We start from the raw sequence: 144,179 nt of genomic DNA on the forward strand, positions 1-144,179 counted from the left end.
CAACAACCTTGCTGCATACTCATACACGTAAATGTATAGATACACACATAACATTCTCATTGTAGCGTCCTTAGTTCTCACTATTATTACTTTTCACTTAGATCCTTGCAATAGCCTACAAAAAAGTCTCCAGTTTCTTTCCCTAATCCATTCCAATCCTTCCTAGAAAGCCCAGCTTTAATTATGTTTCCTTCCTGCTCAAAAGCTTTCAGTGGTTACCTACAGAAAAAAAAATAACATCTAATCTTAGCCTCTTATGGCTGGTCTCCAGCTTCCCTTTCTAGCCTTTTTTTGTTCTACTCCCTTTCCTAGGCTTTGCCCAGCTAAATCACTAACTTGTTGATCACTCAACTCAGGGCTTTTATGTCATCCCTTGACCTGGAGAGCAGTCTCTTTCCTCACCTTCTACTCCCTCTTTTGGAATAATTCTCCTTCTTTAAGACCCAATTTGTGTCACCTCTTTTGAAATCATCCCCTTTTTTCCCCTTCCCAGGCAGTCCTGCCACTTAATTTCCTCTCCCACATCTTAGAAAGCACTTTGAGCCTCTCCTATACACTTACCTTTTTCTAATTTTTTTTCTAATGTACTATTTTTACCTCCTTCGAAAGCTCATGGAGGGCAGCAAAAGACAGATCCTGACTGGTTCCCTCCCCTGGGGTGAAGACAATGCCTGGTACAGTGGAAAAGGCACTGGCTTGGAAGATGAGAAGACTTGGATTCGAATCCCTCTTCTGAGACTAGCCTCTTCTACTTTTTCTTACTTCCCTGATTCTCATTTTCTTCCTCTGTAGAATGAAGGGGTAGAGCTAGCTGGCCTGGGAGGTCCCTTTAAGGTGTAGATCCATGCTCCTAAATGGTTTGTTGACAATTGTATACAAACCACACTCTTCCAAACTGTTTTTTAGGTAAACCAATCAATCAATAAACATTTATTAAGTGCTTACTATGTGCCAGGCACTGTTCTAAGCTCTGGGGATGCAAAAAACAGTCCTTGCCCTTAAGAGAAATGATTAATAACCAATGATTTGGGGAGGTCCAGAGTTTCCCCCCCTCCCTTTTTTCCCCTAAAGTCCTGATTTTAAAAGTTCAGGCTCCGATAATTAAATTAGATTCAGACTCTACTCAGGTAGGGAAGTCATTTTGTTCTACTCAGGTTTGGATGGGGATAAATTATTTGAATAGATTGTCCAAGGCTGGGAGTACCTTAGAAGTAAATGACATAATCAAAATTCATAGGTCAGCCCCTCATTGTAATATTCATTCTCTCATTAATTCATTTTCATTAATCAGAGTTGATTGCTACCCTCTAGAACACCCCTCTTCCAATGGGCATATAAGCTGTGAGTGCCACCCCGCCCCTTCCACCTCCCACCATGATGGTCTTTGGTCTAAGAGAAAGCTGGCCAAATGACCATCCTTTTATTAATAAACATGCTGGCATTATTAATAAAATAATTCTATTACCCATAAATTGTGTCTCTTGAACCTTTTTAAACATCACATGCTCAAGAAGCTTACAATGTAATGGGAGAGACAACATGCAAACAAATACATACAAAGTGAGCTACATACAGGACGAACAGGAAATAAAATTAAAAGAGGCAAGGCACCAGATTTAAGAGGGGTTGGAGAAGGCTTTCTATAGAAGGTGGGATTTTAGTTGGGACTTAAAGGAAGCCAGTGAGGTCAGTAGTTGGAGCTGAGGAGGGAGAGGATTTCAGACATGGGGACGGCCAGAAAAAATGCCTGAAGTCAAAAGATGGAGTGTCTAGTTCATGGAACAGCCAGAAGGCCGGTGTCAGTGGATTGAAAAATATGGTGGAAGGTGTAAAAAGACCAGCAAGGTAGGAAGGTGATGGGTTATGAAGGGCTTTGAATGCCAAACAGAGCATTTCATATTTGCTCCTGCTGCTGGAATTCATTAAGTATGAGGAGATGCCTTGACGGAAAAATCATGAAGAATTCCGTTATAAAGAAATATTTCATTAAGAACCACCCCAAATTTAGATAGTGAGAAATTACATCAACCTAAATCCCTTCAGGGTGACACTAGCCTTGTTTTCCGCAGGAGAAATGTCAGACTGCCAGCACCTTCAGAACCGGGGATTAGAAGTGTCATCTGGCTAACAGTAACTCACTTAATTGTGACTGATTCTTGCTTCCGCATCTTGGTACACACAAGGAGAAAGTGGGTAAAACTCAGACCTTTTAAAGGAAGGGGGAAAAAATGTCTGCATTCAACAAAAAGGTTGTGACTACTACATAGAACAGCTCCAATCAAAGAGAAACTGTACCGGCCGCGCCGACCTTATGCCGGCCGCACCGAACACTCCTCCTATAAGGAGCAGGCTGCCAGAGTCATACTCACTCATCAGTCTTCGGTCCTCAACCGGATAAACAAACAGAGATGAGCCATCGGGAGGCGCCAACACCAGAGCTTTATTCAGAGGCCATCACAGCAAGCCCAAGCAGGAAGGCCAGAGCAACAGAGCAGGAGCCAAGAGAGCGCGTGATCTGACTACGCTCGTTCCTTAGTACCTACTAGCCCCTCCTCCCCAGCCCGCTTACTAGCCAATGATTGTAGGGTCAGATACCGGAAGGGGCTGTCTGAGTTTAGCACACCAAGGGAGAGGGAGTGACGTAGGAGGCTAGGACCGGATACAGGAAGGAGGCATCTGGGATTGGTGCATAGACAGAGTACGTGACCTAGGAAGTCAGGAAGGACACAGGAAGGAGGCGTCTGGGGTCAGTGCTACCCAAAGGGACCCAGAAAGTCAGGAAGGTCACAGGAAGGAGGCGTCTGGGGTTGATGTTGCATATAGGGAGGGGACTAAGCAAAGGGAACTCAGTCCTCTGCTGTCCCACTCCCACGTGGCACCGCCCCTTGCCTCAGGAGCACAAGCTCTGGCTACTTCCTTGCACCCAGCTTACCTCACATAGCACTGCCCACTGCCTCAGGGCTTCTCCGTACCCAGCCCATCCCAGTTCACCACGACTCCACCTACCACAGCCCCTGCCTCGACTTCCAAATACCCAGATCTTACCCTAATCTTGCCACAGCGCCCACCTGGTAGTTGCCAACATAGACAGTCCCTCACAAGAAACCTTGCTCTCCCAGGAACCTGCAAGAAGCCCAGGGGCAAAGTGAAACTGAGAGTGGACAGAAGTGAGTCCTGAGCTGCAGAATCTTAGCCCACATCTTGACCTCTGCTACTCACTGTGTGACCTTGGGAAAGTCATCTCTCTCTGGCCTTCCATTCCTTCTGAAAATTGAGGCGACCAGAGTTAATCAGTCAATAAGCAGTTATTAAGTGCCTGCTATGTGCCAGGTGCTGTGTTAAGTGCTGGGAGTGGTTGATTGCTAACTCTAAATCTCTGAAAGGAGATATTTGAATGAAGAAGGTATATAAGTACACACTAAACCACACTTGAATTTTGTTCTAAGACAGGGCCTTATGCAGCCGATATTCAGAAGAATACAGTTGTTTTTTTTAAAGTGTTTTTTTTTGTTAAAAATAAAAACTAAAACATTCAGTTTATTCCTTTTGCCAATGTAAACTCAGTTATTATAGTCTTTTCCTTGATATATAAGCTCAGGTGTCATCCTAATGCTATCTCCCTTTTTAAAATACCTTATCCAGATTTTATTCTGTGGGTACTCGTTCCAGGGCAGCTAGGTGGCACAGTGCTAGGCATGGAGTTAGGAAGACTCCTCTTTCTGAGTTTAAAACTGGCCTCAGACACTTACTAGCTGTGTGACCCCTGGGCAAGTCACTTAACTCTGTGTGCCTCACTTTGCTCATCTGTAAAATGAGTTGAAGAAGGAAATGGCAAAACACTCCAGTATCTCTGCCAAGAAAACCCCAAAAAGGGTCATGAAGAGTTGGACACAGACTGAACAATGAAAACGTGTTCCAGTAGAATGTAAACTCAAGGACAATGTAAACTCTTTCCATTTATATCCCCTGCCTGTACAGTGCCCAGCCAGTAGTAGGTACTTAATGAATGGATAGAATGGATAGAATGTAAGCTCCTTGAAAGCAAGGCTTCTTTTTCCTCCTTTATATCCTTAAGCCAGTAGATACTTAATGCTTACTAACAGAAGGTAAGCTCCTCGAGAGAAAGACCTGTGTTAACTTGTGCCTTTTTAACTTCAGTGCTGGTACAATGCCCGGCACAAAGTCAGAACTTAATGAATTGATTGATAGAATGTATTGCTCTCATACTGATTGTTACAAAGTAGACAATGACTGCTCACAGATAAAATGTAAGCTCCTTGAGGGCAAAGTCTCCCTCCTCCCATTTTTTATATTCCTATCTTGTTCAGTGCCTGGCATAGTCAGTATTTAATGAACTGATAGAATGTAAGCTCCTTGAAGGCAGGCTCACTCTCTCTTTTATCCCCTGCTCGTATGGGGCCTGGCACACAGCTGGTACTTAATTACTGCTCACTGATTGATGGACCGTAAGCTCCTCGAGAGCAGTGTTCTTCCTTGCAAACCATAGGCGCCTAATAACAGTTAGATTATAAGTATCTTCTCACCAGCGGGCACGCAGAGCAGCCACCTGCCCGTAACCACCAGTCCACTCCTACTCTAGCTCGATCTAGCGCTCCTCCAGCTGCAGTTCCCCTCCGAGCCGAAAGAGGGCGGTGCGAGATTCGGAGCCGTACCCAGACTCCCCCGCCTTCTCTTCTCTCCCTCCCGCGAGAACGTTACTTCTCCCTCGCTTCGCCCGCTCTTCTCGCCCGCCAACGCGCAGGCGCAAGCGGGGACGCGCACCGCGGAGCGGAGGGAGGGGTCACGAACTCTGACCTCCACCCCCCCACACCCAGGCCCCTAGCATCCCCCCGCCCCCCGACCCGCCCTCCTCCTCCGGGAGCCGCCCCCCTCCCTCCCCGCCCCCAGCAGCCGCCTGAGGGAGAAGAGTCCGCGCTACTCAGGGAGACGGAGTGCGTCGGTGGAGCGAGCGCGGCGGGCGGGTAGGTGCCGCCGGGAGGGAGGGGGGGAGCGGCCGAGGGGAGGGGGAGGGGGAGGGGAAAGGGAGCGGCCGCGCGCGGGGAGCGGGCGGGGGCGCTGCCTCCCCTCCCCCCGCGGCCTCCCTACGGTCGCTCCCCGCGCGCCTCGCCGCGGCCCCGGGCTCGGGAACGGCGACGGGAGCCGGGAGGGTCCGCAGGGCCGGGCCGGTGCGGGGCGGCGGGAGGAGGCGGTGGCGGCTCCTGTGCGCGCGCGCGTGCGCCGAGATCTTCCAGACCGAGGCCCGGCCGAGCCGCCTTTAGGGAGCAGGCCGCGCCCCCGGGATTAGCGGGGCCGGCCCGGGGCAGGGCCCAGGGAGCGCGGCGTGCACCCCGAAACCTAAAGAGCCGCGGGGGGGGGGGCGGCAAAGGGCCTGTGGATCGACCGGCACCTGGGGTCTGTGGTTGAAAGCCTTGGTGGTAAATGGCAAAGCGTTTATTAATGCTCCCTACTGTGTGCCGGGCACTCGATGACAAGGAAGGAAACAGCATTTTATGGGGTCCTGCTACGTGCTGGGCTCTTATTCACGGGTATTACTAAGCCTTACTGTGAGCCAGGCACTTGATGACAATTAATGAAAAAGCATTTATTAAGTCTTACTATGCGTTGGGCTCTTATGATAATAAAGTATTTATTAATAGGCCTTACTGTGTGCCAGGCACTTGATGACAAGGAAGGCAAAAGCATTTTATGAGGTCTTACTATGTGTTGGGCTCTTATTAACGGTCAGTGATGAAGTACTTATTAGCAAGCCTTACTGTGGGCCAGGCCCTTGATGACAATTAATGAAAAAGTATCAATTAAGTACTTTATTAAGTCTTACTATGTGCTGGCCTCTTAGGATAAACAATAAAGTATTAATAAGCCTTACTGCATGCCAAGTACTTGATGACAATTAATGAAAAAGCATTAATTAAGTACTTTATTAAGTCTTACTAAGTGTTGGGCACTTATTAATGGTAAAGGGTAAAGTATTTATTAATAAGCTTTACTGTGAGGCACTTTATGACAGTTTATGACAATGAATGAAAAAGGACTTTTTATTAAGTCTTACTATGTGCTGTGCTCTTAGTAATGGTAAATGAAAAGCTTTATTAATAATAACCTTACTGAGGCACTTGATAATGAGTGGAAAAGCATTTTATTAACAAGCCTTACTGTGTACCAGGCATTTGATGATGATGAGTTTAAAAGCATTTATTAGGCCTTTACTATGTGCCAAACACAAAAAATTAGTGAAAAAAATTTATTAAGCCTTACTGTGTGCCAAGCACTTAATAACAAGGAATAGAAAAGTGTTTTTTAAACCCTACTGTGTGCCAAATACTTGGTAACAAGGAATGAAAAAGCATTTATTGAGTTTAATAGCAAGTGAAAAGATATTTATTAAGCCTTATCATGTGCCAGGCACTTGATAATAATAAGGAAGGAAAAAGCATTTCTTGATCTTACTATGTGCCAAGCACCTAATAATTGTAAATGAAAAACCATTAATTAAGGCTTGCTAGATCCAAGCACTTGACAGTAATGCTAACTAGTAAGTAGTCTTAAGAAAGAAAAGGAAGGAAGGAAGAAAAGGAAGGAAATGCTAGGAAGACCTGGATTCAAGTCCCACCTCTGACACACAGCTGACCGTGGGAGCCTGGGCAGGTCATTTAATGTCTCAGGGCTCTAGCACTGACTGAGACCCGAAGCTTCAGAAAAGGTCCTGTTTTTCCTGTGTTCATGGATCGTAGCTCCAGAGCCAGAAGGGAACTGGGAAACTTCCTGGTCCGTTTTTCAGAGAAGGAAACAGGCCCAGGGAGAAGTCTTAGTGATTATCCACAAAGTTTGATTTCCTTTCCTACAGCTAAAGGGAAGAGTCAGTTACTTGCTCTTCTCAGGGTCCAGTGAGGTGTAGTGTGAGCATGGCATGCCATAAGCTGGGGGGCCCAGCCCAGAGAATATTGGAACCAGTTGAGGTTTGAATTGGGAAGAAAGCAGCATCAGCTGCCTTGCCCCTTAATCTGACCAAGTCCTCTGACTTCTATCTAAGGTGACCTTGGAGAAAAGGGAGAAGGAAAGAATTTGGAGGAGGAGTGACCAGATGAAAAGGAGGACTACAAAGGACGAAAGAGAAAAGGCAGCTTCTGAGCTTTTGGTATCAGCACAGAAGTGGGAGAGAATTCCTCCTCCTCACTCCTCAGTCGTCTAAAAGGAGGGCTTCTCAAAAAAATAAAAAGAAAAGAAAAGAAAAGTCATCAGATCTGAAATCCTGGTCTAGTAGCTCTATGCTCAGAGGTCAGTTCTTCACCTGGATTTCCCTGTATTAATAAAATACAGATCTGATCCCCACCCTTCCTCCCAAAACAATTCTCAAATGCTTGACATAACATTTTTGCATTTGATCTTCACAACAGCCCTGTGTGGTAGGTTCCTTATGTGCTTGTTTCCCCCATTTTACAAATAAGAAGGCTAAGACTGAAAGGTGGTGCCTTGCTGATGGTCGTACAACTCTAAGTGTCAGAGGCAGATCTTCTGACTTGTAGGTCAAGTGGTGGAGAAGGATGGCTTTGAAACAGCATAAGTTGTTCTTTAGTCTGAGGCAAATAGGTCAGCAGTCAGGAAACCAACTGGAAATGCAGAACAAAAGCCTTAAAGGACATACTTGGCTCTTTTAGTTGTTTTTTAGAATCTTATTTTTATTATTGGCTTTTGTTATTATATTCTGTTCATTTCTTAATAGGTCTCTTCTTTTCTCCTACCCAGTCAGAGGTTCTTCCAGTTGTAAAGTTAAGGTCTTTAAGATTTTGTGTAATGCTAGGGTGTAGGTGGCACATAATTTGCTTCCTTGAGATAGAGCATTTGCAAAATGCATTAAAAACCTTCAAGTGTTATAGAAACATCTAGTTTTTGTTATTCTGTTATCTGTGTTTGTTAGATTGTAAGTACTGAGGGTAGATTTTTTTTTCTCTATTCACTGAATCACGTAGAATCTAAAGCTGGAAGGGACCTATGAGACCATTTAGTTCAGCCTCTTTATCTTACAGATGGGGACCTGGGACCTAAATGTTAAGTGACTTGGTAGTAAGTGGTAGAACTAGGGTTCAAACCCAGGTTCTTTGAATTCACATCCAGCAAGTGAAATGGTACAAATTATTTCATGCTGACTTCGGGCTTTTCCTTGAAAATGTTTCTTTTAAGGACACAGTTGATTATAGCACTTAAGTTATTATTAAATGCCTTCTATATGACAAACACTCCTACAAAGGGGTAGTAAACATGGCTATAGGAAAGATGCTGACAGAAGGATGGTGGTCGCTGGCATCATGGAGTTGCAGGACAGCTTGTACACTTAAAATTTTCCTAGTATATTAGACCTGGGAGGATCTCCAGAATTGGTCTGGGCCAGGGGTGGGAAACTTGCAGCCTTGAAGGCCACATGTGGCCCACTTAAGTCCTCAGGTGCAGCCTTTTGACCGCGTCCAAGTTTTACAGAACAATCTTTTTACTAAGGAGTTTCTGTGAAGTTTGGATTCAGTCAAAGAGCTACGTTTGAGGACCTAGAGGGCCACATGTGACCTCAAGGCTGTAGGTTCCCCATCCCTGGCCTAGGCCAAAAGTTGTGCTCCTCATTGCCTTAATTCTCCTATTTCCTCTGTTTAATCCCCCTTAATGAGACTTAGTTCTGGATGATTGGTATGAAGTTGGGTTGGAAGAAGTACATTTCATTTCATTTATTGATATCTTCTGAACAGATTTGATGGGCAAAGGGTGGAGGCCTTTCCTTCTGCAGCAACCCTGCCTGTGTGAACAAGTAGTGGATGTTGCCCTGGTGGGGCTCTGTTTCTGCTCTCAGCCTAGGTTCTATGGGGACTTCAGTCATTCTTCCTCAACCCTGCTTGGGGGTGGGGGAGGGCCAGGGAAGCGGGGGAGGGAAAGGGGTGTGTGTGTGGGGGTGTGTGTGTGTGTGTGTCAGTGTGTGTGTGTGTGTCTGTGTGTGTGTGTGTGTGATGGAAATTGCCTTTCCCCATCAGCTCCTGCTGTCCAGTGCTGCTACCACCGCCACCACTTCTTCTCCTCCTCCTCCTCCTCCTCTTCCTCTTCCTCCTCTTCCTCCTCCTAGCCATTTATTCTTTGCTTTAAAGTTTGCAAAGTGCTTTACATACATTATCTCATTTGAGATTTGGTTCTTACCATAGAGCTGTGTAGCATTTTGGTGTGTTTTTGGCCAGGATCTGTGATATTGACTGATTGGTATTAGTAACAAGGAACTCCCTCTGCCAGTGCAGATTGGTACCTGCTCTGCAACTGTTTGTCTTGGAGGGTTTCCTGGTGCCTCGAGAGGGCCAGTGATTTGTTCAGGGTCATGAAGTCAGTCTCTGTCATTGGTGGGACTAGATTCCTGATTCTAAAGCCAGCATTCTGTCCAGTATTCCACACTGCCTTTTGTGAAGCCTCTTGCTTTTACATATAGAGACCTCATTTTACAAATTAGGAACCGAAGCTTAGAGAGGGTACGTGATTTGTTGAGAACAAGTAGTTAGTAACTTGTAAGAGGCTTGTTTCTAACCGAGGTTTACTTCTATCTTCCATGCTTGGTGACTCATGGCCACTAGAATTCCTTTGAACAACTGTAACATGACTTTGACATTTTCCTGTCTCTCATTTCCTGGACAACCTGGCCTTAAAGTCCACATTAACTTTTATATTACTCCTTTAATCTCATTCTTTTGGGTTCATCTCACCCTCCTTGAGTGTCACTTTGTTGGCTGGGGGGAAAGTGACATTCCTATAGCACAGATCTGATCATATCATTCTCCTACTTAGTAAACTTCAATGGCTCTTTGTTATCTCTAGGGTCAAATATTTGTTTGACACGTAGCAACCTAGTTCCAACCTACCTATTTAGCCTTAATTATGTTTTGTTTCCTTTCACTCAGCTTGTGGTCCAGCCAAACTGACTTACCTGCTGTCCTCTCCCTACCCTGCCTCAAGTTGCTTGCAGATGCTGCCCCAGACTTTCCTACCTCTTTTCCTCTCCTTGCTGGACACTGGTTGACCCTTTCCTTTCCTCAAACCCTACCCCCTGTCAGAGGGAACCCAGAATCCCTGTTCTCTGACCTGTAAGGCCATTGCCCCCTGCCCAGTTGCAGTGGACTGGTTCCCTGTAGCTGAAGCACCTCAAACTGCTTGGCCTCTGTATCTGCCCTGCAGCTGAATTTTCCTGTAAGTGGTACTTCTCTCAGAGCTGAAGCTCTTTTAGAAGAGTTTTGTTTGTTTGCATCTTCAGCATTTAGCTTAGTGCTTTATAAGTTCTTTTTCAGTCATTCCTTCTCACTTCCAACCCCATCTTGTGTTTCTGTGCCTTTTCAGGAGCTGTCTGGAATGCATTTCTTCCTTACCTGCCTCTTAGAATACTTAGTTCCTTCAAGGTTCAGTTTCAGCACCTTCTTCTGTCTGAATAAGTCAATAACGATCCCCTTAGTTGCTAATCTCTCCCTTGCTCAAATTGTCTTGTATTTATTTTGTGTCCACTTGTATATACATATCTCCCCTGTAGAATGTAAATTCCTTGAGCGTAGGGATTATCTCACTTTTCTCTTTGTATGCCCAGTACCATGGACAGTGCCTGGCATACGTATGTACAGTGTATATACAGTATATGTAGGTGTAGGTATGTATGTGTGGGTATATATTTTTATTGCTTTAATAAATGCATATTATTATGTTGCTCTATTGGAAAATAAATGTTGGATCAGCTGCTTAAAAGATAGTGTGGTATAGTATAGGAGGTGAAACTGAGTCTGGAGCATATCTCATTGCCACCACACTATCTCTCTAGCAGATTTCACCAGAATTCTTTTTCTATACGTCCCTTCCCGCCCCTCTTACTACCCATATATCTAGAATGTTCTATACACAAACTCACCTCATCTCCCTGTTTCAGTTAGTGGTTATAATAGCAGCTTGTGAGTAGGACAGTGAGTACCAACACAGAGATGACACCTTTTAATTAGATTTCAAAACTCCCTCTCCTTCTTCAACCCTTCCCCTAATGTGGCATGTATTTCTACTAAACATTAAAGCGTTTTCAAATTACTTTTCTTTGGAAAATATTCTAGATGCTTTTGGGAAAAATTTTAGAAACTAATTGGAAAATTAGGTTTGGGAATTACTGAACTCTATGAGGAAAAATTCAGAAAGCCTTTGACCTAGCTTTTACGAGACTTATGCCTTGTGGTACAGAGATTCTTTTACAAGAATGACAGGAATTTTTGTACACTTTAATAGAGGATTTATGGTAAGCCTTGGAGTGAGAGAGAGGTCAGTTTTTAGGTCAGGCTGTATAAAGCACTTTGCTAATGGCTTTTATAGAAGAAATTTTCTGCCTATAGGCATCTGCTTACTTCTCTGTTGAGAAAGGGTTAACTGATGCTCTGGGTTAGTGGAACATAAGTGACAGGATAGATTTTCTTCAATAGATGAAATAGGAGCAAACTGCAAGTGCTAGTTTAGGCTGGAGGAAGCAGCCAGATAAGGTTGCCCATGTTCCCTGGTTCTATTGCCTCACCATGATTTCTTTTTTTTTTTTTTTGGTGAGGCGATTGGGATTAAGTGACTTGCCCAGAGTCACTGAGCTAGGAAATATTATGTGTCTGAGGCCAGATTTCAACTCAGGTCCCCCTGACTCCAGGGCCAACTCTATCCAGGCCACCTAGCTGCCCTCATGCATAATTTCTTTTAACTTCATTCTTTAACACTTACTTCATTACATGTTTTGGAGCAAACATTGAAGCACTAAAGTTTGATATAAGAATGATATAGAATAATGTTAACATCAGTCCAATTATGAGAGCAATTTTTCTACAAATCATAGAGTTGCATTGCAAAAATGTTTCAAGATGAATAGCTAGGGTTTTTTTTTTTTTCCTTAGAGTAGCCACTTTATTAAGTCAATAAGATGAGGTTTCTGCCCTCTTGAACTAGGAGGGGAAATAAGACTTGTCCACTTATACCATAATTAAAGTACAAGGCAGAAAATGAAAGTGCATTTTGTTTGGACCTTTCCTTTAGATTTATCATATTCTGCCTAGAGCTGGGGGGCCTGGGGGAGGTTAGGGAGTGATAAGCATTATTGGGAAAAGTGGCGTTCTAATCTTAAGAGATGAAAGAGACCTTAGGGGTCATTTCAATACAATGCTCATTTTACAGATGAGAAAAGATGGGCCTGGAAGGATGGATAGGAATCACGCAAGATGGAAGGGGCTAAGGGAGGATATAACTGGCAGAGGAAACAGGGTGAATCAATCACTGGGAAAGCACATAGTACATTTGAGGGAGGAAGAATGTAGCCTTTTAACTGCAGTATGTGGTATGTACTGGGTAATAGATTAAAGCTGGAAAGGTAGTCGAGAGCAGATTGCCTTGGGCTTTGAATTGCAGGCCAAGTGTTCTGAATTTTATTTGACATGTAATGAAAATGTGTGTATTTGGTTTGGGAGGAAAGAGGGGTAACTTAGTTACCTTGATTGGTTAACTTGATTAACTGTATCAAGAGCTGTATTCAAGAAAGATGAATTTGGCTGTAGTGGATAGATAATTAGACTATTAGAATAATAGAAAGGTGATGAGTGCCAGAACTCAGGTAGTCATTGTGGGAATAGTAAGGAGAGATATTTAGGAAATAAAAACAATATGATCCTGTGCAGATGTTCTCACTTGACAGACATAGAAACTTTTTTTTTTTTAAATCATTCTTCTGTGTGCTCCTAGTCTCCTGTGATAGAGAATTGCTACTAGGAAGGGATTAGTTCTTTTTCACCAGCATCTCTGCCAGAAGAAAAGCTCTGGGTCACTCAACCTTGAAAGCTTTCCACCAATTTAATGCAATTAGACACACTTGGAATGATGTGCTCAGGCAGTTTGCCCATAAAATCTTTTGACAGGACTTTAATGGTTTCCATTGAAAACTGGGCTTTTGTACCTTCTTTATTTACAAATATTTGGTGTTTTTATCGTCGTCTATCTTATTCTGTCCTCATCCATTTGGCCTTTTTGTTTCTTCATCATGTTCACATCCCCCTCCTCTCAACCTATTTAGTTGTCTTCACTATAATCAACATGATAATAGCATGATTTTTCAGCAAGCTTCAGTGGCCCCCTGTTTCCTCTAGGATAAAATTCAAACTCCTCTGAGCATTTATGGCTGTTTCCTAGTCAAACTGGCTTCTTGTACCTGGGCTGGGCCATTCCACTTCCTATTTCCCTATGGCTCAGTTCTTTCCAGGACCTGCTTTTGTTACTTCCTATAAAGGGCCTCTCTTGTTTCTTCTAGTTAGTGCCCCTCTACCTCCCTTGACACAAACATTACATGTAACGCAGAATAAACTGTTGATGGATACTAAGGTCGAACTTATAGTCTTCTATAGAAATTTCTTCTTTGATAAAAAGAATAATAAAAAAAATGAAAAAGAAAAGAAAAGATAAACCTTTATGGGAAGGAGAGAATGAAGAGGCAAGTTGCCTCGAAGATCATTCATGGGGACCTAATCTGAATAGGTAGATGGCCAGGACCTCACCGTTAAGATTGCCATTTTGTCCTCAAAGTGTTTGGTAGTATCCTAAAAGTAAACTGTGGTGATTGTGTAATCAAGTAAAGTACATTTCCTTAACGTAGTTCAGAAAGGGGCAGTGGGGAGGTTTGAGTTTTGGTGCTATAGGAAAAGTTAAATCTTTGAATTCTGTTTTTATCTTTACCCATTCCTTTCCTTCTACTGATCTGTAGAACTGGTGGAGTACCTAACAATTTTATGTTAATAAAACTTTTAAAACCTTTTTTAATTGGTGTATTTTAATCACCTTCATTTTTTATTGTATCTTTTGTCCTCCCTTCTCCATTTTATGAACCATCTCATGTCATAAAGAAAAAAAGAAGAGATGGGGTGGAAGGGGGGGAAGCAGTTCAACAAAACTAATTCGTGTTAACTGAATCTAACAATATTTTACAGGCATGGCCTCTGACCTTGACAAAGAAGGGAGGGAGGGGCGTTTTCTCAGCTTTTCTCCAATGCCAAGCTAGGTCATTATAAAAAATCAGAACATTTAGCTTAGTTATTTTCTTTCCATTTACCTTGTGTATTTTGCATTGTGTATATTGTTTTCTAGGTTTTTCTTCCTTCCCTTTGTATCAATTCTTATGTATTTCTGATTCTTAATATTTATTTCTTAGGGCTTATTACATACATGTGCCATGATTTGTTTCCATCTACTTAGTTTCCAATTCTGTGCTACTACAAAAAGGGCTGCTATAAATATTTTGAGGTATATGGGGCCTTTCTTAATTGTATTTGACCTCCTTGGGGTCTATGCCTAGCAGTGAGATCCCCTGGGTGAGTATGGACATTTTGGTCATTTTTTAATAAAATGTCAAAAACTGCAGACAGAGACAGGAGAATAAAGGAGTGAGAGCAGTAGTTTCAGCAGAGTAGTGGGGTTGGAAGCCAGATTGCAAGGATATTAGATTTAATTCACCAAATATTAGATATCCACTGTGTTTAAAGTACTATGCTGGGCTTTAGGAATATGAAGAAAAAAATGAAAGTCTGTCCCCTAAAGGAACTTAGATTTTATAGGGAGGTTACTACACAGGCAGAGAAAGTAATACAGGTTTATTTTGAGCATGTTGGGAATGGGGGAAGGGTTGATAGGAATTAGGAAAGGCTTTTGTGTAAGGGTTGATAAGAGCCATTAGAAGCAAGAATTCTACAAGGGAAAGAATCTAGGAATCACCTGGTAGAGGTAAGAAAGGAGTAGGCCCCAAGCATGGAGAAAGAGACGGGAGAGCTAGAATGTAGTGAATGGGGAACAGGCCATTTTGGTTAGAACAAAATGCTAGATTATGAAAGGGAGTAAAAGGTATGAGAATAGAAAGGCAGGTAGGAGCCATATTGTGCAGAGCCACAATAAAAAACCTGCCAAAATTTTGGGTTTTTTTAGCTTATTTAAAAAAAAAAATCCACATAGATAATTTCATCTCTTCAACTTACTTTGGATTTCAATTCCCTTTTAGCCATTTGTGTTGTTATCCCCAGTCTAAAGTTTGTTCTTTTTCTTTTCCCTGGGAAGACATATGAATTGATGCAAAGTGAAGTGAGCAGAACCTGACATTGTACACAGTAACAGCAATATTGTAACGATGATCAATTGTGAAAGACTTAGCAACTCTGATCAATACAATGATCCAAGATAGTTCCAAAGGACCCATGATGAAAAATGCTCTCTACCTCCAGAGAACAAGCTGATTTGAACTCTGAGTACAGATTGAAGCGTATGGTTTTTCACTTTGTTTTTATTGCCTTTTGTTTTATTTTTGGCAACATAACTAAAATAGAAATATGTTTTGCATGACTTCACATGTATAATGGGTATCATATTGTTGGCCTTCTCAATGGCTGGGGGAGGAGCTGGAGGGAGGGATAGAATTGAGAACTCAAAAAAATGAATGGTAAAAAATTAATAAAATAACATTTTTTAAAAGATTTCTTTTTTTTAGAGAACACAGGCAAAATGAGAGTCAAGTATCACTATGGGAGGCATTGGAGATGCTAGTGTAAAGAATAAAACAGTCAAGGAGCTTACATTGTTATGTTAGATAAGATGTGTGTACAGAATAAATACAAATATATGCCAGGTAGTTGCTAGGCAGGGCAGGGGTGGGGAGGATGAAGGGGGGCAGGAGGGAGGACTATGAGGAAAAGCTTCGTGCAGAAGACGGTTCTGTAGATGCATCTTAAAGGTGGAGGTGGAGGTGGAGATAAGAAGGGAGTGAATTCCAGGCTTGAGGGAAAGTCCAGGCAAAGGTATACAAATTGAGAAAGTCAGTCCAAAATGCAACTCATTATCTTTTGTCCTCAAACCTACCTCTTTTCTTCACTTCCTATTTCCTTTGAGTCCTTGCAATCACCGATGTTCTCCGTTTCAACTCCTTGCCCTCCCTGGACTAAGGTACCCAAGTTAACAAGTCTTGCCAGTTTCACCTCCACATTTTTTTTGTATGTGTTTTCCTACTCCACTCAGGGCCAACAGCCTAGTTCAGGCCCTCATCACCTCTTGCCTGGACTACCACCATAGCTTCTTATTTAGGCTTCCAGCCTCAACTTTCTCCTCCCTAATAAACATTCCACATAGCTGCCAAAGTGATTTTTCCAAAGCCCACGATGGTTTCCTGCCCAATAAACTTCTCAGTAGTTTGCTATTCTAGGATTATAGGCATATAGTTGGATAGGACCTAAGAGGCTATCTAGTCCAACTACCTTCTTTTACACAGGAGGAAACTGAGGTGATGTGCCCAAGGTTACACATCTAGTAAGTGGCAAAGTTCAGATTGGAACACAAAACTGTCTCCAAATCCATCACACTTTCCATGGTGCTCTGCTTTTCTTGCTATTCCTCATATGTGACATTCCGTCTTCCATCTCCTTGCATTTGTGCCTGCCAGTGTGGAATGAGCTTCCTCTTCACTTTGGCCTCTTCAGATCCCTAGTTTCCCTCCACACTTAGCTCAAACACAACCTCCTTTAAACAATTATTTTTCAAAATTATTTTTTCTTCCTCTGACCGGCATTTATTTTCTTTCCCTCTTCCAGGTGAATAATTTTTTTAAAAAAGAAAACTCATAACAAATATGCATAGCTAAGCAAAAAAAAAAATCCCACAGTGGTCATGTTCAAAAAAATTTTGTTTCATACTACATTTTAAGTCCATCTCCTTTCTGGCAGTATTGGGGTGGTGTGCCTCCTTTTCATCAGATCTTTGGAGTGGTGCTTTGTTTGCACTGATCAGTTGTAAAAGTTTTCAGAGTTGTTGGTCTTTATAATGTTGTCAAACATCTCCTCCAACATGAGGCCTTTCTTGATTCCCTCCTGTGTGCTACTGGCTGCTCCCTTGAGTATAATCTGTGTATTCTTATGTGTACATGTCTCCCCTGATGAAAGGTCAGTTCCTCCAGGAGAGATACTCTTTAACTTTGGTCTTTGTAACCTCAGTGCCTCACACAGGGAATCTATGCTAAGTACCTTTTGGTTAACTGATGTCAGATGCAGTAGGAATCCAGCAGAGATTTTTGAGCAGGAGAATGATATAGTCAGATAGGAACTTTAGGAAAAGTATATTTGACAGCTGGGTTGAGGATGAAATGGAAGAGATTTTGGGATCAAAAAGACTGGTTGATAGGCCAGAGTAAGAGTTGGAGTGCCTTGAACTTGAGTAGAGGTGTGTGATTGGAGAGAAGGGAGGGAATGAGCATTTATATAGTGCCTACTACGTGGTCAGTCCTCCCTCACTTAAATCCAAGTCACTTGCAGGTCATGGCATCACCTCCCGGGATGTTGTGGTCCTCTTCGAGAACGAAGGACGAACAGCAACAACTAAGTGTTTGGCCTCAGACACTTACTAGCTGTGTGACCCTGGGCAAGTCACTTAACCTCTCTTTGCCTTAATCCAGTGGAAAAGGAAATGGCAAATCAGTATCTTTGCCAAGAAAGCCCCATGGATGGTATGGTCCACAGGGTCACAAAGAGTAGGTCATGGTTGAGCAACTACAATGTGGTAGGCATTTACATGTATTATCTCATTTTACCCCCATGGTAACCTGTTATTTATTTATTTATTCATCCCCAGTTTATAGTTGAGGAAACTGAGACAGGCAGTGAGTCAGCGGCTTACCTAAGGTCACAGCCATATTTGAATATGGGTCTTCCCAGAGCCAGGGCCCTATCCACTGTACCTTGGTTCAGAGAGACTGATACAAAAGGTATAGTGGAATGTAGCAGCATAATGAATCAGGCTTTATTGAATTGACGACTTCAAAACTGATTACATCTCAATCAGTCAATCAGTAAACATTTATTAAGCACCTACTATGTGCCAGACACTGTAGGGATACAAAAAAAAGCAAAAGTCAGTATCAGCCTAAAGGAGATTACAATCTAAAGAGGGAGACAGCGTGCAAACATATATATACAAAGTGAGCTATATATAGGATAAATAGGAAATAAAGTTAAAAGAGGGAAAGCACTAGAATTAAGAGGAGGTGGGGAAGGCTTCCTGTAGAAGGTGGGATTTTATTTTGGACTTAAAGGAAGCCAGGGAGGTCAGTAGTTGGAGTGGAGGAAGGAGAGCATTCCAGCAAGGGGGACAGCCAGAGAACATGCCCAGAGCTGAGAGATGGAGTGTCTTGTTTATGGAATAGCCAGGGGGCAAATGTCGCTGGATCAAAGAGTACATGTTAGAGAGTAAGGTGAAAGAAGACTGGAAAAGTCAAAGGGGACTAGGTTATGAAGGGCTTTGAATGCCAAACAAAACATTTCATATTTGCTCCTGGAGGCAATGGGAGGCCACTGGAGTTTATGGAGGGGGAGCATGGGGGAGAAGGGAGGCGGCATGATCAGATCTGAGCTTTAGGAAAATTATTTCAGTGGCATATGGGAATGAAGGAGAGAGGAAGGAGACAAGGTTTTGTGACACTTGAATGTGCAAAAGCAGGTAACTAGAAAGATGGTGATGTTTTTAATAAAGCAGGGAGATGGGTTTGGACAGAAATATGATTTTGAAATGCCATTGGGGTATCAGAGTGATGATTTCAAGCAGATACTTGGTAACGTGGGACTGGAATTGAGTGGGAAATTATTTGGAAGTCATCTGTAAAAAAATGATAATTGAACCCATGGGAGCTTAGGAGATCACTGGAAGGGAAGGCAGCCCAGGATAGAGGTTGTAGGATGCCCACACTTAGTGAAGTTTGTGTACATGTGTAAGTGAGTGTTCCTGGTACTATGGTTTTAATTTTAATGGCTAGATCTTAGAATGTGAACAATTATGCTGAGGCAAAAATGGCTTCATAAGATGGAATGGGAGAAAAATGCTTTTGGCCACTACATTGGTGAAAGGCATTAGGTTTTCTTAATGAAAAAAATGCCTCAGGTGCTTAAGTAACTGATCAATTATACATATGGCTTATGTCAGCACCACAGTCATCTGCTGCTAACGTCTGCCTTTTATTGCTGATCTGCTGTCTTTCCCAGAGTACTTTGCTCTATCCTCCCAAACTTAGATTGTTGTTTATTTGTCTCTGAGTGTGTCTGCATGGCAGGGCAGAATCTACCTTTTGGAGAAGAAATATTCCCATTGATGACTGTGTGGGAAACATTTAATATCAATTAACTTAATCGCTAATGTATACTGTGTTATTAATCATAGGATCATAAATTTAGAGATCAGACCATTCATTGGCTCTGCTTCCTGCCTGACCCCTGAAGCTAACCTTTGTGGAGAAGGGGCCCACCATTCCTGCTACTAATACCAACAACCAGCCAAGTGCTACTGATGGCCAGGCCTGAGAACCATGAGGATGGCACTGGCCCCTGCTCCCTCGCCCCAGCTCCTGCAGCTGCTGTCCAGGGGAATAACCTTGTGAACACTCAGCTGGGCATCCACTTCTGGCACCGTTTCTGCAAACTCCTCTCCCCACCAAAGTCCTTGGCACTGCCCTGTGTTGCAGCATCAGACATGGACGTGATTTTGTCAGTGGAGATGACATCGAAGAAGACAGATAGCCATTTGTTTCCGTGCTGTGCCCAAAGGACCAGGCATCCGCTTAGTTGCCAGCTGCCTCCACAGCATCTCCAGCATCAGTGCCTTTCTTCACTCACCACTGCCGGCCTCACTTCTCTGTGCTTGTTAATAGCCTCTTCAGTGCTCTTCGGGCTCCTGCCTCCTCCTGCAGGGCTTCCAAAGTAATCAGGGTGCAGGTCCGACCTTGTCAGTCCCTGCTCAGAAAACTTCGGTGGTTCCTGATTTAACCTAACCTCATCGAAGGCTTTCCCCTGTCTGGCTCCCATCCACCTTTCCATCCCTACTTTGTTATGAGTCCTCTTTTCAACTACACTGAGCTGTTTATTCCCTGTTCTTGAACTTACCATTCCATTGGCCATCATCTTGCATTCATGCTGAGTTTATTAATTTATTCAGCAAGTAATTATTAAGCACCTACTAGATGTCAGACACTGTACTCGGCTCTTGGCGTGCAAAGGCAAAAACAAAACAGTGTTTCCTTGAGGAAACAGCTTATGTTCTCCTGATCTCTCCCTTGCCCCATTTACTCCCAAACTTGCACTGAACAAACTGTGTTTGTATTCTCCCAGCAGAATTTCCCCTGAAAGCAGAGACTGTTTCATTTTTACCTTTATATCCTAAAACATATCAACGTCTCGAATAGGGGTGGGAACCTGTGGCCTCAAGGCCGCAGGTTCCACCTCTGCCTTAAATGATGCTTAAATTTTTGATTAAAATTAACTCCAGAACTAGAGTTGGAGGAACCTCATACCCTTTTACCTGGAGTATCTTTCCACAATAGCTTGGAAAAGTAGCCCTCCAGCTTCTGTAATTCCCCCATGTTACTGGTTTGGAAGACCTTTGTTAGGTTTCTGTGTCTTTATAAGGACCTTGTACCACGTGTCTGCTGATTTTCACTTTTCGACAATGAGTTTTGATAGTGTAACTGAGTGTAACTTGGAAGACAGTGGGGTGTTTCAATAATAAAATAGATTTTTCTGTAACATCTTTAGAAGCCTAAAAGTGACAGACCTAGTATAAATATCTGTCTGGTTGTCAGATTCCAAAGCTCTAATCTCTTCCCTTACAGAGGGAGTTTTGCTATGTTTCTGTGTTTGTTGACCTTGTAAATACACATTTAGTTTAGGTTCATTTTGTGGCTTTAATTCAGTAGGTGCCATTTTCAATGTAATAATCTCTTAAGTGATATTCTGCCCTCCAAGTCTTATCTTTTTTTAATTCGTCATTTATACTATTGCCATCTTAGTCATTTTCCAAACCCATAATTCTGATTGGCACTCCTTTCTATAGAAGCCACCAGGGTTTCCCCATTCACTGTCAAATAAAATTAAAACTGCTTGTGAGGAGCCTTGAATGCCATCCTAACCCAGATTCCTCATCATTTTCTGGCTTTCACTCTCATTTTCAGTCATGTCTGACCTTTCATGACCCCATTTGAGGTTTTATTGGCAAAGATACTGAAGTGCTTTGCTGTTTTCTTCTCTAGCTCATTTTACAGATGAGGAAACTAAGGCAAACAGAGTTAATGACTTGCCCAGGGTCAGTCACACAGCTAGTTAGTGTCTGAGGCTGAATTTGAACTCAGGTCTTCCTGACTCCAGGCCCAGCACTCTACCAAACCACCTAGCTGCATTACTTCCCATCAAATGCTGTGTTCCAGCTGGACAGGATTAATCACCATTCCCTGTTCTTATCCTGCCCTTTCTTATCTGTTTACCTTGGCTGACACCTCCCATTTTTATAACACTTTGCCTGGAATGATCCTATGAATGTAACTCAGTCTGTTTTGTACTATAGAAGTTTGTGTATGTCTTATTTCCTCCTCTTGTCATTAACCCACTGAGGACAAAGACCCGTCATTTTTGTATCCCCAGCCCTTTGTATCCCCAGTCCTCAATGCCTTGCATCTAGTTGGCATTTAACATACACTGATTAAATTTGTGGTTGAATTAAATCAGAGTTATGGGAGGGGGAAAGAGCATCCCTTAACCTGAAGTGGGATAAGATGTTTAAGGTTTAACACTGTTTATGATAGGAATAATATTTACTATTATATGAATAGGTGTATTATTAAAGAATAGGGAAGAAAATAATGGGTGGATTTTGTGAAAAGAAGTTCAAAACCACTTGTAATACCCCTTTAGAAAGTAGTAGCACATGTTAACATATCACTAGCAAGAAATCCTCTACAAGTCCTATAGGATAGGAATGAAATGCTTTCACCCAGGGTGAACAATCAGTATTCCAGTGGTGGAAGGTTTTTTTTTTCCCCTGCAGAGGAGTAGAGGAAATATTGCTGACTACTGTTACCAATCAGTAAATACTGGTTGAATAAGTGCACAGATTAGTGTTTACAATGTAGATAGTGAATTAGGGGTAGATTGGAGGAAACTTTTCAAAGGAAAAATTGCTAGAATTCTGTGATTGGATATATGGGAGTCTAAGGCGGCCTACTCCAAATTATGGTTGTAAGTTTTAGAGAGGAGAAAAATTATTTGAATTTGATAGCAGACTGCTGTCTCTGGAGTTGTCAAAATATTGCATTTTGGAATCTGCATATGAGAATGCTTTTGGAAACGGAGGTCACTTGGATTAAGGAGGCAGAAGGCTTAAAGCCCAGCATCTCACCATTTCTAGCTGCTGTCCAGTCTGTATTCTCCAGGAAGTGCCTTCTGCCCAAATAATGCTTCTAGAAGGTACTTTTTCCCCCAACTTTCTAAAACTGCTTTTATCCCTGGGCCTTGTAGAGCTGCCTTGTTTACTGGACAGACACTTGAAAAGCCTGGCTACTGGCAGGCCAGGAAATATGGCTTTTTCCAAGTATTTGAAAGACTGTGGTCTGGAAAAGTGCAGCTGTTGGAGTTATGAATTAGTCCAACATTTCTGGAAAATAATTTGGAACAGTGCTAGAAAAGTAACTAAATTTTTCATCGTCTTTTGACTTAGAAATATTTTCGCTGAGCATATATTCCAAGGATGTCTTAAAGGCAGTCTATAGGTATCTCTATGTGTCAGGCAGACCTAGATACATTGAAACATACAAATATATATGTGTGTGTGTGTGTGTGTGCATGTAAAAATTTATATCAGTATTTTCTCTGGCAGCAAAAAAAACTAGAAATAAAATGGGTGCCTATTGGCCAGGGAACTGCTGAAGAAATTATGATAGATGAATATAATGGAATGTAATTGATGCTACAATGCTCTAAAAGAAACAGGCATCAATACTTTTTGAAAAACGGGGGGTGCAACAAGGTCCAACAGGTGTAAGTTTCAGGAAGGAAGATTTTGGCACAATATGACAAAGTTTGCATCCCATTCCTGGAATGCACTCTTTCTTCACCTCGTTTTAGAATTCTTAGCTTCCTTCAAGGCTTATCTTATGTTCTAGGTACCTTCTAAGGGAAGATTTTCATAATCTAGCCAAGTATTAGTACACTTTCCTTTCTCAAATCACCTTATATTTACTCATCTGTGTACATGTTAGAGAGAATTTCACCTCCCATAAGGTAGAGATTGCTTTTGCCACTTTTGCCTTCAAGTCCCTAAGCCCTAGCATAGTGCCTTGTACAACATTGTAGGTGCTTAATGACTGTTAGATCAAATTGAATTAGAGCCCTCTAGCACCAGAGGAGGATTGCCATGGAATAGCGAGTTCCTTGTTGCTGAATGTGTTTAGTTGCTGGCTGATTGCACACCAGCCCCTCATTTGTAGTCAATATTCCCCTAGGAGGGGAGGCTGGCTTACATGTGGCTTTAAACCCCTTTCCATGTGAGGACCATTATATGGAAGATGAATTAAGCTTGTTTTGCTTGTCTCTAGGATGGTAGATTTCAGGTTTGTATGATAACTCCCATGTTGGTTCTGGAGTTACAAAGTGCTTTCTTCACAAAAATGCTGGGAAACAGATAGTCTGAATAGTATTGTCCCCATTCTACAGATGAGGGAAAAAAAAGAAAAACGTCTCATTATTAGAGCTATCCAGGGAGGTATGGTAAATTCATCATTTCAGGAGGTCTGCGGGTTGGGGCAGAATGATCATTAGTCAGAAAAGTCATAGAGGGAACTCTCTCTTTAGATGTCGTTTGGGTTTGGTGATCTCTGAAGTGCCAGCCTACCCTGAGCCCCTGTGAATTCAAGTTCTGGTGACTGGCGAAAATGGTACCTTTGACAGGGATGACAGTTCAGAGAGAGCTCTCATTTGGGTATGGCTGTCATTCCTTACAGCTGTTCTTTGAAACCTTTTTTCTCTTATCAAAGATAACCCAATGCTTATAGCAGCTGACTTAGCTTCCTATTCAGTTGAGAAGTTTTGGGTCAGTCAGTGTTTCATATGTGCCTTGTGCATACCAGACTTATATACTTATATACTTGTATGAAGACTTAGCTCTTACTGACATCAGTGGGAGGCAGGGAGAGAACTCTGCCAATGGGCATTTTTGTGTCTATCTTGATTTTTGTGTGTGAGTTTTGTATAGTTTGCATAAGCATTTTGACATTAGAAGTGTTTCTATTTATTTATCTGTAGTACTGTCTGTCTATCTTGTTATAGTGTAATCTGTCCATCTTGTAATATGAGTCAGAAAAATCCCTGTTGCAGTTAGAACAATCCCTCTTGCAATTAGGGGAATTCTTTTTTTTCCCCCGATAGGCCCATCATTATTTTTCTTTTCTTTTTTTTGTAAATACTATTTTATTTTTTCCAATTTCATGTAAATATAATTTTCAGCATTCATTTTTTATGAGATTTTGAGTTTCAAATTTTTTCTCCCTACCAGCCCCCGCTCCCCAAGATGGCAAGCAATGTGATATAGGTTATACATGTGCCATTATGGAAACACATTTACGCATTAGTCATGTTGTGAAAGAAAAAACAGAATAAAAAGAAAAAGCCACAAAAAAAAACCACCAAAATTTAAAAAAAGTGAAAATAGCATGCTTCAAACTGAGTTCAGACTCCATAGTTCTTTCTCTGGATGTGGATAGCATTTTCCATCATGAGTCTTTTGGAATTGTCTTGGATCATTGTATTGCTGAGAAGAGCTAAGTCAATCATAGTTGATCATCACAGAGTGTTGCTTTTACTGTGCACAATGTTCTCCTGGTTCTGCTCACTTCACTTAGCATCAGTTCATGTAAATCTTTCCAGGTTTTTCTGAAATCCTCCTGCTTGTCATTTCTTATGGGACGGTAATATTCCATTGCATTCATATACCGCAATTTGTTCAGCTGTTCGTCAGTTGATGGGCATCCCCTCAATTTCCAATTCTTTGCCACCACAAAAAGATCTGCCATAAATATTTTTGTTCATGTGGATCCTTTTCCATTTTTTATGAAATTAGGGGAATTCTTGTTGCCGATAGGGCAACATCTCTTACAAATACTTACATAACACCAATTAGAGACAAAAGTTGTGGCTGCTAAATTTCCAAGTTGCAACATGTTTTTACAAATACTAAAATAGCTTGGTAAAAATTTAACTAATTAGATGCTAAAACTTTGGATAAGTCCCTTTAATAGAAAAGTGGGATCCCAGGACAGCGTATCCATACGAATCCCCTTGGAAAAATTAAATGTATCTTGGGATCTAGGAAAACTCTCAGTTCAACAGGGAATGACAAGACAGCACACTATTAAATTATGTGCTGATGATGCTTGCCCACCTTTTTTTGATGTCTTGCCTTCTCCACCTTTTAAAGAGTAGAATACTTCTTTTAACCACAGATAAAGGGGAAGTGTATAAATCAGGAAGAAAAATATGAGTTTTAAAATCTTCATGAACTTAGACTTCTACTACAAGTATTTATGACATCAAAGGACACAGACCAACTTGACAAACCCTAACAGGGAAGAACTCCCTTAGCTCTGTTTGATTCCTGGGCCTTAATGCTGAATAGAAAGTTCTGCTTGGCATCCACTTGCTTGGGCCATAGAGTCACTGTGGCCCCTCTCAGTAAAGCGCTCTTTTCTCCGCATGCCGAAATCTCCTGTTATTTTACTACTATTTCATGCTCTCCTGATGGCTCTTTGTCTTTGGACATTCCTGAGGACTCCCTTTCCCCTGTCTGCAGTGTCTCTGGGATCTGGGACGTCCTACCGCTAGCCCGTTCCTCCCTGGGATTTCTATCACAAGGTAACACCTATTAGGCATTTAACTAATATGCTTCCCAAATTGTAGTGTTTGATGGTTGCTCTTTTGCATGTATTTCTCTAATTGGCACTATGCAGCTCCCACTGTTTTTGATAATACAGGGATAATTTCCTCCTAAGGGGGGAATTAAGACTCATTGTCCTTAAAATTAGCCGGTTGGGGTAAATTTTTATTGTTAAATATTGAACACTAAGACATCTGAGTTACTGTGGGCTCATACTAAAAACACTAAGATGACGGTAGGTAATATCAATTCCGTATCTTAACCAACTAAATAAAAGAGATTTTTTTTTGAGTTTGTCACCCCTTAAGAATTGTGTGTTTGTGAGAATGGGTTTTTGAAATACCCCATTCTTTCAAGCTGATAGAGTGATTATATCCTCCTAAGGGAGAAATTAGATTTAGATGAAAGCTGTAAGATAATGATGTAATGTAAAAATTTTCAAAATTGAATGGAGTGGAAGATTTATTTTTATTGTTGTTTCTTTTAAGTGGAGCAGAGCCCCCTTAGTGTGTCTCCAATGTGGATTTGTTTAGCAGTTTTCAGTTTTATTCAGCAGATTGCTGCTATTTATGCAACCCAATAACTACCTTGCATTTTTTTTAGTGAAACGCCTATAAATAAACCATTGAACAGACCAGGATGCAAATGCACTAAGTTGAATTCTTCAATTTCAGTCATTTTTAATTTCTCTCACATTTCTGGGAAAAGATAGATTGGAATTAATCAAATTACTTATGACTGTGACCTCCAAAGACATAGACCACTGTAATAGTATTTTGTGGAAAATGTTAAAAATAATAGCATCCAAAAGTTGTATCCCTGTTTGAGTTTTTATAAATCATAATGGTGCTAGAGATGGAAGGTACATTAGAATTTATTTAGTCTGACACCCCCCCATCTCATAAGCCCAGACATGGGCTCATACCCTGTAAGTGGCAAAGTGGGTATTTGAAGTGGTTTTTGTTTTTGTTTTTTTTTTTCCCCCATTTTTATTTATTTATTTATTTATTTAGTGAGGCAATCGGGGTTAAGTGACTTGCCCAAGGTCACACAGCTAGTATGTGTCAAGTATTTGATCTGAGGCCAGATTTGAACTCAGGTCCTCCTGACTTCAGGGCCAGTGCTCTATCCACTGTGCCACCTAGCTGCCCCTGAAGTAGGTTTTTGACCTCAAATCAGTCAACAAGTATTTATTAAGTGTTTACTATATGCTGGGTATTGTGCTTGTTGCTGGGATTTACAAATACAGTGAATGAAATAATTCTTATTCCCAGGGAGCATACATTTTGATGGGGGAGATAACAAAGACATGACTATGTACAGAATAATTATATAAAGTAAATAATTTGAAGGTAGTGAAATACAAAGCAGTTTGGGAGAGAGGGAGGGCTCTAGCAGTTGAGGAGATCAGGAGAAGCTTTGTGTAGAAGCTGTTGCTTGAGCTGTAGATGGAGGGAAGAGAAGATTCTTTGAGGTACATTCCATGTACTTGGGACAGCCAGTGCAAAGGCACGACATCTCAAGGTGGAGTGTCCTATACAGGGAATGGAGAGAAGGCTAGCCTGACTGGATTGCAGAGTACCAAAGCTGCAGAAAAGAATGGTTGTTGGGTGTGGAATGAAAGTTTTGGGGGCAAAGTCATGAAAGGCTTTCAAAACTGAATAGGAATTGTTTGATACTCATGTAGGGGACTGACATCAGATCTGCACTCAGGGAAAATCCCTTTGGCAGCATTGGGAAAAAAGGACTGAAGTAGGGAGAGACTTGAGGCAAGGGGGTCCACTAGGAGGTTATCCCGGTAACCCAGACTAGTGGTGATGGAGCCCTGTACTCAAGTGGTAGCTGAGCTTGCTAAAGTGACATTGGCTTGCTATGATGGGTTTTTACCAGTTTCAGGTTCCTAATAGGATTCATGAAACTAACTCTGTAGCACTATTTACCTCTTCATTTTAGCACTAAAATTTTGTATTTTGTAAACAGTGACTCTTAAACCTCCAGAATTGTATTTTTTTTAAAAATTGAATTGACTTTTTGTTGTCTATAATTTATAGTCATGAATATTATAATCCTGTCTGCATTAATTAGGATGCCTATACTATTTATCTTTTTATCTGATTTACATGGCCTCCCATTTCACTGTTTTGAAAAACAGTACTTACCTTTATTATTAATTTGAGTTAATAAAAATTATTTTCTCTTTTTGATGATTCTTAAGATTTAAGATGCTTGGTAATATTTCATTTCAGATTTTTCTGTTTATCTTTAGCCTTTACAAAAACTTAATTGCATTATCCTTTTCATTTATTTTCATGTATCACTGGGTAATGAATTCTACCCTTTGCAATTAATAATCAATGTTTGCATCAGATTCTGCTATCAACTTCTTTCCAGAATTGCCATTTAAAGTATGTGGTTAAGTAGAAAAGTTAGCAGTAATCTCTGTCATTAAATATTACTGCTTTGATGATTATCTTTTTTTGGCAAAAAAAAAAATGAATGAAGCAGATAATCATAAGAATTAATCCTATAGGGGAAAGGAAGGCAAATGCTACCTAGCAAAACTTAGCTTAATATTTTGCATTTGCCTGGTCCTTTATGGGTTACGAAGCCCTTTCACATATTATCCCAAAGGTTACTTAACTTGACTAAGGGTATGAAGCTAATAATAAGCCCAGGAGTCAGATGGAGCCAAGGCTTTGGACTCTTCAGTACAAGAATTCCTCTTCAGTACAGTAAACATCTATCAAGCGTCTACTGTGTTAAAACTCAATCCCTGACCTAATGGAGCTCATGGACTGTTAATATACAAAAAAATTACAATACAACACAATAAATAATGCATTATAATAGCTAATATTTATTACAATAGTATTGACCTGCCAGAACTGTTGTGAGGATCAAATAATGTAATATTTGAAAAGCACTTAGCACAGTGCCTGGCACACAGTAGACATTATGTGTATGTGTGCCATATTCTCTTAACAGCCACTTTACGGTTGAGGGAGGCAGTCAGGAAGGTTAAATGACTTGCCCAAGGAATAGTCACAAGCAAAATAAACTTCTTGATTCTGAAGGGTACTTTAGAGGGGATTGGAGAGAAAAAAGAACTAGTATCAGAGGGGGTGCCTTAGATGGCCTCTTAGGCCGTTGGGGAATGGCAGAACCAATTATGGTATATTAGTAGAATAGAATATTATAGTGCTACAAGAAATGATGAAAGAGAGGATGGCAGGGAAGCCTTGTATGAACTGCTACAGAGTTAGATGAGCAGAACTAGGAGAACAATTTATACAGAGCATCAACATTGTAAAGAAATTTGGAAAGGCTTAAGAACTCTAATCAATGCAATGGGGAGGAGAGTTAACAATCATAATGTCAAAAAAAAGAACCATTGTGGCATTTTAAAATTGCACACTTCCTTCTGTTAATTATTTCTTATTCATCCTATATGTAGTTTGTTTTGTATATATTTGTTTGCATGTTGTCTCCCCCATTAGATTGTAAGCTCCATGAGGGTGGGGACTGTCTTTTTTCTCTTTTTGTATCCCCAGCACTTAGCATAGTGCCTGGAACATAGTAGGTGGTTAATAAATGTTTATTGAATTGAAAAAAAGTTTTAAATGCCCAGAAGGAAGTTCAGATGAAAATATAGACAAGTTTTGAAAGTAACATAGAGAATTTATTATATACTATAAAAAAAGCAAGGCACATGACATGGAAATTCATGTTTTCATATAGAATTTTTTTGTGTGTGTTGTATATAGAGAAATGTGCTTTTTTGGTGTTTAGGGTCAGAATGAAAAGAGGTGAGAAGGGAGTTTATATTTTATCCTGTTATCCTAGAAATAATAGAGAACCCCTGGACTTTGTTGAGTTGGCTGTGACATGGCCAGATCTAGGCTTTAGGAAAAGCATTTTAACAATTGTGTGGAATAGTGTAGAGTAGGGAGAGGCGTAAGGCAGGGGGACCATTAAGCGGCCATTTTTATTTTTATTTTATTTTTTCATCATCATTGTTGTTTATTATTATTATTATTGTTGTTGTTGTTTTACACTCAGAAATGGTACTGCACGTGAACAAGTGGGGAGAGCTCTTTTTGCTGCAGTAACAGATGATACTCCGGACTCTGTCTTTTACACATCTCATTTCTTTTCAGTAAACTATAACATGCCTGAGTGGCCGTTTTTCATGAGAAGACGTGGGCACCTGGACTAAAATAATGTCCGTGTACATAAAGAAATGGCAAGACGTGGAAACTGATTGGCTGCTTGGGGTGAGGGAGAGTGAGAAGTTGCAAGTACATCCAACCGAGGTTGTGAACTTGGGAGAGAGAAAGAATGGTGATGGCTTTGACAGAGAAAGAAGTAGTAAAGTGGGGAAGAAAGGTGGGTTTTAGAAAGGATAATGAGTTCTGTTTTGGACACGTTGAGTAGTTCTTTTTTTTTAATTAGAACGTTTGCCTTTCTCCAGGAGAGTGTTATCTCCTGTTTTCCATGATCTTCCATATCTCACTGATAGTGCCTCAGCAGTTGTACCTACCTGTTCTTTTAGGACTGATGAGGTTCATCTGGGCCACATCTTGAATTCATCAAGGTGGTCTCATATTGTCTCCTTACTTAACTTGGCTATCTTTTGAGTTGGGCTTTAATGGATGGGTTACAATTCAACAGGTGGTAGGGTGGTACCATAGGGAAGAGCATGAGGACCCAGCAATTAGAAAGTAGAGGGCATGGCAACTCATCCATTTGGCTGCACTGTGGAGTAAGTAGAAGGTATGCTATAAAATAAGATGGAAAAGATAGGGACGCACCAGGTTTTAGGGAATCTTGAATTCCAGGCACAGAATTTGAGTTTGAATTTTATTCAGGAAGCAGTAAAGAATAAAAATTTATTGTTATTATTTAGGAGGAATGGCATGATCAGGTCTATGCATAAAGGAAATAAGTCTAGCAGAGGAGTGAAGGATAGATTGGTCTTGGAGTGAAGGTAGGAATAGGCAAATCAGGAAGACCTATTAGGATACTTGTGTAATAGTTGAGGTTGATAGTGATGAAGGCAGGCTTTTGTATAAGGTGAAGGTGGTGAGAATAGGGAGGAGACAGTTGTGAGAAAGAGGGGTGAGGAATCAAACACAGACTTCAGCTCTAGAGGCCTGGGTAAATGAAGCTGGTTCCCACTAGGAAATCAAAGTCAGAAAAAGGAGCACATTTGACTCAGTTTGGGACATGTTAACCTTGAAGTGCTGATGAAATGTCCAAGACATTCTAGGTTCTTAACCTTTCTTGTGTCATGGACTTTTTTGCAGTCTGCTGAATCTGATAGACCAAATAATATTTTGAAATGAATAAAGTTAATACATAAGATTATAAAGGCAACCAAACTATACTGAAATAATTAGTAAAATATAAAAATTAACAAGTTGGCAGACCCCAGATTAAGAACCCCTGATCCAGGAGGATATCTCTGGTAGAATTGTATGTCATCCTTTTTAAGCAAAACGGGATGGCTTCTCTTTTACGTTGAGGGCCTACTCCATTTTCCCCATTACCTTTTATTTATGTTTTATTTGCTCATATGTGTATGTGCTGTTAATCCCATTGAAATCCAAGCCCTTTGAAATCAAGGACTATTTCATTTTTGTCTTATCTCCAGCACCTAGCACAGTGCCTGGCACATAGGTGTTTAATAAATTCCTAACTTTTAGCCACAAAATGTTAGCAAATCCTATTCACAAGTTGTCAGTGAAGAACTTATTTGTGCAAACCAAATGTATTAAACAAAATTTAATTTTTCTCTTACGTTAGTACCATAAAGAAGCATCTAGCTTTTATATTTTATTTTAAACTTATAGAGCCCAAATACAGAAATCCATTTGTGTGTATATAAAATTATTCTTTAGTTGAACTGTGAATACCTCATCTGATCTTATCTGGACTTCTTTCTACAGCATGTGCTGTTTTACACGCCTCCTCTCTCTGAAGTGGGGAAAGCTCATGGAGTTTTCACCAGGTCTGATTGCCTCACAACGTTTCTCACAAGACTTTTCCTTTTTTGACAGGACATTCTGGCAACTCAGGATCATGGCAACCATAGAAGAGCTTGCTCATCAGATTATTGAACAGCAGATGGGAGAGGTATGTTTATTTTATATTTAAGATAAACATATCAATGCATATTTATGTTACCTAGCCAGGAGACTGTTATGCTGGAAAATGTTATCAGTTTGGCTTAATGCAATTAAAAAGGAAGAAAAGAAGTATGGTCTTTGGAAGAGTTAGAGATCAACTAATCCCTCTTCAAGGACAGGAAAAACAGTGAAAGGAAGATTTAATCTAGACCATGCCATCTGTCTTCCTCTTGTGATTTTCAGCCAAATCTATACATATCAATTAAATTTCTTCGCAAGATTTATGGAACACCATATCTGTGTTATAGTGATTTTTAGTGTGTCAGCTGGTTGCACGATGAGTAGAGAGCATTGGACCTTGAGTCAGGAAGACCTGAGTTCAAATGTGGCCTCAGACACTTATGGATGGTATGACTCTGGGCTGGTCACTTAACCACTATCTGCCTCAGTTTCCTCAACTGTAAAAGTAGGATAATAATAGCATCTACCTCTCAAGGTTGTTTTGAAGATCAAATGAGATAATATTTATAAAGCACTTAGCACAGTGCCTGGCACATAGTAGGTCCCTAATAAGTTTTTCTTCCTTTCAACTTGTTTTCGTTGGGTGGAGAGGACTGCATCTAGGATGTCAGGGCAGAATCCTGTGTATGTTGTCGTAGGTGCTGTTGCTCTATTGGTTGATTTTTGCTTGACTACTAAAGGAGAGGGGTCAGTGGGGATATAGAGGGTATGGTTGGATATATCTAGAATTGATTGAAGTACAACCAAAAAGCATCAGTAAAACTTGCTTTTTTTTTTAAAAGTTATTTATATCTTCTGTCTTTACACGAACAAAGAAAAGTGACAAATAAAAACAAGTAAAAATACTTGATACAGAAACCATGTCTGACAATATATGTCATCTTCTTATCTAGTAGAAACATCTCCTATAGTTCTACTCTGAAAGGGGAGGTAGGTTTCATTATTTCTTTTCTGGAATCAGAAATTATTTTCTTGCTCTTTTAAAAAAATAGCAATTGCCCTCTTTAGCGAATGAATGAAGTATTTATTAGGTTTATTAGCACTGTGCTAAGCCCCGGGTACACGAATAGAAAAACTAGCTGGTTCCTGCTCTCCAGGAGCTCACATCCAATGGGAGATAACACATAGAAGGTTCCACCTACACGTCAGTTGGAAAGACCCCATGGTCCCTAGGGTACAATGGCAAAGCAAATGGTGATGCCTCTTCTTTAATGTCATTTCCACTGATAGAATCTTATCATTTTCTGATGTTAAACTGGCTGACTGTTCTGAGAACCTCAGTGGCAAGAACTTTCCTTTCAGGGTCTCCAGTAGCTGTGGCTGCAGCCCCGGCAGGAGCAGGCCCTGGGCTGCATCTGCACAGGTGCTACTTCCCAGGATGATACCTAAAGGCACAGGCCTGGAAGCTTGGCTGTTCCCAGGGCTCTTAGGCTCAAGGTCCTGAACTGTCTCTACTGGGATCTGTTGTGGGGGTAGGGGGTGGCTTGCTAGGCATGTGCTGCCTCCCGTCTTCCCCTTAGGGGGCCTGGCTACTTCATCATTGTCACAACCAGTTGTCTGAGTGGAGAGATTAATTCAAAAGAACCTGAAACTGTGACAAGAATTCACTCAGAACTTGCCACTTTAATGAATCTTAAAGTTAAAAAATTGTACTCCTCCCCCAGCCTCTAGAAATTAAAGAACAAAAATCATATACAGTACTCATTTTTTCCCAAAGCACATTTCCATTAAAAGCATTTTAATAGGGAGGTAGAGTCAGGATTGTGGAATGATAGGAAGCTGCGAGCTCCCCTCCACAAACTCCTCCAAACACATCTAGAAAATATAACCGATTTGGTCTTGATGGGAAAAATCCCAGAAAGAGCCAGAGTGAGTCCTTTGTCCAGCCCGACTTGGCCCAGAGAGGTCTGTGGACATTGGAGATAGGGTTGGGGCGGGAACATGTAGTGCAGGATGCTCTGGCACCCAGGAAGAGTCTGCACACCAGAATAAGAGGATGCCTTAGACCCTACCAGGGCTCCATCGTATCTAAAGCAGGGTACCATGACGGAGAGAGATGCCTGTTAGCAGCTTCGTTTTGCCCACTGCCCAGTTCTGGGCCTCAGATCCTGGGCAGTCTGAGAAGGAGACTTATTCAGGAGAGTGGCACTCTTGGGTAGGGAGGCCCGGGGGATGTATTCAGAAAAGAAGAAGTTCAGAAAAAAGCAGCGGCATTGTGGCTCAGACCCCAGGTGCAGAGCAGGGGCTCACTTCTTGCCTCTAGCCCAGCCTGCATAGGAATGACCAAGTCAGGAATCCTAGACCAAATGGGAGCCTCCAGTTCTGCTGCTCGAATGAGCTTTCCATATGGTCATTGGGGTGGAGTCCCGTAGTATCTACTCTAGCACGGACCAAACCCAGGTCAAGAACTTAGAGAGTTCAGACCAGAGGGTTGGCGATCAGACTTTGCCCTAGATCAGGTAGATGACTTTGGGAGCCCTGAAAGCTTACAGGTCTCCAGCCTGTCCCTGAGGTCCTAGAACAATACAACATTTATTACCCCAAGAAAGCAGCAACAGGACTGGCCCAGGCATTCCCTTCAGAAGTGTGGCAAAGTCCAGTCCCTATCATCAAACCCACAGTCAGGAAGTAGGATGGAAGAATGGGCAAACGAGAAAGAAACCACACCGTGATGAGCCAGTTTGGTGGCAGAGATGCTGAAGGCAGACAGAAATGCAAAAGAGAATGACTCCAAGCAAACCTCAGAGAAAAACAGAGCTTGAGCTCAAACTCAACTAGACTGAATGGAATGAGAACACTTGAGGAAAAAATTGGAAGAGAAATGAGAGCCAGGGAAGAAACAATTGGAGAAAGAATCAATTGCGTGGCACAAGAGGTGCAAAATTCTGCCCAAGCAATAAATGCCCTAAAAATTAGAGTGGACCATGACTTCATGAGGCAACAAGAGATATTAAAACAAATTCAAAGGGCTGAAAAAAGAAGAAAATGTAAGGTACCTTATAATAAAAACAACTAACCTGGATAACAGATTGATGAGAAAAACTTAAGAGTCATTGGACTGTTGGAACACCATATCCAGAGAAAGAGCCAAGGCACCCTGTTTCAAGAAATCTTAAAAGAGAACTATCCAGATTTCTTAGAACCGGAGGGCAAAGTGGAGACAGAAAGAATCCACTGGGCATATCCTGAAAGAAACCTCAGATGAAAACTCCCAGGAATTTTAGGACCAAAATGCAGAGCTTCAAGACCAAAGAAAAAATACTGCAAGCAGGCAGAAAGAAAGAATGAAAGTAAGGAGGAGCCACAGTCAGGATCATACATAATTTAGCAGACACCACTATAAAAGATCAAAGAATTTGGAATGTAATATTCCATAAGGCAGAAGATCTGAGCTTATAGCCAAGAATAACTGTGGGTGGAGAAAGTGGCCCTTTAAGGAAAGAGGTCTTCCAAGCATTCCTGCTGAAAAGACTGGAGCTGCAGAGAAACTTTGAAACTGAAACAGAGGAATGAAGAGAAAATAAAAAGGTAAACATGAATGAACTATGACAAAGGACTAGACAAGAATAAACTGCTGACATTCAAATGTTGATACTTGTGTCTCCTCTGAACCCTATCGTCATTAGAGTTCATGGAGAAAGTCCAATTAGAAGAAACCTAGCGATGGTTCTGTTGTGTCTTGAAGATTTGAAGGAAAGAATAGAACTCAGGGACAAGAGGAATACACTGTTTGGGGCATGGGCGGTGGGGGGGAGGGGTGTAGGTTAAATTATTTGTCAAAATCTAATTGCACAAGTAGTACAAACAAGGAAGAGAGGCAGAAGGGGAAGTAAGTGACTGATACTTGAACCTCACTCTCATCTGAACTGGTCAAAGGAAGAATACGTACACACACAGTTGAGCACAAAAACACATTTCACTCCACAGGAAAATAATAGGGAAAGGAGAATTGGAAGGGAGATTAAGGGAGGGATTAGTCTTTTTTTTTTAATTTATTAATTTATTTTTAGTTTTCAACAATCACTTCCGTAAGCTTCGGAGTTTTAAATTTTCTTCCCATCCCTCCCCGCCTACCCTCCCCAGGATGGCATGCAATCTGATATAGGCTCTACATATACATTCCTATTAAACATATTTTCATATTAGTCATGTTGTAAAGAAGAATTAAAACCAATAGGAGAAACCACATGAAAGAAGAAACAAAACAAAACAGAAGAAAAAAAAAGGAAGTAGTATCCTTTGATCTGCATTCAAACTCCATAGTTCTTTCTCTGGATGTGGATAGCATTTTCCATCATGAGACTTTTGGAGATGTCTTAGATTCTTGCATTGCTGAGAAGAGCTAAATCTATCAACATTAGTCATCGCACAACGTGGCTGTTACTGTGTACAATGTCCTCCTGGTTCTGCTCGTTTCACTCAGCATCAGTCCATACAAATGTTTCCAAGTTTTGCTGAGGTCTACTTGCTCATCATTTCTTATAGCATAGTAGTATTCCTTTACATTCGTATACCACAACTTGTTCAGCCATTCCCCAATTGATGGGCATCCCCTCAATTTCTAATTCTTTGCCACCACAAAAAGAGCTGCTATAAATATTTTTGTGCATGTGGATCCTTTCCCCATTTGTATCATCTCTTTGGGATACAGCCCTAGAAGTGCTATTACTGGGTCAAAGAGTATGCACGTTTTTATAGCCCTTTGGGCAGAGTTCCAGTTGCTCTCCAAAATGGTTGGATCATTTCACAACTCCACCAACAATGCATTAATGTTCCAATTTTCCCACATATTCTCCAGCATTTATGATTTTCCTGTTTTGTCATGTTGGCCAATATGATAGGTGTGATGTGGTACCTCAGAGTTGTTTTGAGTTGCATTTCTCTAATCAATAGTGATTTAGAGCATTTTTTCATATGACTATAGATAGATTTAATTTCTTCATCTGAAAACTGCCTGTTCATATACTTTGACCATTTATCAGTTGGAGAATGACTTGTATTCTTATAAATTTGACTTAGTTCTCTGTTTATTTTAAAAATGAGGCCCTTATCAGAGAGGGAGGATTAGTCTTAAGCAAAACAAACTTGAAGGATGTACAGAAATACTTATAGTACATTTGAGGTGACAAAGAATAGGGGAACTTATGGGGGTGCTTATAAATTAGGGAAGGAATGAACAAGTTATGGCATACATATATATGTGTATATATATATATATATATATTTACTGTTGTGCTGCACTCTTTATCAAGTAGTGTCCAGCCATGGTTCCAGAGGGATATTGATGAAACATGCTCCTCATTTTCTAACACAGAGATGAAGGACTCAGGATGAAAAATGAGACAAATTTTTTTTGGTCATGGCCAATGTGGAAATTTGTTTTGATTGACTCTATGTGTTTTGTGGCAGCCAATGAAGTAGATAGTGAACTGTTACACAAAAGAAAGGATGCGTGTGCCTGTGCAAGGTAAGGGAGGAGAACGTCCAGGAGTATGAGGTAGTTTGATGCCCCAAAGAGTGAGGGGGATAAGTAGTGAGACACCACTGAGTTTCACTTCTGGCCAGCATGACTACCTGCATGGAGTCAGGATGTCCATTTCTCATGTACCTAGTTTAGAAAAAACTTGAAATTCACATGAGACTAAATAGTAACCAAGAAATTCAGTGAGAAACTACAGTAAATTATTTCTGCCGTTCCAGAAGATGACAGATGATTGGAAGAAGAACCGTCAGAGGGCCTGCTCCAGAGCAGGCCAACAAGAAGGCAGCCTTCTAGCTTCGTTTGTATAGCCTACAATCCATTTTGCTTGGAGAGACACAATAAGAATGGAACTCCTTCCTTTTTTCTCCCCAGAAGGTAAAGCAGTGCTTAGACCAGGACTACTCAGGATTCTCAGAGCTCTGGGGTTCTAGTGCCTTGTCGTGAGAGGTAACAGAAAACCAAGAGGTAACAGAAAACCAGGTACTCTGAACCTCAAAGAAATGACTGAGTTGGACTCGAATAAGGTCATTGATTACCCTAGCAATTTCATTAGAATGTGGGAAGCTAGAACATCCTAGGGGTTGAGGCTTTGGATTAAAGAGTTTATGGAATTGGATGTGTGCGAGTGTCCTAGGGAATTGGTTCAAGACTATAATCAAATGATTGCCAATCAGTAGCAAGAGCAGAGTTGAAATTGGACAGTGTGACTGCATTTAGCTCTAAAAAGCTCACCACAGAACTTTGTAGCTATTATTGAAAATAAAGAAAATACCCAAGTCAATGCACAACTTTTAGAGGATTTGTCAGAGAATAGCTCAGAATTTTCCCCCCGTATCTTCTGAATTTTGTACCACCTTGGAAGCAGCAAAAACTTGTAGTCCCCCAGAACTAGCTCTGAAATGAGTTAACATACTGCATGCTGTTAAGGAAGTTATCTGCCAGTGAAAAAACCCTTCCAGCTTGAGCTGTGGGATTTGCAGAAGGTGAGGGTTGGAGACTACACTATGCCAAGATTATCTCAACAGGTATTTAGAATATCAACAGATTTTCTCTTATAAGTGGTTGTTGGATCTGTTAGCTCACAATCAGTTATTGTTAATTTTTGAGTAACTGTCAATATTGTGGACTTATCAAAATGATGTTCTTTTGAAATTTTTTTTTCTTTTCTTTTCTTTTTTTTTGGCAAGGCAGTCGGGGTTAAGTGACTTGCCCAAGGTCAGACAGCTAGTAAGTGTCACATGTCTGAGGCTAGATTTGAACTCAGGTCTTCCTGACTCCAGGGCCAGTACTCTACCCACTGTGCCACCTAGCTGCCCCTGAAATTTCATCTTAATAAAGTTTCTTCTTAAAAATATTGGTTATTTTGGGAGCAGAGCCATGATGGCAGATTAGGGGCAGTCACCCAGCTGAACTCTCTCAATGTTTCCCTCCAAGTAACTTTAAAATAATGCCTCAAACCAAATTTTGGAGCCAACAAAAAGTTATGTTAAGATGTTTTTCTGCCTTAAGAAAACTTAAGAGGTAGGCAGGAGAAATCTGTAATGCCTGGGTGGAGGTCTGATGGAGCTCTCTTTGGAGCCCACACATGGCAGCAGCAATAGCAGTCACAGTAGCAGCTTTGGGAGCTCTCAGCTCAGAGACTGTGAGGGAATTAGAGAGCTGCTCAGAAACAGATTACAGGGGACCCTTTGCTGGTACAGGGTACACTGGTGCTGATTTGCAAGTCTGTTGCCCATACATAGTACTGGATTGCATTTCCAGGGTGGAGAGGAGCACTGGTGATTGATTACAAGGGAGCAGGGACACTGGTCACATAACTAGAACAGAGAAGAGCCCTAGTGTATGATGCTGCAGAAGAAATGGGCCCTTTCTGGATAAAGAACAGGGAGCAGACCAGGAGAGCAGTGATCACGCAGTGACCACACCTCTCCCAGGATCATACCACCTCGAAAGCACCAAAAACTTGCAATCCCCCAGAACTAGTTCTGAAAACAGCAGCATGAAAATGACTGAACATTGGGACAGTGCCTCCCCACCCTTAGGTGAGCAGAGCCTAACTTTAACATAAAGTTCAAAGTCAAGAAGTAGGCTGGAAAAATGAGCAAACAATAAAAAAAGAACTTGACCATAAAAACTTGCTATAGTGGTAGGGAAGACCAAGACATAAACTTAGAGGAATACAACAATATGCAACAACTATAAACAAAGCCTGAAAGAAAAACATTAATTGGATCCGACCCCAACAAGAATTCCTGGAAGAGATAAAGAAAGAAATGAATGGTCAAGGAAAAATTGGGAAAAGAAAATGAGAGCAATGTGGGAAAATTATGAAAACAGAATTAGTAGCTTGGTAAAAGAGGCACAAAAAATACTGAAGAAAATAACACCTTAAAAAACAGAATTGGCCTAATGGTAAAAGAGGCACAAAAATTTACTGAAGAAAAGAACTCATTAAAAAGCAGAATGGCTGAATGGAAAAGGAACTACAAAAATTCATTGAAGAAAAGAAGTCCTTAAAAAGCAGAATTGGCCAGATAGAAAAACAGGTACAAAAGCTCACTGAAGAAAATAATTTCTTAAAAATTAGAATTGGGCAAGGGGAAGCAAATGACTCTATGAGACATCAAGAAAAAACAAAACAAAGTCAAAAGAATGAAAAAAAATAGAAGAAAATATGAAATACCTCTTCAGAAAAACAACTGACCTGGAAAATAGATTGAGGAGAGATAATGTAAGAGTTATTGAACTACCTGAAAGCCAAGATTTTAAAAAAAGAGCCTAGACATCATATTTCAAGAAATTATAATAGAAAACCGTCCCAATTCTTAGCTCTAGAGGGTAAAAGAGAAATTAAAAGAAGTTACCAATCACTCCTTGAAAGAGATCCCCAAATGAAAACTCCTAGGAATATTATAGCTAAATTCCAGAGCTCCCAGATCAAATAGAAAATATTTCAAGTAGTCAGAAAGAAACAATTCAAATATCATGGAGCCACAGGATCACAGAAGATTTAGTGGCTTCCATGTTAAAGGAGCGAAGGACTTGGAATATGATATTCCCAAAGACAAAAATGCTAGTATAACAACCAAGAATCACCTACCCAGCAAAACTGAGTGTAATCCTTCAGGTGGAAAAAAAAAAAGGACATAAATGAAGTAGAGAACTTTCAAGCACTCCTGATGAAAAGACCCAAGTGGAATAGAAAATTTGACATTCAAATAGAAGTCTCAAGTAAGAAGGTAAACATGAAAGAGTAATCTGAGGGACTCAATAAAGTTAAACTGTTTTTATTCCAATATTGGAAGATGATACATGTAACTCTTAAGAACTTTACCATTATTAGGGCAGTTAAAAGGAGTTTACATAGAGGGCATGGGTATGAGTCGATTATAAGGGAATCATCTTCAAAAAAAAAATGAAAGGGGGAGAAAAAGGGATACGTTGGGTGAAGGGGGAAGGGAGAGGTAGAATGGAGACAACTGTCTCCCATAATAGAAGTACATAAGGAAGAGTTTTTACAATGGAGAGAAAAATGGGGCCTGGGGGTGGCAGGCAATGTTTGAACCTCACTGGTGAGAATTGGTTCAAAGAAGAATATATATACACACTCAGTTGTGTATAGAAATGTAACTTACCCAATTGGGAAATAGGAGGGGAAGGGGATAAGAGAAAGAGGGTGGAATGATGAAGGGGAGGAGATAAGATAATAGGATGGAGGGAAATACACCGTAATCCTATCAGAATCCAACTATGTGTTGTTTACAAGAGACATTCTTGAAACAGAAAGGCGCACAGAGTTAAAATAAAGTTCTATAGCAGTATCAGATAGGCTCCAGCTGAAGGGGAAAAGGCAGGGGTAGCAATTGTGATCTCAAACAAAGCAAAAGTAAAAATAGACCTAATTAAAAGATAATCAGGGAAACTACCTTTTACTGAAAGGTATTATAGACAGTGAAGTAGTATTAAAAAAATTTTTACAGTACATTTCTCTGATAAAGACCTCATTTCTCAAAATATATACTGAGTATAGAACTTATAAAAATAAGAGCCATTCCCCAATTGATAAATAGTCAAAGGATATGAGTAAGCAGTTTTCAGAAGAAATCAAAGCTATCTATAGTCATATGAAAAAATGCTCTAAATCGCTATTGATTACAGAAATGCAAATGAAAAAAACTGTGAGGTACCACCTCACACCTATCAGAAATGACAAATGCTTAAGGGGATTAGGGAAAAATAGGTACACTAATGACCTGTTGGTAGAGTTGTGAATTAGCCCATTCTGCAAAACAATTTGGAACTAGATCCAAAGGATTTTAAATCTTTTTTTTTCTTTTTTTTTAATTTTTAGGCAATTGGGGTTGAGTGACTTGTCCATGGTCACACAGCTAGTAAGTGTCAGGTGTTTGGTCTGAGGCCAGATCTGAACTCAGGTCTTCCTGACTTCAAGGCTGGTGCTGTATCTGCAGCACCACCTAGGTGCCCCCCAAAGGGCTTTAAAACTGTGCATACTCTTTGACCTAGCAATAACATTCCTGGGTCTATATCCCAAAGAGATTAATGAAAAAGGAAATGGACCTATATGTACAAAAATATTTATAGCAGCTGTTTTTTTTAGATATTACTTATCATTTTATTTTTTTCTATTATTTATTTATTTTTAGTTTTCAGCATTCAGTTCCGCAAGATTTTATGTTCCAAATTTCCTCCCCATCTTTCCCCTCCCCTCACCCCAAGACGGCGTGCATTCTGAATACCCCTTCCTCTGATCTGCCCTCTCTTCTATCACCCTTCCCCTCTTCTCATCCATTTCCCCTTCTATTTTCCTGTAGGGCAGGATAGATTTCTATACCCCATTGCCTATATATCTTATTTCCCAGTTGCATGTAAAAACAGTTTTTAACATTTGTTTTTAAAACTTTGGGTTCCAAATTCTCTTTCTCCCTGCCCACCCACTCTGATTGAGAAGGCAAGCAACTCGATACAGGTTATACATGTGTAGTCGTGCAAAATACTTCCATAATGGCTATGTTGTGAAAAACTGACTATGTTTCCCTTCATTCTATCCCATCTCACATTTATTCTTTTCTCTCCTTTGACCCTGTCCTTCCTCAGAAGTGTTTGTAGCAGCTCTTTTTGTGGTGGCAAAGAATTGGAAGTCAAGGGGATGCTCATCAATTGGAGAATGGCTGAACAAATTGTGGCATATGATTGCCATGGAGTACTACTGTGCTATGGGAAATGACGAGGGAGGTGGATTTAGAAAAACATTGCAAGACCTATATGAACTGATCCAAAGTGAAGTGAGAAGAACTGGGAGATCATTGTGGACAGTAACAGCAATGTTGTAATAATGATCAACCATGAAAGACTTAGCTAGTCTGATCAGTACAATGATCCAAGACAGCTCCAAAGGACTCTTGATGAAAAAATGCTATCCACCTCCAGAGAGAGAACTGATAAACTCTGAATGCAAATTGAAGTATAATTATCTCACTTTATTTTTTTTTGCCTTTTTTTTGAAATATGGTTAATATTGAAATTTGTTTTGCATGATTTCACATGTATAATTGACGTATTGCTTGCCTTCTCAGTGAGTGGGTAAGGGGTGGGAGGTAGGGAGAGAATTGGGAATTCAAAATATCAAAAGAAAAGCATGTCAAAATAAATAAATAATAAATTTGAAGAATATATTGGTTATTTAGAACAAGAAATTGTACATATTTAAACTCAGGTGTGTGCTGACTTCCCTCACTTCATTTTCCAGGATGAATATCCTTGGCAGTATTCCCAAGGCAGTATGAAATAGAAACTAAGGTTAAAGAAATAGAAATACTGCTCAAAATCAGCCCATACTCAACCTTTTTAAGGAATATCTATTACTTGGAATATTATTGTTCCATAAGAAATGATGAGCAGGTGGATTTCAGAAAAACCTGGAAAGACTTATATGAACTGATGCTGAGTGAACTGAGCAGAACCAAAAGAACACTGTACACAGTAACAGCAACATTGTGCATTGATCAACTATGACTGACTTAGTTCTTCTCAGTAATACAAGGATCCAAGACAATTCCAAAAGAGTCATGATGGAAAATGCTGTCCATATCCGAGAAAGATCTATGGAGCCTGAATGTTGATTAAAGCATATTATTTTCACTTTTTTTTTTGTTTTTAGTTTTTTGTGGCTTTTCCCTCTTGTTCTGTTTCTTCTTTTACAAGACTAATATGGAAATAATGTTTTCATGATTGCACATATATAACCTATATCAGATTGCTTGCTGTCTTAGGGAGGGGGAGATGGGAGGGAAGGAGGGAGAAAAAATTTGAAACTAACAACTTATAAAAAATGAATGTTGAAAACTATCTTCATATGTAATTGGAAAAATTTAAATATGATTAAAAATAATATTACTATAAGAAGAATTGTAAAAGTATTCATACTCTTTGATTCAGTAATTCCATTTTAGGGAATATAGCAAGGGAAAAAGGGAAAAAGAAAGGAAAAAAATGGTAAAATAGAGATTTGTACATGTAGTAATTGAGAGTGTTTGAGAGAGTGTCACTGTGTGTGATGAAGTCCTATAGTAAGACGACAGCAGTTGAGGAGACTTTGAGCCACATTCTGACATGAATTCATTGAGGAAGGAAGGAGAATGTCCTGGGGTTGAAGACAATAGCTAGCTGCCAGAATTTTAAATCAGTGATTAAATATGGATTAAGCGACAGTAGTAGAGAAAAAGACTGGTAGTGACAACGGGGCACGAGGAGTCATCTAGTTCCCCTGCCACAGTCAGTGAGTTGAGCACAAGTCAAAGTGTGTCTGGTGCTGGAAAGGGCAGCAGGGTCATGTGGAGGACACTGGGTCTGTTAGTTCAGAAGAGGAGGGATCAAGAAAAAAAAAAAAACTCCTCCATGGTGCAGTCCATGCAACTTCTTGGGTCACCTGCAGCTCTACAGGGTTTGCCTTGCCCCTGCTTGGACACCCTCTACCCTTCACATACCTTTCTAGCAGCACACAGCTGCCTGATGCCCTGGGGTAGCTTGATCACTGTGGAAAATGGTCACCTACCTGAACTCATTCCTTAGTGATTTACATACTTCCACCCTGTTGTATCCACTCCATTCCAGTGATTTTGAACCTCTAGTTACCATTGTTCACATACCATTCTCCATCCCTCCTAATCACTCCCTTATTATCCTTTTCAGCTCAATCCCCTCAGCCTCCCACTCTGAAGCTACCCAACTCATCCATTGTACTCTCTAGAATACTTTCTCCAACAAACTAGATTTCATCTTAGCTTAATTCCAGATGACCTTCCATAATAGCTAAATCATTGCACAGTTGCATCCACTGGGTTTTCATTTTTCCACAGACCTGCCAACAAGGGTTATCCTTATCTTCTGTCTGTCGTATTTGCCAGGTAAAACCTTGGAGTTATTTTGATTTGTATTTCATATTATTGGTTATTTGAAGCATTCTTTCATATCATTGTTAATAGTTTGCAATTATTATTCTGAGAAATGATTGTTCGTGTCCTTTGAGCACTTATCCATGGGGAATGGCTTTTGGTTTTAACATATTTGTGTCCCCTGTGTATCTTGTACATCTTTCAGTCTCATTCTAGCATTATCCTTCATTCTCATTTTCCCTCATCCCACATATCCAGTCAATTTCTAAGTATCAGGAATCATAGGATCAGATTTAGAGCAAAAAAGACCTGAGAGGCCATTAAGAGAGGTTAAGTCACTTGCCCAGTCTTTCCCAACATCAGGGTCTTTTCCAGTGAGTCCTGTCTTCTCATTATGTAGCCAAAGTATTTAAGCTTCAGCTTCAATATTTGACCTTCCAGTGAAGAGCCTGAATTAATTTCTTTAAGTATTGACTTATTTGATCTCCTTGCTGTCCAAGGGACTCTCAAAAGTCTTCTCCTGCACCACACTTTGAAACCTTAAATCCTACGACACTCAGTTTTCCTTATAGTCAGCTCTCACTGCCATACATTGCTATTGGAAAAGCCATAGTTTTGACTATACGGACCTTTGTTGGCAAGGTGATGTCTTTGCTTTTTTAGTCTGCTGTCCAGATTTGCCATAGCTGTCCTTCCAAGGAGCAAGTATCTTTTAATTTCGTGACTGTGGTCACTGCGGTGATCTTTAAGCCCAAGAATATAAAATCTGACACTGCTTCCATTTCTTCTCCCTCTGTTTGCTAGGAAGTGATGGGCCCGGTTGCCAAGATCTTACTCTTTGGATGTTCAGCTTCAAGTCTCATTATACATTACCAACACCCCTTTCAGACATCTTGAACTGGATGTCCAATAAACATTTTAAACTCAATATGTCCAAATATGAACTCGTTATTTTCCCCCTAAATTCTCTCCCGCTCTTATCTTCCCTATTATTGTAGAGGACAACACCATCCTCCCAGTCCCTCAGGCTCACAACCTAGGAGTCATCTTGGACTCCTCACTATTTCTCACCCCCCATATCAAAGGTGTTGCCAAGGAATGTCAATATCCTCTCAGCAACATCTCTTGAATACGCCCCCTTCTCTCTGACACTGCTCCCACTCTGGTGCAGGCTCTGGTCACCTCACACCTGGACCACTGCAGTAGCCTGGAGGTGGGTCTGCCTGCCATATGTCTCTCACCTCTCCAGTCCATCCTCTATTCAGTCTCCCTAAAGGGCAGATCAGCTTATGTTCTGCTCACCTCCACACTCCCAAGAAGACGAACTTGTGTGGCTTCTATTGCCTTCAGGAGGAAACACAAAAGCCTCTGTTTGACTTTCAAAGCCCTTCACAACTTGGGTCCCTCCTACCTTTCTAGCCTTCTTTCACCTTATTCTCCTTCATATTCTCTTCAGTCCAGTGACCCTTCTCTCCTGGCTGTTCACAAGCAAGACATTCCCATCTCTCACCTCTGGGCATTTTGTCTGGCTGTCCATCATGTCTGGCACACTCTCCCTCCTCTGCTCCAACTACTGACCTCCCTTGGCTTCCTTTAAGTTCCAGCTGAAATCCCATCTTCTACAGGAAGACAATCCCACTTAATTCTAGTGCCTTCCCTCTGTGAATTATTTCCAATTTATCCTGTATGTAGTTTGCTTTATACATATTTGTTTGCATATTGTCTCCCCCATTAGATTGTGAGCTCCGTAAGGGCAGGGACTACCTTTTGCCTCAGTGTCTGGCACATTGTAGGCATTTTCGCAGATGTTAATTGATTGAATGGCATTATTCCCTGCTCAGCAATTGATGGTGCTGCTACATTGACCTTCTTTCTGTTCTCCCAAATATTCTATCTCTTCTCTCAGTGCCTTTGTATTGGTCATCTCCCATGTCTGGAGTGCGTTTCTTCCTCATCTCCTAAGAACCACAGCACCTTACCCTCTGACTTGCAGCTGAAATTTTCCGTCTGAGTTGTCTTCCTGATTTGAATGTAGGGATTGTCTTACTTTTCAGTTTGTATCCCCATTGCTTTGCACATAGTAGGTGCTTAACATTCATTCAGCGAATCATCCATTTCCACTGCATGGAGTCCCTCTCTTCATTCACAGTGCAGTACCTTCTACATCAAGCATTTCCTGCCTGACCTCTCCTATTAATATTGCCTTTCCCTAACTACCTTGTATTTATTCTATATATGTTTAAATATTCATTCCATTTATACTTGGACACGTAGGTTATTTCCCACAATAGAATGTAAACTTTTTGTTTCTTTTTTTGTCTTTATATTCCCAGCAACGTACCTGACATGTAGCAGGCTTTTGAAAGAAATATTTATTTATTGATCAAACCTTTATCAGAGATATCTGATACTAAGATTTTTTTCCCCCTGGTCAGCTGCTTCCCTTTTTAATCTTAGGTACATTTAATTCCTTTGTGCAAAAGCTTTTCAGTTTAATGCAATTCAGATTCTTTTTTGTGTCTTTTGTGATCATTGAATTCTTTCTCTAGTCATAAGCTACTGTGAAAGGCACCTGCTTTGGTTCTTTATCATTTTGTTATTGTTATATGACCATTAATATTCAGCTTCTTTGTTTGATTTTTTTTTAAAGTATGCTGTCATTTCCTAGCTGAACCCTCCTTCCTCAATAGAATTCTCTCTTGTAACAAAGAAATACAGTTAAGCAAAACAACCTGATGCACTGACCGTGGCTGACAACACATGCCTCCCTCCACGTGTGGTCCTCCACCTCTCTGTGTAAAGGTGGGAGGCTGGCTTTACTGTCAACCCTTTGATGTCATCAGTGTTAACTTTCTTCTATAAAGTAAAGGCTTGGGACCAGCTGGATGATCCCTAAAGACCTTCCAGTTCCACACAGGAGTGTGGTATCCAGAAAAGATTCCACTGTGCCAGCAGAGTAAGGGCATATATTTAGCCACAGCTCTGCCAACATTGAGTCTCCATTCTCAACTCTTTCTCCCAAATTTGACGGGCATGAGGGCATACCTCAGACTTGTTTCAGTTTATATCACATTAGTTATTAATGGGGTTGAACACTTTTTCAAACTGTTACTGATCAGCTTCATTTAATTTATTTGATGTAAATTTCCTAAGCATTGACTGTATTGTTTACAAAAGCATATTGGAATATAAATATAAATATAAATATAAATATTTTATTGTTACCTTCATTTTGGATTACCAGGGGTGGGGAACCTGTGGCCTCAAGGCCACATGTGGCCCTCTAGGTCCTCAAGGACCTAGGCCCTCTGACTGAACCCAAACATCACAGAACAAATCCTTGTAATAAGGGAATTTGTTCTGTGAAGTTTGGATTATACTGTTCCATAGCTACAGAAAATCTAGAGTTAACCTTGAACATATAACTTAATACATTTTGGGATCTTTGTGTTAAGAGGTGAGATTGAGGGTTTGAGAGTGTACAAGAGGCAGCATAGTGTGGCGTTTAGAGCTGGGTTCCGTTCTTGCCTTTGACACGTATTGCCTTTGTTACTCTGGACATGTCACTCCCCTCTTGGTGCCCAAAGCAATACTCTGTTCAAATTTCAGAGGGCTTTCAGATCAGTGTTGGTAGAGGAAACTCCTTACACCAATGAAATCCTAAGTCTAGATTTTTTTTTTTAATTCTTTATTTTTATTACAATTTTCTCAAGTTGAATTTTGGCAAAACAATATGTCTTATTATAATTTGATCTAATGTTAGTGTCATAAGAGAAAAGATAAAGTCCTAACTTAATGCTTGTTGGGACGTCAGATATCATGTAGTCTAACCCTCTTATTTTACAAATGAAGAAGCTGAGGCCTCGTGAGGTTGAGCGACTTGCTCAGGGTCTCATAGATCCTTAGTGGCAGAACCCAAAATCGAACCCATGTTTCCTGACTCCATATCCAGTGCTCCTTTTACCACACTATGCGATAATACATACTGATGCCAATAAATGAAAGTGGGGTTTGGCCTCATCATAGGTTCCTCTTCAGATCTAGAAGTAGGGTAGGCACACAAAGATGTAGCACACCCCAGCCAGAGTCTACAGATGAATAGGACGGTTCTGGGCCATTTGCAGTGACGAAACAAGCAAGAATTATCTCAAGATAATAGGTCACTGACCTCTGTCAGTGATTGGGTAGAAAGGTTTATAGGATTGCTTGCATGTGTTTAATATGTTATGCTGAACATGTTCTAGTTTGTATGCCAACCATTAAAAGATTCTTATTAATTTCTCTGGGGTGTTGGGGGATTAGAAGGAAAGAATAATATAGAATAATAAACCAAAAATGAATGTATTAGATTGTTACAGACCAGCAGACTGGCCAGAAAATTCAGATTGTGACAGCCCTGGGTCAGAGTACGCCAGGCAAGCAGTTCATCCTAACCAATCATGATGGCGCCACCCCAAGCAAAGTAATTCTCACCAGGCAAGATTCCACTGCAGGCAAAGTGTTCCTCACAACTCCAGATGCTGTAGGTGTCAACCAGCTGTTCTTTGCAACTCCTGATCTGTCTGCACAGCACATCCAGGTAAAGCAATGTGGATTCCCAAAAGCCTTTTTTTCATCTCATACACAAAAAAAGGCCTGATGAAGTTTTTCCTATAGGAATGCAAAGCGCCATTGTTCTTCACTAGTTTAAATGTTGCCAGGGAGTCGAATTTTGATTTGTGAGTGGATTGTCTGCTTTGTGTGTTTTTTGTGGTGACGGGCTCCTTGCACTTCTTTCCTGGACTTGCAGCACTAGCCTGGGCCAAGAGTGGGTCAAGGGTAGACAGAGAGAAAGTGAGTGTGGGAGTCTTTAAGTTGGCAGGGCACCTTCTACTGAGTTTAAAGCCAAGTGACTTTGGAGCTAACTCTTCTGTGTTATTCAAACCTCTGTTTTTCTTAATTGGTCCAGATAATTAACAATTGATCATAAATACATTCTTTTGTTTCTGATTTTATTTTTAAATTCTAAACTTAAACACCAAAAAAGCATTTCCATATACACAACAAAACACAGGAAGATAATTCTGCTTGAAATTGTGAATTGTGGATGTTTTCTGAATGAGGATAACATAGGTATTTTTACAACTCTTAGGTTATTTAGCTGTTTTTCTGCTGATAGTTTGTCAGCAATAAAACAATATAATCTTTTCCTCATTCCTTTAATGTCAAAGGTGAATAAACAATTACTATATGCAAAGTACTAAGCCATTTGTTGAACTCAGTGGATACACTACTCGTGTAAAATAATCTGGTATCCACAGAGACTCTCAGAAGATACACATTTTAATTCTGCCTTCAACGTAACATTTAATTTGCATGACTCTCTTAACTTTTGCTAATCACACGCAGTTTTTCAGATGGCCAGATCAGTTTGTGGGACCTTGTTTTGTGGAACTTTTCAGTCCCTCAGTCTCAAAATGTTGGTCATCGTCGCCATTCTTCTCTGATCAGTTGCCAAGTCTTTTTGATTCTCCCTGTGAAATATGTTTTCTGTCTGTCCCCATCTGTCCATGTCCATTGCCACCACCTTAGTTCCAGGGCTTTGTTATTTTTCATTTAGACTATTTTTAATAACTTCCCAACTGGTTTCTCACATCTCTAATTTATCCTTCACACAGTTGTCGTTGTTACTTTCTAAATTTTAAAGGTGTCAACACATCACCATCTATTTCCTACTGGATAAAATTCACATTAATTAAAGTCCATTATGGTTCCCATTCCAGCCTTACATAACTCTCCTCCCCTTTGTCCTAACTTGATATTGTCTTGCCTTTTCTCTCCCCAGCATTTTCTTGGGTAATCATTCAGTCCTGGAACATGCTTTTCCTGTCTCCTCCTAACCCTAACCCTAATTGCCTTTCCTGATTCCCTTTCTTTTCTCCTTCTCTCCACTTCTTTTCCTCTCCCTCTCGCCCTTTGCATTCAGACTTCTGAAGTCATCACTCAGCTGACACTTGTTTCACCATAATTTAGCATTGATCTCTTACTTGCCCAACCTGATAACCTTTTGTTGATCCTCATTCTGCTGGACCTCTTTGGAGCATGTACTACTGACCCTTCTCTGCTCTTAGATATTCTCTTCTCTATGGTTTTTTATCCTGCTAATTAATTAATCTCTTTTAGTTTTCCTCCTAACGGCTGACTGATTCTTCTCAGCCTCCTTAGAAGTATAGTTCTCAGAATATTTTTTAAAAGAAGTTAATGGGAGCAGCTGGGTGGCGCAGTGGATAGAGCAGTGGCCCTGGAGTCAGGAAGACCTGAGTTCAGATCTGACCTCAGACACATAACACTCACTAGCTGTGTGACTCTGGGCAAGTCACTTAACCCCAACTGCTTCACAAAGAAAAGAAAAAAAAAAGAAGCTAATGGATGATTTTTTTCTTTGACTTTACTCTTTCTGTGAGGGTTCCTCTATAACGGAAATGGACACCATTGCTGAGCACATCTTTCTGATTAATGTCTCACTTGATATTGATAATCAGAATCATCAAGTAAGGTTTATTTAATATCTTTTGAAGAATCTTAGATATTTTTGATGTGTGTAGGTCATTGTCACCTACGTGTCACTGTTTTTCCATCTCTTCAAAATTTTTATGAGAATGATCTCCACATGTGTTAAGGTCAACCTTCAGAGGGCTTTGGAAAGGAACAGACAGGTTTTCGCCAGTTGATATTCTAGGGCCGATCACAGCTTTACATGTAGTCTGTTTAGTGACTGTGAGCTCCTGCTGCTCTTTTTGGTCTTTGATGATTAAAAAAAACAGTATTTGACTTGGTAGAGGGAAAAATACTGGCTTCAAGGCTGTCCTCAAGCAAGTTGGCTCCTTCCAATGCATGTCAGAAGTACGTAATTTGTCCAACCCAGCTGTTATATCCATGTTTGTTTGCTTTAGTGCCATTTTCTTTTCTTCAGGAAGTGCATCAAGGATGGTGTGGGTAGAGGTCAAGTATGGTGGGACCGCTTTCCTTGTGTGGGAAAAAGTTGACATTGTATTGCAGCTTTTTTCTCTCTTTTTGTCTGTTGTTGTCCCTGTTTGATCCTAAAATGTCCTTGAATTAGTTGGCAAACTTGCTTTTCCTTTGATGGCTCTTAGCTGTTCCATGGAGTCCTACTGCTTGGGTGCCTTTCTTGTCTTCATCTGTTAGATTTACACATGGGTTTACATTTTAGGCAGATTTTCTTTTCTTTTCTTTTCTTTTTTTTTTTTTGTGAGGCAATCGGGGTTGAGTGACTTGCCCAAGGTCACACAGCTAGTGCGTGTCAAGTGTTTGGTCTGAGGCCGGATTTGAACTCAGGTCCTCCTGACTTCAAGGCCGGTGCTCTATCTACTACGCCACCTAGCTGCCCCAGGTTTTCTTTTCTTATGGTAGCCAAATCTTCCTCTTTTGCAAAGAGACAAAGTATTTCCTGGCTGAGATAGTTTAGGCTTTTTGGTTTTCTTGCAATGGCAATTGATTCTCAAGAGTCAGACTTCTGAATAAAATTGTCACTGTTAGCGTTGATGTCTTTTCCTTTATCTTTTCCCCATTTTTTATCATTAGTCACTTATTTCAGTGCATCTGTTTGCAGTTGTTTTAATTGCATGACACTTTCTTATCATTTTTCTAATCTTCTACTTTTGTATTAATTGTGATCTTTGCTTTAGATCTGTCTGGCTGTATACAGACAGCTGATTCAAGAATGACTTTCACATTACTAATGAGTCCTTTCCTATCAAAATATAGTTAATTCCATTATTTTGTCAAATTATGGGCATTTACTAGTTATTTCCTCAGAGAAAATATTCATATTTAGACCTGAGGCCTCTGCCATCTACAAGCCTTAAGCCTGTCTCATTCCTTACTGTCCTGTACTGTATTTTCTATCCTTGTTCAGACTCCTTTTTGAATTAAAGTCACGGAGGATCAAAGTGGAGGCTGGTTTAATTTGTAGGGTGTCATCAGGTTATTTGTAGAGTTTTTATACTGCTCCATCCTCTGCATGCGATAGTGGGCTCCCCTGCAGTTATTTTCATGGTGGACATGCCCTGCCCCACAGGTAGTCAAGGGTCTAAGGTCAGATTTGCACTCAGATCTTCCTGACTCCAGGCCTGATGTTTTGGGTTGTCACAGTCAGTGAGTGTATCTCTAAGTGGCCAGTTGAGAGAGGGCATGAGTTGCCTTGTATTTGACTAGGCTGAGCTATTGCCAAGGTCCATGTTTCCAGAGTGGTAGAACCTGTTGACCTTGTTCTCCATCAAGGCATCCTGGAGGAACCCAGGGTCACCTTGGGTACCCAGGCCATAGTAAGGCATGTGAAAGGAGATTGTTGCTTTTCAGAGCCCTGGGAGACTGTCCCTGAAGGAAGGATTCACACTCCTCTTCCTTTAGAGTGATAGAAAGTTTATGTTATGTAATTGTGCAACATGGACTCTCCCTCCTTCCCCCCCACCAAGGTATCATGATTCTGAGTTCTTCAGGGATGGATACCAAAAATAATTTATTATGCTTGTTTTGTGATAACAGTTTGTGTCCTTGTGCATGGATATTGTTGGCTGAGGCTTAACTGTTGAGTATGTAAGAGCATTCTACCTAAAATCAACTAAATTTATTATTATTAGGCAGAAATCTTTAATTTTCTTGATGAGTAAAGGTAGTTTTAAAAATTTCCTTCTTAAAACTGTCCAAGATCACATGATAACTTTGGTATTCTTCATCTTAACAGAAACAATTAAAGGCTGGTGAAAAATTTTTTTTTTAAAAACCATCTTCAGAGTGGATATTAGATTTCAAGGACAATAACTAGGGGAGGGGAGGATTTTTTTTTTAATATAGAGAGAAAATTGCTAAATAACAACAATATTGTTTTTTCCTTAGATTTTAACAGATCATTCTTCCTCAGACCAGACACCAAATAAAGTTTTCGATCTATGTGTAGTGTGTGGAGATAAAGCATCAGGTAAATTTTTTATTAAACAATCTGTAAAACTTGACCTTGGGCTGTGCATCTTATTAAAGTAATCTTTATATAGCATCCATAGCATCTTTTCATTTATTTGCTTAGATGGTATCTTTTCATTATAGCTAAAAATAGGATTATATCATTTCATGGTCTTCTGTTTTAAAAGTAATCTAAGAAAGTTGATTGGATTTTTCTAAAGGTTGCACTTTAAAAATGTTTTCTCATTATGGTTCTTCTTGCATCTATTGTGATTTATAGTTAAGTAGGTACACAAAAATTCATTAATCAAAAGAATATGAAAAATTATTTAAACTTTTTTAAAGGGAAGAGGAGAAAAAGTTATAGAAGGTGTTATTTTTAAAAATGTGTACCCTTTTATTTAAAAAAATTTTGAAGTTGACAAACATAACAAACAAACATTTCTCTTTATAAAGTAGAAGAGGAAAATGAGTGCATGTAAACTATGACTGTTTACTACCTATAGCATTTTGGGGGTCGTTTCAAGTTCAATATGGTAGTTGCTCTGGTTGTCTGTGTACCCAAGAAGGTGAACATTCTTAGATTATGTCTTCTAAGGATGCATTAAAAGTTCATTTGTAGCACTGACCATGGAGTTAGAAGGACCTGAGTTCAAATCCTGCCTCAGACACTTATTAGCCGTGTGACCTTGGGCAAGTCACTTAACCCTGATTGCCTCCAAAAGAAAAGTGATTTTTGATAAAGAGATCAGGAGTTGAAAAAGACTCTTACTGATGTTTTCTGATGAGTCTCCCTCCACCTTCCCCTCATCTTCTAAATTCCATCCTTCTTTTAAAAAAAGCCACAAAAGTTATTTAGTTGCTCACTTAATCTCCACAAAAATACTATGTAAAATTTTAAACATCTCTCCTTGGGTATTGCTCTGTACTTTGGCTGATGGTCTTATTAGGCAGTATATTTTTAAAATTTCTTATTTGTGCTAGTAACATAGTCTTTAGTAGATGCAGATACTTTTAATTTTTCATCTATTTCCATTTCTAGCTACTACTAATGTAATTCTAATTCTGTGGTAATTGGCGTGCCTGGTACTTAATTACTCAAGTGGGTACCGTTCAATTAAATTGAATGTTCTACCGTAATTTGTTGCCAGATATGCCAGAATAAATTATCATTTAGTGTGTGAGTTGTCACGGTAAATAGACAAGCCAGATAATCTAGAAAGAGTCATTTCAGCAAATTTTAATAGGAACAAATGACCAAATCATTAGAAAGGAAGCATTTTGTTGATATTCATTCTATATAGATATAGAGAACAGGAACTAACAATCTTTTTGTAGATGATATTAATAATGATTCCTCCACGCTGAACTCATATAGTTCCTTTCATATTTGTTACGTAAAAACCAAGAACTAACTTAAATCTTCCTTCATTCAGATGGTGGGTTGTGAGTTGGCGCTGCAGAAAGTCAAGATTCTGCTAAATTCTGTCTTATTAAATTATTATATTATTAAAATAATAGAATTTTAGAGTAGGAAGGAACCTTAGAAATACCTGATATAGATTACCCTGATTCTTTTAGACATTATGGTGAATGCTTTTAGTTTATTTAGTGTTATTAGTTTTGTTTTCCACATTATGAAATTAAAAAGTGATTATATCAATCTGCAATCAGGCATGACCATCTAACCATCATAGATAAAAATGGCACCATTTGTTTTCCCATGTGTAAGGAAGTAGTAGCATTTCATGCCTGATTTTATTAGAAAATATTTCAGTTGTCCACGGGCAGAGATAAGAATTAGAGATTTTATTTTTTGTATTACATTGATATTTAATTTCATTGTGTGGAAGAATTTGATTTATTTCCACCTTCTTTTTTTTTTCTTGGTTAAAACAAATAATAAAAGCACAGAAATAAAACTTGATAGAATCATCCTAGCTTTTTGGTCTTGAGCTTCCAGGAAGAGGCAGATGTTGATAAGTGAATTAACATCATCAGTGTGGTGCATTGGTGACTTTGGTTCTTGACAAAAACAGAAAGTGATGCTCCATGTGCCTCCTGTGCCTCCTGTTCTGCAGTGACCAGGGCAGAACATGTAAGAATCACATAGCTCTTTACCTGTCTGCAAACATCAGTTTACTACCTGTTTGAGCTTGTGCGCGGTCTTTGCACAATGACCAATGAGTTTGCTGTATTTTTGGTCAGTGGTCTTTTTGCTGTAAATGGAGGCCAGAAGACACAAAGATGTTGCAATGAATTTGAAGGAGTGCTCTCAAATTTGCCTTGGAGAGAGAAGCTGGTTTCATGGAACACTCAAGTCATCTTGTCTTGCTTTGCTTATGATAAACATTAACAGACAAACCACAAGTGCTGTAGCTTTCATGCCAGCATCTGTTTTGGAGGGAAGAGAAGTAATGAAATTCTATGAAGAATTCGACAGGATCCTCCAGACCAAATCACTATCGACCTTGATACTCAGTGATGTCGATAATCACATGACCATAAGGAAGGCTGGCAAACAATATGTTGGAAAGGATGGTTTGCAATCAGTAAATGAGAACAAAGGCTTAAAAATCCCTGACCCCGTATATCATGATTACAAACATTTTCTTGCTGACTTTTTTTTCATTCACCCCTCATTCTAATTTCCAGTCTTTCCCCATCTGTTGGTTCCTTTCTATAGCCTTCAAAAATTCCCAGTCCTCATCATTGCCATCCCTTTAAGCTGTTGCTCTCAGATCTCTGGTCTTTCTCAGTCAAACTTCTAGAAAAAATTGTCTCTATTTGCTGCTTCCATTTCTTCCCCTCAACCCTTTTTGCACTCTGGCTTCTGACTTTGTCAGTCAAGTGAAACAGCTCTTTCCAGAGTTACCGGTGACGTTTTCCTTGTTAAATCTGATGGTCTCTTCTCAGTCCACCCGGTCTTTTGTGACACTGTTTTCTTTCTCAGTCTTCATGACTAGCTTATCATCCATGTCACTCTTCCTAAACTGTAGGGGATTCCCGAGGCTTGCTTCTAGTCCCTCTTCCCTCTCTGGAGACTGTTTTTTGGGTGACATCAAGTAGCTCCCACAGGTTTAGCTCTCACCTCTCTGCAGATGATTCACAGAGCCGTATGTGCATCTCCAGCTTCTCTCCTGGGTATCAGTCGCACCTGTCCAGCTACTTACTGGACATTTCAAACTGGATATCCCAGATTCTTCTCAAACAAAATGTTCCCTAAAGACAAGTCATTATCTTTTCCCTCAACCCCACTTCTCTTCCCAACTTCCATATTTCTGTTGAAGGCATCCTCTGATTGCTAAGGTTTATAATGGGGTCATTTTTCTCCTCTCCTCACTCTCGCTCACCCCCTCACTCATGTCCAGTCACATGTGTGATCTTGCTGCTTCTACCTCAGCTACATCTTTTGCCTCTAACTGTTTCTGTCTACTCATACTGCCGCCACTTTATTTTAGTTCCTCGTTACCTCTTGCCCAATTATTGTAACAGATTTCTAATTGGTCTTCCTGCTTCCAGTTTCTCCCTACTCCAGTCTATACTTCCCATGGCCCCCAAAGTGATTTTCTTTAAGTCCAGGTATGACTATGTTACTCCATTAGTAAACTCCACTGGCTTTCTCTTGCCTCCAAGATCAAATATAAACTCTTCTGTTTAACCTTTGTTGACCTACTTCCTTCCTTCCCAGCCTCATTTTATGGTATATCTTCTCCCACACTCTGTGATCTGGACAAATAGGTCTTTTTGAACCTCTGTGATTATTGTGGTTTTTAAAATATATTGTTTGGTGTTGTAATATAATTGATAGGACTCCTTTATGGAGTCCCTTAGGTTGACTGGTTCTAAGACCATAAACATAGAAGCATTGACAACTAACATGTACTGTTCCACTGTCCTAACTTATTCTGACCCTTTTCTCACCATGTCAACCATACAAAGAATCACAGCTTCTGATTGGATGAGGCTCCTGGCCTACTCCAGTGGCTGCATGCCAATGTCATCTTCTCCAGTTATAGGGTCCCCAGTTACAGATTTGGACCCTCATTTCTGATCCCAGTTAGGAAACTTCCTCACCCAAGTCTGGTATTGATAAGTGACCATCTGATTAGGAACGTTCCCTCCTATTTACAGTATCATTTACCTTTTCTCAGCCAAACCTATTTTTAAAGTTTTTGCCATTGTACACATCTCCCCCCAAGTGACCCTGGCCTTGTGTGACTGAATCTCTGTCTCAGTTGCCAGTGTGTGTGTGTGTGTGTGTGTGTGTGTGTGTGTGTGTGTGTATCTGTCTGTCTGTCTGTCTGCTTCCTGTACCACATTAATAAAATTCATGCTTGTAGTAGCTTTCTGTAAGTCCTTGAATCTGGATTATTGGTCTGACCTGAGCCATGAGACCAAATTGAGCATCCTTCCACATGGCTCTCCATCTTCTGTACCTTTATACTATGTGTCTGCCATGCCTGAAATACTCTCCTTTCTTACCTCTGACTCAGAGGTTTCCTCTTAATGACATAGCCCAAGTGCTATCTCCCACAGGAAGGTTCTAGATTCAAAAGCTGATACCCTTCCTACATACCTATTTTGTCTTATTTTATTCTTATTTTATCATTTATTCTGCATATACCTATTTATGTATTTGTTCCCTCCAGTACAGGTTAGAATCTTAAGTTTCTTAGAGGGAAGGGACATTTTAATTTTTCTGTTTGTGTATCTAGCGCTTAGGATAATGTGTGGCCTGTGGCAGTGGATATTTAATACACATATGTTAAGTTGAATTGAATGTAAACTCCTTGAGGGCAGGGAGTGTTTTCTTTTTGTCTTTGTATCCTCAGTACCTAGCGTAGTTCCTGGCCCATAGCCCTTAATAAATGCTTGCTCATTGATTAATTTATATCACTGTCATCTTAAATCCATCATAGGCCCCCTTACCCATCCACCACCACATACATATTTGAACACTCCTTAGTTTCAAAGAAAAATAAGTGAGGAAAAACATCCAGTAGAGACACTGCCCCCCATAGTGTCTGTACAATATTCTGCCCTGGTTGTCCACTGCATCTCTGTCATGAGATGTTAAAAATGTTTCATTATCTATATATCAATTTTCCAGGACTTGCATGAGTTTTTCAGTTACTTAGCTTCAACTTGTTTTTAATTATCTTTTAATTTACATTGGTTCTACTTATTTCACTCTTCATCAGTTCATATAAGTCTTCCGCCATCATGAATACTTTCTTCAGGAAGAGAGTTGAAGTGTTTTGTGTGTCAAAACCTATACCCTAACCAATGCCAAGGATTCTGGAAAATGAAGATGAATAATAGTAAAGACTTACTCTGCCATCATTTCTTAGAAAAGTTTGGCTGACATAAAGTAGTCATGCCAATGAGTAGGCTTTATTCTCCTTGGATATTTGTACCAAGCAAGAACTAAACTAGGAGACCCATCAGTAGTGCTGTGCAAGATGTCCTCTGTATATTGAACCCCTCCCCCCCCGACCACAGGATCTACTTCATAAGAGTCATAGTCACTGTGAAGGAACCCCTTATGTTCTTAAAAGGCTGGTGTCTCTCTACGATAGAAAAAAAGAATGAACGAAGAATGCATACTGTCTAGATGATGTCCATTACTTGGGTGGGCCGTCCTATAAAGTTAGTCCATCATACAGTATATTAGAAAGATGGATAGTGAGCTGGGCCAAGTATTGAGTAGGAGAAAGATTAGGCCAAATTTCATTAGGGAAACTGGGCAACATTTTTGATGGACTTTGAGTATTTCCTGCCACTAAAATAACTATCTTTAAACACAAGATGAGGAGGTTATATGGCTCTGAATTAGGGAATACCATGGTCTCAGAAGAATCACAATTACAGGTGGCCTATAAGACAATGGGAAGACACATGGTAGGGTGCAAATAGACAAAATTGGCATTTTGCCAAGGATAACTTGTAGATAAAAGACATCATGACCGACATGTCTGGTTAGAAAAGAGTATGTGCCAGTCATGTAGACAGAGTGATATTATTAGCAGTTGAATTATTGAATTATAATTAACAGAATTAGCTGTTGTATTGGTACCCACAAAATGTTAAGAGAACCAGAGGAAGGCCTCTAGCATGTTGGATAGATACTCCGGAAGACTAGGGAAGAGTCAAAGATAAGAATCAAACATGATCACAGAGCAAGGATGGATTGCAGTCAGTACCAGTAGAGAGGATGCCCCTAATGATGAGGTCTTGGGCCCTCTGAAGTTTTGAAATGTTATTTTTTGTTCTCATTATTTCCTTAGCTGTATTATAAATTATTCAGATGGACTGGGGAATGTATATTATTGTTCTAAAATAGTACAGTTGTGATGATGAATCATGACGTTAATATGCATAGAACTTAATCAGCTATTTTGAAACCATGTGCTAATTTTTTTTTATTTCAAGTACCAGTAGGTACTTTTTTCCTTTTCACATTTAGTTTTATGACCCAGTAGCCATTACTTAACAATCTATGACTAAACCAATAATGCCTAAGAATTATTAGTAAAATATTTAGCTGTCGATTGATTTCATTTGAAGATCATGTTGTTTATGTCCTTTTTACTCAAGTATCAATTTTCTACATATGGTGAAATTTTGTATACTAAACCCAGTATTTTAAACATTTTATTATCAGTATTTCAGTTGTCAAATACCCTTTTTAGACATAAGAGTAATTTTAAGGGAATCGTATGCTTTTGTATCTAGGTCGTCATTATGGAGCAGTAACCTGTGAAGGATGCAAGGGATTTTTTAAACGAAGTATCCGAAAAAATTTAGTATATTCGTGTCGAGGATCAAAGGACTGTGTTATCAACAAGCACCACCGAAACCGTTGTCAATACTGCAGGTTACAGAGATGCATTGCATTTGGAATGAAACAAGACTGTATGTATAAGCATGAATTATAAAAGAAATGAATAGAAAAGTAACTGTGGATAGTCTTATAAAAAGCTGAACTATAGACTACTTGCATTAACATATGGAAAGACCTCAAGCTTACGTGGTTCAGGTTTGTCTTAAAGGTTTAAGCTTTCAGTTAGTGTATGTAAATAACTAGAAATTTGTTCTGTAACAGCACAGAAATTATTTTCTCTAGCACAGTGCCTTGCACATAGTAGGTGCTTGATAAGTATTTGCTGAATTGAATTTATTGACTTTGCAAACATAAATCTGGCACTAAAACCCTAACTGTGTGACTGGTAGATTTTTCTTATCCGGAATGCTGATTAAAGGATGGATGGTAGTCATTAATTTCTAAAAATAGCACTTTGTAATGTTGTAATTGTTCATAAGCATGGATTATTTTTGATCAATTTCTGTGACATAAGTGGAAAGTTTTCCAAGATGAGGGGTAAAACAGGTCAGACGTTTCAGTTACTTGTCAGAAATCTCCCATTGTCTAAAGCTGGGGTTTTTGGAATCCTGGAATCTTAGAGTAGGAAGGGACTTTAAATTCCTCTACAATATCCCTATTAGGTGATCATCTTGCCTCTGCTTGGATGCTCCTAGTGACAGGAGGAATACAAGGGAGCACTTTACATTCTGAGGTTAATACCCAGAGTCTCAGAGAATTTATACCCAGACACACACAAGTCATAGAATGCTGGAGTTAAAAGAAACCTTAGCAGTTGTCTAGTGTGTCCTCATTTAAGAGCTACTGAGACCTAGACAGGGAAAGTGCCTTGCCTAAAATCATACAGGTAATAAGAGCAAATCTTCTGAGTCCTGGCTGAACACATTGTACTGTCTACCACATTTGGTGTAATAGGTCATGTTTTCCTCCCTACCAAGTACTCCCTACCAAACTTCACTGAGGTGTTCTTTATGAAGCCAAAAGCTTTCTTCTGCTTTTATCCATTGGTCATAGCTCTGGCCTCGGGCAGTAAACAGGATAAATCTTAATTCCTTTTCAATATGACAGGTCTTTAAATACCTGAAGACAATTTTCCTGCCATTGTCCCTCCTTCTCCAAACTTCTGCACAAATCTTACTTTCTTGTGACTAACGACATTCTTACTTCTTTCCATCATAATCTTTATGATCCCCCTCTGTTCTTAAACTCCTTTCTACCCTGAAACTTTTCCTTGGCCACTCCAAGCTTCTTGCTTTAGTTGACATGGGGTTTCTGTGTAAAAATAGCAAGTTCTTGAAATCCCTTCTAAACTGTAAGGTTCCTGAGAGCAGGGACCAAGTCATATTTGACTCCTTTAGCTCCTAACAGTGGTCTGTACACAGTGTCAATCAGCAAGCATTTATTAGAGTTCCTACTATGTACTAGGTGCTGGGGATACAAAGACAAAACCAAACTGTCCCTGCCCTCAAGGAGCTGACATTCTTATGGAGGAGACAACATGCAGGTATAAGGTATCTACCAAATTGATACAGGGTAATCTTGGGGTCTAGAGGAGGCATTAGCTGGGGAGTGGACTCAAAAAGTCCATGAAGAGGGGAAATTGAGCTCAGTTTTGCAGGAAGCCAGAAATTTCTCCAGCCCTAGGTAGAGGAAGGAGAGCATTACATTAGAGGCTGTTTCATTTCTCTTCCCTGACTGTCTCTTGACCCCAAGACCAAGAGGAAGAGTGTTTATACTCCTTGCTATCCCATTATCTTTTCTAAACTATTTTTCTGTACTGCCCCACCTTCAAGGTTAATGCTATCATGTTATACCGTCCAATTTGCTTTTTTACTTATATGATATTTCACTTCTAGGTCTCCTGCCCATCTTCTTCAGTGACTAGCACCAGGCTCAGACTTTCTCTCCAATCCATCTCCTGCCATCTTCCTTAGGGACTTCAGTATTCATCTCATCAAAGAATCCTTTTCGGCACCCAGGCCTCATCACTCCTCACCGTAACCAACTCTAGGCCCTGCTTTGACCACTTATCTTCTGTGACCTTAGCATGTGAAACTTACAACTACTGGATCTAGAAGTGCTATGGTTTTACTACGACCTCTTATCTTTTTATTTCTTTTTTTCTTTCCTCCTGAAATTCATGCTCTTCCCTATCATCCAGGCCTCTGGCCCTTGGATGCCCGTCCTTGTTGCTCGGTCTGTCTCCCCAGGTTTCACTTCAGTTGCCTTTATGCCCAATCATGATTCCCCTGGTTGCCAATTTGGTCATTTACTAGCAACTATTCAAGAGTGCTATCCTTTCACACCTGTCGACTTTTCCCTCCTTGTTAATACTCAACCTTGGGTAATGTAGCCATCTGATTCCCCTACTTTTGAGAGTAAGCATCACTGGAAAAATAGTCTCAAGACTGTACTGATTTTACCCACTGTGAATTTATGGTACATCACCTCAGTTGGTCTCAGCAACTTTCTTAGTCATCATTCCTTGATCCTCTTTTATTTCTCATAGCAAATTTTCCAAACCTTTTCATCTGTTCTCAAACCCCCAACCATAGCTCTAGCCCCAGAATTAAAGCAAATGATGCTCCCACATACTGCAGTGAGAAGATAGAGGCCATTTGAACTGATTTGCCCAATTTCTTCTCTGTCTCAACACTTGTCATTATATTTTCCCATTCTTTCCTCTCTCCTCCCTTTCCCTATTCCTTACTAAGGCTAATCCCTCTTCTTGTACTTTTGCTTATGTTATTCCATCTTACTTCTCCTAGGATCTTGGTACATCAATCCTCCTTCTTCTCTAGTCTATCTTGAATCCCTCCCTCACCCTCTCTCTTGGCTCATTTGCTGAAACTACTATCCCGTGTCTCTCCTCCCTTTTACTGACTAATGTATTGAAAAAATAACCCACACCCATTGCTGGTACTGTTTTGTCTCCCATTCATTTTTCAGTCCTTTATAATTTGCCTTCTCTGCTGAAAATCCCTCCCCCCCCAAAAAAAGTCACCAGTGACCTCCATGTTATTAAATCCCTAATCTTTTTTCTCTGTCCTCATTCTGGATTCTACTGTGAGAATTTCACTCTATTGGCCACCTTTTTTTTTTTTTTTTTTTCCTTAATACCTTATCCTTCCTTGGCTTGGGAGATAGTACTCCCTCCTGGTTCTCTTAGCTCTTGGACTGTTTCTTTTTGGCCTCCTTATCTGATTTCCTTTTTTTTTTCTTACCCCTCATGTTTTCAGATGAAATTGTTATATTTGAGTAGATTTGTTGTAAGAAACTTTGTTGTATTCCTTAGGGGAGGAATTTGAAGCTCATTTCTTATGTTTTGGGGTTCTCTGTCAGTTTCACTTATGCTAACCATTTCCCCGTTATGACCACCTCTTCTGCATTTATAACTTCAGAAATTCTTGGTTATGATCTGAGTATTTAACTTTTTTTCTAGCTGTTCAGTGTGAAAGGAAACCTATTGAGGTATCACGAGAAAAATCTTCCAATTGTGCAGCTTCAACAGAAAAAATTTACATCCGAAAAGATCTTCGAAGTCCATTGGCTGCAACTCCAACTTTTGTAACAGATAGTGAAACAACCAGGTAGGGGTTGGTGTGGTGTGGTGTGGAAGCCTGTGCACTTGAAATAGCTTTCCCAGAGGAAGGGGGCTGATGTGCCTATTTGTTACACCAGGTCTTCGGGGCTGCTGGATTCTGGAATGTTTGTGAATATTCATCAGTCTGGAATCAAATCTGAGTCAGCCATGCTGATGACCCCTGACAAGGTGAGTAAGCAACTACTTAAGACTAATTTAGAGTTGCTGGCCAAGGTTTTGAGAATTTTCCATTACATTTGTATCTTGGCATCAATTTTCCCAGGAGGTTTGGTCTTAGATCATCAGTTAATCATTCAACCCATACGCATTTATTAAGTGCCTATTCTATGCCAGGAACTATGTTAGGCCCTGGGGATACAGGTATGAAGAACTAAACAATCTCTATTCTCAAGAAACTTTCATTTTAATGGAGAGACAAGGAGATATATATATATATATATATATACACATATATAAAATACACATATATATATACACACACATATATATATATATACATATATGAAACGATAAGCAGAATGAATATAAAAAGAATAAATAGGGGCAGCTAGGTGGTGCAGTGGATAGAGCACCAGCCCTGGAGTCAGGAGGACCTGAGTTCAAATCTGGCCTCAGACACATAACGCTTACTAGCTGTGTGACCCTAGGCAAGTCACTTAACCCCAGTTGCCTCACCAGAAAAGAAAAGAATAAATACATGATCATTAAGGAGAAAAGAGCTTGGGAGGAACGGCATGAGCAGTTAAGAGGTGTTGGAAAGACTTTATTTAGAAGATAGTATTTAAACTGTGCCTTGAAGCAAGGGCCTGGGATCATGGTGTAGAGAAAATGTGTTCTAGGCCTGGAGGACAGCCGCATGCAAAGGCATGGAGACTGGAGATGGGGCGTCGCATGGGAGGAAAGAGTGAATGAATGAAGTGTTTGTTAAGTTCTACTGTGTGCAGAGCACTGTGCCAAGCTTTGGGGCCACAAATAGAAAAGTCGGGCAGTCCCTGCTCTCCCTGAGTTCACACTTTAATGGAAGGTTTCAGCTGCAGGTCAGATAAAAAGGTTCCATGGTCCATCAGTGCAGCAGCAAAGCTAGTGGTCATGCCTCTTCTTTAATATCCTGTCCACTGGTAAAATCCTGTCACTTTCTGATGTTGAACCATTTGACAGAGCTGAGGACTTTGATAAGAAGACCGTTATCTTTTGGATCTGCATCCGCTACTGCTGTAGCTTGGGAGGAACAGTCCGCAGGCTGCATCTGCACAGGGCCTGCTTCTCAGGATGATGGCCAAGGGCATGGGGCTGAAGGCTTTTTTCTTCTTGGGTTCAGGGTGCTGGGTTGCCTCCCTTCAGGGTCTGAAGGGAGATTGTGATCATTGACCTGTCAGGCTTGTGCCGCCTCCTGTCTGCGTCCCTCAGGGTACCTTGCTGCTTCAGTGAGGCTGGCTTGCCTGCCTTGTGTGTGGCCGTGGGCACACATGGAGGCCCAGTTTGGCTGTCTCCCTGAGTGTAGGAAGAGAAGTAATAGGGAATAAGTATGGAAAGAGAGGTTAGGGCCAGGTTATGAAGGGGATCTAAGAGATAAATAGCAGAATTCATACTTGATTCCAGTGGCATCACAGAACCACTGGAGTTGATATCTCTCAGCTTCATCTGTCCACTCATACGACCAACACCCTGTTCACTCCATCTTCACCTCTTGCCTGGATTCTCCCTGTAGCCTCCTAAGTGGACTCTCCCTTCCATTTGATCTTCTTCCAAATTCACCTTCCAAATGTGATGTGATCTTCTCAAAGCCCAGGGCTGGTCACACTGCAGCCCTCCTTGAGAAGTTTCAGCAGTTTTCTATTGGCTCTGAGATAAAATATCAACTCCTTAGCTTGCAATGAATGCTTTTTGTTGACTGACTCCAACTTACTCTTCCATTTTTCCTTTACATTACTCCCCTTCTCTTCATCAACTCTGCATTTTGCCCAAATCCCAGCTCCGTGTTGTTTCACAGGCTGTCCAGCAAGCATAAAACATCCTTCCAATTCATTTCTATGTCTAAGAAACTTTATTTTCTTTTAGATCTAAAGTTCAGGTGTCACCTTCCAAGGGAAGCCTTTCCTCATGTTCATTGGCTTTCCCTCCTCAAGTGATGTATTTATATGTTTAGATGTTGTATTCCACTGGTAGAATACAAGTGTCTTGAGGACAGGGACTTTTTCATTTTGCCTTTGTAGCTCTAGCACCTTGCACAGAGTACGTGCTTAATAAGTAAATGCTTGTTCATTGGATTCAGTAAGTTGGGGATAGAAATGTTTGATACCCCACAAGAGAAGTTTTCACTTCAATTTAGAAAGTGAAAACATTTGTTATGAACACCATTAAGATTTATTACTCCTTTTGCATTCCTACAGTTCTCAGAGTGCTGCCATGCTTTATGATTACCAATATTTCAAGTAGAAAGATTCTTGGAATGTGAAATAACTACTTATATTTGCTTATCACAAAATACCAAGCAATACCGACAGTTGAATAAGGAATGAAAATGAGATTTGGATGTGATTGTATTACAAGGTGACTGCAGTTTAGAAGAGAGATTGCAAAATTCATTCTCTAAGACTTTTAGGAAAATGGAAAGAGGAAAGTAGAATGAACCATATTGTTTAAGCTAGGCATATCCTTTAAAAAAAGAAGCAAAAGATTGTTATGCTGGCTAGAAAATGAGCTTTGTAGGGCTAAGATTTTAAGATATTCACCATTGAAAGTTTATTTCTGGATGTAGTGATTAGGCAAACATCCTTGTTCAAAATGACACTGGGCATCTTCACATAGAGAGTATCTTAGTATTAAAAAAAGATTATATCCACATTGCCCATTTACTTATACTGGTAATTGTAGAAACACAACCAAATTCTACCTTCTTTTAAGAATCTTTGATAGCAATTACTTGAAAATTCAACAGAAAGAAATGTCATATACAAGAGCTCTGTGTTCACTAGAAACAAGATAAGCACTCCCTGTTTCTTAGAGGAGGAAATCAGAATTTTTCTCTTTGATAAATGACAAAACCCCAAACACTTTGACTACTGAGGCTGAGATATGATTTTAAAAACAAAGTCTGGTAGTTTTTTGACTAGAGATTGAAAAGTAAATACTACTTAATTTATAATTTATCTGCCCTTTACTTTTCAAGGATCATATTTACTCCCAGTCCCTCTCCCCAAAATACACATGCACACACACACACACACACACATAAACACACACATGCACACATATAGCAATCCACCATTCTTTTCAGTCTGTAGATAAGGATTTTTTTCACCCTAAGAGGACTTTCCCATAAAATAAATATTGGGCATTTTTTGCCACCTAAGGATCAGTTGATATTTCACCTGGAGAATAGAAGATTTGCACAGGGGAAGGACACGATGTCCATCTTCAGGTACGATCATAACATCGTAAGTTTAGAGCTGGAAGAGCCCTCAGAGGTTATTTCATCCAGTCCTGTCATTTTATGGACCAGAAAATTGAGGTCCAGAGTGGTTGAACATTTCACCCAAGGCCACAAAAGGAGTGAGTTTTACAAAAATCAGCATTTAAACCCACATCATCTGACTTGAGGTTATCGTCCTTTTCATTACACCAGAAGCCGGCACATGGAAGTGAGATTAGCCCTGTTTTTTCTCCTTGGTCTCAGAAAGCAGAACTAGGAGCAATAGATGTGGAAGCAGCAGAGAATCCTATTTCTGTTTGATATAAGGAAAAACTTTACTATCTAAAAGTTGAATGGACTTCCTGAGACGGGAGCAGGCTTCCCTCTGCTTAAAGGTCTTCAAGAAAAGTCCAGATTACCACTTACCAGCAGTGTTGTGCAGAGCATTCTTGTGCAGGTATGGGTTGGACAGGATAGCTCCTGGCAACTCAAGGCGGCCTTGGATTTGGAACCACATGAGTTTTAGGAAGTTGCTTGACCTCATCTGAAAGATGGGCCTTATAGTACTCATGCTCACATTATTGGTGAAGAAACACTGTATAAAAATGTCAGTTATGTTACAGCTTTAAGATTCTGGGATGGTTTCTGTCTTTTTCTTTGGTCCATTGAGATGAAATATGGAAAGCATTTCTAAAACTTTGGGACTGTTGTTTTTAATTTAGAATTTGCATTCATTAACTCAAATCTCCACTATGTCTTTCTACATTTCAAAAGCTAAACTTGTATATTTCAGAGCATGGAGTTCATGAACACCAGGAAGAGGAAGTTACTAATGCGTGTCATTTTGTTTTGATTTTTTTAAAGGCTGAATCTTGTCAGGGAGATTTAAGTACATTGGCCAGTGTGGTAACATCATTAGCAAATCTTGGCAAAACGAGAGACATTTCACAAAGCAGTCCTGAGCTCTCGATGATTGAAAGCTTGAGTAATGGAGATGCATCCTTGTCAGACATGCAGCATGAGGCGCAGACCAGCAGCGATGTGACAAGGTAAGGCTTCTGTCGGGTCATTAAGGGGGAAGCATCACTGCTTGATGTATTTTCAGCAAGAATCGTATTAATAAATTTCATTTAAAAAATTGTACACAAGGGAACAACACAGTCTATTCAGAAAGATTTGTGAAGATTATACATATATAGCGCATGAGGCACATTGAGCACTTAGAGAAAAATGTTGTGTTGCCAAATATAGCAAATTTCCTATTTCACTAGGTAATGATAGTAAAGTATATATGTGGGAAACATTGGAAATACCTTAAGAATTATTTTCCCAGGATGATAATTAGGTTCTGGTCTTTTAGAGTATTTGATTAACCTCATTATTTTGTCTATCTGTATATGTAGAAAGGAAAGTGATCATGTAATTCTAGATTTAGACCTGGGAGGGACCTCAAAGGCTATCAAGTGCAACCCCCTCACTTTTACAGAGGAGAAAATTGGGATTCACAGTGTTTAAGGACTAGCCCAAAGTCAGGTGGGTATTAGTGACAGACTCAGGATTTAAACCTAGGCCTCAGCTCCCAAATCCAGTTTTCTGTCTGGAAATCCTTAAGGGTGTCTGTCTCTTGGCACTTTGGAGTAAAATGTTTTCCTGTGAAGTTTTCATTTATCATCTTTTTTGGGGGAAGAAAGGGCTATTTTAAAAAATAATATTTTTCTAGTTTATCAATAACACTTCAACAAAGTCTTTCAAATTTCTTTTCCTTCTCTTTTTGAAAATTAGTTTTTAAAAAGTCTGATTTTTTACTTCAAAGTTCACTGTCAATATATAAGAGTTTAGAAAGCTCGTTGAGGCTTTCAGTGTCTTTCTCTGTATCATTCAAAATATTGAGAAAACCACACCTCCAGGTGCTTAATACAAATGTGACTGAATGAATGACTGAATGAATTTTCCATTCCTAAGCATCTCTGGAAGACCCCATACTCTAAAAAGATGGGCTGGGCAGTTGAGTATCATAAGCAGAGGAATTTAGTCTGAAGAAAAGACTTAGAAGAAGATAATAGCTTTTTTCAAGTGCAATAATTTAGACTATATAGGAGGCAGCTAGGTGGCACAGTGGATGGATAGAGCACCGGCCATGAAGTCAGGAGGAACTGAGTTCAAATTCGGCCTCAGACCAAACACTTGACATTTACTAGCTATGTGACCCTGGGCAAGTTACTTAACCCCAATTGCCTTAAAAAATAATAATAATAATAATTTAGACTATTTGAAGGGCAGTCATGTGGAGTAGCGATGAACCATATTTCATAGGGCATCAGGAGCTAAAAATATGACCATTGCATTGATCCAGTAAGACAAATTTGAGCTCAGTGAAAAGGAGAGTGAGCTTTCCTAAAAATTGGGACTGTTCAAAAATATAATAATCCATGTTAGTTATTGCTATCATTATTATTAGCTCTACAATCTGTAAAACATTTTATGTGTGCTATCCCATTCGATATGTGCTCCACAGTATGGTATCAAGCTCTCTGTGATTGAAAGTGTTTAAGCAGAGGTTAGGTATCTTAGAGCAGATTCAAGAATCAGGTAAGGAGTTGGTCTAAATGCTTGCCCAGGCCCTTAAGCTTCTGGTACTCTCTAAGTCAAAATTTATGGATGCAGCATCTCAGATGATTATAATTTTATGTTTAGATGTACACCACACTTTCTAAAAATTCACACAGCATTGAGTAAGATAATTTAGAAAGATTCAGTGCTACAGAGACTTTGTTATTTTTTTTTCCTGTGATTAAAGGTATCCTCAGGAGGATATTTATTGTATCTTGAATCTAACACTGTATCAGACTTGAATTCTTATGAGAGCATTTGTGCACTTGCTATATGTTCAAGATATATGGTATTTGATTTTTCTAACTTTAAGTTAAGATTACTTCTTTCTCCTCTTCTTAATAAAGTTGCCCCAGCTTATTATATACCTGTCTAAAGAACTTCTCTGTGGAAAATAAATGCAATGACCCCAGGTTTTGAAGAGAAATCTTTTACAAAATATTTTTTCCTTTAGTTTATATATCCTTCCAGATGTTTGATGGTATTTTTAGCATATATATAGTTCACAAAAAATGTGTCCTTATGTATGAATTGTTGCCTTTTTGGGTGATTGCGTAAGGGAAAATTGGCGGTTTTGCCCCAAGGTGCTATTTTTTAAATGATGCCATACTGAAGTTTTAGCATCCGAATTTTACATGTATTTCTTTCTGTTCTGAAGTTTGGCATTGCTCACTACTTGAGATCTCTCATTGTAGGGCATTTGACACCCTTGCAAAAGCACTAAACCCAGGGGAGAGTGCAGCATGTCAGAGTTCAGTAGAGAGCATGGAAGCAAGCGTACACCTGATGGCTGGAGAGGCAAGCATGAATATCGTCGAAATAGAGGGACCACTTCTCAGCGATGCACATGTAGCTTTCAGGGTATTTGTCCCCTTTTTTCTAAATTTATAATGTGTTCTTAATTATTCAGCCTCATTTTAACCCTGGCCCAACTTGAAAGGTATTGTAGTTTTTTCTCCTGTTTTTGAAGTTAGTGAAACCTTTCATAGTAGCGATAATGTCGTGTTTAAAAAGCTTATCTATTCGTGGAGGGGTGTCCCTAATAGCATATTCTGTTTATGAACAGGTTTATAAGTAGTGCACTTAATGGGGTTCATGTACATGTGACCTTATGTAAAAGTTAAGTTTAGTGTGTATTTGAACATGGAATGTTAACTGCTTTGTATGTGTTGGCATTCGTGTTCTGATGAACTGATAACTGCTTTTGTTCAATGGCTAGCTACTTCCTCTTTCAGAAAAAATGCATCCAAACCTGAGATATCTGGCTGTATAGTAACCATACAAAGAACATAATCTTCTGTGTTATTCCAAGCAGAGTTTAAACTCCTCCCTTGATTAAATTTCTCAATAAATGTTATTCAGATTAAGTGCCTCTGAACGCTGTTACAGAGAAGGAGAGGCTAAAACTAGCCATCATCACTGTGAATTCCTAAGTTTTTAGATCTTTCAGAATTCTGGAACCTTTTTTGGTAGAAGCAGAAGAGGATACATTGATGGCAATTTGCTATCAACAGCTTTAAAACCCATAATAACTGAAGAAGAAACAGGGATAGAAAATATGTTATCTAGTGTAAGTTTTTTTAAGGTGATCAACTTTCTTAATTGATGTTTGGATTGAATCTTTAAGTTCCCTTTCAAATCTCTCAGCCCTGTTCTTGCTATCAAGCTCTCTCACTGCTTCAGTCTTATATGTCCAGCTTAGATTAACCCTAACTCCACTTCTCAGGTGTGTGATTGGAAGGGATGCATAGTTCCTCACTTCATTTATTTTTCTTTCATATTTATGGGATTTTTTAGAGTAGTCCTTAGAGTTTTTAGCTTCACAAGTAAATGAAAGCATTGGCCCCAGACTCAGCTGCTCTGCCAATGGTTAAGTGTGGGATCATTCTGCCTGGGGGCTGGTGCTGTCATGACCAGGACATGCCATTGGCTTGGATGTGAGTGTCCCCTTTGAATATCAGCTTATAACAATTCTAATCTAAAATTTCTTGGATAAAACAGTTGCCAACCCAGGAGACACTGTAGGGTATGGTCTTCTTGCTTTTACCTCTAGAGGTATCAGTTGAAACCTATGTGATGTCCAACATTTTAGAAAAAAATTTCCTTATGAAAGAATAGTCCATGACCTCCTTTCTGTAGTGAGGATCCCCTCTCCCCTCCGCCTTGTTCTACCATTTAGAAAAATGTTTAATTTTTGAAAACTCTTTTGTTATTTCTTTCTCATCCTAAAATCTCCTAGTTGAAACAGGCAGTTTCTGTCTGCCTTTATCAAGGCAGTTTTAAGGTTTGATTGACCTGGTCTGACCTAATTTCTTTTCTGCTTCAAACTCCAAACTGAAGACCCTTCAGCTTTAGGAAGGCTGGCATCCTCTCCCTGCTCTTCTCCTTTCTCCATCACAGACATAGGAGCTACTTCCATATTCTCTACTTATATATTTTTTTTAATTTTTAATTTATGGAATAAAATAAGCAGTTCCATGATATAGTACAATAAAAAAGATAATTGTACATGAAACTGCAAATCTGCCATGCACAACACACGTACTTCTATACATACTTCTGTTTATCAGTTCTTTCTCTGGATGCAGATAGCATCTTTCTTCATATGTCTTTTGTAGTTAGTTTGGGTGTTTATAATAGACAAAATAACTCATTCGTTCAGAATCATTTTTAAAACAATATTGCTGTTACTGTATACAATGTTCTCTTGGTTCTGCTCATTTCACTCTTCATTTTTTCATGCCAGTCTTTCCATGTTTTTCTAAAATCATTGAGCTCATCATTTCCTGTCACATAGTAGTATTCCATCACAATCATATTCCCCAGCTTGTTCAGCCATTCCCCAATAAACAGGCATCCGTGCAATTGCCAGTTCTTTTCCACCACAAAGAGAGCTGCCATAAACATTTTAGAACTTATAGGTTCTTTTCCTTTTTCCCTAATCATCTTTGGAAATACACCAAGTAGTGGTCTTGCTGGGTCCAAGGATATAGGCAGTTTAAGACAGTCTACTTATCTTTCTTGTACTTTAAATGTACATTTCCGCATCAGAGATTCACACATGTTTTCAGGCATATGCCAAGGTGCTTATTTCTTGTGGTCCCCTGTTGAGTTCCTGGAACTCGGTACTTAGAGCAATACTTTGTATTTTAAGATCCCATTGGAATTTCCTTGTCTTCATTATCTACATCCTGATACTAGATATTCCAGGACGTTTGGAAATCTACCTTTATTTCTTTTCCTAGTCCTCCCAGTGATTGAGGATATATATTTGAGTATTTGGATTTTTTTAAATTAGTAGTGAAACATTTTATCTCCATGAGAGATAGAGAGGCAATATAGTAGAGTGGGTAGGGCACTGAACTGGGAATCAGAAAGACTGGAGGGAAATCCTACCTCAGACACTAGCTATGTTACCCTGAGCAAGTCTCTTACATTTTCTGTGCTTCTGTTTCCTTGTCCGTGAAATGAGGGGGCTGGACTTGATCACTTCCAGAGTCCTTTACAGTTAGAGACTCTTACCCTATTAGATGGGGCCACTTGGGTATCATGATCCTCAAGGCCCACAGAGGGCAGATGATTAAGATCTAAGGCCCACAACTCTGAAATGGTAACCTCAGGAAAAAGTTGTAGAGCAGAATGTTCAGAAATTATTAAGAGTGTATTTGTGAAGAAACTTTTTTTTTTTTGCTGCCAATTTACTTTAATATAGCCCTCCATAACTTTCCATTCAGTTTTTCATGCATTCTCAACTTTGTGAGGTTGGGTATTTTGTTGTTCACAATTTCGGACAAGTAATTGGAGACACGGGGTGATCATATTATACCAGGCTGGCTTTCAGCAGCATTTTTGGTCCTTATTCTTGTCTTTAAGGAGAATCAGGAAGTTGTAGAAACAGATGGGAGCATTGTAAATTAGAAATCGAACTTTATGATTTTAGGGAAAAAAAACTCATCTTAAAAGGATTGATGCAAGCCAGATGGATTTTGATTGCCAAGTTTTCATCACTCATTTATGAAAAATTTAAACCAAGATTAAAATTTTTTTTTCCTTTTTCAATTTGGACAATGTTCATCATTTAATCACTAGGGCAGCAAACCTGAAGATAGAGAAACATACTTGGACATCTGAAGGACTTGGCATCTTTTCTCCATGAAAGACAAGTCTCATGCCTTATTACATCTCCAGCCAAAACCACTTTGCTCACTTGAAAGTTACAGATGTCACACTTTAAGCAAACCTAGCTTATAAAACTGATGAGCTAGTGGGTGAGTCCTTATTTATCAAGAAAAATGGAGTCCTTCTAAATCTTTGGTCTTGAAATGCATTTAATACAAGCAAGTTTTACAAAACCAGCTTACAATCTATATGAAGCATGAAAGAAGCCATGCCTGCCCTGTTGCAGTTAGTCACCTCTCATGCCTCGCTCCTCAGCTTCCAGGCCCTTTTTTTACTTGGTAAAATTTTCACTGCTCTTCCCACTGGCTCAATGTAGGTGTGTTATACCAAGCAATTTTATTTCCTCTCTTCACTTTGAGGGGGGGAAAGTAGCTGGTAGGCAAGGAGGGAATTATTGTTTAAACTCATATATGTAAGTGGGTGGCATTATTATATATGAAATAGAGATTTACTTCTATATGAACATGTTATATACTAGCTAACAGATGTTATAGTCAAATAATTTTGACATATTGAAAATGCTGTGGATTTGTTTAAAAGTAATTAACCTACACACCAACCACAGGATTTTTGGGTAAATACTCTTAATCTTTTTTGGTTAAAACTAGTCATCTTTGGTACTTCCCCAATTTTTTCAGGCTATTTTTTTCCACTCCCCTGTGGCAAGTTCTGAAAAGGTATGATGATTCCCAATTTGTTTTTCCTGTACCTCTTAACATAATGAGTTGCATCTTTGCTTGCCTGCAGTTCTCTTCAAAAATGTCTCAAATAATTGCATTTCAGTGTTTTTCCCCAATATTTCTCCAGTGTTAAGTTTGGAGAGGTGTTTGATGCATGAAATGTGAGTGCATTTGTCCTTTTGGGTCATTGCCTTGTTACGATGGGTAATAGAGCTGTGGCTAATATTGAACAAAGGCAGTTGGATTTTCATTTTCACATTCATCTTTAGCTTCACAGTATTTCTATTGAATGTCTAACTGAGAGCCCCTCTGTAGTCCATCAGCTATAGAAGCAAAGACAAGGATAACACATTAAAGACACTTCACTGTAAAATGAAAAGTGGATAAGTAAAAGCTTAATAGGACGTAAAAGATTCTATGTAGTATCTAAACTTCATTTCAGTTGGAATACAGAAGGGGCTTATTGTATTATGACCTGGGTGTTTAATTTATTTGTGCAAAGCAAATAAATGTTCATTGTGTAATGATTTTATGAATACAAACAAAAATGTTCAGTGCGTACTGTCGTTACAAATTTTTACAAACTTGGGAAAAGCAGTAGGTTCCAAAATAATGATGCCTCCAAGAAGCAAAGCCAGTTGGCTCAGGCTTCTTCTCCCTTCTGCTGGTTTTTAGCTTCTCTGGATCACTTAGGCTTCTAGAATATTCTTTGTAGAAAGGCCATTAGAAATTATCCAGTTTACAGGTGAGGGAACTGAGAACCAGAGAGAGGAAGTTACTCACTCACATCACAGAGCAAGAACTAGAACCCATGTCCTGACTTTATTTCATCTGTACCAAAAACAGTTACTGTATTTAAGATAAAATCTTATGTTTCAAAATGTTTTTATTACATTAAAAGAGTTTTTCCTACCTGGATGTCTAATGCCCAGCACCCTGAAGTAAACATGTCAAAACTGAACTCGTCATCCTTCCTTCCCCCCTTATCCTCCCCCTTATCCCCTTCCCTACCCCAGACCTGCTCCTAACCTCCAAATCCTCTATTTCCAGTGAGGATCCCACTTTCTTTCCCTACTCCCAGAATCACAACTTTGGAACCAGCTTTCTTCCCTTTTCCTTGCTCCAGTCACTTGCCAAGTCCTGTGGATGCCTCAGTGATATTTCTTACACCTGTTCCATCCTTTCTAACAACTACCCTACATCAGTCTCTCATTTCTTTTCACCTCTTTGATTGTAATAGCTTCCTAATTGGTTTTTCTGCCTCAATCTATTCTTCTCCAGTCCATCCTTCATACTGCAGTTTGAATAGTCTTACCTTACTAATGCACCTTTCTGATTGTATCCATTTCAAAGACCTTCTGTGGTTCCCTGTTGCCTGCCAAGTAAAGTATTAATTCCTGATCGTGGCCCTTAAGACCTTCCAAAATCTGATTCCAATCGTACCCTTTCAGCTTTATAATATTCTGTACACATTCCTTTGTTCTGCCCTCTTTGGTTTCTGTGGCACTGTTCATAGTGTCCCATATAAATGCAATGCACTCCCTTCTCTCCTCCAACCTCAACTTAGATTCCACCTTTCCCATGAAGCCTTTTCTGGTCCTCCCCTTGCAAAAGTGAATTTTCACTGATGAAATTTCCCATGATACTTTGCCTAGCTCTATCCTTTGTACTTAGAACCTCTTCCTGAGCCATAGCTCTTTATAGACATATCTTCCCTCTCCCTTCCCTAATTACTATGTCAGCTGCTTGAGATCAGGGTCAGTGTTTGTCTATCCCCACGACCTAGCACTTAATGGCCAATTTTGATAATAGGGTTTTTGTTAAAAAGTGATTTCTAGTAACAATATTGCTTTACTTTTTTAATTTGCCCTAATGAGAACTCACAAAGTACTTTCTGGTGTCTCATTAAAGTTTGTTGCTTGAAGCCTGGAACGTGGAGCTATCTTAGAAAAGGGAGGCTCCTGGTTTGAAGCTACCGGTCACTGTGCAGAAGAAAACATGTTCAAGGAAAGGTGTTTATCAGTAATTTCTAAACCATCATTTTATTAACTGGCTTTTATTTACATACACATACACTCTTACACATCCATATGCGTGGCATTATTCCTTGCTTTGGGAGATGAGACATAATCCTTACCCTTGATGATCTTACAGTTTAGTAGGGGAACTGATAAGTACACAAAAAATTATAATAGGAAATTAGTGCAATAGCGTACTATCAGATCTGAAATTGCCACCCTGAACTGACTGGAACTCTTTTTTCTTTAAAAAAAAATCTGTCTATCTATCTATCTATATATATATATTTGGTATTTTTTTTCAGTTAACAAGTTTTTATTTTTCTCTCTATCCCATCTCCCACCATCAGAGAAAAAGAAAAAAGAAGAAAAAAACCCTTTTAACAAGTATGTCTAGTCTATTAGCCATGTCCAAAAATGTATGACTTCTTCTGCACCTTGATTCTGTCATCTCTGGCAGATAATGGACAGCATTTTTATCAGCCCAGAACCCCATCTTTTTCAAATTGACCATCCATCTGATTTTTAAATCTGATTTCAAAAAAATTTAACATTCAGTGACAGTGAAAATGACCACAGTCTACCATGATACCAGTGGCAGATACCTTAACAATTGAAATTGATCTGAAGAATACCATTGCAGCTCTCTCACCAATGCATAGGGAATATGTTTTACTCCTCTTCCAAAACCCAAATCACCAATGTTGCATAAAATTTCAAATTTTGTTAAGAACATAATAGTTAAGGTATTTAAATACACAAAAGTTACATCCGAAAGATCTGATCGGTCAGTTTTTTAGAAAGAAAATTGAACACACTCCTCATGTATATGGTTATATGGTGGGGCTTGTAGTGTGATTCCTTGTCAGCTTGTCCTTGTGAACCATAAGCAGTAACTGATAATATATTCAGCCTTCCAGTTGAAAAGAAACTGCATGGTTATTAGCCTCATGCAAAGAGGATAAGTATCTTCAGAACTGTCAGGTATAACAGGAATTAGCCTTTTTCTGTTTGACCCTGGAAGGCAGAGCTAGCAGCAATAAATGGGAATCCCACAGGGACAGAGCCTGTTCAAAAGCAGAGTGGGGGTTGCTCCCAGAGTGGACCCCCTTCAGTGGAGGTCATGAGGTGGAGGCTGGACGACCACTTGCTGAAGTGTTGTTATCAGGGTGATTCTTATTCTAGTATGAGTTATACTAAATGGGTCTCAAGGTCCCTTACAACTCTGAAATACTTTGATTATGTAACTGCTTCTGTCGTTTAGTGCCCTCACATTAGTTTCTCTCTGTCTCCTTAGCTATCAGTCAAAACAAATAAAATGCCCACCCAATGTGATACCTTCTGAAAATGCCATTTGCCTAATACATAGCCAAATACTCAGAATTCACACCTATTCGGTATAATCCAATTACTATTTTGACAGCATCAGTGTGAACATTATGCAACTGGTATCATTTTTAATACTTCAGGCATGGTTTCAACTAGATAATCTCTAAAGTGCCTTCACACCAAGATCATTTAATTCTTGGAATCCTCACTGAGCTGGAGTGATTGACCTAAAGGGGAGGAACAAAATTATTAATATTTATGAAGACTTTGAGGGGCAGAGATCTAACCAATTGACTAATTTTATTTTTTGGAAAAAAGGTAGACAATTTTAAAAAGACAATGAACATTTTTCTTATAAAGGCAGTGGGTTGCACAGTTTCTTTTGAAAAGAGCAAATGTTTTATTTCATGTAGTTTAATTATCTGGTGAGATTTCTGAAAACTACCCGAAGTAATGCCAGGTGGTTTTGTACCTGTGGATACAAATTTAAATCTATTTACTGCTCTGATCTGGAATTTGTTGCGCAGAGACCTCTCCATCATATAGTAATTCTTATTGAACAACACCCAGTGTATCCATATCAGCAAAGCTGTATTTATATAGACTGTTGATCAGTACCTAACACAGCTTTGTCTAATCAAACTGGGTGTCATGGTTGTGTTTGTTACTCACGCCGTCGGGTTCAGATACCAGACTCAATCCACATGTGAGTGTAGTTCAGTGCTAGACTTGAAGTCAGAGGCTATGAGGTTTGCATCCTCGTTCTGTCACTCATCCTGTGTGACCTTGGGCAGGTCATTTCACATCTTGAGGTTTCAGCCTGTCAGAATGAGAGGGTTGGTCTCTGAGGTCCCTTTGCAGTCCGTGGGCTGTGATCCCATGTCAATGTCTTTTGTTTGGTTCGAAGGCAGACATGACAGAATCTTAGAGTTCTTTACATTTTTATCAGCATGGATATTAGCAAGACTTAAGACTGTAATTTTCTGCTCCTTCCAAGTTTATTCAAAGTAAGTGAATATTTAGACTTTTCAGTCATGAGATAACTTATCTAACTCCCCTGTCACCACTAGCTTACCATGCCTTCTCCGATGCCGGAGTACCTGAATGTTCACTACATCGGTGAGTCTGCCTCCAGACTGCTCTTCTTGTCCATGCACTGGGCACTTTCCATTCCATCCTTCCAGGCTCTGGGGTGAGTGTTCTGAAAGTCTTGAGTATAAACATTATTCATAGCACAAATGTATTTTGAATAAGGTATTTGGGAACAGGAATGAAGGGTGGTGTGTTGGGGGATGAGTTGTGGTTTTTTTTTAAATTCCTAAGTAATACATCTAGACATTTAGTTATTTTTTCCACCATGTAATTTTTAAAATGTACATTTGTAGTTCTTAGTTATTTTTCAAAATAAAAATAGCCCCTAAATAATCACTTTGTAGCAAATTTAGCATGCAGATAAAATTTCCTAAAACAAGATTGTCAGCAGCATGTGCTTGATTACATACTATTTCTGGCATAGCAGTGGATATGCATTTACCAAGCAATTCCTGTGTGCCAGATACTGTGCCAAATCTTGGGGATAAAAAGACAGAAGTGAAACAGTTCCTGCCCTCAGTGAGCTTACCTTCCCAAACAGACATACATAGGTGTACAACTCACTTACAGAGTGGGGACGCGTTACCCTTGGAGACAGCTGAGGGATGCCAGGAGAAGCCTTTTGGAGAAGGTGAGTCAGGAAGGAGACCAGGGATTCTGTGTGGTGGAAGTGAGGAAGAAGAGTGTTCCAGGTACAGAGATGGGCAATGATCCTGGTGCGGGAATGAGGAGGAGGAGGGCCCCCATGATTGGACTGGAGAGTGAAGGGGGGGAAATGATGGGTAAGAAGGCTCAGGAGGTGCCATGAGGCCAACTGCAACGGATTCGAGCGTCTTCTGCCAGACTGGTGGGCAGGAGCATTGTCTGCCCTGTGCACTGGTGTGCAAATAAACATAAAGCCAAATGTGAGCACATTAACAGTCCCCCACAAGGATTCCATTGTAAGCATGAAGTGACTCTGCCCCCATATTTCCTAGTGTACAACCACAAAGAGTAGCCAAGTCCTAGACTGGAAGCCAGACAGTCTAGGTCTCTGCATGGTCTAAGCACTGACCCAGTCTGTGCTGTTAAGCAGTGCGCCTTAACCACTCTGCATTCCAGTTGCCTTGTTTGCATTTGTCAGTGGTACCCCCACCTGCCTTCCTTTGAAAAAGATTGAGAAGCCTAAATCCAAAGTGCTTTAAGACGACATCTTGTCGTTAATCACTGATAGAGGGCTCACCACGTGGCAGGGTGACGTGATTTGAAGCAGATTTAGATGCGCAGTGAATATCCCTTAAATCACATCCCCTAAAACATAACTGCCTATGAAAACAGGAGGATGTGGAAGGAAGGGATCACTTATAAAACAAGTGACTGATTTGGGGGCCTTACCAGATTTGAGAGAAGAGACAGTTTCATTTCTTTGTCTTTGTCCACAGTGTCGTCTCACACATAGTAGGTACTTTCTGTCTAATAGTTCAGTTGAATATCTGGTCTAACCCCCTCGTTTTAGAAATGAGGAAACTGAGTCTCAGTAAGATTAAGCAAATGTGATCAAGATCAAACCAGGCAGTGAGTGATACGTAGCCAAGCTAGAATTCATACCTGGTTTATAAGATCACACATGTGGAGCTTGTGCTACAGAGGAGGATGTCAAGGCTCAGAGGTTGTCTGGCCCCATGTCCATCGTTCTTTCTTCTGCCTGTGGCTCTTGTCCTCTCCCACCATCCTGAGAATATCAGAAAAGAGAAAGATGGAAACCTAGAGAAAATGCCAGAAGTCACTTGTGACTGTTCTGATGATTTGGTTTGCATAATTTTCCCCTCTAGGGACAGAAAAAAATTTTTTGCTTTCAGAATCTATGTTTTATTTATTTCTGTATTTTTCAGTGGAGGGCAGACTTACCTGAGGTTAACAAATTGATAATGCTAGGAAAATCACTAGGCCCTTGTGCGGCTGATTGACATGCTCAAACCTCAGAAAGTAAAAGGACGATATTTTTATCCTTAATAGTAGACTTGTTGGATTGTCTTAGTAACAATAGCAAAAGAAAGGGCATCTTTCAGTGGAAATCATTTTAATTTCCTTATCATATATAACACCATTGATTTTAAGTGCTTCTGTTCAATTATGTGTAACTGCCCACAGTAATTAAACTAAATATTGAAGGGCTGGGAAAAAAGAACATTGCAACTTCAGGTGGTGGTGTCATTAATTCCATAGCCTTAGTAATGGCCATCTGGAGTCTGAGGGGAAAATCTATTTTGTTGTAACTGCCCCAGGGCCTTATGAAATTAGAATAAGGGATGAGGTGATAGCATTCAAGGGCATTCATTGGAGTGTAAGCAGTCTAATTTACTGACTTAATCTACATAGTTTATAGGCACTAGTAATCTGTTGGCTTCATTAGTTAAGTATTAAAAATCCTGCTGTTATTGTTCAGGCCTATGATTTCATTGATGGAGGAAACATCTGGCGAGAAATATTCTTGTCAGCTAGGGGGGTCCTGAGAGGCCATGGCAGCCAGGATGGGGCAAGAGGCAGAACCTGAACTCTGCTCTTTCTGACCCCATTCAACTTGCTGGCATTCATAACACTTAGAAAATGCCTCTATTTAAGAGCACTGAACTTGGAATCGGGAAGAAAGGAGTTGAAATTCTACCTCTGATATTTACTGTCATCCCCATAGACAAGTCACTTAACCTTCATTTTTCTTATCCATAAGGATAAAATCTGAACCTGTGATTTTATTGATACAAGGAATTCTGAATGAGGCTCTGCCACTAACAGTCTGGTAGAATTACCTAGGGCATTGAGTGGTTGCATAAATTACCCAAGGTCACACAGCCAGTATGTGTCAGAAGTGAGATTTGAACCCTCGTTTTCCCATCCTCTCAGCTGAGAACCTAGTCTCATATATCACTGAAAACTGAGACCATTTTGCCAAGAAGTTCCTCTTTTCCCATCCTCATCATCTCTATCACTCAGATATCTTCTCTCACTATCTCCTCTCACTATCTCCTCTTTCAGCCTTTTCTCACACAAAGAAGTGGCCCAGCTCTTTGCTAAGGCCAACCCATCTAACTGAACAAGTGACCACATTCTCTCCTGTCTTCTCCAGCTTATTGTCTCTTCTCATTTCCTCTCTCACTCATTTCCAGCCTCTCTGATCTACTGTCTACTCTTGCTTCCTTGTTGCTTACACTCATGCTTATGTCTCCCCCATCCTTAAAAAAAATACACTTATCTATCCATCCATCCCCACTAGCTATTGTCCCATATGTCTCCTCCCCGTTGTAGCTAAACTCCTTGAGAAGGCAAGGCCCTCTACAGTTAATTCCTTTTCTCTCTTTCCTCTCACTCTCTTCTTGACTCTCAACATTGGCTTCTGGCCTCATGATCTCTTCATCACCAGATCCATTGACCTTGTCTCAGGCCGCATCCTCTTTGATCTCTCTGTAGCTTCTGGACAATCAATCACTTTTTTCTCCTGGATGCCCTCTACTCTCTGAGTTTTTGTATTCCTGGTTCTCCTCTCTGGCTCCTTCTCAGTCTCCTTTGCTGCTTTATCCAAATCCACCAGATACATCTAGTAGCCTGATAACCATGGGTATTCCCCAAAACTCTGTCCTGGGTCCTTTTCTCTTCTTCTTCTATATTGTTTTGTGAAGTAATTTCATCAGCTCCCATGGCTTCAAATATCACATCTAGACAGATGACTTTCAGATCTGTTTGTCCAGCCTTAACCTCCTGGCCTTCAGTCTCACATCTCTAGCTGCGTTTTGACCATCTCTAACTGGATGGCCTGTAGACATCCTGAGTGCAGCATGTTCAAAACTGAGCTCATTGTGATTCCTCCCAAACCCTTTCTTCTTCCTAATTTTTTCTCTATTACTACTCCTACTAATAATGATAACTAACATTTATATAGTACTTAGTATGTACCGGGCACTGAGCTAAGCACTTTTCGAGTATTACCTCCTTTGATCACAACCACCTTGGGAGTTAGGTACTATTATGATCCCCCTTTCACAGATGAGGAAACAGAGGCAGACATAGGTTCAGTGACTTGCCCAGGGTCACATAGTCATTGTCTGAGGCTGGATTTGAATTCAAGTCTTCTTGACTCCAGGCCCAGCTCTCTATACATTGTACCACCTAGCTGCCCTTTACATTATCATTATTTAATTGATTGTCCTTAGAAACAACCTTACCCTGCTTTCTTGCCCAGCGGACCTCTTAGAGTGGAAAGCGTTTCCATCTACCCTTGCCATTCTCAGTACTGGCAATCTTGGTGCTTCAGAGTAGTTTCATAGAATAATATATTTAGGCCTGGAAGGGACCTTAGTCCAGCCCCATTTTACAGGTGAGTAAACTGAAGCCCAGAGGAATTGGGCTTTGATCGAGGTCATGCAGGTTGTAACAGAGTTGGGTTTGGATTCCAGGTTCTCTGACCCTAAATCCAGCTCTCTTTCCCCTGTGCATTTTCATGTCAGTCTTTGGAGTCTGCCTCCCTCGGTCTTCACTAATGCAAAACTTTAGGAAGTAGAGGGACTCATGTTGTATGCGGGGAGGCCACATGGTGCCCGGAGACGAGGAGACAAGGAGCCAGAAGGGGTGGAGGGGCCGCTGCCTCCCCCATCTCCGGTCAGCGCTGGCTTCATTGGCCTTCGAGGCCCTTTCCAGTCTGCGCTCCTTGGATGCTCTGATGTAGTGACTCTCCAGGCATTTCCCTGCTTCTCCCTTTGTAGCTGAGACACGTTGCTCTTCTAAGTTCTCGAGTCTTCCTTCTCATAGAGCGCAGACGGGGTTATTGGACACACCTTGTGAGGGAAAAGACTTCCCTAGAAACCACGCTTCTCATACTGCCTCGTGTTCTCCTGACTTCTCCCTCCCACAGGCAGCTAATATTAACCCTAAGTGGGTGGTTCGGCTTCAGCCTTTCCCAAACTTGCATCTGTCAGAGGCTTGTTTCTTAAAGGGGTTTTCTCTTTATTTCTTTTCAAGCTTAAAAGCAAAATTTAAACAGAGTCATTTTTAAACAGATGTCCCATGCTCTCTTGATGAATCAAATAGAAATGTCTGCTGTATGCAAGTCACTGGGCTGGGTGCATTGGGATGTTTGCCTAGATATCTTAGCTGGTCTCTGCCTACAGGAAACTTGTGGTCTGGGCAATAACGCCTAGACAAATAATTGTGATAATGAGGTAGATGTGGGTAAGCACCTTAGAAATACAAAGTCCTTTGGGACTTCCTGGAAGGCAAGAGCATCTTGGGTATAGAATCCTGCCTTTTCCGCCTTCTCTAGAATGCAGATTACAATGCTTGCCCTGCCTGCTTCTTCGAAGGAGTGAATACAGATTCAACAAAGGCAAAATGGCTTTACTGGCAGGTAGAGTTTATGGGAACCCAGCATATTCTAGGCCCTTTCCTTTTTTCTCTCTCATCATAATGCAGCCTTTTCACTGTTTCCTCTGCTAGGGCACAGACTCTCCTGTCTTAGCTCCCAGTAAGGAAATAGACTATTATTTAATTAGTCTCAGACAAAATAAGCTTTCCAGTCCTTTCTGATGAGGATAGGGGCTATTCTATCCCCGCATCTTGACCATTATCTTCGAAAGTAGTATCTTTAATCTGACTTCAGTCTGATTTCTTAACTCCTGTTCTGTGAATCATCTTCAGTTTCTCCATCTCTCAATGTCTAGAGTCTAAAAAAGAACATTTACTTAAACTTTTAATGAGGGTCTAGGTTGGATTATTGATAAGAGCCAATATCAGGAATCCTAGACCACTGGGACACAAGCCACCAAACTCATAGCCACAGATCCAGGTCGTGAACCCCACAGAGATCAAAGGCCAGGTGCTTTCACCCAGAACAAAAGATTTGTGGCAGCAAAAAACTTGGAAACAAAGACTATGCCCTTTGTCTTGGGAATAGCCGGACAACTCTACTACTTAGGGATAATGTAGTATTTTTGAGCCCTAAAATGCACCAAATCTGAAGAATTCAGAGAAATAGGGAAAGAGTGATGTAGAGAGAAGAAGGCAAGAGAACAAAACTGTACAACAATTACAATAGCTTAAATAAAAACCACATTATAAAAGGCTCATAGACTGATTAATTGCAATCTACAGTCTTGGCTGGGGAAAACAGATAATGAGACATTTCCCTCCACTGCATTACAGGTGCAGAGTATTACATTCGTGGGTCTGTTTTGTTCAGCAGTTTTAATTCTTACAAGGGAAGTGTCTGTGGGGATGGGGAAGATATAGGGGGGAAAAGAAGTCATCAGCACAAGCCATTAGATTTATCACTACTGTTACTTGAATTGGGATTTTTTTCCCCATGGGCCAGTGACTTTATTTTCTGTGATCTAACCACATACTAATTGTTGATCGTAGCTTTTATTCAGAGCTCCCCACTCTCACTCTCTTTATCTTGTTCTAAGTAAAATGCCCTTATGACTCTCTGTTCAGAGGTGGGGGACTTCAGGTATGTAATGTTGAAGATGCTTTTAGGTTTTATTAAACTATTTTCTTTGTTATGAGAGAGAGCTCTGAGATGTCTTGGTTGCAGGGCATGATAGTGTCAGACAGGATCCATCATGAAATAACAGTAGTGTAACAAACCTGAAAGGGATCGATAAAACTGAATATAAAAAGATAAATAAAATACCCCTGTAATAGTATATAACTCATGATCTGTAATTTGTAATCTTGAGGAAGATCAAATGATCCCTATCTGAGGAAATTCCTTAAATGCCTGTAAATAAACTTTCAAGTAATTTTAGTAAGCATCAAAAAAAAAATCTTTACAGACTTTGAAGGCATGATTTTTAACTCATTAACTTTATGTAGATGTTCACTTTATCAGATTTATGTACTTGGATTTTTAGAGAGTTTTACATTTTTCTTTATATAGATTCATTTTCTCTTTATAGTTGTTGCATGGATCACTTATTTTAGTTGCTGTCACTGAGAAATATGAAATGAAACTCCAAATGTTTATAGCTTTAGTACATTTTTAAAACAATGAAGACATTTCAGAAGAATAGGCTGAATTTAATACAAGTTGGTTGAAATATTTACCTATTTATCTCATTAACTCTTTAAACCATAAAATTAGCCATGACCCCTCTTCAAAATCATTTTAGTTCAGCTACATTTTACTTTTTAAATGAATATATTTATTACATGCTATTGTTGGAAAGTAGTTAAATAAACTGAATTGTGGAATGTGTTGCCTTTTTTCTCTTTACAGTCAAGAAAACAGCATCTCATTAGTGAAAGCATATTGGAATGAACTCTTTACCCTCGGTCTTGCCCAGTGCTCTCAAGTAATGAACGTGGCCACGATATTAGCAGCGTTTGTAAATCGTCTTCACAGTAGCCTTCAGCAAGGTAAAAAATGCCTCCTTTTCTTTGTCAGGAGAGAGGAGAATGTTTTTCAAAGTCTTGTTTAGTTGAACATTTCAAAACTTGACGTCTGGAAAGTCTCCAGATGTCTTATGTATCAAGTACCTTTTATCCTCTTACATTCATTAACTGTCAGAAAATGTTTTTTATGAAGGGGTTCAGAAAAAATAGCATCCAGATGTTGTAATAGTGGGTAAGGAAGGCAGGCCTTTTCAGGTCAGGCCTTAAGAGTCACTGACTTATTGCCTTCCCAACTTACTCATGGCTGACTTGCACACAATGCAAGTTTGTTAACTTCGGTGGTAAAATGACTAGATACTCACATCATCTGGTCAGCCTACCTCCATCCTGGTGTTGACATAACAGCAAACTGGATTAATTATCTCTAGGCTGCCTGGTAAATGTGGAATCAGGCTAAAGGGAGTTGGCTGTCCTCAAGGGGTACCTTCATGAGATGATGGTGGTTTGAATCACCCTTCAGGGGAGGGATAGATTTGCCGTGTGGTCTATCAGGGTCCCTCCTCTCTTATACAGTGCCGATAGTAGCTTATTAGTAAAAAACCAGTAGTTTGGGCTCAGCAGTTCTTGGTTGGCATCCCATTGCATAGTAACATAACTGGGTACCTTTATGTCATCAGTAACAAGTCACATGTTAGTACTGGCTCATTCCTGGGGAGGCTCAGTCATTCATTCAACACCTATTGTGTGCAGAGGAGGAGAGAGCAGAGTCAGAGTAACATTTATAACTGCTTTGGGTTTGGCAGTCACAGAAGATGCCACTTCCTGACCTAAATATTTCATCCTTTAAGTGTCTTTTGCCTCAGTCATCTCTTATCCTTGAGCTTGAATACATCTTACTTTTAAGTCTTCTAGGCCTTGTTCCTATCCAAGTACTTATCATGCCAGGCTTTACAACCTGAAATGTTGTTTGTAACTTTTTTAAATTCTGGAAAATTATATTTCTGCCCTCCCCTCCTCAAAGAAATATAAATATGAGTGAATTCTGTTCCCAGAATTTTAAATCTTTGGAGTATTTTAATTATTCCTGCTTTTGGCAGATAGTAGTTTTTGAGTGTATTCCTTCGGATCCAAACTTCTAAATGTTAAGTTTGTGACATTTTATGAAGAGAAAACACTGCCTTTTCTCCATGTTTTTGTATGCTGAGTAGCTTCTCCCTTTTATCTTGCATGATTACTCCATTTTATGCCCTCTTCAGAGGTTCTCAGATTTAGTAAGACTATCAGAATTGTCAGATTGATCAAACAGCGCTTGAAAATGAAATGTCACTTTTCCATAATTGCATAATACCAGGATTTTTTTCTGTCATTCCAGATAAACTGTCAACAGAGAGAGGAAAAGTCATGATGGAGCACATCTTTAAGCTCCAGGAGTTCTGTAACAGTATGGTCAAACTCTGCCTGGATGGGTATGAGTATGCCTATCTGAAAGCCATTGTGCTCTTCAGTCCAGGTAGGTAACTGTGAGCTTATTCTGAAGTTATAGGCAGGTGGACTGTGCCCAGAGCACTAGTTTTTGCTGCTCATGGAATACTCATGGCTCACCTCTGCAGCACATCCTCCTGGTGGGACATTTCACAAGGAGCACAGGCCCCTTTTCTAGCTTGGGAGCAGTGCAGGTGGAGTCCCTGGCTCTGATCTTAGCACAGCATTTCACTTTTTAGGTGTAGCCAAGATCTAAGAAATGAGGGTCTTTGTCTTTACAGGTAAAATTCCAGAGACCTCACCACATATTTTCCCCCCAATATATTTTTATGTCATTAAATATTTCTCAATTATATGTAAAAGAATTTTTAACGTTTCTTTTTTCAAATTTTGAGTTCCAAATTCTTTCCATCCCTCCTTCTCCTCCCCCCTCTTTGAAACAGCAAGCAATTTTATATAGATTATACATGTGAAGTCATGTAAAACACATTTCCATATTAGCCATGTTGCAAAAGAAAACACAGATGACACCTCCCCCTCCAAAAAAAAAACAAAACATAAGAAAAACAAAGTTAAAAAATGTGCTTTGTTCTTCAGTCAGACTCCATCAGTTCTTTCTCTGGAGGTAGATAGCATTTTTCATCATAATTCCTTCAGAATTGTCTTGGATCATTGTATTGATCGGAATATCTAATTCACAGTTGATCTAATGATTGATATAGTATTGTTGTTGCTGTGTACAGCATTCTCCTGGTTCTGATCACTTCACTCTGCATCAGTTTGTAGAAGTCTTCCCAGGTTTTTCTGAAATCATCCTGCTCATCATTTCTTATAGCACAGTAGCATTCCATCACAATCACATATTACAACTTGTTCAGCCATTCCCCAGTTGATGGTGGATATCCAGTCAATTTCCAGTTCTTTGTCACCACAAGGAGTTGCTATAACTATTTTTATATGAATAGGTTTTTTCCTTTTTTCGTCTCTTTGGGATACAGACTTAGTAGAGGTATTGCTGGGTCAGTGGCTATGCAGTTTTGTAGCTCTTTGGAGGTAGTTCCAAATTGTTCTCCATAATGGTTGAACCAGTTCACAACTCCACCAACAGTGTATTAGTGTCCTAATTTTTCCACATCCCCCTAACATTTGTCATTTTCCTTTTCTGTTATATTAACCAATCTGATAGGTATGAGGTGGTACCTCTGAGTTGTTTTAATTTGCATTTCTCTAATCAGGAGTGATTTAGAGCATTTTTTCATGTGACTATAAATACCTTTGATTTCTTCCTCTAAAAACTGCCTGTTCATATCCTTTGACTATTTATCAATTGAATAATGATTACTGTTCTTATAAATTTGACTCACTTCTCATATATTTGAGAAATGATATCTTTATCAGAGACATTTGCTATAAATTTTTCCCCCAATTTCCTGTTTACCTTTCTCACCACAATTTCTAACAGAAAATGTTCCACTTTGATTTTCAGCACTGTTATTTCTCTGCTACTTCTCTAGTATTAATTACAGTGAAACAAACTAAAACTGGATTATCAGCTGCTGAATGTTACAGGCTTGCCTCTGCTCGTATAGTTTTCATGTTTATGATTTTGGATTGATTTTCAAGGACTGTGCAGAATAATGTGAACCGTGAGAGAATCTGCTGACCCTGAATGGCATGGATGACATCAGTGAATTTTTTTGATTATTACTGCTCTTAATGTGCCACAGGAGTTAATCTTGTCTTCCGATTTCCCACTTTAACCAGTTTGCCAGCTTTGTTATCCCATTCCCCAGGCTCGTAGACACAGCTAAAAGTGAGACATTTATTCAAGCTGACATACAGTTTAGCTTCATTAAGTTAAATAATTCCAGATCCTTTTAGTTCTCATTTTTTGTTGTATTGTAGTCGCCAGAGAACTCTTCCTATTTTTTTAACTTTTTCTTAATTTTGAATATTAATTGGTAACGTATTTTTATCATTGGCGTCTTTTTGTGCATGTGCCATTATAGCTATTGATAATTGCCTTGAATTTTTCTTTACCATTTTGTGCTAGCAATGTTTGCCTGCCAAGGTTAAGCAATTTTCAAAATCTGTAGTTTCAAAACTGTTTGACTCAAACAATAAGAATGATCTTTTCTTAATAAAAATGTGGTACAGAATGTGATCTGCCAGATTTCTTATTGTTTTTGGAACATTTTTAATATCTTGTTTTCAACTTCTGATTGAAGCACAAAATAGTAAGAATTGCTCCCACTTCCTTTAGTTATCTGTGTTGGTTATCTCTTTTTATGGAGACGTCTCCAGGTTTTAGAATTCTGCTTGGGTGTCAGTGTGTATGCCATGCCACTGATAATAAGAACTTATACTTATTGGGGGGCAGCTAGGTGGCGCCATAGTGCCTAGAGCGCCAGGCCTGGAAGTCGAGACTCATCTTCCTGAGTTCAAATCTGGCCTCAGACACTTACTAGCTGTGTGACCCTGGGCAAGTCACTTCACTCTGCTTGCCTCAGTTTCCTCATCTGTAAAATGAGCTGGAGAAGGAAATGGCAAACCGCTGCAGTATCTCTGCCAAGAAAACCTCAAATGGGGTCATGGAAAGTTGAACGTGGCTGAAACGACTGAACAACAACATACTAATTGCACTTTGTAGTTAGCAAAGTACCGTTCTCATGCCAGTGGTGTAAAAGTGCACGTGTTGCTATTCTTCAGTACCTTGGTTGTTGTTTGGACTGTCCAGATCAGCCGTCCAGCTTCTTTAGTGTCTGCTGTGGTCTTAGCAGGCAAGGTTCTAGGGCTGTCACCCCTTCGCTCCCCTCGTAATGAAGGCCAGGGCCACATGAACTTTCCTAGCTGCCATTGTACTATTTACAGGCGCCGAGCTTCTAGTCCGACGAAACACCAGCACTGTCAAAGGAACTGCGTCTAGCTACGGGGCCCCCACCTACTCCTTGCCAAGCTGACTTTTTGCAGTAATTTCCTGATTATCAGGAACACTTGTCGTACTTTCTGCCCTGAGCTCTGCTCTTAGGTCTCCATGAGTTTGTGGGCACGTCAGTGTTCAGTGGCCGGTCCTCCGCTTGAATTCGTCTCATCACAAACCAAATTCATCCCCCTTCCTCACAGATGGGGGACCCCTCCCTCACTTCCATCTCATTGGTGAAGTCCTCTCCCTTGCAGGGTCTGCGATTCCGTCTAGCACACCACGATCCCAGGTTTTATCAGATTGTCCAGAGGCGCTTGGTGTGTGCGTTGGTCTTGTCATTCTCACTCAGTTCTTTGTTCTGGACACCTTTGGTCGGCTCCACAGTGGTGCCATTGAAAGGAATCCTGGCACTGGAGTGAGGGCAGGGTAAAGAAAGACTTCGTTGAAAAAGACATTGTGGGGTAAAGACTGCCACTGCTTGAAATTTGTTTTAGGCCAATACTTAATGTTTTTTATTATGAGTTTGTTGTTTAGTCATTTTCATTTGTGTCCAACTCTCCATGACCCCATTTGGGGTTTTCTTGGTAGAGATACTGAAGTGCTTTGCCATTTCCTTTTCTAGCTTATTTTACAGATGAGGAAACTAAGGCAAACAGGGTGAAGTGACTTAGTCACACAACTAGTAAGTGTCTGAGGCCTGATTCGAACTCAAGTCTTCCTGACTCCAGACGTGGCGCTCTATCTACCACACCGCCTAACTGCCCTCATTCTGAACTTAACTAACCTCCAAAGAAAATATACCTTTCCAGGATGGTTCTTTTTTTTTTTTTCTTTTTCTTTTTGGCTAGGCAATAGAGTTAAGTGACTTGCCCAGAGTCACACAGCTAGTTGGTATTATGTGTCTGAGATTGGATTTGAACTCAGGCCTTCCTGACTCTAGGGCGCCACCTAGCTGCTCCTTTTTTCCTTAATTGCTATTGTTAGCATTTCTTTAATCTGAGTCTCAGTTCAGACATTTTCTTCCTCTCAGTGACTTCAGTGCCTACTTCACAGTCTTTCTCCCCACCCCAACCTCCTGCTGAAATACTAGGGTACTTCAACATACATGTCAGTTAGTAAACATTTAGGTGCCTGCTCTGTGCCAGGCGCTGAGCTAAGCAGTGGCTGGGGTCCATATTGATGTTTCCTCAAACTCCCTAACTTCCCACTTCCATCCCACGTCAGGTGCAGATAGAGTCACATCCATGATCTCACCATCACCACAAATGTTCTGCTTCCATGTTCATTAACTCTGAGATACCTTTATCTGATCATAATCTTTCAGGGGTAGCGAGGTGGTACAGTGGAGAGAGCACTGGCCGTGGAGTCAGGAGGACCTGAGTTCAAATCCGGACTCAGACATATGTAACGCTCACTAGCTGTGTGACTCTGGGCAAGTCACTTAACCCCAATTGCCTCGCCAAAAAAAAAAGATCATAATCTTTCATCCTTCCATCTTTCCTTGTCTTATTACTCATAACCCTGTTCTCCATTCTCACTGTGGCCTCTGTTCTTTGAAACTGTCCCTTTAATTATGTCTTATGGTGTGGTAATATCCCATTATTTTCATATATCATCGTATTTCAGCCGTTCTCCACATTTATGGGTACCTTTTTCTTTTCCAGTTTGTTCTTACAGTAAAAGGTACTGTAGTCAGTATTTTTGTAGCTGTGGATTCCTTCTCTTTTTCTTTTAACTCTTAGAGACATAATTCTCCTCATTTTCACAGACAATGAAACTGAGGCCCACCCAAGCAAGTCATTTGCCTGAAGAGGCACTTAATAAACATTGGTTAATCTTAATTTAGTGGAGGCCCAGAGAAGATACTGACTTGTCCTCAGCTATCCAGTAGCAAAACTAGAACAAAAACCAAAGTCTCTGAATTATAGCTCAGAGCTCTGTTTCCTAGACTGCCCTGTACTTTAGGAAGATCATTGAACAGTGACATCATTTCTTCAAAGACTGTTTCTCTCATGTATTTGCTGATTCTGTTATAGGAAAATGTGTGCCCGAATTAATCTAAATATCAAGTGACTTTTATCCATAAGACCATTAATCCATTAGCATCTGAGAGGCTGATAAGGAATGAAATGGCAACCCTGGGGCAAGGTCTGGAGCCCAGACAAGTACGTGATTCTCTGTCCCAATGCTTCAGCTGTTACCCCAGGCTTAGCACCCAGTGGGTGACTGAGCTGTAGCTGCAGTCATGATTTCAGAGAAAGTGCATGTTCAGGGGTGGTGTTAAACACAATGCTTCTTCACTGAGCCATTCTGCTCAGGCCTGGCACCCACTTAGCTTTTCTGACCTAGAATAACCACGTCTGCCTTGTTGTTTCAGATCATCCAGGCCTAGAAAACATGGGACAGATTGAGAAATTTCAAGAAAAAGCTTACATGGAGTTTCAAGATTACATAACAAAAACATACCCAGATGATACCTACAGGTGTGTAGAATTTAAATGATTATGTAATAATACCCTTTTCTGTATCAAATGAGATGAGGTATGCAAACTGTTTTGCAAATCCGAAATGTTCAATGTAAATGCCAGCTTCTGCTGCTTGTGGTGGTGGTAGTAGTACTAGTAGTTAGTAAAAGTAGTAGTAGTAGCAGTAGTAGTAGCAACAGTAGCAGCAGCAGCAACAATAATAGTAGTTGTACCTCCTTGGAGATTACAAAAAAAAAGACTGATTCAGTTATGCTAATTAGAAATTCTTTTAGAAAATAGCATTAATACCTCTTTAGTTAAATTTATTTAAAAAATTGGGGTGAGGAATTTTTGTGTCATTGAGTATGTCAGGGTTTCTTTTCGATGAGTAATTTCATTCATTCATTCATTCTTTGAAGCTGGATCCTTGTCACACCCACATGCTCAGTCCCATTGCTGCTCAGTCCCCATGGAAACTTTGGCTTGCTTAGGTTCTGACCTGGGTCAGGCTGCAACCTCCATACGCATCCTGGAGCCTGCCACACAGGGGCTCACATCATTGGTACTCCACTCAAAACTCCCTAACCCACCCACCTTGGCCTCCCCAGGAGCAGGGATTACAGGTGTGTACTACCTCACCTGACCCAGTTATAAACATTTAAATAAACTTTCAGTCAGCAACATAGAGGTTTTTGTCCTCTGCTCTTCTGCTCTGTCTGGAAATGCTGTGGGGTAGGGTCAGGAGAAGGGATCAGTTTAGAATGTCTTTAAATGTAGTAACTGCTCTACTGACTAAAGTCTTAGCTTCCTGGGCCAGTGAGAGACTGAGTAACTTGCTCAGAGTTGCATAGTATCAAAGGTGACACTTAAGCACATTTCTTACCAACTCCAAGGCCAGCTCTCTATTGACTATGCTGCACTGCTTTTTTTTGTAAAACATGGATCTGTCACCCATATACCTCACAAAACGTTATTGATTTTCTGTTGACATACAGCCTCCTGACCTTGGTGTTCAAAGCCCTATACAGTAGTAGGGTTCTAACCTACCTATCCAACCTTCTCTTCTTTACTCTCTGTTATCATTCAGTCATTCAGTTATATCCAAGTCTTTGTGACCCCATGGACCACAGAACTCCAGGCTCTTATGTCCTCCTCTGTCTCCCAAAGTCTGTCCAAGCTCATGTTTATTGCTTCTATGACACTATCTATCCATCTCATCTTCTACCATCCCCTTTTCCTTTTGCCTTCAGTCTTTCCCAACGTCAGGGTCTTTTCCAGTGAGTCCTGTCTTATTATGTGGCCAAAGCATTTAAGCTTCAGCTTTAGTGTTTGACCTTCCAGTGAATAGTCTGAGTTAATTTCTTTAAGTATTGACTGATTTGATCTCCTTGCTGTCCAAGGGACTCTCAAGTCTTCTCCAGCACCACACTTTGAAAGCATTGATATAACTTTGCTTGTAGTCCAACTCAGCCGTCCATCACTACTGGGAAAACCATAGCTTTGACTGTACGGGCCTTGGTCGGCAAGGTAATGTCTCTGCTTTTTAGTCTGCTGTCCAGATTTGCCATAGCTTTCCTTCCAAGGAGCAAGCGTCTTGTAATTTCATGGCTGCACTTGCTGTCTGCAGTGATCTTTGAGCCCAAGAATATAAAATCTCTCACTCTTTCCATTTCTCCTCCCTCTGTTTGTCAGGAAGTGATGGGCCCAGTTGCCAAGATCTTAGCACTCTCTGTATCCCGTCTTGTACTCTGTTCCAGACAAGGGAACTGAACTCCATCCGCTATTTAAGTACTGTCCTCTCCCATCTCCACACCTTTGCTCACACTTTCCCCTGTTTCTGTAATGTATGTCCTCCAGCCTTGCCATTTCTGTCTCTTGGTGTCCTTTGCTTCCTCCTGGAGATGAAGGGGTTGGACTAGATGACCTTTAGGGTCCCTTGAACTCTAGATGTATACTCCTGTGATTCTGCCCTTAGAAGGCCAGCCGTGTGCTCCCTGGGGCAAATGCCTCTCATTTGACTTATTGACTCGGAGTCGTTGTTCTCCATGAACAAACCGTTTGGATCCTTGTGTAAATTTTATTTGAGCTTCAGGTGGTGGCGCTCAGTCAGGGGATTCAGTAAACCTGCCTGGCCCTCACTTGGGTTTCTTCTCGAGCCTCTGTTTCTTGCTCCAGGTGAAGGCGCTTCCATTTCCTCATTCTTCTTCCACTTCTCTGAACCTTCTCCAGCATCATTATGTCTTTTTTGGTGTAGAATCACCAGAATTGCATTGGTTATTTCAGAGGTGGCTACCATCATGCTTTGACTGGAAAGATGCTCATTTCAGCTTTGTTTCTGGTGCCTTTCCTGATTATCCACCAATGTTCTGTTGGTTCTTTTGGATTGATGTTTATAGAGATCTGTATTCATGGGCACACAGATCCTTTTCCTGAATTGTAACTAATAGCTTAGTGGCCATCTTCCTATCTGAATGTGATTAGGATTCCTGTTCCTTAAACCCTGAGGCCCACTGAAGCTCATCTTCCATTTGTCTGCTCCTCACATATCCTGGTGACCTTTTCCCTTAATACACGCAGTCAGGAGATCTGGGTTTGAATCCCAGCTGGGAATCTCCTTAGATGTGTAAATTTAGGGGCGGATAATTAACCTCTCTAAACCTCAGTGTTCTGTCAAATGTGGATGGTAAAATTTGTTCGGCCTACCTTATGAGTTTGTGGTGAGTAAAGTAATTTGTAGAATTTGAAGTTCAAAATAAATGTGATATTTTATTAATGTGATCACTTATTTATTGGTTTAGTATTTTACTGTTAGAAGAATTTAATGTCATGTAGAACAAGTCAGCAAGCACAAATCAAATACTTACTGTTTGCCAGACATTGGGCTAAATGCTGGGTATATAAAGAAAGCAAAATAGTTCCTTTATTCAGATAGTTCACCATGGAATGGGGCTAAGGGTGAAGAGAAAAAGCATGTTAACCAGATACCAACAAGATACATACAGGTCAGATGTAAGATAATCTCAGAAGAGAAGGCACCCTGTCTGCTAGTAGGGAAGAAGCAGAAGAAGCCACCCACAGAGGATGGGATTTAAGCTAAGTGTTGAAGGAGCCAGGGGAGCTAAGAGGTAGAAGTGAGGAGGGGAGACAGCAAGTGTGGAGTCAGAGAAGGAGGTGGTGGAATGTCACACAAGGAATAGATAGGGGAAGCTGGCAGAGCTGCGTCAGGAAGCATATGGACAAGAGTCAAGTGCCAGGAGGCTGGAGAGGGAGGGAGGAGGAGGCCCTAACTCTCTTTACAGACCAAATTTACAGAGTTTTATGTTTGATCCTAGAGGCAGTAGAAACCACTAGACCCTATTGAGAGTGTGAGGAGAAGGTGTGACATTGGCAGACCCACTCCAGAGATAGTCACCTTGGCAGCTGAAAAGAGGGTGGATCGGAGGGGGGGGCGGGGAGTTGAGGCTTTTTAGAACCATTTAGAAAGTTATTACAATAATCAAGCAAGAGGTGATGGTGACCTGAGCTAGCTTAGTGACTGTGTGAGGGAAAAGAAGGAGACGTATAAGAGAGATGTTGTGGAAGTAGAAACGATGAGATTCATCATTGGATTGGATGTGTGGAGTGAGATTGATGAGTCAAGGATGACACCAAATTACAAACCTGGGTGATGGGGAGGATCGTGGTGCCCTTGGCTGTAATAACAAAGTGCAGAAGAGGGGAGGATTTGGGGAAACGATTGTGAATTCTGCTTTGGACGTATGGAGTTTGATATGTCCTTTCTGACAACAAAGGGCAAGCAACCCTTTCAGAGATTTCTGGTGTAATGTTCATGCTTAATTTCACCTTTAAAAATCTGTTGCCTTTCTCAGCAAAGTCTTTGGTGATCCTACCCTTTATCACAGGTGACTTCGTACACCAACACCTCCCTTCTTCCTCCTCCTTTTCTTTCTAAAACACTCACTACACATCTCTGCAGACTCCATTTTGTGGATAACTGTAAATGAAGAACTTCATTTTCCATTTTAAACATTCCAAAATCTGAGATTTAAATTAAGCCACAAACTATGTATACATATCAAATTCTTATAATTTTCCTCTTTAAATTGTAACCTTCATTTACAAGAAATAGTATGCCAATATATAAAAAATAGTGTAAGAAACAGCCATACAAGGTGAAACCCCAAACCCAGGAGATGAGGAGTAAATGTAGGTTTGTCCATAAGCTCCCTTGTATTTTTCTTTTGTCTGATTGCTGGCTTGGCTTTGTCCTCTTTAGGTTATCCAGGCTACTCCTCAGATTGCCTGCACTGAGGCTGATGAGTGCTACTATCACAGAAGAGTTATTTTTTAAAGGTCTCATTGGCAACGTACGAATTGACAGCGTCATCCCATACATTTTTAAGATGGAGACTGCAGATTATAACTCCCAGATAATTGGTCATGGCATCTGAAAGCTTGATTTTGTGGTGCTGTAGACATAAACTCATTTCTTCAGAACACGAGACACCAGACTATATCTGGTCCTTCCACCATATCTGGACATTTCATTTTTAATATCTGACTGAAATCCAAAATGGTTTTCTTTTTCACATGACCTTTGAGAATTTGTAAGTGACTCAGCACGTACCAGGAATGAGCGTCATCTTCCTTACTAGTCTCCTATTTAAGTGGATGAGGAGTCTTCAGAATTCAGCCTTGGCAAAGAGCCATCAGGAGTACCACAGACCTGTGTGAGCTAAGATGTCTCTGCACGTTTCATGTTGGAAAAATAATAATAAATTCACTTTCCTTTCAGAATGTTGTTCTATTTATGTTTAATTTAATCATGAACCAATATGAAAACTCAGTGGTCTGAAATCCCTAAAGAGCCCAGGGTTTGCTTTCAATTTTCACCTTTCTGTAACAGAACTCACTTTTGTTTCAATTAATATGTGAAAAAGAAATAGGTTTTTTGCTTAATGGTGTGATGATGCCTTTACAACTTCAGGGAAATCAAAGTAGAAGAAAAAAATTTTTTTTTTGAACTTTTGTAAATACCATGGCATCCCTAGTACACCACCCCCATTGCTGGCAGTGGGTCATGGGCAATTCTGGATGTGCAGGGTTGATATTTTAGTGTTGTGTACTAGTAGATAACAAGCACTTTTTATTTATGCAGTAATTGGTTTATGAGTAAAGTGTTGGCCAAGACACTTTATTCTGTGTTCTCCTATTTTTAGTTATCCACTGTATTTTAAGAGAGCCGCACTGACTGAGCCCAGAGTTGTGTTTTGTTTTGGTTTGGGGTTTTTTTGTTTTGTTTTGTTTTTAGCATTTCTAACACTAGCTAGTATCACTTGCTCTCCGTTTCTCTAAAGAGAATTCTGACCTCAGGATTTTCATTTCCCACGTTTCTGAGTAATTTCATAGCACATTGACCCAACTGGTTGATTTTGCCATCATAAGTTTAGGTTTTTAAAAAAATCCAGGTATGAGGAAAATAAATTTGTTCATTTTTAAATAACCCATTTGTGATGACAAATTTTAATTTTTAGGGTGGCTGTGCCTAATTTTTAAAAATTCATCATATATTTTCATTTTAGCAGCAGTTTTCTTAACTGCTGTGAAAGGAAGAGATATTCGAGGATCCTCACTGTGTTTAATGATAGTAGGCACTTAGCTCCCATTATTACCATTTCAAAAACATTTTGAGTTCTTAATTGGAGTGTCTTCCATAACACATGTTTTTCTGAGCTAATTTATATTGATTTTTAAGACTTTTTTTTCTTTGTTCCCCCTGTGAATTGTTTAGTATTTAAATTCATTGATTTGTAAAAACCAATCTGGAAATTTCATTACAGGTAACAAAAATGAATTTTGGTAAAGTCTTTTGTAACAAAAGAGGAGCTGGATTTTTCTTGTTGTGTTCACTAATCATTACTATCTAGTAAATCAGAAATTAAAATGTGTTAGCCTATGGTTTTCACCTGTTTATTAAGGGTGGCTTTTTTGCCAGTTAAAAATGAGATTTTTGGCAATGGGTTTATAATTTTAAACTGAGAGGAACAATACGTTTAGTATAAAACCTTTAAATGGAAAAAATAATTTTATACTTTATAAAATCCAATGTAGCAAGACAAGAGTTCAGGAAAATAATCCTTTAAAAACAATGTACATACAGTTAAGAGATATGTGTCTTTTAGACATTTTCCTGATTAAACTTGTAGTTATATTTGAAAGTGTTTCAAAGAACTGTATTAAAGTACCACTTGCATTACAAATGTCCATGTCTTGTGTCTTTAGTCTCATTAGAATTGCTTTCTTTCCCTACTCCATTGTGTTCTCTTTAGGCTATTTTTGTCTTGTCACTGGTGAACCTTTGACATTCAGAAAGGGATGAGGTGTTATTGCTCATGTGATGTTTTTAAGTGCAAGTGATTGGAATTCCATGGTGTAATGAAAAGATCCCAGTCGGTGGGCCTGGATTCAGATTCTGACTCTTGGTACCTATCTGTATGACCCTGGCAAATCACTGCCCCCACGTCAATTTCCTGTAAAATGAAACTAGCAATATACAGTCTACCTTGTAAGATAGTTGTGAGGCCAGTGCTTTGTAAACCCTAAAAATAAAAAAAAAAATTAAAAATATAAATGTATTAACACAAAGTATAAAAATAAAGATCAAAGATTGGATTAAAAAAAATTTTAAAGAACTATTAGTATTGCTACCGATGTGTACTTAGGGAGGTTTCATGGGCCTCGGTTTGCTTCCTCATGTGGAAAATGAGGGGATTGGAGTAAGAGCCAATTTTCTAAGAGTGTTTTGAAGTTTACAAAAGCCTTTCCTCACAGTAACCCCCATGAGAAAGGCAATGTAAGAATTGTTCCCATATCACAGATAAAGAAACTGAGGAACAGAAAGTGTAAGTGGTCTCACCTATCGTATGTCAGACCTGGAACTTGAACTCAGATTTTCTCAGCAACATCAGTGTTTTTCTAACTATATACCATGCTGCTTTAATAACTAGATGATCCCTTTTCATAGGATCCCTTTTTGTTCTAAGTTAGATCCCTTTTCCTTGACTTGTGAGGCGAGGGAGGAAAGGAGGTACGGCAGAGGATGAGTGAGGTTGCCATTGTCAGATTGCAAATTTGGCTTGCATTTTCTCCTTCCATTGGTTTTCTCCTTTCTGTTACCCACCTTCCTTTAACATCAGGCCCCTGCCTGGGTTTCTCCCAGTCATCCGAGTGATTTCTTCTCCACAAAAGCGTGGCTGAATATTGGTCAGGAGGATTGACTCAGCTGAGCCTACTGCCCCTGGCTCTGCTCACTGGATCTTAGGTGGAGAACTGCATGAGATCTCGGATGGGGCAGTCTTTAAGGTTGGGAGTTTCCACTGAACGAGGCTTCGGGAGAGGGAAAGAGTAGCTAGGGGAGTGAAAAGGATTAGGAAGGAATCCTGAGCTTCTCCAGAACCTCTTTCCACTTAGAAGAGGTCCAGGGAAGGGGAAATATTCACCACATTAAGGGTTCTTTTCAGTAGAACGGCCTGAGGAAGATTTGAAATTTTGGTCCTGTGATTTCATCAGTGGCATTCCTCCACCGAGGCCAATTGCAGCCTCTCCTTACCTGTGTGATTCATCCATTCTTTGTTCCCAAAGCCTGTACTCCATAGACTTACCCACTATGCTGGTATCAGTTTACCATCTTGTTTAACACCTCAGCTGCCAATGTACTACTCGGGTTGTCCATCCCATCTCATTCTCTTTATATTATTCCCATCTCACCTCCTTTTCCCATTGTACGATGTCCTCAGATTGAAAGACATCATTTGTTATTTGTGGCAGCTTACTTTTATGCCCACAGATGACCTGTCTTTCTGATGCTTTTTGGGTTATATTAGAGCTGAGAGCCGCTTCTGAGACCATCTGCCCCAATCCACTCCTTTTACAGGTGAGGGAAAAGGCCCAGGGAGGGAGGTGACTTGCTCAAAGTTACATAGGGCAACAAGCTTCAGAGGCGGGATTTGAACCTAGGTTCTTACAGCAGCACTTAAAACGAATTTATATTAAAAGTGTGGACTTCTGTGGTAGCAGATAATGTGGTATCAGCAACAGTGGATTAGTTTGGTTGCCAGTGATGAATTAAAAGCATAGCATCTTATTTTCCTTCTGCTTGAAGCTTGCAGTCTAAAAGGAGAAGGTTGGATGTTGGGGAGAATATGCTACCTACACGGACAACTATAATGCATAAGTGGATTGTTGTTGTTCAGTTGTTCAATCGTGTCGCACTCTTTGTGACCCCATTGACTTTGTCCATTGGATTTTCTTGGCAAAGATACTGGAATGGTTTGCTATCTCCTTTCCCAGTGTGTCCCTATTTTTATAGATGAGAAACTGAGGCAAATAGGGGTTAAGTGACTTGCCCAGGGTCACACAGCTAGTTTCGGAGGCCAGATTTGAACTCGGATATTCTGACTCCAGGCTCGGTGTTCTATCTTCTCTACCACCTAGCTGCCCCAAAGTGGATTAAAAAGGTGCAGAACAATGTTCTGTCAGGTCTGAAAGGGGAAGAGGCCAGTTCTGACTTATCACAGGAACTGACCTCTTCATTGGGTTTTAAAAGGTGAGTAGGAATTCAACAGATGAGTAATTATATTCATCTAGCACTTTTAAGGTTTTCGCAACAATCCCGAAGGTAGGATATTCTGTATTATTTTACCTACTTTACAGTTGGGGAAACTAAGGCTTGGGTTACCTACCATAATGGAATAAAAAACAGTGTGGTGGGGTCAGGAGGACATATCAGGTGTGGAAGACAGTATTCTAGAGATGGAAAGTCCAATTTAGCCAGAGAATAGAGTACGTAGAGGGGAGAACCACATGAAATAAGACTGGAAATACAGGGTTGTGTCAGGTGGTGGGGCCTTGAAGGACAAGCCGAGAAGGTTGAACTGTTCTCAGCCAATAGGGAAAAGTCGAGTGCATGAGGAAGATGAGTATCAGAACATCAGGAAGGATGGCAAGAGAATCAAGGCTCTGCATTGGATAAGAAAGGCGAGGTGAGTTGTGGTACCCCCGACAAGGTCAGGAGGGCAAGGTTTGTGCTGTGCTTTGAAGATGTTGAGTTCGAAGTGTCTGAAGGATGACGGGGTAGAGTGTCCTTGCAGGCATTTGGAAATGTCAGTCTGGAGCCCCCCATTCCCCTTCAGGGAATGCATCAGCCTTGGACTGGACTTATTCTAAGTGATCCCTGCACCTGGAAGTGCGGCATTCCTCACTTCTGCCTTTGGGAATCCCGTGCAGTCTTTCAAGGCTCAGTTCTTGGGCTGTCTTCTATAACGAAGCCTTTCCCCATCCCTTTCGTTTATGCTTCAGCCTCAAATAATCATATATACAGTGTGCCCAAATGTTTGGGGGCAGGTTTACATTTTAATAGCATGCATCTATAAATGTGTATATATACATATATATACACACACACACTTTTGTATATATGCGTATAGTATAGAGATTATGTGAATATTTACACACAATATACTCTCCCACCTATGCATATATAGCATTAACCATATATCTACATGTGTATATATGTATATACACACAAATACATGGTGTACTATATATTCAGAGGTGGGAGTATGTATTATGCATATATATATATATACACACACCACATGCATTTAGACTATAAACATACATTTTTAATTGTTCATTTCAGTCGTGTCCGATGCTTTGTGACTCTGTTTGGGATTTTCTTGGTGGAGATACAGGAGGAGGTTGCCGCTGCAGTGGTCTGTCAGGGTTAAGTGACTTGCCCAGGGTCTCACAACTATTAAGTGTCTGAGGCTGGTTTGGAACTCAGGAAAATAAGTCTTCTTCAGGCCCAGCACTCTATCTACTCTGCTATCTTATAAATAAATATATAAATGTGTATATGTATATTATTTATATGTATATTTGTATCTAGATGATATGTGTATCTGTCTGTATATGTACATATGATATGTACATGTACATGCAGATGGACACATACATATATACATATGTGTGTTTATATATGTATATTTGTGTATATATTACATACAGATTTAATGTTTTATATGTTGTATGTCCCCAATAGAATGTAAACTCCTGGAAGGCAAGTATTCTTTTTCTTTTGGTCTTTTTCTACCCCAATGCCTCCTTTCTGCCATGCCTTGCACATATGTGTGTTGTAAATGCCTTTTGGATTGGATTAAATTGGAGGTTAAGATTTAATTTGAAAATCATCTGCATAGCAACAGTAGTTGAAGTTGTGGGAGTCGATCAGATTGCGAGATTACTAAGAGGGAAACAGAAAGGTCAAAGACAAAAGTATCCACCTTAGGTACACCACAGAAGGGGAGGTAGAAGGGCGTGTGGTAACGGAAGCCAAGGAGAAGAGAGAATCTGAAAGCAGGGGTAGCCAACAGTACCGTATGCCACCCAGGTCGAGGAGGAGGAAGAGGAATAAAAGTGAGCTGTTGCATCTGGGCATTAGGAGGTCACTGGTGGCCTTTGAGAAAGCAATTTCAGCAGAGGAAAGGGTCGGATGGTACAGAAGTGGAAGTGACAGGTAGAACTTTTTTCAAGAAGTTTGGCAGTGATGGGGAAGAGCTGGTAAAAGCTATATGGGATGGACCAATCCCCAGATGGCTTTTTTAGATTGAGGGAGACCAGAGCCTCTTTGTAGGCAGGTGATATGGAGCCTATGGCAAAGGAGATACTGAAGATACATGAGAAATGGGATCCTTTCTAGCTCTAAAATCCTATATTTTAGCTTTAAATTTATGTTTTTGTGCACAGTTCTTGTCACAATGTTGGATCCATGATCAATAAATATTGATTAATCTCCCTCTCCTCCTTACCCCCATTGCCTAGTGCAGTGCTGTGCCTGTGAAATGGGCCTCATTCAGCATTGCGGGTAGTGGGGAAAGGCTCGACTTAACAATCAGGGGGCCTGAGTTCAAATCCTAGCTCTGAGGCCAACTCGCTATGATCATGGGCATCGCTCACATTTTGGGCCTCAGCATCTTCCTGTGTCATTTTGGGGTACTGGTATTCCAAGTATGCAACTTAGAATTAGTTGTGATGCAAGAGCTTATAAACCTTGAAGCATCCATTTTATGTGATTTATCACTGTGTAATTTTACCCAATTCAGACTCTGAATCAACAGACACTTGCCCTGGCTGAACTAAACTCATTTTATTTCTTTCCTCAGTTCTGTCACTAGAGGGCAGTGTGAGCATGGAAACTTCCACCATCTTTGAGGGCTGCTGGGCACAAGTATGTTAGCTAGCAGAGACCATCATAGAATGTCAGAGCGTGAAGGCACCTCCCAGGCCATCTAGGTCAACCCATCCTTGACTAAGAATCCACTTTACAACATAAGCGATGAGTAGTCATCTAGCCTCATTGGAAGACTTCCAGGGAAGAGGAACCCACCTTCTTTAACATGTTTATTAAGATCAGGAAAGGTATTAAGAACAAACAAAATATGGATCTAATCTGAAGCCTTTTCAAAAGACAGGGAAAGCATATGCTTTGATAAGAGAGACCAGGATTGAATGTCCTCCTAAGTGGCCCAAGAAAACATCTATGAACAATAAACTCCCTAAAACACACATGCACACATGCACACACCCATAAACACAGTAATAGCTAGCATTTCTATTACGTTTTGCAAAATGCTTTATGTGTGTCATCTCATTTGATCCTTGCAACAACAAAGGTAGATAGTCTTATAATCCCCATTTTATAGATGAGGAAATTGAGAGATTAGATGACATGTAGGATCACGCAAGTGTTTGAAGCACCATTCAGATTAAGTTCTTTTTGATTTCAGGTTCAGTACTCTATCTTCTGGGTCACCTAGCTGCTTAGCTACAGTAGAAAGGGCCCTGACTCTGGCATCAGGGGTCCTGAGTTCTGATCCCATTTCTGATGCGTATTACCTATATAACCTTGGGCAAATCTCCAAGCCTCCCTAGGCCTCAGTTTCCTCATTTGAAAAATGATGGGACTGTACCATATGGCCCCAAGGTCCTTTTCAGGTTTAGATCTGTGATCCATGAACCTATGAAACTTCTTAAATGGTTAGGTTGCCTCTTCATGGGAAACTTAATAGCCAACGAAGTAGGTATGGTGAGTCCTCTAAAAAAAGTGTCTTCAGCAACACTTCAAAGCCGAAATAAAGCAGGATTGGAATAAATCAAATGTTCTTAACCTGAGGTTCATGGACAGATTTTAGGGGTCCATGAAGTTGGATAAGGAAAAAATTTACATCTTCATTTTTACTAAGCTTTAACTGAAATTTAGCATTTCCCCCAATTCTTTAAAAACATGATTCTGAGAAGGACATCCATAGGATTCACCAAACATTTTTTTCCCAATTCTTTAGAAACATGATTCTTGGTGAATGCATCTCATCTCCCTGTTTTGTATTTTGCTTGATATTGATACTAAAAAAAATCTAAAAGTGATCTCTGTGGTTGTATATATCACAGACTCATTGTATACTTAGGAGGCGCCTTGTTAGAGCACTCAAGGATGTTTTTGTTGCTGAATCAAATTTTTATTTCTAAGCAGCAAACAATGAACACAGTGGGATTTTACATTCTTAACACCTCTCAGTCAACTATATGACAGTGAAGACATCTGCTATGGAAAACAATCTACAGATGCCTTCCTATTCGCTTCTTAGAGATGGGTATATGAATCATTCTCATAATGATTTCAGAGATGAAAAAGTCACAAACGTATGGTGGATAGACATACACTTCAATACGTCAATGTTGCTATGATCTTATTAGTGTGGGTACTCTGTTCATTGAGGCAGATCAGAATCCAGGCAGACCTTCTTATGCTGTCCTTGCACAAATCCTTCATAGACAACACACCCAACATGCTTATAATAAACTATGGAGACCTTCCTTTAGATTATCGTTATTATTGTTGTTTTAGTATTTTATGGCTCTTGGTGTAATTTTCTGGCTGTCCATTTGCTATGTCCCTCTCTGTCTGTCTGTCTGTCTGTCTGTCTTTGTATGGCCAGTCTAATCTTTTTCTGGTCAAACGTGATTAATGACACTTTTTATGTTACGTCTTACATTCAAGTCATTGTTAGTATTCTTCTGTAGCCTGTATACACCCATTATGTATCTTTCCATGATTATTTGTATCACATGGAATTCTGATTCTTATGAGGTCACAAATTTCCATGATTTGTAGCCCCATAGTCACTGGGAGATTATTAGTGTTGAAAGGATGGGCTTTGGTGGCAGAGATCAGCTTGGAATTATCCCAAGTGCCATACAGTTTTCTCAATCGTGCTCCAGACTAGTCCCCTTTTCCTCTTCAGTTCTGGACCTAGGTCATTATCTATTGAAATGCCTATTCCAGCTGTATGTACCAGTGATCTAAACCAGTGATCAAATTCCCTCCTAGGCAGAGCAGGAATAATTATTATAAAACATAATTGGGAAATGTTTAACAAAATAAACAAATACAATGCAACATAGATAATGTTAATTTGTGGTTTTCTAAATCAATACACAGCCCAACAGGGATCCTTTGTTTTTGAGTTTGACATCACTGGTCTGTATCCTAGAATTATAGAATCAAAAGATCATTGATATGGAGGAAGAAAATACCTGAGAAGCCATCAGATCCAAAGAGGAGAGAGAGGTCCTGGGAAGTTAAGTCATTTGCCCAAGGTCATAGACTTAGTAAATGGAAGAGTTAGGCTAGCTCTTCCCATGATCCTTGACTCCAGATTCAGTAGGCTTAATATGCCATGACAGTTCAATAGTGAAACAATCAAATTTCAGGAGATTCGAGGCTCAGGAAAGTAGGAAACATTTATGCAGCACCTAGTATGTGCCAGGTACTGTCCTAAGCACTTTACAAGTATCTCATTTAATCCTCACGATAACTCTAGGAAGTAGGTGCTATTATTATCGCAATTTTACAGTTGAGGAAACTGAGGCAGATATTGGTTAAGTGGCTTGACTAGAATCACACAGCTAGATTTGAACTCAAGTCTTCTTCACTGCAGGTCCACACTTGATAAACAGTGCCTCTTCTCTGCCCCCAAGCCTCAGGAAAGTCTTGAGGAATTAACCCTTGAGTAAACCTGGAGTAAGCGGGCCAGCACCACCCCTTCAAAATGATCATGGAGTAGGAGGTGACAATGACTCCAACCAGGAGCCAGAGATACCAGAGATATGTATGTGCTGAGGACAAATACAACTCAGATGCATAAGCATCTATAGGAAACCTTTCCAATTTCTCTTTCATTTTAGTGCTTTCCTTCTTAGACTACTCCCAATTTATCCAGCAGAAATCTTCCTGCAGCTAGTTATTTTTATAGTCACCCCCATTAGACTGTGAGCTTGAGAGCTTGGACTGTCTTTTGCTTTTCTTTGTATGCCTAATGCTTAGCATGTGCATAGTTAGTTTATAGTTGATTAATTGAGAAAGATAGTCACCCAAGGGAAAAATAATTTTCAAGAAGCACAACCCCCTCGTACCATAAAAGAACACTGGCTAAGAACTTGAGAAAGGTCTTCCAATAATCAGGAGTTGTGTCCACTAGGGTTGAACCCACTCTCCCCAAGAAGCTTTTGTATGTAAGAGGAGAGAATTCCCCCAGTTTGGAGGGGGTGTTATGTACTAACTGTTCTTATTAGTAAATACCTTTTGTAAAAACAAATTAAGTGTGACTGGCTGATAATTGATAGGGAGCACACCAGATGGGGGCATATGAGCAATCTTATTAGAAACCTCAGCCAGTAGTGAGGGGAGAAGTAATCAATTGCCTCTTGGGATCCCACCCTGACAATGCTGGCAGAAGTCATAGAAGTAGCTCTCAATGGGGTGTAGTATACTATGTAAAGGCCAGCTATTATTACTTTAATAATAATAATAACAGTAATAAAAATGAACTATTGCTCCTGTTCACTGGCAAATAGACGTAGGATTCAAAACAAGGGTTTTCTTGGCCCCTGGAGAGATCTCTCCACTGCAACAAATTTACTTCATGTTTATCTGTGCACATTTGTTCATTCGATATCATGTAAACTATATTGCCACCATGATAGCTTAGAAAGTGTGCTGGATTTGGAGCCGGAGAAAACAGGGTCCAAATTTTGACTGTGCTCGTTATGTAACTTTGGGCAAGTTAACTTCTCTGGAATTCAGGTTCCAGATCTGTAAACTATCCAGGTCGGACTAAATCTTCTCTAAGGGTCTTTTCCAGCTCTGAATCTATGACCTGAGTTCAAAGGCTGACTTTCTACCTGGATGATATTTTTTCGGGCCTCAGTTTCCTTTTCTGTAAAATGAAAAGGTTAGAAGAGATGGCCTCTGACATTCCTTTCCCTTCTGGATCTCTAATCCAAGATTCTATCTGTGTGAACTTGAATGTCCCTGGGGCTCAGTTTTCTCATCTGGATGGTTCCTCTGGTCAGTTTCCCTTCTAGATCTAGGAGGCTCAGAGAGACGGCCTGCTGTCAGGAGGCGGGGCCTCGACCCAGGGGCGGAGCCCCAGAAAGGGGCGGGGCCTGCGCCCTCGCTCCAGCCTCGCCGAGAGTCAGGAGGCGGGGCGGCGGAACTCTGCGGGCGGAACTCTGCGGGCGGAACCACAGGGGCCGGGGCGCCGGTTTCCGGCCGGGCCTGTTTGCCGAGTGCACCGAGGCTTCCGGTGAGGGGGAGGGGACGGCGGGGGCACCATGGAGTACCTGAGGGTGCTGGGCCGGGGCTTCGCCCAGGTGAGGGGGCACGGAGGCGTCTTCGGCTACCTGCGCCAGCTCTTCAGGTGAGCGTGGGGCTGCGCCAGGGCCCGGGGCCGGAAGGGGACGGGGTCACCTTGGTCAAGGGCACGGCCGGAGGAGGAGGACCACCCCCTTCCATTGTACAGAGCGGGAAACTGAGGCCCGGGGCGGGCACAGGCTCTCAGAACTAGAGCTGGGAGGGACCTCGGAGTACGACCATCTAGTTCTCGCTCATTTTACAGCTGGGGAAACTGAGGCACAAAAGGTTTGGGGGCGGGGGGAAGAATCACAAACTCATAGACCTGGAGCTGGAAGGGACCTCGGAGGAGCTTTACAATTATTATCCCGGTGGGTGCTATTATTATCCCCATTTTTTAGATGGGGAAACTGAGGCAGGCAGAGATGAAGTGACTTGCCCAAGGTCACGCAGCTTGTAAGTGTCTGAGGCTGGATTTGAACTCAGGACTTCCTGACTCGAGGCTCTGCATTGACCACTCACTGTGTCACCTAACCGACTCTAAAGCCATAGAGGTTAAGTGACTTGGCCAAGGTCACACTAGCCAGGAGGCGTCAGAGGTGAGACTTGAACCCACGTCTTCCAGGATTCCAAGTACTTGGAATACCAAGACACCATTTTTTGGGAAAAGTCATAGGGCCATAGCGTTAGAGCTGGACGGAGCTCAGAGCCCTTCCAGACCGCCCTGTTGTTTTGGTTGACCTTCCAGAGACAGTGAGACATGCTCGAGGTCATACGGGTGGCCAGTATCCAAGCCAAGATCTGATCAGGTTTTCAAAAGTCCAGACTCATCAATAGCTCCCCTGCATCTCCTACTCTTTCAGCTGGTTACATCCCCTCCTTTTATAGATGAAGAAACTGAGGCCAGGAGAGAGTGAATGACTTGCCCAAGTAGTAAGGGCAGCTAGGTGGCTCAGTGGATAGAGTGCTGGACCTGGAGTTGGGAAGACCTGAGTTCCAGTATGGCGTCAGACATTTACTAGCAGGGTGACCCTGGGCAAGTCACTTAACCCTGTTTGCCTAAGTTTCTCCATCTGTAAAATGATCTGGAGAAGGAAATGGCAAACCACTCCGGTATCTTTGCCGGGGAAATCTCAAATAGGATCACGAAGAGTCGAATACAACCAAAAATTAGTACAACACACAAGCAGTAAGAGTACAGAATCCTAGAAATGTATTTTAAAGGGACCTCAGAAGCCTTCTTAATATAGCCCCTTCATTTATATGGGTGAGGAAAGTGAGGCCCAGAGAAAAGACTTTCTCAGGATTACACACCTTCCTCAGAAAGTGTTAGAACCAGTATTTGAACCCTGATCCTCTGATGTCCCAACATGGTGCTTATCATTTTTTTAAAAAAGAATTCTAAGGTTTTATTGTATCATACACAATATAGTAATATGGCTGACATCTTTCTAGTGCTCTCAGTTTTACAAAACACTTTCCGTATGTTGCCCTGAATATTAATTTAGGACTGGGAGTCAAGAAGACCCAGGTTCCAGGCCAGCTTTAGACATTTTTTAGTTGTGTGACCTCGGGCAAGTCATTGAATCTCTCTTAGCCTTTTGGACTTTAAAAAAATAGCATTTGTTTTATAGGATAACTTTCTGGAAGGGAGAAAGGGAGAGATACTGGGGCAAACTTTGAGGATGTAAAAAACAAAAGACATCAATACAATTTTTATTGTAAACAAATCTGTAAAATGGAGATAACAGCACCTACCTCACCATGTTGTTGGGGGAATCAAATAAGATAATGTATGTCTAGTGCTTCGCAAACCTTAAAGCCCTATAGAAATGCTAGATATTGTCATCTTTATTAATGTTATGCTATTTTGTTTGCTCATCATCACGACTTGTGAGATAGGTGTTAGTAGATAGAATGGTAGACTTGGAGTCTGATATTCTTGAATTCCAGCTATTGTGCTATAAGAAATGACGAGGGGAATGGTTTCAGAAAAACCTGGGAAGACTTATAAACAAAGTGAAGTGTGGAGAATCAGGAGATCATTATACACAGTAACAGCAATGTTGTAACAATGATCAACTGTGAAAGACTTAGTTACTGTGATCAAGACAGTGATCCCAGACAGTTCTAAAGGATGCATGATGAACCCCCAGAGAGAGAACTGATGGACTGAGTACAGATTGAAGCATACTTTTTTGTAAACATACTTTAGTTGTCTTTAGTTTTCTTTTTGCTACATGACTAATATGGAAATATATTTTGCATGACTTCACATCTATAAGTGAAATATTGCTTGCCTTCCCAATGACTAGGGACGGGGCTGGAGTGAGGAAGATAATTTGGAACTCAAAATTAAAAAAAAAAAAATTAATGTTAAAATAAAGTATAATTATTTTAAAAAAGGAAATTCTTGGATTCCAATCTCTCCTTTGATTTTTTTTTTAAAATTGTATTGATGTCTTGTTTTTTATATCCTCATACTTTACCCCAGTATCCCTCCCCCTCTCCCTCCAAGAGAGGTATCACATATAACAAATATTTTTTTAAAGACTCTCCCCCTCGCAAGAAAAAAAAGAGGAAAAAATCAGCATAACTGATCAATATATTAAAAAGTCTGAAAGCATGTGGAATGTGTAAAACTTCTGCACCTCTCACTTCGAAGGTGTGGGTTAGGGGGTGTCCTTTCAAATGTCATTTTGAGTCCTGCTTCATCTTTGTGGTTTTGCTGTCTTCACTTGATTTTTTGATGTGTCTTTTCATTTACATTTACATTTCATTGCTTTACATTTCAGTCTTCTTTTCATTTACATCGTTGCAAACATTGTGTTTCTTGTTTTCTTGGCTCTGCCTAACTCACTTTGCATCCGTTCACATAGAGTGTTTCATACTTCACATTCATCTTTCTCATAGACCAGTAATTATTACATTTATTTACTACCATTCGTTTAGCTGTTCCCCAATTGATGGGTGTCTACATTGCTTCTAGTTCTGTGCTGTCGCAGCAGATGCTGCTAAAATATTTTGGTGTCTGTGGGACACCTTATTGTTTGCCTTCTTAGAGTGTAAGCTCAGTAATGGAATCTCTGGTTCAAAGGGTATCACTTTATTTGCATAATTCTGAATTGCTTTCCAAAATGATGGGGAAACTGAAGGTCAGGAAAATTAAATGACTTGCCTGTGGTCACAGCCAGTAAGTGTCAGATGAGGGATTTGAACCTGGATCTTCCCAACTCCAAACCCGGCACAGTATTCAGAAGCTAAGCATTTTTTATTCACTTATTCATTCACCCATTCATCTATTCACATAATTCTATATTTAGGATTATTCTTCTCCAACATCAGCACAACTAATCAAGAATTAACCTTGTCCATGCAGCTAAGTACATCTTTAAAGGTTTGCATTCAGCTGAGTTGTTTGTGAGGAAAGGTGAAGTTTGCTTGAAAGTGATTTGTTTGGAATGGAATTGTCCCAAAGTTGTTTATTATTTTTTCTCTGCAAAGTGAGTTAATAGGTATGCTTTAGCACTATTATTTGAGTTAGTACCAGTGTCCTGAGAGTAACAGATTAGGTTATTTGTCTTCTAGTGGCTTCGTCTCAAGCCACAATTCTTGATGTGATTATACATAGGATCCTAGCTCTGCACCTTTATTCCCTGTGTGACCTTGGCTAAGGCTCCTCCACATCTTTCTTCTTCTCAGAATGATTGGGGGTTGAACTAGTTGGTTCATCTCCAAGGTATCTTCCAGCTCTGAATCTAATATTGCTTCTAGAGCCTCTTCTGGGCCGCCACCCTCTGCCCCGGCCCCCTCCCCCTTGTCTTATGTAGAGGGTTGGATGAGATGGCTTCTGAGTCCGAGTACTGGGCGTGAAACTGACCTCTGCTATTTACCTCGACCACACTAGTCACTTTGGGCCTCCATTTTCTTCTTTGAAAAATGTGGATTGTAGATTCGGTCCTGGATTCCAGTCTTGAAGCCTATGTGCTGTTCTGGAAAGCCCTGCCTTGGACTCAGGACTGGGATGGTCTTTGGAAACAGTGGCTGTGAAATCTGAGGACCTGGGTTCTGATGCTGGATTTCCTGCCCCTGCCACTGTGAGGAGCTCACTTTTCCTCTCCCAGCTTCGCTTACTCATTTGCACAGCGAGGGTTGGCATCCAAAGGTCTTGGACCTCCCTGTTTGGTGATGCTAAAACACTTACTGTGGAATATATCTATCAGGTCTTATATGTGTTCATCTTATCTCCCTAAAGAGTGGGAGCCACTTGAAATTAGAGATTGTGTCTTGTCTCTCTCTCCTAGTGCATAGTACTCTGCATATTTTTTACTTCACTCTAAGTAGAACGTAAGCTCCTTGAGGGCGGGGACTGTTCCTTTTGTCTTGTCTCTCCAGAGCCTGGCACACAGTCAGCACTTAATAAATATTTGATGAGTTGAATTAATGGGTTAAATTACTGAGTTCATCTGTGTAGTTACTGCCTTCACCAACACTGTTGCCAGCCCCTTTGACCTAAGTAGACTATCCCTGAAAATGGGTGTGGTAGAAATACTCACTTTAACCTGGAGCCACCGTGGTCCTCCCTCTGCAGTCGTAACTGGTTTGGTCTTTGAATCACAGAAATCAAGTCCTACCCATGCTTGGCACTTAATGTTGGCCATACCTCTGAGGTTGTTGCTCTTTGGGAGATAGGATGTTTACATAAGACACACAGAGCTATGTCATACAGTATTACCTGACTTATTAGTAACAAAGTAGAGTGCTCAGGTTGAAGTTTCAGCACCCTCATTTATTAACAGAGGAGGAAAATGAGACCCAAAGATGTATAGTAAGATGACCCCAAGGTTGCACAGGTAATAGTAATTATAGGAGTTGGCCTATTGTATGCCGGGCCCTGTGCTGAGTGCTTTACAAACTTTATCTCATTTTATTCTCCCGGCAACCCTGAGACATAGGGGCTGTTATCCCCATTTTACAGATAAGGAGACTGAGATAGACAGCTTAAGTGACTTGCCTAGGGTCACACTGCCTGGACGTTTCTGAGGCTGAATTTGAACTCAGGAGCAACACTTTGAATGGAAATCAGACAATGAGAAGGAACCAGAGTCATTAGGTGAAGGGCCTTTGAAGAGAGAAATTGGCTTAGATGTTGACTCAGGTGAAAGACTCGGCCTTCTGTCCACTCTGGTGGGCGTTAGATGACCAAGAGGTGGTGGCTCAGAAGGGGAGCTCTGGTTTTTTATTGGGTAGTTCAACATTCAACTATAGTTTAATTTTGTTCTGTTTGGTCCCTGGGGGCAGAACTAAGGAGTAGCAGGTGGAAATTGTGAAGAATTAGTCTGGATATAAGGAAAATTCCCTGGCGATTAGGGCCGTCCCAAAGTGGAATGAACTTCCTTGGGAGGTAATGTTTTTCCCCCCGCACCAGAGTCCTTCAAACAGAGAGTGGACAATCACTTGCTGGCTGTGTTAGAAAGGGGATTCCTATTTGTTTGCATCATATGGCCTGCCAGGTCCCTTCTGGCTCTAAGTGTATTTGGGCTTGTGTCCTTAAAGTGGACTCCCTCTTTTTCTGTGGAGTTTTCTCTGGTGCCTGTCATTTCAGTATATACATATAATGCTGTTGGCACAGTAGGCAGGGGCCTACCGCTCTGCAAAGTCCTGACCTTAACTATGAATATATCAGCCCTGGGAGAATATGAAAAGAGGAATAGGGAGTGGGGGAGATTGAGGACCAGAGGGGTCCAGCTGCTGGAAAATATTGCCTCTAGCCCTGTTGAGAGACACTTACAACTTTGATGCTGAGACCAAGTATAGTGAATGCTATTATCTTTCCAGTGGCCTCTTTTCTGAGGTCCAGAAGAGGTAAGTAATTGTCCCAGGTAGTTTGTGGCAGAGCTGGGTCTAACCCCAGGCCTCCTGTCTCATGGGGCAGGGCCTTTCCACTCCTTCATTTTGCCTCTTATGGCTGGCTGATCTGTTGCACCTGCTTAGCCTAATCAGCTGGTATTTCTTAGTAGCCAGAATGATTTCAGGCATGCAAAAGTTGTTGAAATTTTACATGTTTTGAATGCCGATGCTCTACTGATTCAAGTACTCACTGAAACTTCTTGTTTGAAAATGATGGAGCAAGGAATATTATGCTAAAAGAAATGGCAAGCAGGATGATTTTAAAAAAATTTGAGAAGACTTAGTGAACTGATATGAAGTGAGCAGAACCAGAAGAGCGTTGTACACAGTAACAGTAGTATTGTAGGATGAAGAACTATGAATGACTTAGCTATTCTCAGCAATACAGTGATCTAAGACAATCCCAAAGGATTGATGATGAAACATGCTATCTGCCTCCAAAGAAAGAACTAAGAATTGACTGAGTATAGACTGAAGCATGCTATTTTTCACTTTTTCTTTCATTCTTTTTCTTTTATTCAAGTCTTGTACAAAAGGACTAATAGGAAAATGTTTTACGTGATTGCACATGTATAACCTATATCTTATTAGGGAAAGGGGAGGGGAGGGAAGGAGGAAAGGATAGAATTTGGAACTCAAAACTTTAGAAAAAATGCTTACAAATTGTTTTAATATGTAATTGGGGAGAAGAAAATCTATATTAAAAAAAAAAAAGAAAACAGTGGATCAAGTTTGACTTCACTTTACACAAAGAATCACACATACCTTAAAATATTTCCTTCTTTTGGGGAATTTGCAGGGTAAATGATGTGAAGGTTGGCACATTAGTGGGAGAAGACAAATATGGAAACAAATATTATGAAGACAACAAACAGTTTTTTGGTAAGTGAAATATCTGGTAAGGAGACTTAGAAATTAGCACGATTTAAGAAGTTACAATTTAGTGCGGGCCTAGAGCTTTAAAATTTATGTCAAGTATGTATATTTCATATAAACCAAATAGTGCGTGATGAAAATATCCTCACTCATAACTGTCCTCTTAATCATCATATGTTTTATTTGTGTGACAATTTCCAGCTTATAGAGTCCTTTACATCCCATTTGGTCCTCACAATAACCCAGTAAATTAAAAGTGTTATTATCCTTATTTTACAGATGAGAAAACTGACCCCCAGGGAGTCTAAATGAGTTGCCTATAATGTAGTTTTACTGTTTATGCTAGAAGACTTTTCTGTGCCATGCTGGGAGGCTGATTGCCATTTTTAATGTCAGTTCTGTAGAAAGGTGCTATCTGAATTCGACATTGGTCAGTGGACTGCCTTCCACTCAATAGACCCAGCAAGGGGAGGGTCCTCTCTGCTCTTACTGTGAGCCTGACCAAGGGAACAGGTCTTGTCCTCTGCCTCTGGCCTTCAGAGGCCAAGGATTCTTACAAGGGGAGAATAGGGGGTAGGGCTTTGGGGCAGGCTAGGGTCAGTGAGGGCACAGGCAGCATCCAAGTGGGGCTTACTCCAGCCATGGCTGTTTTGGATATACATGGGCATGGTTTGAGTGCATGGAGTTTGGGAAGTGCTTTACAATAAAATCGGTATTTTATTCCTTAAGAACAGATCTCTTCTAAGATTATAGTAAGTATATTTCTCATTAAAAGACTTGTTTATCTTCTTGGGCATTGTAGAACTATACTTTTTACTATTCTCTGCTACTTGGATCTGTACAATATTATTGTTTCTTTCCACTCAGGTCGACATCGATGGGTTATCTATACTACTGAAATGAATGGCAAAAATACACTGTGGGATGTGGATGGAAGCATGGTGCCCCCTGAATGGTAAAGCACGGGAATATTTTGTTATGCATTATGTGTGGATGCTTATTTATTCTGCTGAAATTTTAACTGTACTGACTAAAAAAAGCAATATGGTGAAATGTAAAGAACCGTTACAACTCTGGGGACTCGTGAGTGGCCTTCAAGGATGCTGGCATAATGTGTGCACAGGACATGGAGGTGTTGTCAGGAAGTGGGAGATGGTCCTCTCCCTGCTTGTGGAGAATCACCAAGCCCAGTTCTCTGCACGCAAGTGCTTAATAAATACTTATGCACCGTGGGCATGATGCCATGCCCATGACCATGGGCAGGGTGGTGTGGAGTAGGGAGGGGGAGCTAGCAGAGTGGCCTGGGTCTTGGGCAGCAGTGACTAGGAGCCACTGCACTTCCAAAATCAATTTTGTGCTGATCAGAAAGGGAGCTTGGTTTCCCAGGGATGTTTTTCCACTTTTTGCTGTGTGCATGAATATTCTTAAATTTTATCTCTTATTTGGCTGGCTAGTGGCTAGCTTTTTTCTTATGACGTAGACATTTACAGAGCTGAAACGTTTTTGAATCTCAGATTTAGTATTTTCCTTATTTGCTTTTTGTTTTTAACAACTTCATTTTCTTACCTTATCCTTTATATTTATGGAATTTTTTTTTCAGTATTACATTGAATAAAGCTATCTTATTTTTTTCCTTGAAGCTTACACTATTTGAAGACTCATCATCCCATTCAATAGGATTCCTAATTTTGGTTGTTACTTCTGAGACCCCAGGTAGTCTGCCACGTGCATGCTGTCTCCCCTCATACCCCTAGAACCATTGATGTTTATACCCCAAAGAGGCCATTGACGGGAGGGCCCCAAAGGGATTCCTGTTCTTTTGTCAGTCTCTGTCTCTCTCTTCTGTTGATTCCTTCCTTACTGCTTACAGACACCCTTACTTCTCCTCATCTTGGCTAGGCTTCCAACTTAGCATGTCCAAAACTGAACCAGTTATCTGCACCCCTTGAGAACCCTCCCCTCTTCTGGACTTTGCCATTTTGCTTGATGGCATCAGTCAGGCTCAATACTTTAAAGACACCTTTCACTCTCACCCCCCCCCCCCCCCCCCAAGACACCCAAGTCCTCATACACAACATTCCCTCTCTGGTCTCCTTGTCTGAGCTTTGCTCTGGAAAGTCTGTGTAAAGAGCCTGTCTCTCTCTTCACCCCTGCTGCTTAAGCATCACCTCCTGCCTGAGGCCTCCCCCCTCCTTTATCTTTGCCTCTTGTGTTTACCTGCAAGTCTAGATAGAAGTAAGCTCCTTTGAGGCAGGGACTCTTTGCTTTCACTTCTGTATCTCCTGTGCCTAGCACAGTGCCTGACAATTAGTGTTGTCGATTGATTGTTTATCAGTTTCTTAAAGCCATTAATTTAAATTGTCTTTCAAGCTACAGGACGGAACACATTTAGTATGCGTCCTTTGTTAAGGGTCTGAATCAGTTATATGTGAAACCTCACAGTGTTTCATTAGCAGTTTATGTTCTTTCTTTCTTTCTTTTTTTTTTTTTTGGTTAGGCTGTGGGGTTAAGTGACTTGCCCAGGGTCACACAGCTAGTAAGTGTTATGTGTCTGAGGCCGAATTTGAACTCAGGTCCTACCGAATCCAGGGCTGGTGCTCTATCCACTGCGCCACCTAGCTGCCACAGCAGTTTATGTTCTAGATCAGGAGTTTTTAACCTGGGGTCTGTGAATTTGGGTGGGAAAAAAATGACATCTTTATTTTCACTAGTCTCTAACTGAAATTTAGCACTTCTTTCAGTTATTTAAAACGTGATTCTGAAAAGGGGTTGTCCCCCAGACTGCCAGCAGGATTCGTGTCACAAAAAAGAATTCCTAACCCATGGTCTGCATGGAACTTGACAAGATGAAAAGCAGTGAGAAGAATCAGCAGGAAGTCTGTTTTCACTGTTGAATAAACAACATAAATTAAAAGTGCATCACCACTTCACACATGTTGTTTTATTCACCTGGGTACTTCTACCTACAGAAAGCACTCTATTCCTTTATAGATAGTTTAGGAGTTTGTGTGTCCTGAACATTTCATCACATCACGGGCATGAGTCTCCGACCTTGGCTAGGGCAGACACAGAGTCTAGCCCAGGACCTGGGCATGGCAAGTCATCAAGTCCAGAAGTGAGGCTTGAGTGGCGTGGCCTTGAAGAAGCCATGGTGCCTTCTGGGCTGTCGTGAGATGTTAGAACAAAACGTTAGTGAAGTTACTAAGACAGTCGCTTTATAACTGAGCAAACTAAAGCACCGCTTTTTGTTAATTGGAGGAGGGAAAATCCCAGAAGTGCTTGGACAGAGCAAAGATCACGTGGTCTCTGGGTTTTTCCCAGTGCGGAGCTTGTCTCCATGCGGTGGCATGTCTTGTTCACTTTCAAATCATTGGCCTCTTTCCATAAACCCATAGCAGAGATGCTTTGTTTTGTTATCTTTGTGTCGTTGGCAGAATTATAGTAATTGATATTCTAGGCTAAGGAAAACTTGTATTTTAACATCAAACCTATGTAGGATGTGTAGCATCTTGCTTGCCTGCTTTTGTAACTGGCTTCATATGGCCGGGCAGCTCTTCCTATGAGAGTGATACAATATAAGGGATTGTAACATAACTCTGAGAGCACTTAGAGGTGATTGACTTTTTTATGTAAAATAGCAGTTAGGAATCTCAGAATGTTTCTTCTCCAAAATTGCCTTCTGGATACACTCTGCACAGGAGTTCTTATTCTTTGCTGTGTTAGGGACCCCTTTGGTGGTCTGGTGAAGTCCATGCAGCCCTCCTCACAATTTTGGGTGTTTCCCACATTTTTAATGGAAGGGAACGCTAAGTTTCAGTTAGAGGGTGGTGAAAATAAAGATGTTTCCCCATTCACTTTTATAGATCTCCTGAACAAAGGGTCTGGGCAACTCAGGTTAAGAACCTTTGCTCTAAAAAATATTCTAAGAAGAATATTTCATGGAGCTTATTCGTGGAGTTTTTTTTTTTCTTGTTCTATGTCTGGAACTTGGCACTAAACCCTGTTAGGTAGGTGCTCTTAAGCCGCATTTTACAGACAAGGAAACAGAGGGCACAGAGTTTAATTCTCTTGCCTAAGATTACACATCTGGCAAGCACCTGAGGCTGGACTGGATCCTAGGCTTCCTTGTCTCAGGCCCAGCATACTCACCACTAGGCCTAGCTGCTTCTCAGTAAGAACTCTGGGAATACAAAATCTGGAAGATACAGACCCCTGTGTTTAAGAAATTTACAGTGTAGATGGGGAGAGATGTAAAGCTAAATACATATGAAAAATTACATAGTAACATAAAAGGTGTATGTGATTGGAAGAGGCATGTATTTATAAGGTGGTATATAGTTAAGTGCTTAGTGATTAACCCAGACAATAGATTACATTCTTTCAAAAGAGGGGGTAGAGATCAGGGTGATCAGGTAGTTGAGAGGCTTCCTGGAGGAAGTTTGAGTTTAACTGGGTCTGGATGGATGGATGGATGGATGGATGGATGGATGGGATATCAGGAAGCAGAAAGAAGAGAGAAAGAGAAGGTCAGTTTAGGTGGTATAATACCTATACACAATATACAGGCTGTCAGCATATGTGTGTGATATTTAAAGGAATTATACCATTGGATCATAGATTTAGAACTGAAAGGGTCCCTGGTCATTTGGTCTAAACACCTCAATTTACAACTGAGGAAATAGGTCAGGTAGTGATGGGCAGGGTAGGGATTTGAACAGAAGGCTTCCCACTCCAAATTTAGCAGGTATTAAGCAGAGATCTAAAAATATTTTTCACTTTATTGGATAGGACTTCTGGAAAAGATGTGCTTTAAGTAGAATTTTGAAGCCTTGTGTGTGTGGTTTTTTTGGGGGGGGGTCACCTGCAGCTAATTTAATTTAAAACTATTATTTATTTGCTTTTGACATTCACTTAGAAGTTTCTCCCCAATCTGGCATAAATTCTGGACTGAATTTACCATGACTTTTCTCATTCTGACAATAACCTGTTGTCAACATGCCTCCAGTTGCAGATTTCCAAGAAGCAGGCACTGCTCATTCAGAAATTGTTTGAAACAGTGTGTTGCCAAGTTGGTGTCAAATAGAACGCTCTTGAATTTCTGTCCCAAAGTGTATGAATATTAAGGTTTTGTTTGGATGTCTACAAGGCATATTTTGAAGTAGATTCTCTTGTATTATAAAGTGTTACTCTTGTTAATTTATAATCCATCTCATATAAAAATAATTTGCAGCCAGCTGACAGGGTTGTCATATTTTTCCCTTCTAAATTATTTTGCTAGTTCTTAATGCAGTGTTTGTTTCGACTTCAGTTTTTTGTTTTTTTTTTAAGAATATCAGTTTGGGTTGATGCTTCCATTTTACGTGACTGAATTATTGGAAAATTCCAAACCTAGACTTTGAAGATAAGTCTGTTTGATAACTTGTGGTGAATGAGGAAATATTTTTGACCCTGCCACTCAGGAGAAATCTTTTTTCCTTTTTCACAGATTTATCAGTTACAGTACATGCTGGGCACAGTTACTCATGGAAAAATTTTAAGGCTTCTAGATAAAAACACATTTTGAACCCTTTCTGACAAAACCTTAGTGAATCATACTGTGCAGTGGAATAGAGATTGAAAAATTTTCCATATAGACAGCCTTTTTCTTCCTCTGTGCCTGGCTGCCACTAAAGTGTATGAGTGCTTTAGAAGCAATGATGGGAGGTCGGAGTTTACCCTTTTGGTGATGGTTTGAGCGGAGTGAAATTGAGTTAGAAATAAAGAGAACCTATTTGTGTCCTCAAAATAAATGACAGATTACTGGAAACACCCTTTGAAGTTGTTTTACACTCTAAGAAGCATTTTAATAGAATGTTTTTAGAACTTGCATAATATTTTCCTTTCTGGTCCTTCAGCAAGAATTCCTTCCTTTGGCTGTTGATTTATCTTTAGTTTCTGTCTTTTGGTCACACCACTGAGGGTTAAATTCTAATCTTGCAGTGTGAACTACACGTGTGGAGGGCTGCTGATTGAGAGCAATTAAAATAATTTGGCTACTTATGTTTAATAATGTTCAGAAAGGGAAGGAGGTTGTCAAGTTCAGTATTTCCTAAACAGGTGGTATTCTAATTGTGAATCCTTAAATGCGTCCATGAGATTTGTTTGTACTTCTTTTGTTTCAACAGACCTACTTCAAATTAAGCTATTTGTCCTTTGTTTAAATGCTCATGTCTTGTGTCCTTTTTAGGATAAGATTAAGCTTTAACTGGTCATGGAAAGAATTCATGGAGTGTGTTTCTCCAAATTTAGAACGTAGATGTTCTATGTCATCCTTTCATTTTTTCGGGACAAAAGATGATGAAGAGGTTTTGCCATACCCAGGTACCACAAAAATGAAGCTCTGTTTTCTGTCAGCATCTGGGATTTGGGCTTTGTATCAGTTTTCTTTCTTGTGCCCCAACTCACTCTATGGCATCGTTGTGCAAGAAAATTTTAAAAGTGTGTTGTCCTCTTTTCTAAGTCTGTGAGAAAAGTTGGAAGTTGGAGGGCCCACCACAGGGACAGGAGATTAGGAGTCTTTCTACCTTGTACAAAGCTTCTTGAACTTCTGAATGAATCCAGGATGTGGGGATGGGGACTAACCCTGTGATTTCACTGGTCTGGAGAACTCTCAGTGAGGACCTTCCCTCTGCCAGTACAGGTTGGCCCCTTCTCTGCAGCTTGCTTTCTTAGGGACTTGCTTGAAGCACCGAGAAGTCAGGTGAATTGATTTCTCAGGGTTACCCAGCTAATAAATGTCAGAAATAGGACTTGATTCCAAACCTTTCTGGCCTCGAGACCAGCTCTCTTTCCACTCTGCCACATTGACTCATGTGCACATATATGTGGATATGTAGTGATGCACTGCTACCTTAGATAGCCCATTCAAGTTTGGGATTGCTATAGTTGGTTTTTGTTCATATTTACTTGTTTATTCTTTTAAACATTGATTTTTATTTGGAATTCCAAATTATCTCGCTCTCTCTAGCTCCATCCTCCACCCACTGCAATATGATACCCATTATACACATGAAGTCATAATTGTTAGAATTGTTCTTTCTGAATTTCTTGGTTCTCTCAGGAATCAATTTTTCTTTTCTTTTTTTTGGGGGGGTGGGGATATGGGGGGAAACCTGGTTTACTAGATAGATTAGGGAAATATCATAGATTTAGTATACTTTGATTTTCACAAAGCTTTTTTTTTTTTCTTTTTGGTGAAGCAGTTGGGGTTAAGTGACTTGCCCAAGGTCATACAGCTAGTAAGTGTCAAGTGTCTGAGGCTGGATTTGAACTCAGGTCCTCCTGACTCCAAGGCCAGAGTTCTATCCACTGCACCACCTAGCTGCCCCTCGCAAAGCTTTTTTAAAAGTGTCTTATGTTTTCTATTTGCAAAAGATGGAAATTTATAGGCTAGATGATAGAATGGTGAAATCAGTTCAGAACTGGTTGACTGACCAGACCCAAAGACTATTGATTGATTGGGGAGGAGAAGGTGGGCAGAGGTCTCTAGTGAACTGTCCCAGTGATTTGCCCTTGACTCTGTTTTGTACAGGATTTTTTGCAAGGGTAAACATGTTGTGATTATTAAATTTGCAGAGACAAAAAGTTGGGAGAGATAGCTAACATCTCAGAGGGTAGTCAGGCTCTGAGAAGATTGGTTGATCTTGACAGGATAGTATGATAGATTTAATTTAATAGGCGTACATGTAAAGTCCTATTATTGGATTCAAAAGAGTCTGCCCACAGTTGCACTGTGTCCAGAATGAAGGAGATGCTGCATAGTTCTCTGCCCTGATTAGACCCACAGACAGATAGGCCCAGGAGCCCTGGGAGTGACAGCAGTCCCACTCCTACCCTGTTCTGACCACAATTTTTGCTTCCAGCCTAGCTTTGACAGCTATCATCCGGGGACACGCTCCTAAGGAGAAGGAAGCAGCCATCTCTACCAGCTGCCTCACGGGGCATGCAAGCCAGCCCAGCTGCTTCACACTGAGGGAGACAGAAGGGGGCAGCATGTGCCAGCTGCCTTTGTCCAGCTCTTCCCACTTTCACCCACCTAACGTACTAGAGCAGAATGATAGATGCGGGAAGGGACCGTAGCCGTCATCTCTTCCAACTCCCTCGTTTTATAGATGAGGAGTCAAAGGCACAGAGAAGTTCGCTGACTTGTCCAAGGTCAGGCAGTGGCAGTGGTAGAATTTGAATCCATGCTGTCTGACCCCCCCCCCCAATACCATTCTCTTTCACTTGTGCCACCCTACCTATTTCAGCAGTAGTGGAGCACGAGGTCATGTGTAGCTCACTGAATGGCAGGACTTTTAGGCTTGCTGGGAAGCCTAGTAAACCCAATCTGTAGGCTGTAGAATGATGCACACTTGGCTTTTCAGAGGAATTCTGTGGTGAGATTCCTATAAAGTATTGCCTGAGTAATTCTGATCTGTAATACATCAGTTTTAGAGTCTTTAATGTTGCATTATGGCCACTGAACCAAACTGTAAGTTCTGTTTTTGTTTCTGAAAGAAGTCAGCCAGTCTCGTAGAGGAAAATGCTGTCTACATCATTAAACCATTCTTATCTTCCCCCCCACCCCTCAGGAAATGTTTTGAGGTTAAATATACTTTAGGTTTTCTATGTTTAGAATGGCTCCTTTTCTCATCTCTTCAGATGCTAAGCAACATTTTGTTTATACCAAGTTGTTGATACATAATTTTAATTGCTAAGGTTTTAGCAGGGAAATAACAAACAAGTAAATCCTATATTATATTAATGTAGAGATCATATCTTTTTCATGTCTTATGAAGTTAGTTACATTTAGGATTCATATTTTTAAATAATGAACTTTCTGTCAGTAAATTAGTTGTACTTAGTTTATGTTTCCTTTGAAATTTTTGTCATGGGCCAGCTAGGTGGTGCAGTGGATGGAGCTCTGGTCTTGGAGTCTGGAGGACCCGAGTTCGAATCTGGCCTCAGACACTTGATACTTACTAGCTGTGTGACCCTGGGCAAGTCACGTAACCCCAGTTGCCTCACCCCCCCCAAAAAAAGAGAAAAGAAAAGAAAAAATTTTGTCTTGATGTGATGTATGTATAATCCGATCAAAACTAATATTTATATTTATTCTGGACTCTTCCCCGTCCTTATTTATTGTTTAGTCGATACCTTTGATGTACTGATAGTAAATTTACCTTAAAGTAGTTGACAGAGTGACAGAATTTTCATTTACAAAGCAGACTATCTCATTTGAACCTTATGATAGCCTTGTCAGTATTGTATTACAGTAAATCTTTGTAAATATTATTAACCTTATTTTACAGATGAGAAAACTGAGGCTCAGAGAGGTTACCTGACTTGAAAGTCTCAGCCTTTGAGGTCTTCTGACTCCAAATCTTGCTTCTTTTCTGCTGTTCCACAGCTGCTTTCTGAAGGATAGAATATTTGAGCTGCCATCTGATCTGTGAAGATCAGATGAGATAGTGCTTTGAAAACTTTGTAAACTGTAAGGCCTGTACAGGCATTGTTAGTAAACTGATGGAAAATCAGCTTAATCTCTTTTTTGCAGATTTTGTTAGTTACTAAAATAATAGCATTTACAACTGAGGGCTAGATATCCTAGTTACAACATAAGACACATTGTTTTGAGCTTGATTTGTTTATTTTTTTTTTTTACAACAATCTCTTACCCTTCCACTGGCTTTGGGACGAATTAAATGTATAGCTTAATGATGGGAAGAAGGTCCGTGGAATAGTTAAGTGCTCTCCGTGGTGCTGACAGGTCATATATTATTGTTACCAGGTTTGGGTGGAAGTCACATTTCATTGAAATCTGCAAAATTTTAGACAGTGACTAACAACAATTGTATTTTATTTTTATAGCACAATTTGCTTCTATCAGTAATCCAATCCCATGATATTTTTTACACTGTTTGTCTATGTCATAGTCATTATTGTATACAATAGCATATGCATAAATAGACTAGATCATAATGAAGAAACTCATCCTGCAGCTATGGCTCATAAGGAGACCGGAAATTTAAGCAATTTTCTTTTCAAGAAGAAAAATCAACTGTAGAAGCGGTTGATTCTGTCAGGAGAAAAAGAAAATGTGGCAAAATCTGGTATTGTTTTCAATGTTAATCACATTCATGAGAATAATTGCCTGCTGATCCCCTGGAAGACATAATTGATCATAGTTAATCTGAAAAAAAAAAGTTTCTTTGAATTATAATTAGATATTCTGAACTTAACTTTGAGTTTCTTCATTACAGTGAAATTCCACTGTAGTACAGTGTTCCCAGCTGTTAGAGCTGCCCCACATTGGGATTAGGTTGCCTCTGGAGGTAGCAGAGATCTAGCAGAGGCATGCTATGGCCACTATAGGTGTCGATTAAGTGTTCACTGTTTGGCAGGCGTTGGGCTCAGCCTGGGCATACGCACAAAAGACAAAATGAAAAACAGCCCCAGTCCTCAGGGAGCTTATGTTCTGCTGAGGGAAACACCGTGTGCACATAGAAGTGAATACAAAATATATGGACAGTAAATACGAGGTCATTTATTTTGTGGAGGGCGAGGAAACTCTGGTAATTGGCAGGATTGAGTTAGTCTTTGATCTGCCTCATGAATGGAGCAGAGATTCCAAGCGGCAAAGATAAAGGTGGAGAATGTTCCACGTATGAGGAGGACCTCTGAACTCCCTGTCAACACTGAGATTCTGTGATTTTTGTGACTGTATGTCTTTATTTCCTTAAAATAATGAGCCTTCACTCTTTTCCAGGAGTGTTATGTACTAGATTGTAAAGTTAGAATGGGGGGATAGCCCAGCACTAAAAGAAATAATATTTGTGGGCAAACAAGCACTGCATTTCATATCTCTTTATGTTCCCTTGATGCATACTTTCCTCTCCTCTAACCTCTGTCTCATTTTATGGGCAGAAGTGGGTCTTCTACACGATGGTGTTCTATACTACTATCTCTCTGTTTTAGTTCCTCTCCTTATCTGGGCAAGTTATCTTTCATTTCATGAGTAATTACTGCCATTGGAAGAGGAGGAAGGGAGGTCCTGGATTAGGAGCTAGTCCCCTCTTAACACCTATAAGTAAATACAATTAGAGAACAAAGGAACTTGTAAAAAAAAATCAGGTTACACAGTAGATAGAGCACTGGGCTCAGAGTCAAGAAGACCAGAGTTCAAATGTGGCCTCAGACACTTAATATCTATGTTAACCTTGGGCAAGTCGTTTAAAACCTCTGTTTGCTTCAGTTTCCTCAACTGTAAAATGGGGGTAATAATTGTCCCTGCCTCCCATGGTTGTAGTGAGGATCAAATATTTGTAAATATTTACTGTAGTGCATGGTGCATTGTAGGCATTATTTAAATTTTAGCTATTATCGTTATCGTTGTTATTGTTGTAAAATATGGGACTTTTGGCGGAAATTATACTTTGAATCCATTTATTTATCGAGGTTCTGAAGAGAGTTACTTGCATTTGATCTAAGCCTGGATATATGTGTGATGGAAAGCCACCCCTTACCTCCAGTTAGGACTGTGCATTGACACAGAGGTAGGGCAAGGGCTGCAAGAATACATTTTTCTTGCTCATCACTGAAAAAGTGGATTTTTGGAGAGAAAATAAACAGAGAAATCTTTTGGGGGAGAATGGTGCCTCTGAATCTGCGGCCCCTGTCTCCTCCTCCTCCTCTACCTCTTCGTAGGGGTTAAGTGACTTGCCTAGGGTCACACAGCTAGTTAGTGTCAAGTGTCTAAGGCCAGATTTGAACTCAGGTCCTCCTGACTCCAGGGCCGCCCTGTTGCTTCTTTAGCACCTTTATTTGGCCCCCATATTGCCTATGGCATTAACTGACAGGTGGAGAATACTCCATCTGTGGTGGTTTCTTTTGGGCCTCTCTTTTCTTCCTTGATACACCATCTTGGTCATCAGGTTCACAGATGGGTCATTAGTAGAGAAGGCGGTATTCAAAAGTCTTTTGTCTTATGTTATCTATGCCTCCTATCTGTTCTAGTCAAGGATATCTTGATAAGTGCTACACCCTTATTAGTAAAAACGAAGTTGTTTAACAATGACCACTGTCCCATCTGAGATTCTCAGCAGAAATTCCAAGAAGCTCAGAGGCTTTTAGGTAACATGGGATTGGAAGGGAGAAAAAAATTCATCTTCTGGGAAAGAATTGACATTATCTCACATTGACTCTTTTGAATGCACAGTTAGGTAATGAAATCAACATTTGTCATGGAGCCAACCCTAGATGTTGGTGCCTCTTTCCCTCCCATCTCTTTTCAAGAGCTGTTGGGGGTTGATTGCATCATTTTCAACTTTTTAGAGGCTTTCCACCTCTGTTGAGGTTTCCTCCTCTTTTTTTCTGGCTGTGTACATGAATAGGTGTTCCTCGTGAGTCAGCAGCTGCTGTTGGCCTGGTTGCCTCCTCCCACTCCTTCCTTCCCCCCGTCTTGTATAATCAAAATTATGACTTGATTTAATTAAGTAAGACTTCAGTAAGATCCGAGAACCTAATTTTGATGCATTGATATTGTAGCACTTGCATTTAGATATTCTTATTACTTGTTTGTTTTGGAAGTTGGCCTGAGTTCTTGGTTTTCAGTGTTGTATATGATATTCTAATAAAGATGGATTATTTCACTGCATCATGATGATTATTTTATATTTTTCAAATATACTAATCTTTCACAGGATTGGAGATTACAGATGACTTCCTCAATTTTTGTGAGTTAGCTAGCAGCCTCATTCTCAATTGGGTTATTATAGGAAGTGAGCTAAGGGATGTTTTTGAATTCTCTAGCTTATAACTCCAAACTACAAAGGAAATTCCAACATTCAAATCTCATTTAGATAGTTGTGCCATAATTTAATTCTTTTTAAAAGTAATTTTTATTGCCATCTTTTTCTTTTACATCATCTAGAGTTCTCTCTGTATCCTCCCCCTTCCCCCTGCCAGACAGCCATCCCTTATGATAAAGGATTTTTTTTTTAAATATGAAGAAGAAGGGGAAGAAAGCTCAAAACTGATCACTTCATCAAAAAATCACGTTATATGCAGTGTGCCACACCTGTGTACCCTGCATCTCTGCAGAGGATTTGGGGGAGATGTCTTCTCATATCTCATTTTTGAGGCCAGGCTTATGTTTTGTAACTTTGCAACATTCATTCTTGATTAATTTATTGTGGTTGTACTTTTTCTTTACATGGCTGTATTCATTGTATACATTTTTTGTCTTGACTTACTTCAGTTTGTATCAGTTAATATAATTCTTTTCATACTTCTCTCGTCATATTCACTGTTCCTTATAGAACAGTGATATTCCCTTATGTTCCTGTACCACAGTTTGTTAAGCCATTCCCAGGCAGTGGGGCTTTGTTTTCAGTTCTTTTGCTACTAGAAAAAGTGCTGCTATAAATATTTTGATGTATATGGAGGCTTTCTTTTTGTCAGTGATCTCTTGCCTAGCAAGATCTCTTTGTCTAGCTCTGGAATCTCTGGGTCAAAGGGTATTAGACACTTTAGCCCTTTATTTGCATGCATGATTTAGTTCTTTATGGGAAAAATGCTTCTATTCATCTTTTTCTGAGGAATGTGAAATGTATTAATGCAGAAATTTTAGCCTGGGAAAGGACTCTAGGTTCAGAAGTTTTAAGGAGTGTGTGTTGCATCTCTTTTGTTTGTTTAAACAATAAAAATTTTGAAGAAACCTGTGGTTTCTTTGACAGTGCACTTATGCCAATTGGCATGCTTTTGGCCAATCCCATGGACATGGGCAAGGCGTAGCTTCTCGGCCAGAGAACACAAATTGCATCTTGTGTGGTATATTATCAAAAGGTGATCGACCGGAACGCTGAGTTCCATGTAATTTTCAGTTTGGCTGCCTCTTTGGCTTCACATTGAGCTTCTTAAGCTTTTAGTCTCTGGAGCTTTTATGACTGGAAAATTTTGAAGGAAATTGTAGCTATTTTTTAAAAAGTGAAGCTACAAAGTTGAAGAAAAACAATTTTATTTTGCTCTAAGCTTCACAGGCCATTAGAAGTAGGTGGATGCTGGGTGTGCTCCTGGGTCTGGTGCTGGACTGGAAGGCTCTTTTCTGAGAGAGGGCCTCACTGGGCTCAGTGTTGAAATAACGTTGTGCATGTCAGCTGAACAGCATGTCACCTATGGGTTCTTCATCACTGTCATCATCCCCAGGTCCTTTCTATCTCCCTAACATTTCTCACCCCCCCACTTCTCTCCTCACCCTCCCACCCTCTAGCTTAGGCCCTCCTTGTCTCTGCTTGGATGCTTTTCTCCTGCTTCTAGTCTCTCCCTTCTCTTCTCCACCTCCTTAGATGCCAAGAAGACCTTCTTAAAGCCCAGGCAGGTCTGATCACAGGTCACTCCCCTGCTCAGAGACCTTCAGGAGGGCCACACTCCTTGGCCTAGAATGTGATGGCCCCAGTTGGGCTCCAGCAGAGCTCTTTAGCCTTATTTCACATTATTCCTTTTTATGTGCTCTGTGCGTGATGGATGACCTTGGCTCTTTTTCCGCATTGATGCTCCCCCGGACCCTTCTCTCATGCTGGGAACACTCTCTTTTCTAGTGTCTTATAATCATCCCTTTCTTTCAGGGCTCCTCCCTCCAGCTCTCAGTGGGTCTGAAGCTGCCCATTGACAGGCTCAGAGCTTCACTCAGGCGTGTTGTTCCCCAGCAGGCTCTGAGCACCAGTCCTGAGAAGGCCACACCCACTAAATCTTAGAGACTTAGAACTTGTCTGGGATCTGCTGACGGCTTGACTCTTACAGATTGGTCCGAACTACTTGGCTTTTGCCGAACCATGAAGTGACTTCACTTCAGCACATCTAATTGCAGCAGACCCAGAACCAAAAAGGCAAGAAAGACAAAACTGTCTTCAACCCTGCCAGGCCTTTTGGAGATAAACTGAAATATGTGAAAGTATCTTCGAGGACTTAATAGCTGCTTTACTCATGCAGTGATGTTGGCTCACGCAGACCCAAGTAAACCCTTTTTTCTCCCCACAGATACCACATGCTCCTCTTCCACTCAATCCCATCTGAAAAATCTCTCCCTTTTCAAAATTTCCGACAGTGCTTAAGCCTCTCCCCTTTGCCCTTACCATCCTTTATTTTATTTATCTGTGTCCATGTCATACACTCCCTGTAGATTGTAGGGCTCTTCAGGGCAACAATGGTGTCATTTTTTTTATTTGCATCTCTAGTGCTTAGCTAATCTAGTACATGCTTAAGAAGTTTTTAATGTTGAGTGTCGGATCATTCCCCAATCACAGATTGACCTCCTGGGCCAGGGCAGCTGGAGGCCACTGCTAAGTCACGTTTGTTTACTGACCATTGTTCACTCTTAATCTTAGGCACCGTTGGCTCCACTGCATGACTGATGACCCTCCCACAACTGTCCCACCCACCGCTCGTAAATTCATCTGGAAGAACCACAAATTCAACCTGAGTGGCACCCCCGAACAGTATGTTCCGTTTTCTACGACCCGGAAGAAGATTCAGGAATGGGTCCCACCTTTGACACCTTACAAATAGACCCAACTGAGAGGAGAAGCTCCAACTTTGTTGTCAGATGTGGGGCATCTGTGTAAATTGTACATTTGATAGTTAAATCCTTTAATAAAGTTGTATTGTGTCTTCACGACCATTTTGGCTTTTTCAAAGTTTCATCTCGCACAGCATGTAGTAGAAAGGTTTCAAAGTGTGGCTCCTAGGCAAGCTTTCCAAGCCCACCTGATGGCTCTCTACTTTGTGGTAGCCCTCTCGGTGCCTCGGCCCTAAAGGCACAAGGACAACTTGGAATGCTAGAGCAGCCCCACTCAGAGGGGAGGGCCCTGTGTGAATCACTCTGCCTTGCTGCTCTTGGTGCTGGGCTGAGCTCATCTGGTAATGAACAGGTTTAATAACGTTGCTAAAGGCACAGCATCTGTCCTGTAATAAAACAAAAACAATACATTTTAAAATTTCATAAAACAAAAGCCCACTGGGAAATAACAGCAGGCATCAGTCATAAAAATGAATAAGTAAAAATCCCAAACAGAAGCAGTCAGCATCTTTCAGAAGAAAAACTACATTAGTTACCCCAATACTGTACTGTAGTGATTCCAGATAGATTGATGGGTATCTCTGGTGTTTGTAATTGTATGTGCATGTGAGCTTGTGAGTTTTGGCAGATCTGCATCGCTGTTCGGTAATGCTCCTGCTCGGGAGAAATGCTCTTATTTTTAGTGAAAAATATATGAAAAATCATATACATAAATATATACCATTATACATGCATATGAGGTACCATTGCATCATAAATGTGCGGTAAATCCATCTGTATTTGTGGCAGTTATGTTCCTGGAAAATTATATAGAAGTGTTTGGGTTTGTAAGGAAAATGAGGTCACCGTATTCTTTCATTCAGCACTTATTAAACACTGCTGTTTTCAGTACCTGGCACCTAATAGGTGCTTAATAAATGCTTGTTGACTGACTCTTCTGCCCTTAAGGAACTTACATTCTGTTGGGGGAGATAACACACACACATGTAGAAAACAGATATCAAGTTACCTATAAGTAAAGGAATCACTGGAGTTCAGTGAGTAGGATGGGATGTGACATGGTCAGACCTTTAGGATAATCACTTGGTGCCTATGTGGAGGATGGCTGAGAGAGGGGAGGCGCTAGAGGCAGAGAGATTAATTGGGAGGCTGTTGGTGTAGAAACAGCAAGATTTGGCAAGAAATTGGATGACTGTGGGATTGTGGGATGAGACTGAGAAGTCAAGGTTGCCACCAGAATTGTGAACCTGAGTCACTGGAGGAGTATCTTCTGTTTTTTATATCATCATAGTTTTCCCCAGAGGGCCATCCCACATGACAAATAGTATTTTTAGAGATGTTCTAAAAAGGACAAAAATCAGTTCAACTGATTTTTGCAGTTAAAAAGTTGCATTAAACTTCTTAATGCATTAAAAATGCATTAAAAATGTAAAGGTGCAAGGGGTAACACCTGTAGATCTCCTGCCTCCATGAAAGGGTGGGGCTGTCTTGTATCTCTTAATTTTTATTGTGTTACATTTACTTGATTTTTGGGTGTGGTTCTTTCCATTTGCCTTGTTGAGGCCACTGCATATTCTTTTCTTGTCTTGATTGACTTCACTTTGCATTAATTCATGTAGGTTTTTCCATACTTCTCTGTATTCATCAAATTTATCATTTCTTACAGTATGATAGCGTTCCATTATGTTCATTTGCCACAGTTTGTCTAGCTATTCCCCAATCATTGGGCATCAACTTTGTTTCCGATTCTTTGCTGTCACAAAAAATGTGCTAAACTAGGTAGCACAGTGGAGATAGAGCACCGGCCCTGGAGTCAGGAGGACCTGCGTTCAAATTCAGCCTCAGACGCTTGACATTCACTAGCTGTCTGACCCTGGGCAAGTCACTTAACCCCATTGCCAACCCCCCCCCCCCCAAAAAATGATGCTAAAAAGACCTTTGTACATATGGGGACTTGTTATCAGTGGCTTCCTTGGGGCATAAGCCCAGTAGTGGAGTCTTGGATTCAAAGAGTATGGATATTTTAGGCACTTTATTTACATAATTACATTTCTAAAATAACAATGTAATTTCCAAAATAGTTATACCATTTCACAAGTTCACCAACAGTGTATTAGTGTGCCTATCATCCCATAAGCCCTCCACCACTGGCCAATTTTTGTCATTTTTGCCGTTTTGCAGGGTATAAGTGTTTTATCTTCAAAACTCAAAGTTTGATTTTGGAGCAAACCTGTGTTTTGGTGTAATCTGTATGTGTTTGAGGATCCCCTGAAGTTTAAAAAATTCATGCAAATGACAGCACTGTTTGCGTTTGATGGCCCAATTTATCTATTATCTACCTTATAGGGAATTCTGTGACTTCCCAGTAGACAGGTTTACAGCTTTGGCTACAAATTTGGAATTGGGGATAGGCTGAGGTCTGAGTCCCTGAGCCAGAAATTTTGAAATTTATTCCCATGAATACTAAAGACTGCTACAAAAAAATTTTATGTGACTAAGAAATAGCGAACATAAAAAGCATAAACATAGGGGATTAATTGGCCAGTATTTTCAAAGCATAGAAACAAGGTGGCAGATTCATACTTTGTAATACATAAAAGCTGTGCCCTAAATCTAAAACTTTGAATATGGAAAATTACTCCATTATCTAGGAATATATATGTTATATTCCATTTTTGAAAACTTGCTGGTTTGCAGATCAACATATTGATATTCCAGGACTCTGCCTACATTTGGAAAGTGTTTTAGAGCTATTCAAAACCATTAGAGACAATAGCTTTGGTGAGTTAAGTAGAATGAATACATCCCTCTTTCAACAAATGAATAAAAGCATTTACTAAGCACTTATGTACCAAGTACTGAGCTAGGTATTGGTGATGGAGATACAGAGACAAGACAATCCCTGCCCTCAAGGAAATCAGATTCTAATGGAGGAAGCACATAGAGGGAGTGGGGAGTCATGGTTTTGGAAAGTCATGAAGATGGCCAATGGGAACTAGTCAACCGTATAAAGTCATTTCAGCAAAACTGTATTTCACAAGTAGCTTCTAATGGATTCATTGTTTTGATCATTGTTTAGCTCAAATGACAAACAGGATATTTGTACCCGTAATCAAAATATGTTGATATTTTGGTTTTGGAAATTGTTCTAAATAACTAGTATATTTGGACAAGGCCCATCTAAGAATTTCAACCTATTTACAAATGGCAGCACTGTATATCATAGAATATGGCAGCCTAGTATATTGGTTGACCTGAAATTTCTTGGTATGAAAAATTCACTTATAAATTTGCTTATGCTTAGTCATTCTAGAGTAATCAAAGTTGCTTATTCTGCTTCTGAAAAGATGGCCAACAAGCATTTATTAAACACGTTGCATGCTAGGCACTGTGCTAAGTGTTGAAGACATAAAAAGGGAAACAAATGATTCCTGCCCTCAAGGAGCTTACATTTCATTAGGAGGAACAACGTAGGTAGGTAGATAGATGGATAGATAGATAGATAGATAAATAGATAGATAGATATGACAAGTTTATACAAGATATAAATATTAAATACAAGCTAGTTAAATGCAAGGTGGTTAGGGAGGGTGGGCTCTAGGTCAGGAAGGGCCTCTTTCTTCTAGGTCAGATTTGAGCTGAGGCTTGAAGGAAGTGAGGGACTCTAGGAGGTCTGGGTGAGGATGGAGTGCATTCTAAGCAGGGAAACAGTCAATGCAGAGAAGGCTAGAGAAGAGGGTGTGTTGTGTACAGAACAGAGAGACCATTTTTCTTGGAATGTGGAACACAGGAAGAGTAATAATGTGTAATGAGGCTGGAAAGATTGGGGCCAGGTTGCGTTGGAGCATGATTGTAGCTACTGCTCCCACATAACAAAAGAGAAGCACAAAGTTGAAAACTTGCTGGTTTGCAGATAAACATATTGATATTCCAGGACTCTGTGTACATTTGGAAAGTGTTTTAGAGCTATTCAAAATCATTAGAGAGAGACATCAGCTTTGGTGAGTTAAGTAGAATGAACACATCCCACCACTATCTTATTCAGGGATATACACTAGCTTTGCTAAAGCCTAGCAAACCAAGCCCATGCTCCCTCATCACACACTTAGAAGGGTCTATTAAAGTTGGAAGGCAACTCAGTGTGAAAAACCCCCTACCAACAAAGATGAGAATTTATTTTAAATTTTACATAGCCCCACCTAGGGCTCACAGCTCTTGCCTCACCTCAGTGTCTCACTTCTGGGACCCTGAGCCCTGATTAGTGAGCACATCACCTTATCCTGCCCTTTCTCAAGCCTGCCAGGTTGCTTCCTGGCCTCCACATCGTGGCATCGTACACACTGCTGCCCACATACCCTCCTCTTCCATCTGTGTCAGCCTTCCGACTCTAGTTCTGAGAACAGTATTTGAATCAGCACTACCATTCTTGGCATGGACTTCTCAATCAATTGCCCAATAATTATTCCAGTGGCCATCCGTTTGTATTTCTTTGTCCTCCCTGTCCATCACTTCTTTATAATTATTGTCTTCTATTAGAACAAAAGCTCCTTGAGGGCAGGGATGGTTTTGCTTGCTTGTATTTGAATCCCCCATCAACAATGACATGACAAGTCATACAAATCAGAGTATTAAGCCCTTAGTAAATACTTTTTCATTCTTTCATTTATTCAGCTTACAACTCAGTTTATTTGCCTTTGTTGGTATGGAACTAGACTTAGGTTAAAATTTTGTATATATTCATATATGCTTATACTCAGCATAGATCTGTTTTGGGAAGGTTTTTTTAGGTTGAGTTACCTTGTTTACTAAAAGTGATCTCATTGAATTTTGTGCCACCTTCCTCACAGAGGTAAGTCGTTGACCTCATTTTTCAGATTAGATGAAGTGACTCACCCTGGGTTGTATATCCAGTAAATGTCTGAGCTAGGATTTAGATGCAGATCTTTAAACTCCAAGTCCAGAGCTCTTGCTGCAACTTTATGTTGCCTCCTTGATAGACGATCCATGTATTTGATGACGCAGAAATGCTTATTATCATGAGATCATCTCATAGATTTGGAATCAGATAGGACCTGAAGGGTATTGAGTCCAGTGATGTCAAGCTCGAATAGAAATGAGAGCCATTAAGCTCTGCATAAGGAGCCCTGTGGGCTGCATATTAACTTAGTTTTAAAATGTAATATTATCTATGTTTTATTGTATTTTTATTTATTTTGTTAAATTGTTTCCTAATTACATTTTTATCGGGTTTAGGCTGCATTGGAGAGTGTTGTGGACCTCGTGTTTGACCCCTCTGTGCTATGATATGCCTGACCCAGGCAAAGCCCCTGACAGTTTATGTTTAATCAGAAGAAATGAGACACTTGTAGTTCATTTGGCAGTTAACAGAAGGTTATTTGTTTAGCTACATCAGGGGGATATTTATCCAGGATAGGCTCTGAGGACACTAGGAGTGATTCAGCTGAGAGAGGCTATTCTGCTTCTGAGTTTACTCATAGAGATCCATAAGCCAAGTGTCCATGCCTGGAGCTCCTCAAGGCTGTTTTGACCTCAGGGGACCAGGATATGATGTCAATAGGCTGAGCCTTTAGTCCCTTGAAACAATTAAATCTTGAGGATGGTTTCAGGATCTTTTAGGACAAAACTAACCTAATTTGCAAGGATATTGCACAAGGGAAGAGGTGGCATCTGAGCTGGGCATCTTTCAAGGTGGGTTGGGATTTCAGCAGTTGGAAATGGCAGATGGGACTAAGGAGGTAGAGATGTTCATGGAAAGGAAATAGCATGGGCAAAGACATAGAAGTGGGAAAGTATAGGCTGTGTTTGGGACAGTTTGGGGTGTAGAGTACATGAGGGGGATGAGTGTGAGATAAGTGTAGAAGAGTAGGTCACAATGTGAAGGTCCTTGAATGCCAATCTAAGGGCCATTGACCCTGTAGACATTGGGTATCCATTGAAGGTTCTTAAGCAGGAGGCTGTCTTGATGAAACCTGTGCATCGAGATTGATGTGGTGACAGTGTGAATCACAGAATCTCAGCATTCAAACCTCAGCCTGACCCCAAAGACCCTCTGTGACATCCCTGACAAGTCCTCCTCCAGAGATTGCTCCAAGGGCTCTAGGAAGGAAGAACCCACTTCCTTCAGAGGCCATTCATTGCATTTTTGTGTAGTTCTGAATAGTAAGAAACTTATACTTCCATCAAGCCTACATTTGTTTGTCTACAACTTCCACCCATTTCTCCAAGTTTGACTAACCAAGATATCAATAAGCTTTGGTGTGTACCAAGCATTGGGTAGGGTGCTGAGGATACACATGCAAAAATGAGACAGTCCTTTCCCTCAAGGAGCTTTCCTTCCACTAGGGGAATACAGCATGTTCACAGGTATGTACAGGATTTCCTTCTTTCCTTCCTTTCCTTCCTTCCTTCCTTCCTTCCTCCCTTCCTTCCTTCCTTCCTTCCTTCCTTCCTTCCTTCCTTCCTTCCTTCCTTCTTTCCTTTCTCTCTTCCTTCCTCCCATCTTTCCTCCCTCCATCCCTTCTTCCTGTCCTTCCTTCATCCCTTCCTTCCTTCTTTTCTTCCTTTCTTCCTTCCCTTCCTCCCCTCCCTTCCTTCTTTCCTTCCCTTCCTTCCTCCCTTCCTTTCTTCCTTCTTTCTTTCCTTCCTGCCTCTTTCTTCCCATCCTTCCTCCCTTCTTCCCTTACTCCTTCTCTCCCTCTCTCCCTTCCTTCCTCCCTCCCTCCCTCTGTTCCTTTCTTCTTTCCTTCCTCCCTCTTTTTTCCCTCCCTCTCTCCCTCCCTTCCTTCCCTGATTTCACAAGTATAATTTGGACCTGCCTAAGAATTCCCTCTACACTGCAAGCAGGTGAGAATTCTCTGCAAGAGAGTTTCTTAGAGAGGAAGCTAGGTAGTGCAATGGATAGAGTCCTCAACCTGGAATCAGGAGAACGTGAGACACTTACTAACTATGTAAGCCTGGGCAAGTCATTTAACACCAATTGCCTCAAAAAAAAAGTCTCTGTTATCTAGGGCAGAGGGTGTCATATGCAATGGGAACTAGTATGGCCGAAACCATATTAAAATTTAATTGAGAAATATTTAACGAAACAAATAAAAATACAATAAAACATAGATAACATTACATTTAAAACTAAGCCAATATGCAGCCTATAGGCATCCTTACTGTATGGTTTAGTGGCCCCCATTTCTATGTGAGTTTGATACCATGGCTTTACAGAACTCTTTTGAGGAAAGTGCTTTGTGTACCTTCAGGTGCTTTATAAATGAATGTTTTTATTATTTGCCATTCTAGAGTGACAGATACTAAATGCTGAAATAATCATTTTACTCCCAAATCTCAAACATCCCATACACTTTTGTTTTTCCTTATCATTGTCAGCTTGACTTCACATCATGTTGTCCACAGCCCCATCGAGATTATCTTGTTCGAGAGATCTGAGCCAGCAGAGCAAAATGTATTCAGAAGAATACATTTTCATTTCCTGGAATTCAAGAAAGAAAGAAATACTATCTTAGGAGTTGAGGCCCTTATCATTTGAAGAAAATGCTGCCTCTGCCCCTCCTCCTTCTTATATCATCAGAAAAATTCAGATTGCTATCTTGGAGAAGCTCAAATGTCACATTCTATTTTCTTCCCTACCAATAGTTCCGTTTCTCCTGGAGAGCCATTTCTCCTATCTGGTGCTAGTCTAAATTGCCTTAATGGTCAGAAAGTGAAGAGATGTTAATATACTGTCATTGTATAGAAAGCCCTAAAAAGAAAAGAGATATGGAGGCTGGTGATGGTTTAGGCTAAATAAATTTTGAATCAATAGATTTGAATAAGATGATGGAAATGAGGAGAGAGGGATACAATAAAATAGTCAATGAAGCTGAAGACGCACCAGCCCCAACTGGTGATTGTTGTAGGATTTAAATAATTCAAGTCAAGGAGTGTTTATTAAGTTCTACCTATGTGCCAGACAAAGGCAAGAGATAAGGTCTCTCTCAAGCAACTCATGGTTTAATGGAAGAGAAAACAGGCAAGCGACTCTGTATAGACAAGATATAGACAGAATAAATGGGAAATAATTAAGAGGATTAGAATTAGGGGAGACTGGGAAATCTCTGCTTCCTGTAGAAGGTGGGATTTTAACCAGAACTTAAAGGAAGACAGAGATGCCAGGAAATGGAGGTGAGGAGAGAGAATATTCCGGGCATGGAGGAGAGCCAGCACAAATGCCTGGAGTCTGAAGATGGAATGTCCTGGGAACTTTGAGGATGTCATTGTCATTGGGATGCGGATTATGTGGAGGGGAGTCAGGGATAAGAAGCCTGGAAAGGCACGGGATAGGGCAGGTTGTGAAGGGCTTTAAAAACACACCAGAAGAGTTTATACTTGATTCTAAGGTAATAGGGAGCCACTGGAGTTTATTGAGTAGGGTCAGACTTGTGTCTTAGGGAGATACATTTGATAGCGAAGTGAAGGATGGACTGGAGTGGGGAAAGACATGGAGATCAGGAAGAACATTGTTGCAGTAGTCCAGGAGTTACTGTTGTGGCAGTGGTTGTTCATACTTTTTTTTTTTTTGGTGAGTCAATTGGGGTTAAGTGACTTGGCCAGGGTCACACAGCTAGTAAGTGTCAAGTGTCTGAGGTCAGATTTGAACTCAGGTCCTCCTGAATCCAGGGCCGGTGCTCTATCCACTGCACCACCTAGCTGCCCCTCATCCTTTGTTTTTGGAGAAGACCAATGACATCACACCCAATGGTGTGTTGAGTTGCTCATGAATTGGACTTCATTGAGGTAGAGTTGGGCAAAGCTGTCAGCCTCACTCTCTCTTCCAGAGTCATTGAGTCCTGGTGTGAGGTGATCAGGATCTGTCTCTTGGAGACCTGAATTTTACATGTTGTGTCAGTGATTCTAAGAACTGCAGAATCTCGCAGATGTAGGAAACCTCAGGGACTGTTGATTCCAACCTTTAGCTGAGTAAAACTCCTCTCTTCAGGCTCTCTGCTTGAAGACTCTCTTTTTAAATAATGTCCTTGTATATTATTTTGAACTCGATTATTATGGACATTTCTCTACACAAAGAACAGAAAATGAGGCTGGCACAGAAATCCATGAATCTCTACCATCCTTAGCTTGATTTTTTTGGGGGGGTGAGGCAGTTGGGGTTAAGTGACTTGCCCAGGGTCACACAGCTAGTAAGCATCTGAGGGCAGATTTGAACTCAGGTTCTCCTGACTCCAGGGCCGGTGCTCTATCCACTGTGCTGATTTTTTAAAGTTCGTATTTAACATGATAGTTCTAACATTGTCTTTCATATCTTGAACTTCATTTTGCTCTCTTTTATGTTATAAATACTTCATTGACGTTTTTTTTTTTAACATAATGCTTCTCTCTCTCTCCTCCTGATCTGCTCCTCCCCATCCCATGAAAGTCTTCCTTTGTAAAAATAAGTATGCTCAGGCAAAGCATTCACACAATAGCTGTGTCTCATTTTGTGCCCATCATCCATCTCTTCTCTGCCAAGAGGTCTGAAGCATGATTGGTCATCCAGGGTAGTGGTTGCTCATTGCATTGATGAGAATTCTATTTTTTAAAAAATTTATTTAGTATTTTATTTTTCCCCAATTACATGTAAAAACAATTTTTAACATTTGTTTTTAAAAATTTGAGTTCAAAATTCTCTCCCTCCCTCCCCACCGTCCCTCATTGAGAAGGCAAGCAATTTGCTATGGGTTATACATGTGTAGTCATGCAAAACATTTCCATATTAGTCATGTTGTAAAAGAAAACATAGACCCCCCAAAACCCCCAAGAAAAATAAAGCAAGAAAAGTATGCTTCAATCTCTATTCAGACTCCATAGTTCTTTCTCTGGGGATGATTAGCATTTTTCTTGATGAGAATTCTTAAGTCTTTCACACTTGCTTCCCATTAAAATGTTGGAGTCATACAAATTGTTCTTTTCGTTCTGCTTACTTTACTCTGTGCCAGTTTGCATAAGATGGACCTCACGTTTCTCTTCTGCCACCAGGTGGCTCAGTGGATAGATGGCAGGGCCTGGAGTCAGGAAGACCTGAGTTCAAATCCAACCACAGATACTTACTAGCTGTGTGACCCTGGGCAAGTCACTTAACCTAGTTTGCCTCAGTTTCCTCATCTGTAAAATGAGCTGGAGAAGGAAATGGCAAACCACTCCAGTGTAAAGACACTGCCAGGAAAACCCCAAATGGGGTCACAACTAAAAACAAGTGAACAACAAGAAAAACATGTACATCAGATTTTCATCAGAGATATCTGATGAAAAGTTTTCTCTCCTACTCAACAGTTTCTGTTCTTGGGTAAGATTTCCACAGGAAGAATATGTGTTTGTGGGGGGCAATGGGGTATTAAAATGTAAGCAAAAGCATGGAGGTGGGAAAGCATGAGATATGTTTAGATAATTGCAAGCAGTCCATATCATCTGTAATGGAGGGCTCAGAAAAAGGAGCAGTAGAGAGTTGGGAAAGGTAGCTGGTGTCAGGTTGCAGAAGGCCATGGCTGTCAAGCTAAGTAGTTTGGACTTCTCTTGGTGGCCACAAAATGGCAGATTGGAGATGATCTGCTCTAGCACTGAGGAGAAGGGAGTGCTGTTTCTTCTGAGTAGCATCTGCTTGCCAACTTGAGAGATGGAGAATATAAGTCTCAGTAAGCCTGACAGACACTTCAGAACCTTTCTTTTGGACAGCAAAACAACATTTCTTACTCTGAGTAAAAAGAGAAAATTGCAGTGTTCAGTTATGAGGCAGGATGTTGATTTTTCTTCATGTTGGAAAATGAAGGCTGGCAAAAGAAACGCACACACTTAGCTCCAAATTAAAAAATATTAATGTTGTAGGCTGGCTTATAGCCCCCAATGGAATAATTACTTTCTAAACAAAAGAAAAAAACTTTCAGTGACTAGATTTGCATAAATGGTAACGACTTATTAAACTTCACATTGTTAACTAAGAGCAAGTTAATGAAACAACCCCAGTGAAAGAAGAAAAGTGATTTGTGGCGTGATGTAGCCGTGGAAATGGAATGGGATTTGGGGAGATTTATCCTATAACTGATTTTGTATGTGTATGTGTCAGTTTCCTCTAGAAACAGCATTTTCTGCAAGTGAGATGGTTATGCAGACTCTGCAGCAGTAGCTTTTATCTCTAGGATTCTTTGCCTTCCTTCCCTGGGAGCATGGGATTTGGTGTTTGAACAGATGTTACATCTGTTATTCTTCTTCCTACAGTGTCTAATGACTAATGACACAGAGGAACATCAAACTGAACCCATGGACCAATCAGGCAGCTGGGTATTTCACAAAGGCCTTGCGATGACGTCTTGCAGCTTTGAAGTGAAGTTTATCACTTAAAATACGCTAATGAGACCACGCTTAGAAATTCCCCATAGTCAGAGAACCAGTCCAGTCTAGTGTTCTTCAGTCCGTGGTCGGTTATCTCGGCTCCCACAGATTGTGTCCAGTCTGTCTTTAATTCCCAGTTGTGAAAAGTTGATAACATAAGGGAATCACTTTTCCAATTTCTTATGGTAACTGTCTCATCCTTGTCTTTTCCTATATTGCTTCATGATGGTAAAAATAAACAACACTGGACTTTGACAATCTTTGCTCTTCACTCATCTCCAGACTAGTTGTAGATTCACTGGCTCTGAACTTTAGCTGAGACATTCCTCGTCCTTGAGTCGAGGCTGCATTTCTTATATTGGGAGTAGCATCTCCATAGCAAGACATGGTAAGGAAAGTTCTGTGAATCCACCTTCAGCCGGAGGCTTTCCTTGGATTATTCCTATGCAACAGCAATGATTGCTTACAACCATCAGTTAGGCTCTCTATGGTCAGTAATCCACCATATTGCTTCCAGTTGTGCCAATGGGCAATGCTAATGCTTTTGCACACCTTGCTAATCATCTAATTTCAATTCCTTTAAAGCAGCAGTGTAGGTATACTGTCCATCTTTATAGCCACAGCCTACTAGATCTTAATCACAACTTTTGCTGTATTGTAAAGTACTGATTAGAGGCAGTATGGCAAATCTGTTATTCAGATGTCATTTTATTAAGTGCCTACCATATGCAAGGCACTGTACTAGGTGTGCAGCAAGGGGGCACAGTGGATAGAGTACTGGGCCTGGAGTCAAGAAGACCTGAGTTCAAATCTAGTCTCAGGCATTTACTAACT

The 144,179-nt window shown here is 40.4% G+C and overlaps 2 protein-coding genes across 10 annotated transcripts; both read left to right on the top strand.

Moving 5' to 3' along the window:
• The first annotated feature begins 4,908 nt into the window (after nucleotides 1-4,908).
• On the top strand, nucleotides 4,909-100,085 carry NR2C1 (nuclear receptor subfamily 2 group C member 1). 8 transcript variants are annotated; one of them, XM_027855789.1, is made up of 16 exons: nucleotides 4,936-4,982; nucleotides 7,052-7,296; nucleotides 29,943-30,171; nucleotides 31,845-31,920; nucleotides 49,177-49,407; nucleotides 53,724-53,805; nucleotides 60,525-60,704; nucleotides 64,115-64,262; nucleotides 64,354-64,444; nucleotides 68,553-68,737; nucleotides 70,994-71,159; nucleotides 79,575-79,696; nucleotides 86,840-86,979; nucleotides 88,328-88,465; nucleotides 93,738-93,843; nucleotides 98,102-100,085. In XM_027855789.1, the coding sequence occupies exons 4-16, from the start codon at nucleotides 31,867-31,869 to the stop codon at nucleotides 98,274-98,276; spliced, it is 1,818 nt and encodes a 605-aa protein (XP_027711590.1). In that variant the 5' UTR covers nucleotides 4,936-4,982; nucleotides 7,052-7,296; nucleotides 29,943-30,171; nucleotides 31,845-31,866; the 3' UTR covers nucleotides 98,277-100,085. The 8 variants fall into 8 exon arrangements, with proteins under 8 accessions (XP_027711597.1, XP_027711590.1, XP_027711593.1 ...); XM_027855788.1 differs by lacking the exon at nucleotides 4,936-4,982 and adding an exon at nucleotides 5,352-5,435; XM_027855790.1 differs by lacking the exon at nucleotides 4,936-4,982 and adding an exon at nucleotides 5,494-5,546.
• Nucleotides 100,086-109,535: 9,450 nt separating this feature from the next.
• NDUFA12 (NADH:ubiquinone oxidoreductase subunit A12) lies at nucleotides 109,536-132,057 on the top strand. 2 transcript variants are annotated; one of them, XM_027855829.1, is made up of 5 exons: nucleotides 109,536-109,643; nucleotides 116,286-116,368; nucleotides 117,230-117,317; nucleotides 118,003-118,075; nucleotides 131,767-131,845. In XM_027855829.1, exons 1-4 carry the CDS (start codon nucleotides 109,558-109,560, stop codon nucleotides 118,037-118,039), a joined length of 294 nt encoding a protein of 97 aa, XP_027711630.1. In that variant the 5' UTR covers nucleotides 109,536-109,557; the 3' UTR covers nucleotides 118,040-118,075; nucleotides 131,767-131,845. The 2 variants fall into 2 exon arrangements, with proteins under 2 accessions (XP_027711630.1, XP_027711628.1); XM_027855827.1 differs by lacking the exon at nucleotides 118,003-118,075 and having other exon boundaries at nucleotides 131,767-132,057.
• The last annotated feature ends 12,122 nt before the right edge of the window (nucleotides 132,058-144,179 follow it).

Source organism: Vombatus ursinus, unplaced genomic scaffold (genome assembly GCF_900497805.2).
Source record: "Vombatus ursinus unplaced genomic scaffold, bare-nosed wombat genome assembly UNPS02011334.1, whole genome shotgun sequence".
Classification (NCBI taxonomy): Eukaryota; Metazoa; Chordata; class Mammalia; order Diprotodontia; family Vombatidae; genus Vombatus; species Vombatus ursinus.

What these genes read in the sequence shown, in the direction of transcription:
- NDUFA12 (XM_027855827.1), top strand. Translation starts at nt 109,558, where the DNA reads ATGGAGTACCTGAGGGTGCTGGGCCGGGGCTTCGCCCAGGTGAGGGGG. An exon ending in TACCTGCGCCAGCTCTTCAG is followed by an intron (nt 109,644 to 116,285) that starts GTGAGCGTGGGG and finishes GGGAATTTGCAG; the next exon opens with GGTAAATGATGTGAAGGTTG. An exon ending in AGACAACAAACAGTTTTTTG is followed by an intron (nt 116,369 to 117,229) that starts GTAAGTGAAATA and finishes CTTTCCACTCAG; the next exon opens with GTCGACATCGATGGGTTATC.
- NR2C1 (XM_027855789.1), top strand. Translation starts at nt 31,867, where the DNA reads ATGGCAACCATAGAAGAGCTTGCTCATCAGATTATTGAACAGCAGATG. An exon ending in TGTCTGCACAGCACATCCAG is followed by an intron (nt 49,408 to 53,723) that starts GTAAAGCAATGT and finishes TTTTTTCCTTAG; the next exon opens with ATTTTAACAGATCATTCTTC. An exon ending in CCATCCTTCCAGGCTCTGGG is followed by an intron (nt 79,697 to 86,839) that starts GTGAGTGTTCTG and finishes TTCTCTTTACAG; the next exon opens with TCAAGAAAACAGCATCTCAT.